This window comes from Schistocerca piceifrons, chromosome 9 (assembly GCF_021461385.2).
Source record: "Schistocerca piceifrons isolate TAMUIC-IGC-003096 chromosome 9, iqSchPice1.1, whole genome shotgun sequence".
In the NCBI taxonomy this organism is placed as follows: domain Eukaryota; kingdom Metazoa; phylum Arthropoda; class Insecta; order Orthoptera; family Acrididae; genus Schistocerca; species Schistocerca piceifrons.
The window spans coordinates 170,436,902-170,581,080 of record NC_060146.1 but is presented as its reverse complement, the minus strand read 5'-3'; the positions used below and the strand labels follow the sequence as shown (position 1 = coordinate 170,581,080).

Below are 144,179 nucleotides of genomic sequence, written 5' to 3'. Positions count from 1 at the left end.
GGGGATATATAAGGGTCTGATTTTTGGTCCAAAGATAGTCAGTCCACGGCCATGTTTCAAACAAGAAACCTGTGTTGGTTAGGTCAACAATAATGTATCAACTTAACTGTGAAATAAGTGTTACACAATTAGGCTGTGTGTTAAAACAAGGAGAGTGTCTGCTCCATACCTACCTTTCTATTCTTCAAGAACTGTGAACTTTGTGGTTAGGTTTTTACTGCTTGTATATGTTCAATAGTAAACTATTGTAGCAGTATGTGGAGGTTTGACTGCAAACTATTAATGAGGCTCATGGTAAGTTTAAATGATAGTGCAGTGGCCATATATAACCACATATTATTTGGGTGGGGGGGGGGGGGGGGGGGGAGGATCGTGAACAGTGAAAGTTAAGCAGTGTGAAAAGCAATTGTACACCTGTTGGCTACATCATTTGAAGTAGTCGGTGTTGTACTTCCACAACCCATTTTTCAGCCAGTATAGCAATGCAGAACATCAACTCCAAGGTCAATAAATGAAGAAATAAAAGGAGGTGAAATGTCACAAACTTTTAATATGAATGTTGGACCACAAAATATCAATGTTTGAATGAAGATTTTTGTGAATACAATTTTCCTGAACTAATGAAAGTTCTGGTCTAAAACATTTACATAAGTTAGCACACTGTTTTCAACATATAAAATTTTTGATCTAAACTACTATAGTTCTGTACCATTCTTTCTGCTATGGTTTTCTGTTCGGCTATGACATCATCAACATTCTTCACTTGTTGTGCAGATTGGGCCACGAACTTATTTTTCAAAGCAATTAATTTATTTTCTAATACATCGACTTTTTTATTCATACTTTTTAATTCCTCTGACAATCCATTTTTCAGTTCCAAAATCTGATTACTTAGTTGGTGTATTTGGTATTGTAACCTGTTTTGAGACTGTTATGTTTTTATTTCTGTTAACTGATCATTGGCCGCACTAAAATTGCTATTGCTGTCAGTCTTCATTTCCTTTAAATTTAACAAAATCAACTGCAAAGTATTGTTTTTCACTCTTTCTTTGCTTTCTACAGGTTTGCTTGGTTCAAATATATCTTTGCTGGGCCCTACAGCTTTCATATCTACAACATCCCTCATCTCTATTCATTTTGCTTGCAATCACATGAGTCCACCAAGAAAAATTAATTTCACAAATGTTTCGTACTTATCTTTTCTGATGTTCTTCATCATAGTTGTCAAGTCCTCTTCCGATTCATCTGGTCTGTCATTGTTGATATCATATGAAATTCTCTTCACTATTGATATGACTCTGCTGGGCAGCGGTCTGGTCTTCTGATTGGAATTTTATAGCAATAATAGACCCAGATTACTGTTCTTTCTTCTTCTGCAACAGACAAATTTCGTTATCAGTCAACAGATCCTGGCTGATGCCACGATTTGTAATCTTACTCTCCCACACATCACCATTAAAGTTATCTTTCTTTGCCTAACTTTTGATAATTATGAGAGGAGTAAGATTACAAAAGAAGAACTTATTACTTATCTTGATTATCTCATTGTTGTTGTAGATGGATCAAAGTACTGTCTTGGAGTACTTTCTTGCAGCTGAAAATCTCGATTTTTTAGGTCCTTGATGACAAGATAACTGTTGAAGAGTTGTCTGTTACCATGAATATTCTTTTATTTTACACCATTCTTCTCAGTCACACTGACTTAACAATTTAAATGATTAATCGAAAATCTCATGCAAAGATGTGAAACAAATACTAACAAAGAGATAGAGGGGCTGGCCAGTACTTACCTCAGCTTAGTACAGCCGATAGATACACAAAAAACAGAACCGAAAATTTACGTTCCTAGCTTTCGGAACAAATGTTCCTTCATCAGGGAGGAGAGAGGGGAAAGAAAGGGAAGAAGGGAAAGTGGATTCAGTTACTCACAACCCAGGTTATGAAGCAACAGGGAAAGGAAAACAGGGAGGGTAGCAAGGATGGAGGCATGGTTGTCAGAGCGAAGTCAAACATATTCTACTGTAAGTACTGTGCCAGCTTCAAACCAAAGAGGATGCATACAGAAGTAAAGAGGTATACAGTATAAAGATAAACACAAATATGTAGGATGAAAAGATGCATGAATGGCTAAAGAGGAAAGGGAAAGAGGAGAAGACTGAAGAGTAAATGGGAGTGAGGTTGTTTAACGTAGGTTCAGTCCAGGGGGATGGCGGGATGAAAGGATGTGTTGGACTGCAAGTTCCCATCTCCACAGTTTAGAGGGACTGGTGTTGGGTGGGAGAAGCCAAATGGCACATACGGTGTAGCAGGTTCCTAGGTCCCTAGAATTATGCTGGAGGGCATGCTCTGCTACTGGGTATTGGACATCTCATAGGTGGACAGTTCGTCTGTGTCCATTCATGCGCTCAGCCAGTTTAGTTGTTGTCATACCGATGTAAAAGGCTGTGCAGTGCAGGCATGTCAGCTGATAAATGACATGTGTAGTTTCACACATGGTCCTGCCTTGAATTGTAAAAATGGAACCCATACAGGATCACTTTGCTGTCTGCCTGTCTGTCCATCTGACTGATAAAGACCGCTTTTTCTACGGAATCAGTAGAGTTATCAAGTTGAAATTTATGTCAAGTAGAAAGGTCTGTGGTCCCTGGTGGTGAAAAAAAAATGTAAGCTTCCAGGCCAAAGGTACCAAAAGTTACAGCCATTAATGCCATATTTTGATGCTTGCAAACTCACTTATGAAAAGTGGTAGATGAACTACCTATGTACATAATTAAGTCTGTATGGGACGCTTAGGGCTTGAGTTCTACCACACTTGTCCGTGTTCTTAGTTATATTGATAACATTCCGCTACATTAGTCGTTGAAGGCTTCATTTGTTGCTTTCTTGAGAGCCAAACATACTTCATTTGGATCAATCTATCTATTAGTCCTTCGTGTCGATTTACACCTATTTGCTGTGCTCTCTGTTTCTGTATTGTATCAAAAGCTACTTTCTAAATTCTGCAGCAGAAGAGATACTGTCTTATCTTGGAATTATTTCATTTGAAGCTCAACAACTAGAGGAACTCCAAAAGAAGAAACATTTCTTTGAGTAGATGGGTAACAAATTTAATTCTTAGAAGAGAAGAATGGAATTTCAATTCCGTTCATGTTGCAGACGTGGCCTACCAAAGCCTCAAGGGTGAGTTTAAAGCAAGAGCTACTACCACTATCACATAACTGGTTGAAGAGGTTGATAAATGATTTCAGAGGTGGTTGACGTCTAATGGGGTATCTTGCTGCATACACCATACAAGAATGAACTGCATTCTTTCTACACTCTCCTTACACCGTGAGCATATTGGTTTCTTCTGCATTTGCAAATCTCATCGTCCATTCGCAACCTACTGGTTGGGCTGCCACACACTGACTGACTAGTAAGTCGCACTCAAGACACACACAATCACACTATAAGCAAACATAACAACATCGAGCGTAGCAACTACGAAGGCTGAATGGCACGAACATTAGTCAGTATGGAAACTTTTCAAAATGCGGTATCTGATTACAATTAAGTGTAATGGTGTCAGAAAGATTGGAAATCACTACTCTAGAATAATTACGACTTCCTTATACGGCGTAAGATATGCTATAAGCTGCCCAGTTATATAGTGGTCACAACCTACCGTTTTATCGGAGACGCCTTCCTTATCTAAAACAGCCTTCACTGAATCAGTCTCAGAATGTACAGACTGAAGCATCCCTCAAGTATTTCAACGAGCTGAAGCACATTGCTTTAAAAATGAATTCAATCTCGTACAGAGACCTCTTCTCTTGAAGTAAGAAACCATAGCCCTAACTGAATTAAGAACAGCTTGTACATCTGCGATATTTTGTTTCAATAGCTGTTAGCTTAGAACGTGCTTCTGGACGTTGTTTACACTATGAGCCATGCACGGAAGATGGAAGACGTTTGTTTATACGCGTCGAGAGCCTTAACAATATTACTACTCTAGCCTGCGACAGGCGTAATTTTGGTCATATCTTCAAGAGAAACACGTGCAGTTTCTACCCTACCTTATAACTCTCATCGAATGTTTGTTCCAATTTTTGGGCAGTCGGGTAGCGCCGAACACATTCGTACAATTCCATTCAAATTGCAGCCTCAGTTTAAGTAGTTCATTGCGACAGATATGTAACACCCACTTTTGTAATTGTCTGTTCATAAACCAGATAAATCAGTTGTACTCGCAAAGATACCAGAGTGTTGGGCAACATTTTGCTGCACTTCCCTAGCTATTGTTATTCGAGAAGGCGTGTGATTTTTAATACCCACTGAGCGTGATTTTGTTCCTATTTCAGTCAATGCTTGAACTATAATCATTTCTTCTCCACACTTATTAATGGCCTCATGTCCTTGGCACACATTTCCACACACTTGTCAGCCACTAAGTCTTTGTCCTCTTTCAGAATATTTATGCAGTGAGGAAACTGCTATTCGAATATACAGACATGTCTTAACATACTCGAGGCTCTTGAATGGGTGCTTGACAACCTTTTACAATATTTGCCCAGCGAGACGCATACCGGTTTATCTGAAGCTGACTCAGAAACACACGAAAATTTTGCCCTTACTGGACTTGAGTTCTGCTTTATGACTGGAATACAGAGTGAAGCACCTAACTCTTGCACGGCAAATATTGCGGAAATGGAAAGTGCTATTGATGTGCGGTATTCACAGAATGGATTGACAAACAGAGGCTCGTATTGTTAGCCAATCAACAGATTGTAACTGACATTAACAAACTTAAAGTAGGGTAAATTACACTACTGGCTATTAAAATTGCTACACCACGAAGATGACATGCTACAGACGCGAAATTTAACCGACAGGAAGAGGATGCTGTGATATGCAAATGATTAGCTTTTCAGGGCATTCACACAAGGTTGGCGCCGGTGGCGACACCTACAACGTGCTGACATGAGAAAAGTTTCCAACCGATTTCTCATACACAAACAGCAGTTGACCGACGTTGCCTGGTGAAACGTTGTTGTGGTGCCTCGTGTAAGGAGGAGAAATGCGTACCACCACGTTTCCGACTTTGATAAAGGTAGGATTGTAGCCTATCGCGATTGCAGTTTATAGTATCGCGACATTGCTGCTCGCGTTGGTCGAGATCTAATGACTGTTAGCAGAATATGGAATCGGTGGGTTCAAAAAAATGGCTCTGAGTGCTATGCGACTTAACTTCTGAGTTCATCTGTCGCCTAGAGCTTAGAACTAATTAAACCTAACTAACCTAAGGACATCACACACATCCATGCCCGAGGCAGGATTCGAACCTGCGACCGTAGCGGTCGCTCGGTTCCGGACTGTAGCGCCTAGAACCGCACGGCCACTCCGGCCGGATCGGTGGGTTCAGGAGGGTAATACGGTACGCCGTGCTGGATTCCAACGGCCTCGTATCACTAGCAGTCGAGATGACAGGCATCTTATCCGCATGGCTGTAGCGGATCGTGCAGCTACGTCTCGATCCTTGAGTCAACAGATGGGGACGTTTGCGAGATAACAACCATCTGCACGAACAGTTCGACGAAGTTGGCAGCAGCATGGACTATCAGCTCGGAGACCATGGCTGCTGTTACCCTTGACGCTACATCACAGAGAGGAGCGCCTGCGATGGTGTACTCAACGACGAACCTGGGTGCACTAATGGCAAAACATCATTTTTTTCGGATGAATCCAGGTTCTGTTTACAGCATCACGATGGCCGCATCCGTGTTTGTGCGACACTGCAGTGAATGTACATTGGAAGCGTGTATTCGTCATCGCCATACTGGTGTATCACCCGGCGTGATGGTATGGAGTGCCACTGGTTACACGTCTCGGTCAGCTCTTGTTCGTATTGACGGCTCTTTGAACAGTGAACGTTACATTTCAGATGTGTTACGAGCCGTGACTCTACCCTCCATTCAGTCCCTGCAAAACCCTACATTTCAGCAGGATAATGCACGACCACATGTACGGGCCTTTCTGGGTACAGAAAATGTTCGACTGCTGCCCTGCCCAGAGCATCCTCCAGATCTCTCACCAAATGAAAACGTCTGGTCAATGGTGGCCGAGCAACTGGCTCGTCACAATACGGCAGTCACTACTCTTGATGAATTGTGGCATCGTGTTGAAGCTCTGTTTGACTCAATGCCTAGGCGTATCAAGACCGTTATTACAGCCAGAGGTGGTTGTTCTGGGTACTGATTTCTGAGGAACTATGCACCCAAATTGCGTGAAAATGTAATCACATGTCAGTTCTAGTATAATATATTTGTCCAATGAATATCCGTTTATCATCTGCATTTCTTCTTGGTGTTGCAGTTTTAATGGCCAGTAGTGTAGAATGTAAGCTGCGTCTATTGCAGGATTCTAGTGCGAGTCGTTTACGAGCTATCGTATTTTAAAAAATCCCCATGCCGGCACTTGTTCAGTACATACGGCAGCACACACTAAACAACAACAGAAGTGCATACACTAGTTATGTAGATTCTGACCAGTGAGGAGACAACTGACCATCAGAGGTTGTGTTCAAACTGACCACCGGCAGCAGCAATACCCGCTTCCAGTCTGGTATGGGTCGACTGCTGCACACGTGCTAGCGTTTCAGCGGAGATGTCCGAGGAGGCTGCAGTAACACATTGGATATCATCGGGTGTAGTTGGTATGTGCTTGTAGACAGCCTCTTTCAGTTTTCCCCACAGAAAAAGGTCTACAGCTATCAGATCTGGGAAACGGGCCAGCCAAGCTACAGACATGTCCTCTGCGTCCAGTCTAACGGTTTGGAAACAACTCGTGAAGACGTTCTGTGGTACTTCGTGCACTGCTGGCAGGACAGCCATCATGTTGATACCAGAGGTCACTCCTAGTCTGCAGAGGAACGTCTTTTAGCATCCGTGGAAAATGAGCTGTTAGGAGGCTGCCATACCTACGTCGGTTCAGTGATCCGTCTATGAAACATGGGCCTATTGAGCTACTGGTTCATTATCCCATACCACACGTTTACATTCCATGGCCGCTAATGTTCCGCCTGAGGAAATCGTCGGGGATTGTCAACAGACCAATCGAGCATGTTTTGGTGGTTTACCTGGCCACGATTACTAAACAACATCCATGGTACATCTGGAATACAGAATTTAATACTATTCTGATAATCATTTCCATGCAGCTGCTGATGGAGGGAGATGTGACAGGGGTGGAATGTTTGTCGATGGAGAATGTGTAGAACACTTGCCTGACTCATGCCACTTCCTCGTGGGATTGTGTGGGAGCTAACGTGCGGATCAGCTGCAACAACAGCAAGAACAATAATTTACCCCTCTTCTGTCGTCACTTGTTTCCTTCTTTTATGTTGTCTAGGTGTTACACTACCACTGTCACGCAACTGGTTGAAGAGGATGATAAATAATTGCTGAGATGGTTGACGTTGTTAGGCCAGAGACAAGGTAACCCCTGAGGGCCGGCAACCCGTATTACACCACAGAGGACAGGGTTGTCTATGTCCAAGGCATACCAAAAGTACCATGGTAAACACTGGCTATTTATATACAAGATAATGGAAACAGACATTCCGAGCACTACTTCCTGCAGGGGGAGCTCGAGCCACGGCCTGCAGGAAGTGTCACTACGCCAAAACATGATTCGCTGGAGACAGCTACACTCCTGGAAATTGAAATAAGAACACCGTGAATTCATTGTCCCAGGAAGGGGAAACTTTATTGACACGTTCCTGGGGTCAGATACATCACATGATCACACTGACAGAACCACAGGCACATAGACACAGGCAACAGAGCATGCACAATGTCGGCACTAGTACAGTGTATATCCACCTTTCGCAGCAATGCAGGCTGCTATTCTCCCATGGAGACGATCGTAGAGATGCTGGATGTAGTCCTGTGGAACGGCTTGCCATGCCATTTCCACCTGCCGCCTCAGTTGGACCAGCGTTCGTGCTGGACGTGCAGACCGCGTGAGACGACGCTTCATCCAGTCCCAAACATGCTCAATGGGGGACAGATCCGGCGATCTTGCTGGCCAGGGTAGTTGACTTACACCTTCTAGAGCACGTTGGGTGGCACGGGATACATGCGGACGTGCATTGTCCTGTTGGAACAGCAAGTTCCCTTGCCGGTCTAGGAATGGTAGAACGATGGGTTCGATGACGGTTTGGATGTACCGTGCACTATTCAGTGTCCCCTCGACGATCACCAGTGGTGTACGGCCAGTGTAGGAGATCGCTCCCCACACCATGATGCCGGGTGTTGGCCCTGTGTGCCTCGGTCGTATGCAGTTCTGATTGTGGCGCTCACCTGCACGGCGCCAAACACGCATACGACCATCATTGGCACCAAGGCAGAAGCGACTCTCATCGCTGAAGACGACACGTCTCCATTCGTCCCTCCATTCACGCCTGTCGCGACACCACTGGAGGTGGGCTGCACGATGTTGGGGCGTGAGCGGAAGACGGCCTAACGGTGCGCGGGAGCGTAGCCCAGCTTCATGGAGACGGTTGCGAATGGTTCTCGCCGATACCCCAGGAGCAACAGTGTCCCTAATTTGCTGGGAAGTGGCGGTGCGGTCCCCTACGGCACTGCGTAGGATCCTACGGTCTTGGCGTGCATCCGTGCGTCGCTGCGGTCCGGTCCCAGGTCGACGGGCACGTGCACCTTCCGCCGACCACTGGCGACAACATCGATGTACTGTGGAGACCTCACACCCCACGTGTTGAGCAATTCGGCGGTACGTCCACCCGGCCTCCCACATGCCCACTATACGCCCTCGCTCAAAGTCCGTCAACTGCACATACGGTTCACGTCCACGCTGTCGCGGCATGCTACCAGTGTTAAAGACTGCGATGGAGCTCCGTATTCCACGGCAAACTGGCTGACACTGACGGCGGCGGTGCACAAATGCTGCGCAGCTAGCGCCATTCGACGGCCAACACCGCGGTTCCTGGTGTGTACGCTGTGCCGTGCGTGTGATCATTGCTTGTACAGCCCTCTCGCAGTGTCCGGAGCAAGTATGGTGGGTCTGACACACCGGTGTCAATGTGTTCTTTTTTCCATTTCCAGGAGTGTGTTTATATTTAGGGGCTGGAACCAACCCCGAAGTTCAGTTCACTCCGGATGCCGACCTCGTGGACTTTGACGGCTGAAGATTACGCCTTCGTCTCTGAATTGGACTTTTACTAGTGTGTGTGTGTTACCACGAACTTTTGTGGAAATTTGGAAGTGAACTTTTGTTTGCCTCAATTTGGAGACTTTTACTGGCATCGTTATTGTTACCTTTCTTTTGTTTTTCAGTCATCAACCTTGTAAACTTACATAAATAAAAGTTCAGTTTGTGAAAAAATGGCCAATGGCCAGTTACAACAGACGCCTATTGCGATATCTTGCCGCATACACCATACAAGAACGAACTGCATCCTTGTTACACTCTTCATGCACCATGAGCAAAAGGAGTGTTCTTGCATTGGTAAATCGCATCATCCACTCACGACCTACTGCTTGGGCTGTCACACACGGAGTGACCAGCAAGTCGCAGTGCACTCAAGGAACACGCAAGCACACTGGAAGCAAACATAACAACATCGCACTTCCCTACCACGCAGGCTGAATGGTACAAACAAGTGTTGGCGTGGAAACTTTTCAAGAAACGATATCTCGTGAACGACTGATTCTAGAATCCTGCGACAAGCATAGCTGACTCCCAATTTACCCTACGTTTTGTGTATTAATTTCAATAGGCATCGTTCCATTTAAAAAAGTATATGTTAGAACAAAAAAAATCACTTTCTAAGTATTATTACACTCTGTAGATTTGCTGACAATACGAGCCCCTGAGTACCAGTCCAGTTTATTTTGTTCATTTTGCTGGTCTCGCCGTTCCTATAACTGAGCTTCAGTGAATATATCTAAGCAGACATACATCTAGCTATTCTGTAATGACGTTGGGCTGATCGCACAAACTGTTGTGGAGTGGGGTAGGCTGAACGGGTCGCGAGATGTTCGCCAGCTTGCGGAAACACACGTTGGCCTACCTCTGTGCTTCAGTACACAACATGTACCGTTGTGTCTCCACCACGGCGGGTTGAGCTGCTTTAATGGTCGCGGCGGAGAGAGAGAGAGGGGGCAAGCAAGCCGGAAGGAGAATTTCTGCACCTCTGGGTAACGTGTACTGGATACCGACAAGGACTATGGAAATTAGTTTTAGAGCAGTGCCCGACGTGATGGAGGGGGTACCCGGAATTAAACTACAAGGTGATAACACTTAAACTTGATAGGACCACAACAAGAAACAAGTGATCGTAGGATAATGAAACTTTGTGAAAATATTTATATAATTTACACATGTTGTTCAGTCGACCTCTGTTTACATATATTTTTTGTGAAAACCAAAATCGCTTGATCTGAAGACCTTTATTCAAGTTACTAGTTTCGAAAAAATCGTGCTGTCATCTTCAGATTGGCATTCTACTGTGTCAGAAGAAAATAGGTAGTCGGTAATCTGCTCAAGATACAACCATTATTTGGGGCGACCCAAGTTTTACAAAAGCTTTTACATACGTTTGCATATATGTTCACATACATGTGTCGTCCACGTGAGATCGCCGAAATGGTTTGCAGTTTTAACTCTACTGGTGCTATAGATTTTATACTTTTACCTTTTATTCATTTGACAACCAATCGGGGAGCACTCTGTTTTATAAATGACAAACCATGTGGAGTTTTTTAATGTATTTACACTTTGCCCTCAGAAGTAGTACCTGGAATAAAGGTCTTAAAATCAGGCGATCTTGGCTATCACAAAAAAATATATCAAATAAAATCTTCATTAGGATATGTGGAAGATAAATGAAGAATAAACAGTTGGAAGAAACGCATCTTAATTTCCAAAAGAGAGGGTAACGTTTGTTAATTGTGTACTATGTTTACGTTCCAGGTTACAAACGTTGCTCAGTGTCAAGACCATCTTCTTTCACGACAGCCTGGAGGTTTGTACAGATACCATTTCACAGCTGATCGCAGAACTTTTCGGACGGTGGACCGTGGAATGTCAAGCTGTCGTTACACAACTCGTGCACTGTTTGAAGATCACACATTGCGACCAGCATTGTCAACTGTGGGCACAGTAACTTTTTCAACAACTTGTTGCACAGTTGGCCGTCGACCTTTCCCGAGAGCCTTTCTCAAATCGCCAATTAAATCCAACTTCCGACTCAGGTTCGTCACCCCCTGTGCGGGAAGAGGAGCCTTTTCGTATTCCTTTAACGCATCGATACCCGCGAGTAGCAGCAGCCTACGAGTAAAGCCCTGCTCACCTTGTTCAGAGCCACGTTGACTGCCTGACGTATAATGCACACTCGTGCTTGCGTTTCAAACCTACATCACCGCACTAGTACCGGAGTCTAACGACAAGTCATAACACTAACACTACGAACAACGCAAATCCTGCAGCACACATTCCTATAAGACTTTGTACCGGCACGATAGATAACATTCCATGAGAATTTCTAAAATCATTGGGGGAAGTGGCAACAAAACGACTATTCACGTTGGTGTGTAGAATATATGAGTCTGGCGACATACCATCTGACTTTCGGAAAAGCATCATCCACACAATTCCGAAGACGGCAAGAGCTGACAAGTGCGAGAATTATCGCACAATCAGCTTAACAGCTCATGCATCGAAGCTGCTTACAAGAATAATATACAGAAGAATGGAAAAGAAAATTGAGAATGCGCTAGGTGACGATCAGTTTGGCTTTAGGAAAAGTAAATGGACGAGAGAGGCAATTCTGACGTTACGGCTAATAATGGAAGCAAGGCTAAAGAAAAATCAAGACACTTTCATAGGATTTGTCGACCTGGAAAAAGCGTTCGACAATATAAAATGGTGCAAGCTGTTCGAGATTCTGAAAAAAGTAGGGGTAAGCTATGGGGAGAGACGGGTCATATACAATATGTACAACAACCAAGAAGGAATAATAAGAGTGGACGATCAAGAACGAAGTGCTCGTATTATGAAGGGTGTAAGACAAGGCTGTAGCCTTTCGCCCCTACTCTTCAATCTGAACATCGAGAAAGCGACGATGGAAATAAAAGAAAGGTTCTGGAGTGGAATTAAAATACAAGGTGAAAGGATATCAATGATACGATTCGCTAATGACATTGATATCCTGAGTGAAAGTGAAGAAGAATTAAATGATCTGCTGAACGGAATGAACAGTCTAATGAGTACACAGTATGGTTTGAGAGTAAATCGGAGAAAGATGAAGGTAATGAGAAGTAGTAGAAATGAGAACAGCGAGAAACTTAACATCAGGATTGATGGTCACGAAGTCAATGAAGTTAAGGAATTCTGCTACCTAGGCAGTTAAATAACCAATGACGGACGGAGCAAGGAGGACATCAAAAGCAGACTCGCTATGGCAAAAAAGGCATTTCTGGCCAAGAGAAGTCTACTAATATCAAATACCGGCCTTAATTTGAGGAAGAAATTTCTGAGGATGTACGTCTGGAGTACAGCAATGCATGGTAGTGAAACATGGACTGTGGGAAAACCGGAACAGAAGAGAATCGAAGCATTTGAGATGTGGTGCTATAGACGAATGTAGAAAATTAAGTGGACTGATAAGTTAAGGAATGAGGAGGCTCTATGCAGACTCTGAGAGGAAAGGAATATGTGGAAATCATTGATAAGGAGAAGGGACAGGATGGTAGGACATCTGCTAAGACATGAGGGAATGACTTCCATGGTACTAGAGGGAGCTGTAGAGGGCAAAAACTGTAGAGGAAGACAGAGATTGGAATACGTCAAGCAAATAATTGAGGACGTAGGTTGCAAGTGCTACTCTGAGATGAAGAGGTTAGCACAGGAAAGGAATTCGTGGCGGGCCGCATCAAACCAGTCAGTAGACTGATGACAAAAAAAAAAAAAAAAAAAAAAAAAAAAAAAAAAAAAAAAAAAAAAAAAAAAAAAAACCGATACGACGTCTGTTCAAAAAATTCCGGAACTTTGTCCACAAAATTTTTCTACGCTTACCTTTTACTTATTGTGCATGGTTCAAATGGTTCAAATGGCTCTGAGCACTATGGGACTTAACTTCCGAGGTCATCAGTCCCCTAGAACTTAGAACTACTTAAACCTAACTAACCTAAGGACATCACACACATCCACACCCGAGGCAGGATTCGAACCTGCGACCGAGACTGTAGCACCTAGAACCGCTCGACCACCTCGGCCGGCTATTGTGCACGGTCTCCTTCGATGTACTCTCCTCCACAACTGATACGCCGCTCCCAACGCCGTTTCGACTTCCAGAAAGTCACCGTATGCCTCTTGCTGGAACGCGATGCGAATTTTCTTTTTTATCGTGTATTGTTGCTAACCTTCTTCCTTCCAACGGGATTTTCAACTTTGGAAATAAAAAAAGATGTCCGCAGGGGCCAGGTCTGGAGAATGCGGAGGATGAAGCAGCATAGCAATTCGCACTGATTTGGTTCTTTGTGCAATAGTCACGCACCAACAGGGATGAATGAGCAGGTGCGTTATCGTGATGGAACAGCCATGAATTGTCTCGCCACATTTCAGGCCGTTTGCTTCTCACATTTTCTCACAGGCGTCGCAAACCCTCCGATAGTACCGTCGATTAACAATTTGTCCCTATGGCATAAATTCATGATAAACTAATTCTTCAAAGTGAAAGAAAACTATCAGCGTAGCTTTTGACATTTAACATGACCTGACGAGCTTTTTTGCTCCTGGAGAGAGTTTTCAGACCTTGGTCTCAACACCATAACCGTAGATTTACGTCTCTTCACCAATTATGATTCTCTTAAGCACTGTCTCGTTCTCATTTGCGGAATCCAAAAGCTCTTCACAGATGGCTAGGCAAAGGTCTTTCTGGTCTTGACTCATGAGACGTGGGACGAACTTGGCGGCAACATGATGCAGTCCAAGATGCAGCGTCTGTTGGTTGGTTGGTTGTTTGGGGAAGGAGACCAGACAGCATGGTCATCGGTCTCATCGAATTAGGGAAGGATGGGGAAGGAAGTCGGCCGTGCCCTTTCAGAGGAACCATCCCGGCATTTGCCTGGAGTGATTTAGGGAAATCACGGAAAACCTAAATCAGGATGGCCGGACGCAGCGTCAGTATTTCGCGACATGATCCAACTGAAATGTTACATTCTTCTGCAACCTCTCGGACAATCAGTCTTCGACTGGCATCCACAGCTTCTTTGATGTACTTGACATGAGCGTCGTCGGTAGATGACGAAGGGCGTCCTGAACGAGGGTCATCATTAAAGCTTGACTACTATGGATTGTCCCTCAGACCGCTACAGGTTTTTTTTTCTCGTGATATTTCACGAACCCCTGTGAGGTGAAGTAAATTCCGGTGTGTACCTTGCTATTGGATGGCAAGCTACGCGTGCAAGGAATCTCGCATTGTTGTTGTAATTAGTTCCTTATTTTTGGCCCTTGGGTGGTCTCACAGACGTGTTTGTGTGTCATGTTTTTGTTGAACGTTACTACTTCTCGCTGCAACGGCCTTGCCGCAGTGGATACACCGGTTCCCGTCAGATAACGGAAGTTAAGCTCTGTCGCTCGTGGCCGACACTTGGATGGGTGACCATCCAGGCCGCCATGCGCTGTTACCATTTTACGGGGTGCACTCAGTGTCGTGATGCCAATTGAAGAGCTACTCGACCGAATAGTAGCGGTTCCGGTCAAAGAAAACCATCATAACGACCGGGAGTGCAGTGTGCTGACCACACGCCCCTCCTATCCGCATCCTGAGCTGAGGATGACACGGCGGTCGAATGGTCCCGATGGGCCACTTGTGGCCTGTAGACGGAGTGCTGCTTTTACCGTTTCTCCGTGGTAAGGAAAGCTACGCCTTCCACGCAACGTTTTCTCTGCGGGACTGGCGTGAGTGTTCTCATGGTAGTCATACAAATTCTCATGCCTACTCTTCGAACAGATCGATTCCGGAAAACACAACGGATGAAGACTTAGATGACACTGGTAATGGCCCTGATTTTGAGTATTTAGTGATCTCGATATTAATTAGGAGAAGGAAAATAAAAGTGATGAAGATGTGATAGATTATGACGGTGGAGCAGCGTATTTCTTCGGTAAGAACAGAAAGATGTTTTCGATGGAGGAAACAGAAGCTGCTACCTAACGTAAGAGCAAGGAAGTTCAACATTGTCTTGCAGCTGCCTGGACTGCTATAGCAATTACTATCCGTTTAACCTTACGTTCATTCTCCTGAGTTAAAAGGAAATAAACATGGTAATTTGTTCCTGGTTCTTCCACAATGTTAATATTCTCCATTCCTACTGGAAGTCTCGACAAAGCATCCGAAACTACATTTTGAGATCCTTTTATATACCTAATTTCGTACTGAAATTCTTGCAAGCATAATACCCAACGTAATAATCTACGGTGAAGTAACCGACAATTGTTCAAAAAGATTAAAGCCTGATGATCAGTATATACAATGGTTTTTCTTCCAATTAATAATCCTCTAAATCTTTGAAAACCCCATACCACTGCTAGAGCTTCCTTCTCAGTTACAAAATAATTTCTTTCATGTTTATTTAAAGTTCTGCTAGCGAATCCAATAGGCTGATATAATCCCTTTTCATTGGACAGATCACCTTGGAATATTACGCAAGACACACCATAATCAGAGGCATCCGTACACATACAAAAGTCCTAATTGAAATCTGAATGGTATAACATTTTAGCTTCTGTTAATGCTCCTTTTATCTTATTAAAAACTTCCTCTTCCTCTTTTCCCCAGAGCCATACTGATTTCTCTTTTAATAAATCCAGTAATTTAGGATTAACAATATCCTGCCCTGGAAGAAATCTCAGAAATCCTACCATTCCTAAGAATGATTTCAGTTGTTTCCGATTTCTAGGACTCGGGCATCGAGCAATAGCTTCAATACGTGCTGGGTCTGGCCTAATACCTTTACTGTCCACTATATGCCCCAAAAATCTCACTTCCTCCTTTCCGAAGTAAGACTTAGATAATTTTAAAGTAATTCCTCTGTCAATTAAACGGCCAAACAATTCCCGTAATATCGTTACGTGTTCGTTCCACGTTTTAGTGGCTACCAAAATATCATCTACATATAAAATAATCTTTTGTAATAATTGCTGACCCAAAGCAGAATCTAACGCCCTAATGAAAGTTGACACTGATATATTAAGTCCAAAAGGTAAAACTTGGAACTGATATGATCTGCCCTCAAAAGGAAAAGCCGTATATTTCTGTGCATCCGGGTGTAATATTACTTGATGGTAGCCAGCAGTTAAATCCATTGTACTCATATAATGAGAACCAGCAATCTTAAGAAGTACCTCCTCCATAGGAATAGGTCTGTCTCTTTCCATCTCTATAATTTTGTTTAATTCACGAGCATCCAGGACCAGTCGTGCCCCACCAGTAGCTTTCTTAACTACCCACAAAGTACTGTTAAAACCACTACATGATCGTTTGATAATGTTTTGTTCTAGCATCTTACTTATTTCTCTACTTTTTTTTTGGTCATCAGTCTACTGACTGGTTTGATGCGGCCCGCCACGAATTCCTTTTCTGTGCTAACCTCTTCATCTCAGAGTAGCACTTGCAATCTACGTCCTCAATTATTTGCTTGACGTATTCCAATCTCTGTCTTCCTCTATAATTTTTGCCCTCTACAGCTCCCTCTAGTACCATGGAAGTCATTCCCTCATGTCTTAGCAGATGTCCTATCATCCTGTCATTTCTCCTTATCAGTGTTTTCCACATATTCCTTTCCCCTCCGATTCTGCGTAGAACCTCCTCATTCCTTACCTTATCAGTCCACCTAATTTTCAACATTCGTCTATAGCACCACATCTCAAATGCTTCGATTCTCTTCTGTTCCGGTTTTCCCACAGTCCATGTTTCACTACCATACGATGCTGTACTCCAGACGTACATCCCCAGAAATTTCTTCCTCAAATTAAGGCCGGTATTTGATATTAGTAGACTTCTCTTGGCCAGAAATGCCTTTTTTGCCATAGCGAGTCTGCTTTTGATGTCCTCCTTGCTCCGTCCGTCATTGGTTATTTAACTGCCTAGGTAGCAGAATTCCTTAACTTCATTGACTTCGTGACCAACAATCCTGATGTTAAGTTTCTCGCTGTTCTCATTTCTACTACTTCTCATTACCTTCATCTTTCTCCGATCTACTCTCAAACCATACTGTGTACTCATTAGACTGTTCATTCCGTTCAGCAGATCATTTAATTCTTCTTCACTTTCACTCAGGATATCAATGTCATCAGCGAATCGTATCATTGATATCCTTTCACCTTGTATTTTAATTTCACTCCTGAACCTTTCTTTTATTTCCATCATCGCTTCCTCGATGTACAGATTGAAGTGTAGGGGCGAAAGGCTACAGCCTTGTCTTACACCCTTGATAATACGAGCACTTCGTTCTTGATCGTCCACTCTTATTATTCCTTCTTGGTTGTTGTACATATTGTATATGACCCGTCTCTCCCTATAGCTTACCCCTACTTTTTTCAGAATCTCGAACAGCTTGCACCATTTTATATTGTCGAACGCTTTTTCCAGGTCGACAAATCCTATGAAAGTGTCTTGATTTTTCTTTAGCCTTGCTTCCATTATTAGCCGTAACGTCAGAATTGCCTCTCTCGTACCTTTACTTTTCCTAAAGCCAAACTGATCGTCACCTAGCGCGTTCTCAATTTTCTTTTCCATTCTTCTGTATATTATTCTTGTAAGCAGCTTCGATGCATGAGCTGTTAAGCTGATTGTGCGATAATTCTCGCACTTGTCAGCTCTTGCCGTCTTCGGAATTGTGTGGATGATGCTTTTCCGAAAGTCAGATGGTATGTCGCCAGTCTCTTATATTCTACACACCAACGTGAATAGTCGTTTTGTTGCCACTTCCCCCAATGATTTTAAAAATTCTGATGGAATGTTATCTATCCCTTCTGCCTTATTTGACCGTAAGTACTCCAAAGCTCTTCTAAATTCAGATTCTAATACTGGATCCCCTATCTATTCTAAATAGACTCCTGTTTCTTCTTCTATCACATCAGACAAATCTTCCCCCTCATAGACGCTTTCAATGTATTCTTTCCACCTATCTGCTCTCTCCTCTGCATTTAACAGTGGAATTCCCGTTGCACTCTTAATGTTACCACCGTTGCTTTTAATGTTACCAAAGGTTGTTTTGACTTTCCTGCATGCTGAGTCTGTCCTTCCGACAATCATATCTTTTTCGATGTCTTCATATTTTTCCTGCAGCCATTTCGTCATAGCTTCCCTGCACTTCCTATTTATTTCATTCCTCAGCGACTTGTATTTTTGTATTCCTGATTTTCCCGGAACATGTTTGTACTTCCTCCTTTCATCAATCAGCTGAAGTATTTCTTCTGTTACCCATGGATTCTTCGCAGCTACCTTCTTTGTACCTATGTTTTCCTTCCCAACTTCTGTGATGGCCCTTTTTAGAGATGTCCATTCCTCTTCAACTGTACTGCCTACTGCGCTATTCCTTATTGCTGTATCTATAGCGTTAGAGAACTTCAAACGTATCTCGTCATTCCTTAGTACTTCCGTATCCCACTTCTTTGCGTATTGATTCTTTCTGACTAATGTCTTGAACTTCAGCCTACTCTTCATCACTACTACATTGTGATCTGGGTCTATATCTGCTCCTGGGTACGCCTTACAGTCCAGTATCTGATTTCGGAATCTCTGTCTGACCATGATGTAATCTAATTGAAATCTTCCCGTATCTCCCGGCCTTTTCCAAGTATACCTCCTCCTCTTGTGATTCTTGAACAGGGTATTCGCTATTACTAGCTGAAACTTGTTATAGAACTCAATTAGTCTTTCTCCTGTTTCATTCCTTGTCCCAAGCCCATATTCTCCTGTAACCTTTTCTTCTACTCCTTCCCCTACAACTGCATTCCAGTCGCCCATGACTATTAGATTTTCGTCCCCCTTTACATACTGCATTACCCTTTCAATATCCTCATACACTTTCTCTATCTGTTCATCTTCAGCTTGCGACGTCGGCATGTATACCTGAACTATCGTTGTCGGTGTTGGTCTGCTGTCGATCCTGATTAGAACAACCCGGTCACTGAACTGTTCACAGTAACACACCATCTGCCCTACCTTCCTATTAATGACGAATCCTACATCTGTTATACCATTTTCTGCTGCTGTTGATATTACCCGATACTCATCTGACCAGAAATCCTTGTCTTCCTTTCACTTCACTTCACTGACCCCTACTGTATCTAGCTTGAGCCTTTGCATTTGCCTTTTCAGATTTTCTAGTTTCCCTACCATGTTCAAGCTTCTGACATTCCACGCCCCGACTCGTAGAACGTTATCCTTTCGTTGATTAGTCAATATTTTTCTCATTGTAACCTCCCCCTTGGCAGTCCCCTCCTGGAGATACGAATGGGGGACTATTCCGGAATGTTTTGCCAATGGAGAGATCATCATGACACTTCTTCAATTACAGGCCACATGTCCTGTGGATACACGTTACGTGTCTTTAATGCAGTGGTTTCCATTGCCTTCTGCATCCTCATGTCATTGATCATTGCTGATTCTTGCGCCTTTAGGGGCAATTTCCCACCCCTAGGACAAGAGAGTGCCCTGAACCTCTATCCGCTCCTCCGCCCTCTTTGACAAGGCCGTTGGCAGAATGAGGCTGACTTCTTATGCCGGAAGTCTTCGGCCGCCAATGCTGATTATTTATCAAAATTTAACCAGTGGCGGGGATCGAACCTGGGACCGATGACGTTTTGATTATGAATCTAAGGCGCTACCCCTAGACCACAGGCGTCTATCATGTTTTCTCTACTAGCCGGGTGTTTGAATTGTACTGGAACAGGAAAAGGTTTCTTAAAGAATAGTTTTTGATCTTTAACCTAAGTTTACAAACGTAATCTTTGATTCTCCCCGGTTCATGTGAGAAGGCGGCTCTAAATTCTAACAATAAAGATTCCAACTCTTCCTTTTTTTGTTCAGATAGACAATTCGTAGAATAGCATTTTTCTTTCCTTTACATAATACGGTAACCTACTAATTAGGACTCGTATTAGGTGACTTTCAATAATTGGTTCTTCAATTAATTTAGCACGATTTAAATGACATTCGAAATAATTCCTATAACCTCCCCACCGTTTAGAATATGGAGGAGGGTCTAACAACTCTAAAGTTAAGTGTTGTTGTTTTCCTCTTGACCAATAATTTTGTTTAAACTGCGTAACAAAATCATCCCAGTCCCTAAATTTAGTTCTATGCAGTACTGCCCATTCCGCAGCTTCTGCTTCTAAATGTCCTATTACAAATTGAATCCGTTTTTCATTACTCCATTTAGGAGATAATGAAGTTTCAAAAGCTTCTATAAAGATTATAGGGTGAAGTTCGTCTCCTGTTTTGAATACAGGAAATCGACTTGCTACATTTGAATTTGTCGTTATATCATCCCAACATTCTGCGAGAGACATAGTTGGATTTTGTTTAGATTGCAGAGACGGAGTTGCGTCGGATTTGCTTGCCGTGATTTCTTTATTTGTATTGTCGTCGTCCGAGCTAGCAAACACGATGCGACTGTTGTTTCTGATTACGTTATTACTTCTACTACTTGAAATGTTTTCATTATTATCTAATTCCGATAACCGTTTAGTAATTTCCTGTATTCGAATTTCTTTATTGGATACATGGTTAGCTAATATCGATTCTTCACTGTGTTCACAATGTGAACGCTCTGTACCTTCGTCAATGTTATTATCTTTGGAAGTCTCAAGGTTACTGCATATTTCGGTAATTAAAAATTTCATGGTTTTCTATTTCAGTATGATCTTTTTCTACTCAATGAGTTAATGTCTCTAATTCTACATTATCTATTGAAGAAATCTCTACAGGTTTGGTAGAAACCTCTTTAATAGATTCTAATAATTCTCTATGAACAGTTTCTGTTTGCATAGAAAATTCATCTCGTAACTTATCGTTATTTTTCTCTATTTCATTTACAACTAAGACACTGACATTATCTAGTCTCTTGGTTAAGTCAGTAATATCATTTCGCATGCGAGCTTTTTCCTCACGTGATTCCTGGATATGTTCTACTAACCTTTTACAATTATCAGCAATATTATTACTGAGTCCTACTAGTTTTTCCTGCATTTCAACTTTAGAAGCGTCTATTTTATCACTTAATTCTCGACTAGTTTCATTAAGATGTTCCTGTAACCTGTCTGTAGATTTTGTTAGCTCCCCTTTAAGTTCCTCTTTTAATCTAGCCATAGATTCTTCGTTAGATTGTTTTAATTCCTGTTTTAATTCCTGTTTTAGTTCCTCTTTTAATCCACCAGTAGATTCTTCGTTAGATCGTTTTAATTCCTGTTTTAGTTCCTCTTTTAATCTAGCAGTAGATTCTTCATTAGATTGTTTTAATTCAGCTAAAAAATCCCCATTAGATTGTTTTAATTTAGTGATCGCCCTAAAAAGGGATCTCATGCTCCTATCGGACACAGATTGCTCCTCATCTGACATTTCACTTCCTGACATTATTGTAACATGTTAACTAGTTACACACACAGACTTGTAATCAACAATCCTATTAACAGCACACTCCCTATGTACAACACTCCAGTCCCAACTTAAAACAGACTCACCGGACACTAATATTGTAGTTTGTAGTTCTCGGTGATCAGTGTGCTGCTATGGGCTGCAGAAGTAACAGCCGTCGATACAGCCACTGAGATGCTGCGACCCCGTTTCCGCAATGGGCAGGACGCTGAGTCGAACACCAGAGACGTCACTGGCTGCAACCACGCCCGGCCGCATCGTAGACAGGCGAAGCCCTCAGCAACACCTCTAATACCAGCCGGAGGAACGCCCCCCAGCTGACGTACTGGGCCTGTTATTTTAGGGAGAAAAAGGTTGTCGGGGTTTACAGCGTTCAGCTGCTGCCCAACAGATATGCCTTCTCGTGGAATAACTGCGTGATCGTACTGCTTGGCTGCGCTCCGTCAGATGCCCACACCCGCGAAGTCGCCACTGGCTGGTGAAGGCTCCACGAGGACTCGCATTGACTTCCGAAGGACTCTTGATGTTTTGTTTCGTACCTGTGTGTCTTAGTTGCACACAAGTCCTGTTTATAAGGTCGCTACGGTGTAGTGTAACGACATAAGTTTTGTATTAATGATTTTCTTTTGACATATGACCATGTGCAGACTTCGTCACCAACATCACTTACAAAACACTTCAAAATTATTTAAACTCTTTTTAAAGTTGTCGCTGAATGGTTCTTGAATGAAACTGTAATTAAAACATCATCATTTGAGTCGTATGCGCAGAATTACGTCACTCAGTCAAATTGGTTTGCGCAAACTTTTTCCAATTTAGATGTCGTTTGTTTCTTCTCAGAAATTGTATTAATGCAAGTTACCTGCTTTAATAAATATTAAAACCACATTGAATAAACTTTCAAGACTCAAACTCGCGATGAACGTTGTCAAAAATTAATAATCTTGTCAAATAAATTAGTAATACTTCTTCCTTAACATAATTCTTCATAAACAAATTCTCAGAACACGTATTTAAACTTTTGTAGTATACACTAGTTTATTATCTTCCTGTATACTACATATAGACGTGAACCTGAGCCTTGACAAGATAGGACTGAACATTTATAACATGATTAAACTTTCTATGACATCATTACAGATTCTTATTTTTTCAGTTTTTAGAAGCACGACGCAACAACTCGGTTTCAGGATCTTCTGTTGCTCTTTGGCTGTCGACCCGCAACGTATAGTGGCCAGCAATTTTCTCTCTGGTCCCGGCAGTGAAGATGCTGTCTCCGTTCGTTGCGCCGTCCTCTCCGTACATGAAACATAAAAATAAATACAAAACTTTAGATAATTCACAAACATTACAAATTTTACAAAATACATAAACAAAACACTACATTAAACTTATATTCACCTGCAAACTGGGATAACACTGGTGGATGGGTGACGCTTCAATTTCGCGTCCCACTACACTTATTCTGCTATATTCACTTAACTTATCAGTCAGTTCCTCACTACATGCTCGCACCATATCTTACGAGCTAACAAATAACCTTCTCTCGCTTCCTTTGGTTTTCTCTCACAGTTTTCTTTCTGCTGAATGCATGTTGTGTCTCAGTTGATGCTGTTGTAATGTGTTGAGGGCCGGATCCACTCTTGCCCTACTGTGTCACTTCTTACTTTATCCTGACTCTCTGACGTGAATTGATTTTGTCTGTGGCCGTGTTAATGAGTTTTAATAAAAACTTCTAATTTGCTACTCTTTACTATTCAGTGCCATAAAACGTCTCTTCTCTTTAAAAAATTCGTCTTGAATTTATTACTAAATAGCCTACACTTGTACTGTAATTGAAGAAGTTACTCTATATCTGTTCTCTGGGTCGCTTCTCAACCTAAGTGTTGAGTTTTAGTCAGCTCAACTAGTCTATTTCGTCATTCTATCCCAGTTGCATACACTGTTTACACTTTACACTTACATTACTTATTACTAGTTTGTATCCACTCCACACTTATCTAATGGACAGATGCCTCACTTGATTGAGGTATCTTACATAATATACAGAATAAGTTGCACAGCTCAACACTAGAACCAAGATTTTGCATGTTGTTAATTCAGTGAAAATAAATGTATTTTGTCTATGTTTCTTGTGGTTTGTTTCACATGTTGCAATATTTGATTGACTGAATTTTGTCATTTGTCTGAAGTTATTAATTCGTCTTGGGATTGTGACAAAGTGAAATCTAAGGTATTGTTAAGAAAAGTTAGGTTTTGACTAGGTAATATGTGTGGTGGTTCCTCTGGCCAATACACGTTGATTGGGAGATGTCAGTCACTGTTGTACCCGTGATGTTAGCTGGAAGGTGATATTGCCTTCCTGATATTTCCCATCTACTGCAGTTAACAATCCATTGCCCTGTAATTCTAGTATCATTATCTCAGCTGGCTTACCGTTTTTATAGCAAGTAATAATTACTGATTCAGGTGTAAAAATGGAGTAAATCCGGTGATCTCAAATTTTCTGGAATTTTGGCTGAGGAGTTAAGATCTTTTTATCATAGTCTACTGCTTTCCCTAACAAAAACTGCGTTTAACATACTTGGTTGTACATTTGTATACAATTGTTGCCCAAATAATAACATGTTGCGTAGTACAGTCTCTTAAATCTGCTACAGACGTAATGACATGATCATCTCTCTGTCTAGAAATTAATAATACTTCATGAGTTTGTATTTGTACCTGTTTCCTAATTGTATTCTATTTAATCATATATGAATCTATCGTGTAATACTGGTATTGCACGTTGATGTCTACTACTAGAAACTGAGTTTTGTTGCCATTTGTGGTAGTTTGTAGCATTAAAAGGTCCAAAGTTATCCAAGACTATCATAGAAAATGGTTTATCAGTTTCAGATAGTCTCTGTAACTGAAATTTCTGATGACTCAAATCTGCTCTTTGTGCACGTGGTATGCAGTTTCCTTCATATTGTTCTACATCACTATGATGCGTTTTCCACCAAAATCTTTCAGCTATACGTCTGTCAGCTGCCTTTTCCCCTTCATGAGCTGATAAGAACTGTTTGTGCACTTGACATAATGCTTCAATTATCAGTGCTACAGAAACTACAATGTAAGGTCTGCACTATGTAGATCTGCATAGCAAGCCTTCTTGCATTTCAAACTGAGGTTGCTTTCGAAATCTACATACTTGTAATACTGCAGTCGTCCTGCTTAGGGTTTCAACATTTTCTTGTATGACTCCTTGTTTATGAATTACTTCATAGTTGAACTCTAAGACCAATTACATTAATTTACTTGATGGATCTTTCAACATTACTAATCATTTTAAAGATGTGTGGACTGTAATCACTTTCAACTGCTGACTGTACAAATAGCAACGAAAACAAGGTATTCTGTAAGTTAAGTGCTAACATTTGTTTTTCAATTGTATAATAATTAGTATCAAGCCTATTCCATTGTCTAGGTGTATACGCAACTGGATGTTGCTTCCTATCGACATTCTGACGTAAAATACAACCTAAAATATTGTTGGAGGCATCACACAAATGTATGAACTGTTCAGAGTGAGGGAACATTAAAACAGGATCTGACATCAATATACCCTTGAGTTTATCGAATGCCTCTTGACACTGTGAGGTCAGCCGAAAGCTAACACCTTTTTATAGCCAGTTAGATACTGGCTGTGCAATTTTGGCGAATCCTTTCACGAACTAGTGATAATAATTGTTCAATCCAGTAAACGACACCAACTGTTTACTAGTTTTTGGCGTCAGAAAATCACTTACGGCGGAACTAAGCCGAGGATCTCTCGCCATTCTGTCTTAACTGATAATATGACCAAGGTAGATAACTCATGTCTGAGAAAAATGGCATTTCTCCACACTAACTTTAATGTGTCCTGTCCTCGATCTACAAAATACTTCATCCAGACATTTAACATGATCTTCTATAGTTCTCGAATACAAAATTATATAAACACACACAATACACACTCTTGGTTTTAATTCACAGATATCCCATCAAACAGGTGTTGGAATGTAGTTGGAGCATTTTTAATAGAAGGAGCATTCTTTGATATTGATAATGCTCTGAAGATATTGCGAAATTTGTTTTGGGTCTATCCTATGGAAACATTTGCAGTTTTTGAAAACTACTTCTCAGATCAATCGTAGAAAAATATTTATGTCTTCGTAGGTTGTGTAACATATCCATGATGTTTGGGGTCACACACACCTCTGTTGTGGCTCGTGCACACAAGTAATGGTAATTTCAACAAAATCGATATTTTCGAATACTGTCCACTGAATTTTTGGCTACAATAACAATATTTGTTGACCATATGCTATCGCTATGCTCGATAATACCTTTACGTAATTGTTGATGTATAAATTCGTCTACTAGTGGCTGTAGGTGTTCCACTATTCTATATCGTTTTCTATACACTGGTGGATTTTCGCCTGTTGGTATGCTGTGATGTGTGATATGCATTGCTGGTAGTGGACCAACTGAACTGAATGAAACATATCCCAACAGCAAAGTTTCGATTGTTTCACGATCACTGTCTTTCAGATGACGAACCTTGGCATGCAATACAGACACATTGATGGTTTGATGCCTCAATCACCTTGTTGTCTATTGATATCCTCATTTTCTAGTATATCTAACCTAGCTATAATTATTTCTTTCGTGAGATTCACTTCCCAACATTATCAAAGTTTGCCAAAATCATCTGATTAATGTTAATTACACTCACAATGCTTCTTGTATAAAATGGAGCGTCTCACCTAAGGTTTCCTTGTTCTGCAGTGGCTCAACCACAGATAATCTCTGCTGTGGCACATCGAAATCTGCAGACAGCAAAACAACTTCCATGTACCAGCACATACTTTGTCATGCGTAATTGTCTTTAATATGCAATCATACCCAAAAGTAGACAGCTAATACTGTGGTTCAAAAGCATCTGAATTGTTACTTTGTGCCATTAAGGGCTCTCAACAAGGGAAGTGTCCAGGCATCTCAGAGTCAACCAAAGCAATGTTGTTCGGACATGGAGGAGATACACAGAGGTAGGAACTGTCAATGACATGCCTTGCTCAGGCCGCTCAAGGGCTACTACTGCAGTGGATGACCGCTACCTAAGGATTGTGGCTCGGAGGAACCCTAACAGCAACGCCAACATGTGGAATACCGCTTTTCGTGGACAAACAGGATGTCATGTTACTCCACAAACTGTGCACAGTAGGCTGCATGATGCACAACTTCACTCCCAATGTCCATGGTGAGGTCCATCTTTGCAAACACGACACCATGCAGCTCGGTGGGGATGGGCCCTACAACATGCCAAGTGGAGCACTCAGAATTGGCATCACGTTCTCTAGTAGTAAGTGGGAACATTGAGTGCACTAAGAGATTATTTCACGATCAAACCCAACCCTCAATCAAAAAGATATTCAAAAATTATATTTGAAAATTTAAACCTGAGATCACCAAGGGATGAGGTCTAGATTGTGAATTTGTTATCATTACTTTTGGTTCTCTTCCTTCCTTTATACTTTAGTTAAATATTACTATCTTCAAAAAACTGAAAGTCCCAGTTATTTTTTCAATCCTGTCTGGAAAAATAATTTTAAGTTTACTATCAAGCTCCATGCAAATTTTCTCTCCATATCTAGTTTTTAAATGTTCACAGCTTGTAATGTAATACAATTGAATTACTTCTACCTCACTAATCTTTTTAAACAAATTAGAATTTCTTGTATTCTTTAGCTTCTTCAGTACAGTATCCATTTATACAGAATAAAAAAGTAATATTAATATTTTTAATCTATATAAATATGACTAATGTGTGGGATGTACTTAAATTTGATATTTTTGTAGATAGAAATAACGAACCAAGAGAGAAGCAAGTTCGATGTAATATTTGCAAAGAATATTGTAAACCATCTATAATTACAGAACATTTGAGAAGTTAGGTCCATACTGAAATTATTAATATATTAAAGCAAATTTACAAAGAAAAATACAGAATGAAATTTAATAGTTATGATAAAACTGATAAGGAAATATGAGAGGAAATAGAAAACTCAGATTCTTTCTTTTTATGACTCTAAAAAAGTAGTGAATTATAATTTAAAATAACTAATATAAAAAATACAAAATATATTAAAATCATTATTTTTTAATAGTTTCTCAATCAATAATTAGAGGTTTATAAGATAGAGAATACAATAAAAAACTAATAAATGTATATTATTGGTATAATAAATGTGGGTGAATTTTATTTTTACATTAGAAGATATAGAAAAAATCTAATCGTATAAAAATGTATTAAATAATAAATAATTTTTAATATTCATAAGGCACTGTATAATAATTTTCTAGAAATACTCTTTTATCATAGTTAAATGAGAATTCTTACTTATCCTGTTTGTTGACTAGATTTATAGTATCAACATCTCTAGTGATCTGACTGTATTGTAGCTGTATCTTTTCCTTCATTTCACTTCTAGCTTTGAGTTCACTTACTTTCAAATTATTAACAGTTCTTGTAGGAGGAGGTAAATTATTTTGAAGCGATTAAATTAATCAAATCATCTTTTTTAAATCTGCTATTAACTCATACATTATTGCTTCTGCAATAATAATGGAGGTGAACGACTAATCTCTCTAAAAGCCTCAGTCATTAATTAAGGACAAAAAACATTATGTTTATTAGAATGAGAAGTCTTATTATTGTAGTAATTAAATTTTACCTTCAGTTAATTTTATGCATTTGAGTGACTCTAAATGTCTTTTATAATCACTTGCATTTATTTCTTTTCCACATTTACACACCATTTTTCTTTTAGCTTGCCTTCTAGTTGGAAAACCTTACATTTATTTGAGAGTTTGTTCCTAGCTGAATGGTTGATGTAGAAACTTAAATCTTAAATACCTTGAGAGCCTACACAGTTTTTAGAATTAGGGCTGGCTGTTACAGATAATGCCACATTAGTTTCTTTTTTTCAATAATTTAGTATTCTCATCACTTGAAATTTGTTTTAAGAAATTCTTATAATTTGGTATATAATTTTCAAAAAGAACTATTTTTCCACAAATTTCTTTGTAAATGTTTTCACATTCTTCACAAATATGCAAATGTTGTTTATCGTTTGTATACATGTGTGAATAAAACTTATCAAGCAGTTTCTCTACTTCACATTTTTTACTCTTTTTGCCTCCTATTTATTAAGACAAATTTTTATTAGATTAATTAAAATTATTCCTTAATAACTGAAACCGTTGTCTTGTTGCTTTGGTGTAGATATTTGTATAGATAAAATATTTAAATTCTTAATTTTTTTATCTTTCAGTAGTGTTTTTCCTGTGTATTTTTATTCCATTTACGAGTTTGCAGTACAGTACAGATTTCATGAAAAAGACATTGTGTTCTATAAGGAAATTACAGAACTAAATTTTAGATGGAATTCCGGGTGCCAAGAAACTGACACCTGAAAAATTAACAGAGTGCTTTAGAATTCTAACATATAGGTATTCTATATTAAATGAAGTTGATTCCATCGACATAAAATTCATGCACTATTGTTGTTGAATCATCTATCATGAATATATTTGAATTTATTAACCGTCAAAATTATCGCTTTAATCTAGGTAATTGGTTCAAAGATATTTGTTTTCCATTATTTTAAGAGAAAATGTATTGATCACGAAATATTGTGTTTTATTGAGTATGGAATTACAGGGATGATGAGCATCAACCCTGTAAACATTAAACAAATAAGTTTTTATTAAGTAAAGAATTTCAGGTTTATAAACCCTGTCCCTCTATAGAATTTTAATGTATCTAATATGTTTTTCTTCTATATAAATGGAGTCAATTCCATTAACATTTCGGTTTTTGGTTTAGACATAAATAGTTTCCATTATTTGGAGAAAAGAGAGTGTTGAGTACTAATGATATTCTGTACTTTTTATACAGAATTCCAGGTGGTAAAGATTTACTGCATGAAACATTAACACAATATAAAAGAAATAATGTTAAATTTCTTGAAGAAAATAAAATAGCAAATGAAGAAATAAAATATAATAATAAATTAGCCTTAGAACACGAATATATTCAAGATGATATAAAAATTTTAAGACCTAATAATCTTGTCCAAAAGAAATTGATTTCTTTAACAAGTCATGATTTTAAACAGTCAATGATGACATTTAATACCAATCAACATAAATAAGTACGAAAATATTTAACTGTAGAAGAAAATATTTGTACATTGTTTGAAATATACAGAAGAATATAGCAACATTCAATCAAAAAATTATAGAGCAGCTATCTGTAGAAATAGAAACAAAAGATCAAGAATTAAAAGAAAAGGGGAAAGAATGTCTATATTTTAAAGATATAGTACATGATGTAGTAGAGATGAAGAAAGAGCAAATTATTTAAATTGCCACATATAAGGAATATGCCAAGATAAACTATTATCTCAGAATCATCTTTCAAGAAGATTGTCCAGTAATAATAGTGGAAAGCCTAAAGACGATTAAATGCTTTACGTCAGAAAATAAAAATGTATAGATTACAAATTAGTAGAGAACATGCTTAACACATAATTTGGTGTACACAGAGTAGACAAAAGAAAAGAAATATACAATATGCACTTCAATAGCGTATCTTACTTTGTTGAGAAGTTATGTGACCAATCCAACGATACTGCTGATGGAATAAATAATAAGAGAAAAAATATTTACAACGAAATTATGAATACAAATTTATTCTGTATAAATAGAGTCGATTTTAGAACTCATCATCAACAACCTTATCTAAACTCATAGGCAAGTTCTTATGATTATTTATGAAAAAATAATACTTGGTTTAAAGCAAAAGACATATCTGAAATTCTTGATTATGAAAATACTGATCAAACCATTAGCGTAAATTAAGAAGGAGATGATAAAGCAAACTGTGCAGATGTTTCGAGACTCTCACCCATCAGGGGCCTAACTTACAACAAAAAAAAAATATTTATAAATAAAGCAGGACTTCATTCATTACTTTTAGCTTCCAACAAAGAAGAAGCAAAAAAGTTAAAAATGGGTTACTCATGAAGTTTTACCAACAATTCGAAAAACAGGTGAACATAAATTACAAAACACAATTAATTACTTAGAACATAATAAAATAAATTTAAAAAATAAGATTGAAAGTATGAAAAATAGTAATAAAACTATGTTCAAGGTTGCCAGAGATACAATTCAGGTGAAAAATGAAATTATTGGTAATCATGCCACTCCTCTTACCATTAATTGAGATAAACATATTGAATTTATTTTAATCAAGATAAATCATATGTGGGAATATCCATAATATGTTATAAGAACTCAAATTTTTCAATAATTATAGATCGAAGGATTTACAAATTATCCAGAAATGGATAATATGTTTGAGAATCAGGAATCGAAACTCAATAAATCTGTGTAATTTAATGAAAGAACATTACCAATCATTTCTTAAGGAAATCAATTTGATACAAGTTTAAATCAAAATACTCTTATAAGGGAAATAATGGATGTGAAAACTGCGCATTAAATAATTACATTGTCATTATTGACCCAATTACTGTGTGAACTATGCAAAAACCCTACCAATTATCAAAAGATTTATCTACCTTCCTTCTCAAAACTTTTTCAAGAAGGTACGCCTCTGGATATTTTGTTTTCTGTAATTCTTGTTCATAAAAATATTGGTTTATATCTTTCAATCTGTATATGACTGGATGAAAATCAATAACATCTTCAATTTCAAAAAGTCTGTTTAAGTTTACTAATTCTAGCTTTATCTCCTTTTTCAAATTTCGCTTCTACATTAGACACAAATGTAGTGGGTTTATAATTCTTTTCATTAACTTCCATTGGTTTCATTTTTATAGTTGAATGTTGCATGTTATTGTATTTGTCAACCAGTTTTGAAACTAGTTCCAACCATTAAAATTTAATTGAAGAGAAAATGTTCTATTAAATATTTTAACAACAGATGCTTTTAATTTACTAAAAGTTGAATAATGATTAAAGTTACATTTTTCATTAATTTCTGAAATTCTTTGTTTTAAAATTCTTTGCCAATATCTGTAAATTTTCTGAGTTGTTGTCTTCTCTAAAAATTTTTTCAAAGGCATCAACTATATCTTTAACTAGAACTGCCCAAACAATTTTAGAAAAAACATCTATAACAGTTAATGCTTATTTATAGCCATTATTTATTTTTTAATTTCTTTTAAACTCTAGAGTCCATTTCAACTAAAGCAGCTTGCCATAAATCATCTATTGCAAGTGAAACATTTATTATTTTAAAATTCTTCTCATTGATTTATGTAATTCATTAATATTTTGTTTACAAATATTAAAGGTGTCTGGCAGCCCCCCTTCACGTACAAAACCATTTTTAACGAATTTACTCTTTTCTTTTACACACTGTACAAAGACCTTCAATTCTTTGTCTTCCATTTGAAGTTGTTAATTTGTGAGGATTGTGTGTTTCAGTAAACTTTTTACACTTCAAACTGTAGATGTGACTATGATTATCCATTTATACACAATAAAAACTTTTAATTTTGTTGTGCTTCTAGAACGTTCTCTCATTTCGAATTTAATGAGTTAAGTTTTGTTTCAGGGCTATGTATTTTAGCTAATGTTTGATGAAGACTTGTTTTATTTCTTTTACTTGCTCATTAAGATGTTCCATGATACCATCATAAATACCATTTTTCGTCTTAAATCTGTGAGCATTTTGCTGTATTCGTTCCTTGTAACAATTATCGACATAATTACTGAATTGCATTAGAATACTTGTATATTCATTCTGTAAATAATGTTGGTTCACCACATCCTTTTGCGTCAATTGGGTCATATTAAACCTAATGTATCATCTAGTTACTTTAAAAATAGCATTAAATTCTTTCTGAAATTGTTTAATTAAATTAGTTTTGGATCTATTGCTGATTTAAAATCTTCGATTTTTGATTGAAATTTTGAAATAAAATCATTGTTAATTTTACATTGAAAATCTATAGCGTTATTGACCTTAATTAAAAAATGTCTATTTATTAAAGCCAAAATGTCATTAAACTTGTAATTATGCAACAGAAATTTTAATGCAAGTAGACATAAATGAGCACAAAGTCCTTCATTAAAATATTGTATTCTCCCAGCATTCTAGTTCAAAACATTTTTTCCCAAATAGTTAACTGGTTTGACTGATATATTACCACCAAATGAATCAGAACCAAATTTTATATCTTTATTCTAATAATAACAAATACAGTGAGAACCAACATTATCAAATGTATGTAAATTAACTACTCCAGATTCGTATTCCCTGTATATTAAGTAAGCAGTAAAGGAAGCAAAACAAAAATTTGGAGTAGGAATGAAAATCCATGGAGAAGAAATAAAATTTTTGAGGTTTGCTGATGACATTGTAATTCTGGTAGGGACAGCAAAGGACATGGAAGAGCAGTTGAATGGAATGGACAGTGTCTTCAAAGGGGGATTTAAGATGAGTATGAACATAAGCAAAACGTGGATAATGGAATATAGTCGAATTAAATCAGGTGATGCTCAGGCAATCAGATTGGGAAATGAGACAATTAAAATACTAGATGAGTTTTGCTATTTCGAGAGCAAAATAACTGCTGATGGCCAAAGGAGAGGATATAAAATGTATACTGGCAATAGCAAGGAAAGCATTTCTGAAGAAGAGAAATTTGTTAACAATGGGTATAGATTGTGTGTCAGGATGTCGTTTCTGAAAGTATTTGTATGGAGTGTAGCCATGTATTGAAGTGAAACATGGATGATAAATAGTTTAGTCAAGAAGAGAATGTTGAAGATTAGATGGATAGATCACGTAACTAATGAAAAGGTACTGGATAGAATTGATAAAAGAGGAATTTGTGACAACTTGACTAGAAGAAGGGATCAGTTGATACAAAATGTTCTGAGGCATCAAGGGATAACCAACTTAGTACAGGAGGGCAGTTTGGAGGGTAAAAATCGTAGAGGGAGGTATCGAAATTAGAAGAGAGGTCGAGTTTTTTAAATTTTTTTTTTTGGATTATGTGCCATTTTTTCCATTGCTTGATTACGTCTTCTGTTGTTCTAATTCTGCAGCAGATTTTTCTTATTTAATAGTGCATTTGCAGTTACTCCAGAACTACCAGCAAGTGAACCAATTGTTGCTAAATAAGGCAATGCAGCTAATAGTAATGGATGAAATCCACCTTTGTCTTGTGTTAGTCCTTTCCCTTCTTTATTTTGGTTTAATAAGCATTTTCACAACAGGAATACCTATAATAAGTAAATTTCCACCAGTTTTCAGTTAAAATGGTTCGGTACTATGTAATTCTCCATTATTTACTTTAATTTTAATTGATTTTGGTTTAATCTTACCACTTGGTAGCAAAGTATAATCAACTGAAAAGTTACTCCTTCACACAGATAAAAAATTTATAAGGATTAATATTTTTTACACTCGCCAACCATTGTCGTCCACACCTAAGCTATCACCAGCTGAAGCAGGCTGAGGACTGTATCCCATTCCTAATTTTCTCTTTGCATACATAATTCCTCGAACTGCAGTCACTGCTAATTTTTCTTCTAATGAAGTGTCACTTGCATGCATTCTTTCTTTTGCAGTTAATCCAAATTCTTTATCAGCTTCACACCTAGATTCTAAATCTTTATGATCTCTATATGCAATATAACTTCATCTACTTTATTTTTCCTGGATCACCATGTGCTAATCTCTCTTCTAGTTTAGCGAAAGGTCTGCAGTAGGAATATCCTTGTAGAGGCATTTCTTGCATTGGTAAATTATTTAAACCCCACTTAACTAATCCTTTACCACGTTTCTCACTCTTCCAACATGTGTGAGGAAGATTATTCAAAATTCTGATCAAATATGGAATTCCTTTTGGACTGTTGATGAGGAAATCACTAAATTTATTTGTCAACATTTGCATTATTCCCACTTTTTCATTGCGATAATTTTTATTTCCGACCAATACTTCCCAATGCATTACAGGTAACAACCAATAGATTCTTCTTTATTTGAGCATGTTAAATTACAAAATATCTATGTGCAAAATGGAAGAAATGAAGTTTTTCATCCAGAATTTTAGCATATTTATCCACCAAATAATTATTGGAGAGCATATGATGCTTTTCTCGATTTTAACAGTCACTCAATTGAATGACTATGTCAATATAAATCCCTTCAGTTTTATTGAAAAATTATCCTGTTTTGTTATAAATATGTCTATGAGAATACATGTGTTAGCCACATAGAAAACTACAATGAAATTAGTTCCTACTTTTAATGAAAAAATTCTGAAAGATACAGTTTCCCACATAGCCATGTATGTTAAGATAAATTTAACATATGATACTCAGCATAAAATTTTGAGATAAAATTTTTAATATTATTTTTTATTATATATAAATGAATACTCTACTGAAGAAGCTGAATAATGCAGGCAATTCTAATTTGTTTCAAAAGATTATTGAACTAGAATTAAGTGAATTGTATTACATTACAGGCTTGAACATTTAAAAAACTAGATATTGGGGCAAAATTTGTATGAATTTTGACAATAAATTTAAAATTATTTTGCCAGATAGGTTTAATAAAATAATAACTAACTGGGACTTTCAATTTTTGGAACATGGTAATGTTAAAGTAAGGTATAAGGGAATGAAGAGAACTAAAAGCATTGATAATGATTTCACAATCTAGTGTTTATTGCTTGAATAAATTTTTATTGATTTAATTTTTTACACCTTGTTATTGTGGGTGGGTTGCGTTTGCTCAGAAAATTATCTCCTAGTGCGCTCAATCTACCCAATTACTTGTTTCTCTTCACCAATGAATGTCGGATATACCTTCAACCAAACAATCGTCGGAGACGTGTTTGGAGGCAACCCGATCAGGCTGAACGCCTTAGACACAGTTCAGCGAGTGCAGCAAGATGGAGGTTCCGTGCTGTTTTGCAGTGGCATTATGTGGGGCCGACGTATGCTGCTTGTGGTCATGGAAGGCGCTGTAACGTCCGTACGATACGTGAATACCATCCTCCGACCGATAGTGCGACCATATTGGCAGCATATTGGCGAGGCATTCGTCTTCATGGACGACAATTCGCACCCCCATCGAGCACATGTTGTTAATGACTTCCTTCAGGGTAACGACATCGCTTGACTAGAGTGGCCAGCATGTTCTCCAGACATGAACCCTATCAAACATGCCTGGGATAGATTGAAAAGGGCTGTTGATGGACGACGTATCCAACAACTGCTCTGAGGGATCTACACCGAATCGCCGTTGAAGAGTGGCACAATCTGGACCAATACTGCCTTGATGAACTTGTGGGTAGTATGCCATGACAAACCCAGGCATGCATCAATGCAAGAGGACGTGCTACTGGGTATTAGAGGTACCGGTGGGTACAGAAATCTGGTCCACCACCTCTGAAGGTCTCGCTGTATGGTGGTATAACATGCAATGTGTGGTTTGCATGAACAATAAAAAGGGCAGCAATGATGTTTTATGTTCATCTCTATCCCAATTTTCTCTACAGGTTGCAAAAGCCGGCCGGAGTGGCCGAGCGGTTAAAGGCGCTACAGTCTGGAACCGCACGACCGCTACGGTCGCAGGTTCGAATCCTGCCTCGGGCATGGATGTGGGTGATGTCCTTAAGTTAGGTTTAAGTAGTTCTAAGTTCTAGGGGACTTATGACCACAGCAGTTGAGTCCCATAGTGCTCAGAACCATTTGAACCATTTTTTTGCAAAAGTTTGATGTGTGTATTTAGTTCTGTGGCAAATGGATCGAAACAAGTGGTTGTGTAGTTCTTTCCATTTCTAGGGAATACTTCTCAAATTAATATTTAAAATCTACAGTTATTTGTAGATTGCACTAAAACTATATTAACTGATGGAGACATTACTTCATAACAGAAATTGCGTTGCATTACTTCATTTACCCGCGTTTAGCAAGGACGCTTGAAAAATGCTAAAATTGGCGGTAAAGGCCACTTTCAAATCCAGAGGATGTTAATGTCCTCTGTTAAGTATCACGGTCTTTCTCTCCAGATGACTTGGTCGGCGTCACCTGTTTCAAGTAGAAATACTGGAAGGTAGTAGCCACATCTTTGCTTCTGATGGACGTATTTACTGTCATATCTCGCTCCACTTGATTGATATGGATATAGTGAATTATTTGGCGCAGTAGGGAACACCTTCTCGCCAATAAATCTAGCTTGCTCCCTGTATGAATGCGGTTTCCTTCTGTACGCCAGTGTGAAGTTTAATCTGGCAGCCTTATGTTGTTCTTTCAACATTTCCTTAAGCGCCGATTTTCGTCAAGCCGATTTTCATCAATACCTTCCTTTCTCGTTGAGACGACGTCGAGCGGTCGACCTTCTCACATTTATTTGGAGAATGCTCCTAATTTCTGTGCTAGTCCTGAAAGGGTTTTCACTGCTGTAGTGGTGTATACCATTGTCTTGATCCTCCGTGGACGTCGATGACGGGCCTTTCTCCGCCATCTTCTTCACCCAGAGATGTATCCTACGGTATGGGAAATGGCACTGATTCAGCATCCATCTCCATAAATCGGAAGAATAGATCTTTATATCGAGTTCCTTGAGCTGTGCCATTATTCAAGCCAGATCGTGGTGTCGAGACATGAGAAAACGAAGTGCAATACAAAGTGGAGAGCAGTTCCTTCGGCTCATAACTCAAATTCATTCCTGATTACATGCTCTGAAAACATATTTAACAAATTAGCTCTTTGTGAGTATCGTTTAGAGTATCGTCTAAATGTATTTTCTCTCTAAACATTATACCTAGTAGTAATAACGGCACCGTATCCAGAGACTACAGGCAAAATTTAGATTCACTTTGAGATGGAGGTCATGTTGCTTCGGATATCGTATTTTAGTCACCTGTGCTACCCCACAAATCTCTAACAGCTCTCTGTGCAAGTAGTAGGATAGTGCAGTAGTTAAGGAGGTGAGTTTGTACTCTCGTGTTATGGGGTTCGAATCCTGTCGTTTCTACAAATTGTGATTCGCTGTAAACAAAGAATTGTAAGTTTAGGAGGAACATGGTCAATTGTAACATTCACAGCAGTTCTATTATAATATTTATTCGTGTATATGGTTTCCATTGGTCGTTGGAGGAAGACAACGACAAACAGTCTCCCCTGGTTTCCCTACTATAAATACAAATCAGGGTGAAAATTATCTCAGCCTTCGATTGTTAATCGTTTTGTATTTTTAGCTGTACCAACTTTGAGGTTCGGCGATGACATTGTAGTTCTGTCAGAGACAGCAGAGGGCTTGGAAGAGCAGTTGAATGGAATGGACAGTGTCTTGAAAAGAGGGTATAAGATGAACATCAACAAAATCAAAACGAGGATAATGGAATGTAGTCGAATTAAATCGGGTGATGCTACGGGAATTAGATTAGGAAATGAGACGCTTAAAGTAGTAAAGGCGTATTGCTATTTGTGGAGCAAAATAACTGATGATAGTCGAAATGTAGACTGGCAATGGCAAGGAAAGCGCTTCTGAAGAGAAATTTGTTAACTTCGAGTATAGATTTAAGTGTCAGGAAGTCGTATCTGAAAGCATTTGTATGGAGTGTAGCCATGAATGGAAGTGAAACGTGGACGAAAAATAATGTAGACGAGAAGAGAATAGAATTCGAAATGTGGTGCTACAGAAGAATGCTTAAGATTAGATGGGTAGATCACACAACTAATGAGGAGGTATTGAATAGCATTGGAGAGAAGAGAAATTTGTGGCACAATTTGACTAGAGCAAGTGATCGGTTGGTAGGGCATATTCTGTGGCATCAAGGGATCACCAATTTAGTATTGGAGGGCAGCGTGGAGGGTAAAAATCGTAGAGGGAGACCAAGAGATAAATACACTAAACCGATTCAGAAGGATGTAGGTTGCAGTAGGTACTGGGAGATGAAGAAGCTTGCACAGGATAGAGTAGCATGGAGAGCTGCATCAAACCAGTCTCTGGACTGAAGACCACAACAACAACAATGCTAACGTTCAATGACTGTTGAAACACCATAAAATATTGTTATCTTACATTTACGCTCAACAGTCCAGTCTGGTAAGTAACTTTTCATTAATTGTCACTCATCAAATATACAAAGTAATCACTAGTTTACTTTAGCTACAGTGCTCATATTCCGATGCGTTATCTTCGATATCTCGAGAAGAATCACTCTTAATCATCAGCCCACTTTAATCAGAGTTCACACAAAGACAAAAAAAAGCCTTGCAAACTCTGACAATTTACACTCAACTGTGTTGCTAGACCTAGAACAGTTTTTTACTCTATCTCTGGACGCGAATATTTTATGCTGTGAAAACAGCTTCGTAAATAGTACTTAAAACTGTGGTAGGTACAACATTACCAAAAAAAATTACTCGATTTCGCTGTGTCGTGAACGCCCCATATTATGAGACAGGGGTAATAGCGTCAGATTTCAAAAAAAAAAAAAAAAAAAGTAACAACTCCAACTGCAAACAAAGCAGTTGTGAAAATTATGGACTATCAGTTTAATAAGCCACGGTTGCGAAACACAGACACTATTTTAGAGAAGAATGGAAGAGGTGATAGACGCCAACCTTGGATAAGATCAGTTTGTTTAATGTGTTGTGATACACCATGTGATCAAAAGTATCCGGACACCTGGCTGAAATCACAAGATCGTGGCGCCCTCCATCGGTAATGCTCGAATTCAATATGGTTTTGGCCACCCTTAGCCTTGATGATACCTTCCACTCTCGCAGGCATACGTTCAGTCAGGTGCTGGAAGGTTTCTCGGGCAATGGCAGCCCATCCTTCGTTGAGTGCTGCGCTGAGGAATCTATGTCGGTCGGTGAGACACGAAATCGGCATTCCAAAACATCCCAAAGGTGTTCTATAGGATTCAGGTCAGATATCTGTGCAGGCCATTTCACTACACGGATGTTTTTGTCGTCCAACCACTCCACCACAGGCCGGTCATTATGAACAGGTGCTCGATCGTGTTGAAAGATGCAATCGCCATAACACCAACGCTTCCGTATTTTACTGTTGGAACTACACACAATGGCAGATGACGTTCACAGCCCATCCGTCATACCCACACCCTGCCATCGGATCGCCACACAAGCCGGCCGGGGTGGCCGAGCGGTTCTAGGCGCAAAAGTCTGGAACCGCGCGACCGCCACGGTCGCAGGTTTGAATCCTGCCTCGGGCATGGACGTGTGTGATGTCCTTAGGTTAGTTAGGTTTAAGTAGTTCTAAGTTCTAGGGGACTGATGACCTCAGAAGTTAAGTCCCGTAGTGCTCAGCCATTTGATCGACACACACGTGATTCCTTTACGCTCCTTACACCAAGCGAGGCGTCGTTTGACATTTACCGGCGTGATGTGTGGCGTATGAGCAGCCGCCAGACAAATCCAAGTTCTCTCACCTCCCGCCTACTTGCAGTGGATCCTCATGCAGTTTGGAATTCCTCTGTGATGGTCTGGATAGATGTCTGCCTATTACACATTACGGCCCTATTCAATTGTCGGCGGTCTCTGTCAGTCAACAGAGGTCGGCCTGTACGCTTTTGTGCTGCATGTGCCCCTTCACGTTTCCACTAAACTATCGCAACGGAAACAGTAGACCTAGGGATGTTTAGGAGTGTGGAATCTCGCATGCAGACGTATGACACAAGTGACACCCAATCACTTGTCGACATTCGAAGTCCGTGAGTTCTACAGAGCGCCCCGTTCTGCTTTCTCACCATGTCTAACGAGTACTGAGATCGCTGATAGGGAGTACCTGGCAGATGTTGGCAGCACAATGCATCTAACATGAAAATCGTAGGTTTTTGGGGATGTCCGGATACTTTTGATCACATAATGTATGTTGTTTGTAGCGAGAGGATCACTCTCTCACTGTCCGTTACAGGCACCATAAATGTTTTCCCACTAATGTTATACATAACTAAATTCTCATTCCAGAACTATCATGACATTTTCTCATCAACAGTTTCACATGTTGTTGTTGTTGTTGTCTTCGGTCCAGAGACTGGTTTCATGCAGCTCTCCATACTACTCTATCCTGTGCAAGCTGCTTCATCTCCCAGTACCTACTGCAACCTACATCCTTCTGAATCTGCTTAGTGTATTCATCTCTTGGTCTCCCTCTACGATTTTTACCCTCCACGCTGCCCTCCATTACTAAATTGGTGATCCCTTGATGCCTCAGAACATGTCCAAGCAACCGATCCCTTCTTCTAGTCAAGTTGTACCACAAACTTCTCTCCTCCCCAGTCATATTCAATACCTGCTCATTAGTTTACGATCTACCCATCTAATCTTCAGCATTCTTCTGTAGCACCACATTTCGAAAGCTTGTATTCTCTTCTTGTCCAAACTAGTTATCGTCCATGTTTCACTTTCATACATGGCTACACTCCATACGGCCGGCCGGTGTGGCCGTGCGGTTCTAGGCACTTCAGTCTGGAACCGCGTGACCGCTACGGTCGCAGGTTCGAATCCTGCCTCGGGCATGGATGTGTGTGATGTCCTTAGGTTAGTTAGGTTTAAGTACTTCTAAGTTCTAGGGGACTGATGACCACAGATGTTAAGTCCCATAGTGCTCAGAGCCATTTGAACCATTTTTTTTTTACACTCCATACAAATACTTTCAGAAACGACTTCCTGACACTTAAATCTATACTCGATGTTAACAAATTTCTCTTCTTCAGAAACGCTTTCCTTGCCATTGCCAGTCTACATTTTATATCCTCTCTACTTCGACCATCATCACTTATTTTGCTCCCCAAATAGCAAAACTCCTTTACTACTTTAAGTGTCTCATTTCCTAATCTAATTCCCTCAGCATCACCCGACATAATTCGACTACATTCCATTATCCTCGTTTTGCTTTTGTTGATGTTCATCTTATATCCTCCTTTCAAGACACTGTCCATTCCGTTCAACTGCTCTTCGAAGTCCTTTCCTGTCTCAGACAGAATTACAATGTCATCGACGAACCTCAAAGTTTTTATTTCTTCTCCATGGACTTTAATACCTACTCCGAATTTTTCTTTTTATTCCTTCACTGCTTGCCTAATATACAGATTGAATAACATCGGGGAGAGGCTAGAACCCTGTCTCACTCCCTTCCCAACCACTGCTTCCCTTTCATGCCCCTCGACTCTTATAACTGCCATCTGGTTTCTGTACAAATTGTAAATAGCCTTTCGCTCCCTGTATTTTACCCCTGCCACCTTTAGAATTTGAAAGAATATTCCCGTCAACATTTTCAAAAACTTTCTCTAAGTCTACAAATGCTAGAGACGTAGGTTTGCCTTTCCTTAATCTAGTTTCTAAGATAAGTCGTAGGGTAAGTATTGCCTCACGTGTTCCAATATTTCTACGGAATCCAAACTGATCTTGAAGAAAGCTGTGAGTACCGGGCGTGAGTCGTGCTTCGGTAGCTCAGTTGGTAGAGCACTTGCCCGCGAAAGGCAAAGGTCCCGAGTTCGAGTCTCGGTCGAGCACACAGTTTTAATCTGCCAGTAAGTTTCAAACTGATCTTCTCCGACGTCGGCTTCTACCAGTTTTTCCATTCGTCTGTAAAGAATTCGCGTTAGTACTTTGCAGCTGTGACTTATTAAACTGATTGTTCGGTAATTTTCACATCTGTCAACACCTGCTTTCTTTGGGATTGGAATTATTACATTCTTCTTGAAGTCTGAGGGTATTTCGCCTGTCTCATACTTCTTGCTCACCAGATGGTAGTGTTTTGTCAGGACTGGCTCTCCCAAGGCCGTCAGTAGTTCTAATGGAATGTTGTCTACTCCCGGGGCCTTGTTTCGACTCAGGTCTTTCAGTGCTCTATCAAACTCTTCACGCAGTATCGTATCCCATTTCATCTTCATCTATATCCTCTTTTATTTCCATAATATTGTCCTCAAGTATATCGCCGTTGTGTAGACCCTCTGTATACTCCTTCCACCTTCCTACTTTCCCTTCTTTGTTTAGAACTGGGTTTCCATCTGAGCTCTTAATATTCATACACGTGGTTCTCTTTTCTCCAAAGGTCTCTTTAATTTTCCTGTATGCAGTATCTTACACCTCGTGAGATAAGTCTCTACATCCTTACATTTGTCCTCTAGCCATCCCTGCTTAGCCATTTTGCACTTCCTGTCGATCTCATTTTTGAGACGTTTGTATTCCTTTTTGCCTGCTTCAGTTTAACATATAATGACAAACTTTGATGAGGGGCTTTGCTCCTTCGAATGATCAGTCAGCTGACTATTATTTCGGTCCCACTAGTGTGCATATGTGTATGTTCACTGGGCTTGAAGGCCGTCCGAAAAATAATCAGTCATCAATCATTGGGCCCATAGCAACTGTAGGATAAATGAAGTACTCTAGTGCAGGGCAGCAGTGGCTAATTGGTGGACATATTATTGAATTGTAGTGATGTAGCTTAAATAAAAGGTAAATGGAAATGCTCAGTCTAGATAGGTAGGTGTCACTGAAGTGAAATGGTAGGAGACAAGGATTTCTGGTCAGATGAGTACAGGTTAGTATCAACAGCAGCAAAAAATGGTATTATGGGAATAGAATTTATAATGAATAGGCAGGTTATTGGGAATAGGATTCATTATGAATAGGCCAGTAGGGCAGAGAGTGTATAGGCCGGACTGGAAGAGACTTCCAAACAAGATATAATGAACACATAAATGCTTACCACACTAACAATTACAGTCGATCAGTAACAGCCACCCTCATAAAAGACAGGGGTCACCCATTCCATGATACCGCGAATGATCTTCATATATTACATAAAAAGAAAAAGGAACACCAAATGGACTTATATGGAGAACAGTTAGCCTTCCGCCGCCGAGCAGTGTGTCAGCAGTGCTTAAGTAGCAGCATTACTGCATTTACTAGGCAGTCCTGTATTTTAATAACCGTTTAAATTTTGTTTGTTTGTTTGTTTCTTTTGTTTTAGGGCGCAAAACTTCTATGTTCATTAGCGCCCAGCCCGTGACTTAGGAAACAGTAAAAAACCGAAATTTAAAACCAGCAGCAATGGGAACAAAGTCATAAAATTTGAGAAACTAAAAGCAGAAGGAATGCTTAAAAATCCACTACAGAAAGGGGTTGGTTGTCCCCAAAAAATGCTTCAAATGACTGACGTCATTTCACTGTCACTAATAAAACTGGAGAACGCGGTCGGCTGAGCGCGCGTCATCCGCTAAAATCGACGATAGATCAGGCGATAGCTGTAGACGGGAGCGTAACGGATTAAAATAGGGGCATTCAATTAAAAGGTGTCTTACCGTCCACAGCTGAGAGCAGTGGGGACAGAGTGGGGGAGGATCGCCGCTTAAAAGATGTCGATGGCTAAAAAGACAGTGCCCTATCCGGAGTCTAGCTAAAATTACCTCCTCCCGACGACGCGTTCGGGAGGAAGAGGTCCAAACGCAAGGAAGGGCTTTCACTTCCCGCAATTTATTATGGGGAAGTGTTGACCAATGCGCATGCCATAAATGAGCAACTTTGCGACATAAACCGCTCCGTAGATCGGTGAAGGGAAGCGACTGAATAGCTGGCCGAGGAAGAGAGACTGCAGCCTTGGCCGCTATAGCGGCCGCCTCATTCCCACAGATACCAGCGTGTCCCGGGAGCCAGATGAACGCCACCGAGACGCCCCCCAGGTGGAGCAAGCGCAGACAGTCCTGAATCCGGTGGATCAGAGGGTGCACAGGGTAAAGAGCTTGGAGACTGAGGAGAGAGCTGAGAGAATCTGAGCAGATAACATACTGTATCCTCTGATGGCGGCGGATGTAGTGGACAGCCTGGAGAACAGCGTAAAGCTCCGCAGTATAAACCGAACACTGGTCGGGAAGCCGAAAGTGATGGGGTGTCGCCAACAATATAGACACTCCCTACACCTAACGATGTTTTCGAGCCGTCGGTGTAAATGTGGCGTCCGTCATTTGTGCACATAGAGCAGCAAATGCCCGACGGTAAACAAGTGTAGGCGTACCATCCTTGGGAAATCGACAAAGGTCACGGAGCAAGTAGATCCGGGGACGGAGCGAAGGCGGTGCTGTACCCCAAGTTGTCAAGAAGGTTTTAGGAAAGCGGAAGGAAAGAGAATGGAGCAGTTGACGGAAGCGGACTCCCGGGGGTAGAAGGGAGGAGGAGCGGCCTGCATACCCTACATCAAAGGAGGTGTCGAAGTTTAAATTTTGTGTCGAATTGTTTGTGCTCTCTGTAGATTAGCTCAGACTTTCTTTGCACAACAGTATTTAGCACGGACAGGGACTGTGACTGCTGTGTTCGGATGCGGGGTGAGTTGGCATCCCTTCGCTCCCAGCTTCAGGCAGTGTTGGCTTCGGTCACACAGCTTGAGGCTGTTGCCAATGGGCATCACTGTGGGGGTCTGGACGGGGGTTTGTTGGGGATGGCCAGCTCGTCCCAGGCATCCCCCGATCGGTCTACGGCTGTGGCTGCCCAGCATACTGCCCACATTGAGGCTGACCCCTCACCTGTGGTAGAGTGGGAGGTCGTCTCGAGGTGTGGAAAGGGGCGAAAGACATTCTGGAGGGCTAAACGGAAGGCCTCTCCAGTTTATCTGACGAACCGGTTTCAGGCTCTGTCTCAGGCTGATACTGATCTTCGGCCGGACATGGCTGCTCGTCCTGTCCCAGAGGTTGCCCCTCAGTCTGCAAGATCCGGGCAGTCGCAGAGGGTGGGCTTACTGGTAGCTGGGAGCTCCAACGTCAGGCACGTAATGGGGCCCCTTAGGGATATGGCTGCAATGGAGGGGAAGAAAACCAATGTGCACTCCATGTGCATACTGGGGGGAGTCATTCCAGATGTGGAAAGGGTCCTTTCGGATGCCATGAAAGGTACAGGGTGCACCCATCTGCAGGTGGTCGCTCATGTTGGCACCAATTATGTGTCACTATGAGTCGAAGGAAATCCTCTCTGGCTTCCGGCGACTATCTGATTTGGTGAAGACTGCCAGTCTTGCTAGTGTGATGAAAGCAGAGCTCACCATCTGCAACATCGTCGACAGGACTGACTGCGGACCTTTGGTACAGAGCCGAGTGGAGGGTCTGAATCAGAGGCTGAGATGGTTCTGTGACCATGTAGGCTGCAGACTCCTCGACTTGCGCCATAGGGGTTTCGGGTTCCGCTGGATAGGTCAGGAGTCTACTACACACAGCAGGCGGCTACATGGGTAGCAGTGTTTTTTTTTTTTTTGTGGTTTTAGGGCGCACAACTTCAATGGTCATTAGCGCCCTGACTACGTTAAGAATGCACCGCGAGGCACAAGTTTAAAACAACAACTAAAAGGGAAACACGATAAAAGAAAGACTGACAGGCATAGGATTAAAAAACAGCATCATCAAATGTCCTTAGAGAGGTTTATCAAATTGATAAAACGAAGAACGCGAGCAGCTGCTCGTGGGTCATCCGCTAAAATGGCATCTAGAGTACATGGCAGGCCAAGATCAAGACGCAGTGTGTTAAAATCCGGACAGGACATTAAAATGTGGCGGACCGTCAGCAATTGCCCACATGGGCAGAACGGCGCCGGCGCAGCCGTCAGCAGATGGCGATGGCTGAACCGGCAGTGTCCAATGCGTAACCGGGCCAAAACGACCTCATCCCGCCGAAAAGGGCGGGAGGAGGACGTCCAAGCCGCAGGAAGAGGTTTCGAGGCCCGAAGCTTGTTTTCAATAAGTGCAGCCCAATCGGAATGCCACAGCGATAAAATGCGCCGACAAATTACCCTGCTACAATCCGACGAAGGGACACAACAAGAAGCTGTCCGAGGCTGGAGGACTGCAGCCTTGGCTGCGGCATCTGCAGCTTCGTTCCCAGCTATACCGACATGGCCAGGAACCCACATAAAGGTAACCGGAGAACCGACGTCCACCAGCTGCTGAAGAGAGTGTTGGATCCGGTGCACGAAAGGGTGAACCGGATACGGATCACTGAGGCTCTGGATGGCGCTCAGGGAATCGGAGCAGATGACATAAGCAGAATGTCGGTGGCGGCAGATGTAAAGAACAGCCTGGTAGAGGGCAAAGAGCTCAGCTGTGAAGACCGAACGATGGCTATGGAGCCGGTATTTGAAACTTTGTGCCCCAACAATAAAGGAACACCCGACCCCGTCATTGGTCTTTGAGCCATCTGTATAAATGAAGGTCATATTAATGAACTTCGAACGAAGTTCAACGAAACGGGAGTGGTAGACCAAACCGGGGGTAACCTCTTTTGGGAGCGAGCTGAGGTCAAGGTGAACGCGGACCTGAGCCTGGAGCCAAGGTGGCGTGTGGCTCTCGCCCACTCGAAAGGTTGCAGGGAGTGAAAAATTAAGGTGTTGAAGGAGGCGACGAAAGCGAACTCCAGGGGGTAGCAGGGCAGAGACATACAACCCGTATTGACAGTCTAGAGAGTCATCAGCGATGAGACGGGTGGTCGGGCATTGACAGTTTTTTTTTTTTTTTTTTTTTTTGGTAGGGTTTAAGGGCGCTCAACTGCTGATGTCATTAGCGCCCAGTCACTGGTGTTAGAGCACAAGGAATCTGCTAAAACTCAAGGGGATGGGGGGACATCAGAAGGACCTGACAAAGATGCAGATTAAATAAGTAAAAAGGTTAAATGTCTTTGGTCAAGCCAGTTAAAGTTATAAAACGCAGAATACGAGCAGCTGCTCGAGCGTCATCAGCTAAAACATCCGGTAAGGTAGATGGCAGGAACAGGACAACACGAAATTGACTAAAACGGGGACACGACAATAAAACATGGCGCACCGTTAATGCCTGACCACAAGGGCACTGCGGGGCTGGGTCACCGGAGAGCAGGTAGCGGTGGCTAAACCGGCAATGCCCAATCCGCAACCTGGTCAGAAGGACCTCCTCGCGCCGAGATGGTCGGGAGGAAGTTGTCCAAGCAGTTGGGAGCGGTTTTACTGCCCGGAGCTTGTTTCCTTGGAGGGATGACCAAGCATCCCGTCACAAGGACACAAGCCTCTTACATACATCCCCACAAACGTCAGATGACGGGACACAATGGGAGGCTGGCCGAGGCTGGAGGACTGCAGCCTTGGCTGCAGCATCCGGAGCCTCATTCCCAGGCACTCCTACATGTCTGGGAACCCACAGAAAGCTGACAGAACCGCCATTATCAGCGAAAGAATGGAGGGACTGCTGTATCCGTTGAATCAAGGGATGGACCGGATAGGGAGCCCCAAGGCTCTGAAGAGCACTGAGTGAGTCAGTGCAGAGTACATACGATGAATGGCGGTGGCGGCGGGCATACTGAACGGCCTGATGGAGAGCAAAAAGCTCGGCCGTAAAGCTGGAACATTGGTCAAGGAGCCGGTATTTAAAGGTGGCGGCCCCGACGACAAAGGCACAGCCGACACCATCGTCAGTTTTGGAGCCATCGGTGTAAATAAAGGTGTGACCGGCAAGTCGAGCACGAAGTTCGACAAACCGTGAGCAATACACTGCAGCCGGAGTACCCTCCTTCGGGAGTGAGCTGAGGTCGAGATAAATACGAACCGGAGCCTGGAGCCAAGGTGGTGTCGGGCTCTCACCCTCTCTGAAGGTGGTAGGGAGGGCAAAATCCAATTGTCGAAGCAGGTGACGGAAGCGGACTCCGGGGGGCAGCAGGGCAGACACATACAACCCGTACTGACGGTCGAGAGAATCGGTGAAGAAGGACTTGTAAGAGGGGTGTTCGGGCATAGACAACAGCCGGCAGGCATACCGACACAACAGTATGTCGCGCCGGTAGGTCAATAGTAACTCGGCAGCTTCAGCATAAAGACTCTCGACAGGACTAGTGTAGAAGGCTCCGGTCGCAAGACGTATCCCCCGATGGTGGATGGAGTTGAGCCGGCGTAAGAGGGATGGCCGAGCGGACGAGTAGACGAAGCTCCCATAATCCAGCTTCGATCGGACTATGGACCGATACAAGCGAAGCAGGACAGTGCGATCCGCTCCCCAAGATGAACCGCTAAGAACTCTGAGGACATTAAGGGAACGTGTACAACGGGCCGCCAAATAAGAGACATGTGGAGACCAACACAGTTTCCGGTCCAACGTGAGCCCTAGAAACTTAGTTGTGTCCACGAATGGGAGAACAACGGGACCGAGATGTAAGGATGGCGGAAGGAACGCTTTATATCGCCAAAAGTTGATACAAACCGTCTTCTCTTCAGAGAACCGGAAGCCATTTGCCACGCTCCATGAGTAGAGGCTGTCTAGACAACGCTGAAGGCAGCGCTCCAGGAGGCATGTTCTCTGGGCACTGCAGTAGATCGCGAAGTCATCGACAAAGAGAGAGCCTGAGACATTAGGGGGAATGCAATCCATAATTGGATTGATCGCGATGGCAAAAAGGGCTACGCTCAAGACGGAGCCCTGAGGCACTCCGTTCTCCTGGAGGAAGACGTCGGACAATACGGAACCCACACGTACCCTAAACTTTCGATCCATTAAAAAGGAATCAATAAAAAGGGGCAGACGACCGCGTAGGCCCCACTTGTGCATAGTGCGGAGGATACCTCCTCTCCAACAGGTATCATAAGCCTTCTCCAAGTCGAAGAACACGGCTACCGTTTGGCGCCTTCGCAAAAAGTTGTTCATGATGAATGTCGACAAGGTCACAAGGTGGTCAACAGCGGAGCGGCGGCGACGAAAGCCGCGTTGGACATTAGTAAGTAGTCGTCGAGATTCAAGAATCCAAACTAACCGAGCATTAACCATGCGCTCAATCACCTTACAGACACAGCTTGTAAGAGAAATGGGGCGGTAACTAGAAGGAAGGTGTCTATCCTTCCCGGGTTTGGGTATAGGAACAACAATGGCGGCACGCCAACACATGGGGACTTGACCTTCGGTCCAGACGCGATTGTAGGTACGAAGAAGGAAGCTTTTGCCCGCCGGAGAAAGGTGTGCCAGCATCTGAACGTGAATGGCATCTGGCCCCGGAGCAGAGGACCGGGACAGTGCAAGCGCACGTTCGAGTTCCCGCATAGTAATGCGGGCATTATAAGTTTCCAGATTCAGCGAGTGGAAGGAAGGTCGCCGAGCCTCGTCTGCCTCTTTCCTGGGAAGGAAGGCAGGATGGTAATGAGCGGAGCTTGAAACCTCCGCGAAAAAGCGGCCAAAGGCATTGGAGACAGCCACAGGATCAACAAGGACCTCATTACCTGAGGTCAGGCCAGGTACCGAGGAGTGGGCCTTAATGCCCGACAGCCGGCGCAGGCTACCCCAAACGACGGAAGAGGGAGTAAAACTGGTAAAGGAGCTCGTGAAAGAGGCCCAACAAGCTTTTCTGCTGTCTTTGATGACTCTACGGCATTGCGCTCGGAGTCGTTTGTATCCAATACAATTCGCCAACGTAGGATGGCGGCGAAAGGTGCGTAAAGCACGTCGTCGAGCACGGATAGCGTCCCTACAAGCCTCGTTCCACCAGGGGACGGAAACGCGACGTGAAGAAGAAGTAGTACGACGTATGGAACGTTCGGCAGCATTGATGATAACAGCCGTGAGGTATTCGACCTGACTGTCACAACTGGGAAAATCGTGGTCCGGAAAGGTCGCCAGGGAGGAGTAAAGTCCCCAGTCAGCTTTCAGTATGTTCCAGCTCAAAGGACGTGGGGATGGGGTGTGGTGCAGGAGACGAACGACAAAGGGGAAGTGGTCGCTCGAATAGGTGTCAGAAAGGACGTACCACTCGAACCGACGGGCAAGAGTGGTAGAACAGATCGAGAGGTCCAAGTGGGAGTAGGTATGAGTAGAGTCCGAGAGGAAAGTCGGGGCGCCGGTATTGAGGCAGACAAGGTGGAGATGGTTGAAGACATCCGCCAAGAGTGAGCCTCTTTGACAGGATGCAGGAGAGCCCCAAAGGGGATGATGGGCATTGAAGTCGCCAAACAATAAAAACGGTGGAGGATGCTGAACAATCATTTGCATCATGTCAGCCCGACTAACAGCAGATGACGATGGAGTGTAGATGGTACAAACTGAAAAAGTAAAAGCAGAAAGAGTAATGCGGATAGCTATTGCTTGGAGTGGGGTGGTCAATGGGATGGTAATAGACATCGTCCCGAACGAGCAACATGACTCCACCATGAGCTGGTATACCGTCCACAGGGGTGAGGTCATACCGCTCCGAGGTATAGTGGGAAAAGGCAATACGGTCAGTCGGGCGCAACTTGGTTTCCTGGAGACCAAGGACGAGCGGACAGTGCAGGCAGAGGAGCAGTTGTAATTCCTCCTGATTAGATTGAATACCTCTTATGTTCCAATGAAACAAAGCCATTGCTAGTCAAAAAGTTGGGGGAACGAGACAGGGAAGAGCTGGTCACCTCGATGGCCGCGGAGGGCCAGGTTGCGAGGGAACAACGCTACAACCGACGGGAGGCGGATCCGGTTCCATCGACTCGTCGCCAGCTGCGGCCGCTGTCCCTGATTGTGTAGGAGGGGCCGCATCATTTGCCGACGAAAGGCCGGCGGAGCGCCTGGCAGCAGAGCGTCCCGGCGAAACTGAGGACGGCCGGGAGCAGCGACTCACGGATGAAGCGTCAGACGGAACGCGCCGGGGTGGAGAGGGGGATAGAGACTTCTTCTTGGAGGCCTTCTTGGAAGGCCGAGGAGGCACAGGGATGGTGGGCTGGACCCGAAGAAGGTCCTCACGCGTGGGGTCCGTTTTGGAACGCCGGACCTCGGAAGCTGGGGTCCGGAACGTTTCCCCGATGGACGCCTGAGAAGAGGATCGCTTCTCAGGTGGCGTGGGGGGAGGAGGAGGAGGAAGGGTGGCCCCTGGGGCAGAGGGGGTGGGGGCCACGGGGGAGGAGGATTTGGAAGGGAGGGATTTGGGAGGCGGAGGCAGAGCCCCCTGATGGGCAGAGGAGGCGGAGGGGGGACAGGATAGGGGTGAGGATACCGCGGAAGGAGTGGTCAGTGACACGGGATGAAGGTGGTCATACTTCTTCCTGGCCTCAGAATAAGAGAGCCGATCCAAAGTTTTGATTTCTTGTATCTCCTTCTCCTTCTGATAGGCGGGGCAGTCTGAGGATCTAGGCGAGTGGACGCCAGGACAATTAATGCACCGAGGTGGTGGGGTGCAAGTATGTTCCTCACGAAGAGGACGTCCACAATCGCCACAAAGGAGCTCAGCCTCACACCGGGACGACATGTGCCCGAAGCGCAAACACCTAAAACAGCGCATAGGAGGCGGGACTTAAGGTCGCACGTCGCACCGGTAGCACATCACCTTTACCTTCTCCGGGAGAACGTCCCCCTCGAAGGCGAGGATAAAGGCCCCGGTGTCGATGCGACGGTCTTTGGGGCCGCGCTGGACTCGCCGGGCGAAATGCACGCCGCAGCGCTCCAGGTTGGCCCTGAGCTCCTCATCAGATTGTAGCAGGAGGTCACGATGAAAAATAACCCCCTGCGTCCTATTTAGTGCCAGATGTGGGACAATGGATACTGGGATGTCCCCTAGGCGGTCGCACGCCTGGAGTGCCGCCGACTGTGTGGCAGAGGTGGTCTTGATAAGAATGGACCCTGATCGCATCTTGCTGAGAGCCTCGATTTCCCCAAAGACGTCCTCAATGTGCTGAACAAAGAACATGGGCTTGGAGGTGGCGAACGTCCCCCCCCCCCCCATCGGTTCGAGAACAGACCAAATAGCGGGGGAAGTACTTCGCCCCAAGCCGGCGGGCCTGTCCCTCCTCCCATGGAGTGGCCAAGGGGGAAAGGGCAGGAGAACCAGAACTAGAAACGGTACCTTTTCTTTTGAAATACTCGGCCGCAGAGCGACCTGATACATGTTGACGTTTCATCTGCGAAACGTCCGCCCCGATACCACCCACTCCGACCAGGGGCTCTCCCCACGGGCGCCACCCAGCCGCAGCAAGGGCCACCTGGCAGGATGACCATTGCCGGGAGTCCTGATGCCCCAAGGAGATGGGCATCTACTCCTTGGCCAACGTGGGGAGGGTGCAGCTCAGGTATCGGCAGTACGATCCCTGTGTGTCAGGGGGCTACAACCTAGAGGGTACATGACGACCCCACCACAACGGGCTGGCTACCATGCTGGATTTCTGGTGCCATGGAAAGTCCATCATGATCGCTGGTGCAGATGGAGATGCACTATGGGCGTAACTTGGACAACCCATCAGGCGTTTAGGCCCAATTTGAGGAATAGTGGGTATGGTTACAACGCCGGTGCAATGCTCAGTGCCAAGGTCTTAGTGCACTTAGGACAAGTGGTACACCATGTACGGTGTCCTTCCCCAAAAGGCTCGTACTTCTGTAGAATTTTGAAAAATGGAGGTCAAACCCCAAGGGGGACCATCACATCGAAGGCCGAAACGGTTGAAACTCCTTTTAGTCGCCTCTTACGACAGGCAGGAATACCTCGGGCCTATTCTTACCCCGGACCGGCAGGGGGGGGGGGGGCATTGACAGTAGCCGACAGGCATACCGACAAAGCAGTATATCGCGCTGGTAGGTGAGTGGCAATTCGCCAGCGTCAGCATGAAGACTCTCTACGGGACTAGTATAAAACGCTCCGATCGCAAGTCGTAAACCCCGATGTTGTATGGAGTTGAGGCTGCGTAAGATGGATGGCCGTGCAGAGGAGTATACGAAGCTCCCATAATCCAGCTTGGAGCGGACGATCGACCGATATAGACGAAGTAGGACGGTTTGATCCGCTCCCCACGACATACCACTGAGAACACGGAGGACATTTAAAGAATGGGTACAACGGGCAGCTAAATATGACATGTGGAGACCAGCTAAGTTTCCTGTCAAATGTAAGACCTAAAAATTTTGTTGTCTCCACGATTGGGAGAGCAACGGGACCGAGTCGTAAAGACGGTGGGAGAAACTCTTTGTAGCGCCAGAAGTTAATACAGACCGTCTTCTCGGCAGAAAAACGGAAGCCATTGGCGGCACTCCAGGAGTAAAGACGGTCAAGAGAACGCTGAAGACAGCGCTCCAGGACACGTGTACACTGTGCGCTGCAATAGATGGTAAAATCGTCCACGAAAAGGGAGCCTGATACATCAGCTGGGAGGCAATCCATTATTGGATTGATCGCGATGGCGAAGAGAGCGACGCTCAAAACTGAGCCCTGTGGCACCCCATTGTCCTGGTGAAAGGTGTCTGACAGGACAGAACCCACACGTACCCTGAACTGTCGATCCATTAAAAAGGAACGAATAAAAAGAGGGAGGCGACCGCGAAGACCCCATGTATGCATGGTGCGGAGAATGCCCGCCCTCCAACAGGTGTCGTAAGCCTTCTCCAAATCAAAGAACACAGCCGCGGTCGGGCGCTTCCGCAAGAAGTTATTCATAATGAAGGTCGACAAGGTAACCAGATGGTCAACAGCAGAGCGGCGCCTACGAAACCCACATTGTACATTGGTAAGTAGGCGTCGAGACTCGAGCAGCCAAACCAAAGGAGAGTTAACCATTCGCTCCATCACTTTACAGACACAGCTGGTAAGCGAGATGGGTCGATAACTGGAAGGCAAGTGCTTGTCCTTCCCCGGTTTAGGAATCGGGACAATAGACTCGCGCCAGCATGCGGGAACATGTCCCTCAGTCCAGATGCGATTGTAAGTACGAAGAAGAAAACCTTTACCCGCAGGAGAAAGGTTCTTCAGCATCTGAATATGAATAGAATCAGGCCCTGGAGCGGAGGACCGTGACCGGGCAAGTGCGTTTTCGAGTTCCCGCATGGTGAATGGGGCATTATAACTTTCACGATTCGAGGAGCGGAAGTTAGGTGGCCTAGCCTTCTCTGCCTGTTTGCGGGGGAGGAAGGCAGGGTGGTAATGAGCGGAGCTCGAAACCTCTGCGAAAAAACGGCCGAAGGCATTGGAGACATCCTCCGGGGCCACAAGGACGTCATTCGCGACCATCAAGCCAGAAACTGGTGAGTGGACCTTAGTGCCAGATAGCCGGCGCAGGCTACCCCAGACAACAGAAGGAGTAAAACTGTTAAAGGTGCTTGTGAAAGCAGCCCAGCTGGCTTTCTTGCTTTCTTTAATAATACGACGACACTGTGCACGTAATCGTTTATAAGTGATACAATTCGCCGCTGTAGGGTGGCGTTTAAAGGTGCGTAAAGCACGTCGACGAGCACGTAAAGCGTCTCTACATGCTGCGGTCCACCAGGGGACCGGTACGCGACGTGGAGAAGAAGTAGGGTGAGGGATGGAATATTCAGCAGCAGTGAGAATGACTTCCGTGAGGTGCGCGACCTGACGATCGCAGCTTGTGAAGGTTTGATCCTGAAAGGTCGCCCTGGAAGAGAAGAGCCCCCAGTCTGCTTTGGAGATGTTCCATCTAGATGAGCACGGGGAGGGGGTATGCTGCAGGAGATGGATAACACACGGGAAGTGGTCGCTCGAATATGTATCAGAAAGTGCATACCACTCAAACCGGCGTGCAAGTTGGGTAGTACATACAGAGAGGTCTAAATGGGAATAGGTGTGAGATGTGTCCGAATGAAAAGTAGGGGCGCCAGTATTGAGGCAGACAAGATTGAGCTGGTTGAAAAGGTCTGCTAACAGGGAGCCCCTCGGGCAGGATGCCTGAGAGCCCCAAAGGGGATGGTGGGCATTGAAGTCTCCAGTTAACAAAAATGGGGCAGATAGCTGAGCAATAAGCTGCATCATGTCTGCCCTGGTAACGGCAAATGACGATGGAGTGTAGACGGTACAAATGGAAAATGTAAAAGCAGGGAGAGTAATGCGGATGGCAACTGCCTGCAGGCCGGTGTGCAATGTGATGGGATCGTAGTAAATATCATTCCAGACCAGCAACATAACCCCTCCATGAGCCGGAATACCTACCACAGGGGTAGGTCAAAACGCAGAGGTGTAGTGTGCCAAGGCAATGTGATCGCATGGGCGTAGCTTCGTTTCCTGGAGGGCTACGACGAGCGGACGGTGCAAGCGGAGCAGCAACTTCAAGTCCTCTCGGTTGGAGCGAATGCTGCGAATATTCCAGTGAATAAGTGCCATCGTAAGAAGAAAAGGAAGATGAAAGAAGGGGTCACCTCGAAGGCCGCTGAGGGCCTGGCTTCGAGCGAGCACTGCCGCCGCTATCAGTAGGCGGACAGTCATCGTCCATTGGGTCTATAGGTTCATCGGCCATCTTGGTAAGATGGCCGGGAGGGGGAGCTTCCTCCACCGGTGAACGGCCAGATGTTCGGCTACCAGCGGTGCGGCCAGGCGAAACGGATGACGGCCTGGGGCGGCAACGGCTGGGTGGCGCAGGAGAAGAAATGTGCCGTGGCGGAGAAGGAGAACTGAGCTTCCTATGAGCCTTCTTGGAAGGTCGTTTGGTGGAAGTACTGGTCGATGGCTGGGAGGTCGAGGTACGTAGGAAGTCTGCACGGGACGGTTCCTTCTTGAAGGCCCGTGCATCTGACTTCTGGGTCTTCGTCTTAGCAGAAGCTGATGAAGGGGCTTGTGTCTGTGGGGTGATGGGAGGAAGAGGGGACGTCGACCGCGCGATCTTAGCACTGGCCGAACGGACGACCGTGGTGCTGAAGGTCAGATCGCATGTCTGGGTTGCCACCTCCCTGGTAGTCCGAGGAGAGGCGAGGACAGTACTGTATTTCCCCGCTGGGAGCAGCGTGGGCTTCCTACTAGCCAATAGCTTGCGAGCAGCCGAGGTGGACACTTTCTCTTTGACCCGAATTTCTTTGATACAGCGTTCGTCCTTATAGACAGGACAGTCGCGGGAGGATGCGGCATGGTCACCCTGACAGTTCACACAACGAGGAGACGGAGGTAGACAGTCACCCTCATGGGTATCCCTGCCACAAGTGACACATTTAGCCGCATTGGAACAAGACTGTCGTGTGTGATTGAAACGCTGACACTGGTAGCAGAGCGTAGGTGTCGGGACATAGGGGCGAACAGAAATAACCTCGTAGCCCGCCTTGATGCGCGATGGCAGCTTAACACTATCAAAGGTCAAGAAAAGTGTCCGGGGTCGGTACAAGGTCATTGTTGACCTTTTTCATGACCCTATGGACAGCCGTTACGCCCTGCTCAGCGAGGAAAGATTGAATCTCCTCGTCAGTCAATCCGTCGAGGGATGTAGTATAGACTACACCACGAGACGAATTCAAAGTTTGGTGAGCCTCCACCCGGACAGGGAACGTGTACAGGAGTGTGGCCCGAAGCAGTTTTTGTGCCTGAAGGGCGCTCTCAGTTTCTAGTAATAAGGTACCGTTACGCAACCTGGTACAAGATTTGACAGATCCGGCTATGGCATCTACGCCCTTCTGGATAACGAAAGGGTTGACAGAGGAAAAATCCTTTCCGTCCTCAGATCGAGATACGACGAGGAACTGTGGGGCAGGCGGTAGTACTTTTGTCACTGGTGGCTGGTCAAGTTTCCGTTTTTGGGCAGAAGTCGAGAGAAATGGAGTGAAATCCATTGCGGAGGAATCCCCCATGATTGCCAGCGTCTCCGATGGCGCGCTCCTTCCTTGTGGGGACCCTCTCAGAGGGCACTCCCGCCTTAGGTGAATGTTTACACCTCAGGTCACACCTCCCGTGAAACAGACGGAGGGACCAATCGGCATGGTCAGAAGGTATCAGCTCAGGCAATCACCCCTCCCTGGGCCTGGCCTTTACCAGGGGGTACGTGCGTGCCTTACATGTCTACCCAGGGCGGGGAATTACGCGTTACCCCGTCACCGGCTACGCGTGCGAACGCGTGGGTCGGCCTTCAGGCGCGCACAGAGAGGAAGGAAGAAGAGGAAAAAGAAGAGAAAGAGGGAGAGAGAGGACAGACTGTCTCAAACGCCGAGGCGGAGACCAAAGAAGGCAGGGAGAAGAAGGCAATGAGAAGGCAAGGAGAAGAAGGCAACGAGAAGGCAAGGAGAAGAAGGCAACGAGAAGGCAAGGAGAAGAAGGCAACGAGAAGGCAACGAGAAGGCAAGGAGAAGAAGGCAAGGGAAAGAGTAAGGAAGACAGTGAGGTGGTAAAGAGCAAAGAAAGGAACCAACCAAAGGAAGGAAGAAACGAGAAGTGAAAAAGTTAATTGACCGCAAATAGAGGTCGTGGAACCGTCCGTCTCCGGACGCAGGCGCTAACTACCCCCTTGAGGGGGAGGGACTCCTTTTAGTCGCCTCTTACGACAGGCAGGAATACCTCGGGCCTATTCTAATCCCCGGACCCGCAGGGGGAGTAGCAGGGGTTGTGTGGCGTGGACTGGACGGTTTTTTAGGTTAGATGGCCTCGGGCAAGTACAGAAAGGCCAACAGCCTCAAAGGATGTGGGGCAAAGTCAGGACATGCGGGGACCAAGCAGCAATCGGTACTGTAATTGTAAACCGTTGAAGCTGCGTTGGTAATGTACCGGAACTTCAAGCGCTGATAGAAAGCACCGAAGCTGAAATCGTTATAGGTACGGAAAGCTAACTGAAGCCAGAGGTAAATAATGCCGAAATTTTTACAAAGGCACAGACGGTGTTTAGAAAGGATAGACTGCATGCAACCGGTGGTGGCGTATTTGTCGCTGTTAGTAGTAGTTTATCCTGTAGCGAAATAGATGTGGATAGTTTCTGTGAATTATTATGGGTGGAGGTTATACTCAACAACCGAGGTAGGTTAATAATTGGCTCCTTTTACCGACCTGCCGACTCAGCAGCATTAGACGCAGATCAACTGCGAGAAAATCTGGAATACATTTCACATAAATTTCCTCAGCATATTATAGTCGTAGGTGGAGATTTTAATTTACCAGATATAGACTGGGACACTCAGATGTTTAGGACGGGTGGTAGGGACAGAGCATCGAGTGACATTATACTGAGTGTACTATCCGAAAATTAGCTCGAGCAATTAAACAGACAACCGACTCGTGGAGATATCTTGGACCTACTGATAACAAACAGACCCGAACTTTTCGACTCTGTAAGTGCAGAACAGGGAATCAGTGATCATAAGGCCGTTGCAGCATCCCTGAATATAGAAGCTAATAGGAATATAAAAAAAGGGAGGAAAGTTTATCTGTTTAGCAAGAGTAATAGAAGGCAGATTTCAGACTACCTAACAGATCAAAACGAAAATTTCTGTTCCGACACTGACAATGTTGAGTGTTTATGGAAAAAGTTCAAGGCAATCGTAAAATACATTTTAGACAGGTACGTGCCGAGTAAAACTCTGAGGGACGGGAAAACCCACCGTGATTCAACAACAAAGTTAGGAAACTACTGCGAAAGCAAAGAGAGCTTCACTGCAAATTTAAAAGCACCCAAAACCTCTCAGACAAATAGAAGCTAAACGATGTCAAAGTTAGCGTAAAGAGGGCTATGCGTGAAGCGTTCAGCGAATTCGTAAATAAAATTCTATGTACTCACTTGACAGAAAATCCTAGGAAGTTCTGGTCTTACGTTAAATCAGTAAATGGATCGAAACAGCATATCCAGACACTGTGGGATGATAATGGCATTGAAACAGAAGATGACACGCATAAAGCTGAAATACTAAACACCTTTTTCCAAAGTTGTTTCATAGAGGAAGACCGTACTGCAGTACCCTCTCTAAATCCTTGCAGAACGAAAAAATGGCTGACATCGAAATAAGTGTCCAAGGAATAGAAAACCAACTGGAATCACTCAACAGGAGAAAGTCCACTGGACGTGACGGGATACCAATTCGATTCTACACAGAGTACGCTGCGGAACTTACCCCCTTCTAACAGCCGCGTACCGCAAGTATCTAGAGGAACGGAAGGTTCCAAATGATTGGAAAAGAGCACAGGTAGTCCCAGTTTTCAAGAAGGGTCGTCGAGCAGATGCGCAAAACTATAGGCCTATATCTCTGACATCGCTCTGTAGTAGAATTTTAGAACATGTTTTCTGCTCACGTATGATATCTCTGGAAACCCAGAATCTACTCTGAAGGAATGAACATGGATTCCGGAAACAGCCATCGTGTGAGACCCAACTTGCTTTATTTGTTCATGAGACCCAGAAAATATTAGATACAGGCTCTCTGGTAGATGCCATTTTCCTTGACTTCCGGAAGGCGTTCGATACAGTTCCGCACTGTCGTCTGATAAAGTAAGAGCCTCCAGAATATCAGACCAGCTGTGTGGCTGGATTGAAGAGTTTTTAGCAAACAGAACACAGCATGTTGTTATCAATGGAGAGACGTCTACAGACGTTAAAGTAACCTCTGGCGTGCCACAGGGGAGTGTTATGGGACCATTGCTTTTCACAATATATATAAATGACCTAGTAAATAGTGTCGGAAGTTCCATGCGGCTTTTCGCGGATGATGCTGCAGTATACAGAGAAGCTGCAGCATTAGAAAGTTTCAGCGAAATGCAGGAAGATCTGCAGCGGATAGGCACTTGGTTCAGGTAGTGGCAACTGACCCTTAACATAGACAAATGTAATGTATTGCGAATACATAGAAAGAAGGGTCCTTTATTGTACGATTATATGATAGCGGAACACTGGTAGCAGTTACTTTTGTAAAATATTTGGGAGTATGCGTACGAAACGATTTGAAGTGGAATGATCATATAAAATTAATTGTTGGTAAGGCGGGTAAAAGGTTGAGATTGATTAGGACAGTCCTTAGAAAATGTAGTCCATCAACAAAGGAGGTGGCTTACAAGACACTCGTTCGACCTATACTTGAGTATTGTTCACCAATGTGGGATCCATACCAGGTCGGGTTGACAGAGGAGACATAAGATCCAAAGAAGAGCTGCGCTTTTCGTCACAGGGTTATTTGGTAAGCGTGATAGGGATGTTTAGCAAACTCAAGTGGCAGACACTGTATGAGAGGCGCTCTGTATCGCTGTGTAGCTTGCTGTCCAGGTTTCGAGAGGGTGCGTTTCTGGATGAGGAATATATTACTTCCCCCTGCTTATACCTCCCGAGGAGATCACGAATGTAAAATTAGAGAGATTCGAGCGCGCACGGAGGCTTTCCGGCAGTCGTTCTTCCCTCGAACCATATGCGACTGAAACAGGAAAGGGAGGTAATAACAATGGCACGTAAAGTGCCCTCCGCCACACACCATTGGGTGGCTTGCGGAGTATGAATGTAGATGTAGAAGAACTGGAAATCTTCATTCATGGCACAGCACATGGAGATGTATTATTAAATGATAAGCTTGAAAGTAATAATGTTAACTTCTTCCAAAATTTCTCCAACATTAAATGTTTATTTCATTGACAATAGTTTTCATTAGGTATCAATGTAACATTTTCCATATTGCCATTAAATCTAGATAAACGTCCTCATCTTCACTACAGGTATCTATTACTGTGTTTGAAATTGTAAGTAGTTTAATTTAGATTTTACAACCCTCTAGAATGATGTTAACAGTCGTTTAAATTGTAAGTAGTTTATCTTAGATTTTAAACCTATTTGGAAAGATGTAAACAGATGTTTGAGAAAATGCTAAAATGTGATTTACCTGTTACTGTGCTCTATGTGCCAGAAAATGAAATCGCCAACATAAATGTAAGTAAACGTATTAATATATTACCTAATCATGCTATTCACATAATGTACACACTGTAACAGATTTATCCTTCCACAGAGTTATATTTTTCGATTCTTAACCCCACTGGCACACACGGCTAATGTCCATAACCTATCAGCTGATGTATAAGTAACTGTATAATGCACCTGATGATGACAGCATGCTACCAAAATGCATTATGCTAGTAAAATATTAGTAAAACGTGACTGCAACAGTATAAATTATTCCACATAATCATTTCTTTTTTGTAATTGTCTGTATCTAATGGTACGGTCAAGCATGTTTCTAAGTGCTGCCTTCTATTGAGAACTGGATGTTCTGATGTGTCATGTATAATTGTGTCTGTTGTTGCCTGTTTTCGGTAGGTGCTAAATATGCGCCAGTTGTGTCAGAGCTTTATGGTGATGCCCAAGAAATTTGTCTGTTTTGCTCTTTCTCTACTGTAAAATGTATCTTATCATGAACGGAATTTATGTCTTTGTCTAACTGGTCAATTTTATTGTTTGATTCACAACATGTCATCCACATATTTAATCCAGAATAGGATATTTATTAAATATAATCTGTTCTATATGGTTTGCTATGGTTCCGGACTTTGGGAATCCCATTGGAAATCCTTCACTTTGTAAACAGAATTCATTATTGAACAGACAATCTGTTCTGTTATTAGCTCTAGAAGCCTCACTGTTTCTTTGATGTATTCATGTGGAAGTGTACTGTTTGGTTTAAGATTTTTATTGTTTCAGTTATTGGTATACTGGAATACATATTCTCTATATAGAATCACTGGAGACTGGCTTTATCTGGAACTTTCATGTCTTTCATGTACTGAATCAATTGTGTGGTGTAATTCTCTTTAAACTGCAGCCAGCTAAAGACAGATAACCTATAGTAAGAGTTTTAACAGCTGCTACGGAAGATGGCCACGTAAACGAATGGATGGCTCAAAAAATGGCTCTGAGCACTATGGGACTCAACTGCTGAGGTCATTAGTCCCCTAGAACTTAGAACTAGTTAAACCTAACTAACCTAAGGACATCACAAACATCCATGCCCGAGGCAGGATTCGAACCTGCGACCGTAGCGGTTCGCGGTTCCAGACTGCAGCGCCTTTAACCGCACGGCCACTTCGGCCGGCCCGAATGGAATATGTCCAGTTTTTGCAGGAGGTATGAATTACTATTCACACACTTTTCTGGTCGTTAGTTTGCTCGAAGTGAGTATGGTTTTTATACACAGACCAGGAATAAAACGAAAGCAAGTTATTTTGACCAGATATTCGCCAAAAGCAGTACTCATACTGGACCGTGAATTTACTTTCAAAACCTTTTCTTAGAGAATTTACTTTATTTACTAGCGATTCATCAAGAACATTAACACAATTAATAACACCATGTGAGCGTGGAAGTAGTTGCCAGTGGGTAACCGCTGGAAAACAAATTTTTTTTTAACAAATGAAAAATTTATTCCTAAAAACCCTTTCTATTTTAAAAAAGAAGATTTAAAAATCATAATCAGGTAGCATCCTCTAATATCAAGTTGCAATTTATTCCAAAACCTCTGAAAGACAACACTGGTGCAAATCTGCAACACACCAGATTAAATTAAAAATTTTAACAACTCACACAAACACATAAACTATGCACCCCGTAAGAGGGATGGAAATGGCACAAAACAGTCACATTAAAAATTATTTGCCACCGAAAGTGCAACTTGTTTTTAAAAGAACTCTTACGGTGGAAGGGTGGGAACTTTATATACTAAAATGACCATTCAAATAAAAACCCGTGAAACGCAGTTTTACATAAAATGTACAAACACGCTCTACATTACACATATACCGCCTCTCAAGATGATAGGCAAGATAGAAACATATTTCAGGGATTCGGCCTTTACACCTCAAGCAAAAAATTCGCCAACTCCGAATCCGACAAACATGACAGAGGCAGCTATTAACGTACGACAGACCGACAGACAGACACTAACTGCCTAACAAATGCGGACGAGAGACAGACGAGCAAGCTGGGGACGAGAGACTGACCAAGAAAACAAGTAGAATTTAACAAGTAAATGAAACAACATATCACGAATCACTTAACTTCTAAGAAACTGCGATGTCTGGCGAAGACCTGGCGCAGCACCCCCAAAACGCTTTCCCGAACTGCCCGCTGCCAGCCGCTTCTACGGACGCAGGAAGGCGCGCCGATCTCCCGTCTCACGGCGTCGCAGCTCGCACCGGCCAGACCGATGTCGTGGGTTGACTCCTGTTGCTCTCGTGTCGGCCGCGAAGCCACTACCCCTCGCTATACGGCGCGGCCCACTGGACCCACGTGGCGACCTCACATGCGCCGATGCTCAAGACGGACAAGTCATCTTGTGTCTCAGTGCGCGACCGACCAACCGATCGATCCAACCGCCAATGACCACTGCCTGAACAAACTCGAGCAGACTGGCGGCCTGACACATACTAGCACTCCGGACGACAGACAGACTGTCCCACACTCACCTGGCTGACCAACTGACCACACTCGCCGAGACCGACAGACTGACCAACTGCCGAGCTCTTAGCGCCCCTTAAATGCACGTGAACAGCCTACCTTTCCCCTTTCACACCAGACACCAAAGCTGCGATTGCCACAGCGGCGCCACCGCCAGAAACCGAGGGCGAAATGGCTCTGAGCACTATGGGACTTAACATCTGTGGTCATCAGTCCCCTAGAACTTAGAACTACTTAAACCTAACTAACCTAAGGACATCACGCACATCCATGCCCGAGGCAGGATTCGAACTTGCGACCGTAGCGGTCACGCAGTTCCATACTGAAGCGCCTCGAACCCCTCGGCCACTCCGGCCGGCGAAACGGAGAGCGACTGCTTCACACTACGCGCTGCGGCGCGCTGTTCAAAACAGCAAATCTTACCACGGCTCACCTACCATAGTTGTTCTCTTACCCCCATTTACCCACTCTTGCTTGCTGTGACTTAAATATCCCCTACTGCCCTTGCAAGCTCACGCAGACAAGAAAAAATCGTAGGGGGCCAGAGCAACTCCAACTTTTTGCAGAGCAATAAATAACTTCCCAGCCAATTTGCTATTCAGATTAACAGTCCGCATAATGCGTTAAGGCACTGGCGTTAGTTGATCTTGATGCAACTCTCTCAGTGTCTCATTTCCAGGATTCCTTCCATATGGTTTTCCTCTTCAAATCCCGATTGGTCGGAGTTGAAGACAAATTCCTTACTGGACGACTGGACAAGTTTTTTTATCTCATCTAGAAATGTTCGGATCGATTCCGCAGTTAGCAGTGCATCGTCAGACGCATTCCCAGGCGTTCCTTCAGGATACGAAGCACAGTCGTATGCACTTACCCGGTTTTGTGGAAGAGCTCACGAATCGTTTGGCGTCAATCACTGTTCACTAACGCGGCAACAGCGTGCACTACTACTTCACAGCCTGCCCGATGCACGTCTGCCACAGTTTGTCGACCTTCGTTGAAGGCTTTTACCCAGCGCGCCACTGTTCTGACCGGCAATGCCGATTCCCCGCCCGCCTCTCGAAGATCTCGATGACTGTCGTGCTGTACGACCTCTGGCACATTCAATCTTGATCCAACTCCGCTGTTCCTGTTTCGAAAACATAGTGACAGCGTTACTTTTGACCGCTCGCTCGCAAGTGACTGTCCTTCCATCGATTGTGCGCACGCCGGTGACGTGGGACGGGCGAGTCCGTTTGCTCGGAGGTAAGATAGATATGGCAACAACGTGTGCTACCAGTGACAATAGTAGAGCCCATTGTATAGTGTCTCCACAGCAGTGTTGCCACTATTTAAGCACCGTTGTTGTTGTTGTTGTTGTTGTTGTTGTTGTCTTCAGTCAGACTGGTTTGATGCAGCTCTCCATGCTACTCTATCGTGTGCAAGGTTCTTCATCTCCCAGTACCTACTGCAACCTACATCCTTCTGAATCTGCTTAGTGTATTCATCTCTTTGTCTCCCTCTACGATTTTTACCCTCCACGTTGCCCTCCAGTACTAAATTGGTGATCCCTGGATGCCTCAGAACATGTCCTACCAACCGATGCCTTCTTCTGGTCAAGTTGTGCCACAAACTTCTCTTCTCCCCAATCCTATTCAATACTTCATTAGTTATCTGATCTACCCATCTAATCTTCAGCATTCTTCTGTAGCACTACATTTCGAAAGCTTCTATTCTTTTCTTGTGCAAACTATTTATCGTCCATGTTTCACTTCCATACATGGCTATACTCCATACAAACACTTTCAGAAATGACTTCCTGACACTTAAATCTATACTCTATGTTAACAAATTTCTCTTCTTCAGAAACGCTTTCCTTGCCATTGCCAGTCTACATTTTATATCCTCTCTACTTCGACCATCATCACTTATTTTGCTCCCCAAATAGCAAAACTCCTTTACTACTTTTAAGTGTCTAATTTCCTGATCTAATTCCCTCAGCATCACCCGACTTAATCCGACTGCATTCCATTATCCTTGTCTTACTTTTGTTGATGTTCATCTTATATCCTCCTTTCAAGGCACTGTCCATTCCGTTCAACTGCTCTTCCAAGTCCTTTGCTGTCTCTGACAGAATTACAATGTCATCGGCGAACCTCAAAGTTTTTATTTCTTCTCCATGAATTTTAATACCTACTCCGAATTTTTCTTTTGTTTCCTTTACTGCTTGCTCAATATACAGATTGAATAACATCGGGGAGAGGCTACAACCCTGTCTTACTCCCTTCCCAGCCACCGCTTCCCTTTCATGCCCCTCGACTCTTACAACTGCCATCTGGTTTCTGTACAAATTGTAAATGGCCTTTCGCTCCCTGTATTTTACCCCTGCCACCTTTAGAATTTGAAAGAGAGTATTCCAGTCAACATTGTCAAAAGCTTTCTCTAAGTCTACAAATGCTATAAACGTAGGTTTGCCTTTCCTTATTCTTTCTAAGATAAGTCGTAAGGTCAGTATTGCCTCACGCGTTCTAGTATTTCTACGGAATCCAAACTGATCTTCCCCGAGGTCGGCTTCTACTAGTTTTTCCATTCGTCTGTAAAGAATTCGTGTTAGTATTTTGCAGCTGTGGCTTATTAAACTAATTGTTCGGTAATTTTCACATCTGTCAACACCTGCTTTCTTTGGGATTGGAATTATTATATTCTTCTTGAAGTCAGAGGGTATTTCGCCTGTTTCATACATCTTGCTCACCAGATGGTAGAGATTTAAGTTCCAACCTACGTATTTTCTGGCCGGGATCCATTTTCAGATCATCTTAAAAGACAGAAAACCAAATTTACTCTCATGTACAATACAGGTATTACCAAAATTTTTAAGCACGTGTGAAGAATGAAGAGTATGTCGTGTCAACGCTTATGTAACATAGTCAAAAATGGTATTTCCGAAAATGCAAAAACCATGTCAAAAGTGTTCAAACGAACAGTTACAGCGCATACAGATAGCTGGTAGGGGGTCACCCTATCAGCGTAGAGGAAACCTTTTGTATGCAGAATTAATACAGCAATTTTCTTTGTCTCTCAGTTTCCAAGTTGTGAACCTTTGAAATGTAGTGGGACTTAACGGACGATTAACGTTACTGGAACTGAACGACATGTCGTCAGATAGTATTAGTGACAGACAGCGGCAGATAGCGTCAGTTAGCGGCACAGAGCTCTTATCGAATCTACGACAGGCAGTCAGAGAGCTGCTAATTGTGGTTCACCACGCAGGAGGCAGTGGCAGTATAAAAGGCGACGCGATGGGTGGCCAACACAGTGGCAGCAGCAGCGGCGGCACTTTTGGCAGGAACGATGGCGGTGCGCGCCCTCTACTTGCTGGTATCTGCGCTGTTGGTTGTTGCGGCGAAGACGAGTATTATCAGACGGGGTGAGTGTATCACTAGCAAAGACTACCTTTCACTGTGAAACGTGCAAAACGGCCTGTTGGTTTACTAGATATTTTGTACCTTCTGTTGTCGTTTTCGCTGTCACTCTAAGGATCATTTGATTTCTCTTATTTCCTTCCAAATAGTTTGGGACGCCTTGCTACGTTTCCTGTCCATTACGAATCTCTCTACCTCGCAGCAACAGTTACGCGTAATATCCGTGGGGTGTTGTTTAAGTAAGTGCCGTTCGCGCGGACGCCGCAGCAAGCCATCGAGCCACTTGCGGTACATTGATACCATTTGCGGCTCTATAGCTGAAGTGTACGCTTCGCTGTGCTGCTTTATAATGTCAGTCATACGTTTTTTGACCGCGAGAAGCCTATCAGCTGCAGAAATTCATCGTCAGTTAACAGAAGTTTATGGCTTGAATGATATGAGTGAAGGTAAAGTGCGTCAATGGGTTAGAGAGTTTAAAAATGGCCGTCAAAACGTCCGTGACGAAGAACGCTCGGGCCGGCCCTCTGTGATCACTAATGATTTGGTGGCTGCAGTCGAAACAAAGATTCGTGAGGACAGAAGATTCACAATTTCCACTCTTTCTTTCGAATTTCCACAAGTTTCAAGATCGGTTTTGTACAAAATTGTGTCTGAAAACCTAAACTTTAAGAAACTGTGTTCTCAGTGGGTACCCAGACTCCTCACAGAGGACCACAAAGGGAAGAGATTTGCCACTTCATTGGACTTTTTGATTCGTTACGAGGAAGAAGGGGATGACATGTTGAGTCAAATTGTCACTGGAGATGAAACATGGGTATCCAATATCACTCCCGAAAGCAAGCGACAATCGATGGAATGGCGACACAAAACCTCACCCGTCAAGGTCAAAGCCAAACAGACGCTGTCAAAGCGCAAGATTATGGCAACTGTGTTCTGGGACCGGCGCGGTGTTTTGTTAGTGGACTTTATGCCAAGAGGAACGACAATCAACTCAGATGACTACTGTGCAACTCTAAAGAAGCTCCGCAGAGCAATTCAAAACAAAAGGCGCGGCATGCTGACAAAAGGAGTTTTGCTCCTGCACGATAACGCTAGGCCTCACACCTCTCAAAAGACTCGGGATTTGATTGTGTGGTGTCACCGCCAGACACCACACTTGCTAGGTGGTAGCTTTAAATCGGCCGCGGTATCATTGGTACATGTCGGACCCGCGTGTCGTCACTGTCAGTAGTCGCAGACCGAGCGCCACCACACGGCAGGTCTAGAGAGACGTACTAGCACTCGCCCCAGTTGTACGGACGACGTAGCTAGCGATGCACACTGACGAAGCCTCGCTCATTTGCAGAGCAGATAGAATAGCCTTCAGCTAAGTCAATGGCTACGACCTAGCAAGGCGCCATTAGTAACATTGCATGTATCTAAAGAGTCTCACTTGTATCGCCACAATCTCCAGATGTACCACAAGGATGGATTAAAGTTAAGTATTCCAGCAGCTACGTACTTTTCTTTATAGCATTCATTACGTATCCTGTTTCAGACCTCACGCCATCCTGCTTTAGCTTAGCGCGTGCCTTTCGGCTTCCTCTCATTGTGCCTAGGCTGTCTTGTCTAGGCAACTATGTAGAAAAATAGGTAAAAGTGTGTAGAATCAGAAAATCAAAGTTCTTTTACAAAAGTATTTGTATCTTTTTTTAAAAATAAAAACGGCCCTTACTTAAAAAACAACCCTCGTATATTTAGTTAGTGCAGATCACATGATTATTTTAATGAATCATAAACAATGCTGTTACTTCCAATAGTTGTTTGCAGTGTAATTGTTCAGAAACCAAGTCCAGTGTATGAAGAATGAAGACTGATTTGCAGTGCACAGATATTATATATATGACTCGCCAGGTTAGCCGATAGTGCTAATGCGCTGCTTCGTGGACTTGGGTAGGCGCGCCGGCCCCGTATCGAATCCGCCCAGCGGCTTAACGACGTGGGCGGGTGAACCAGCCAGCCTGGATGTGGTTTTTAGGGGGTTTCCACACCTCACTAGGTGAATACTGGGCTGGTCCCGCATCCCGCCTCAGTTGCACGACTCGCAGACATCTGAAACACGTTCGCAGTATTCCATGGTTCACACTAGATGCAAACATCTGGGGTACACTGATTCCACCCCGAGCGGGTATGGGGTGGCGACAGGAAGGGCATCCAGCCACCCCTTTAAATTAACCATGCCAAATCCTATAGCAACAACGCGGACCCTGCGACCAATGCGGGATACAGGCACAAGCTAAAGAAGAAGAAGGTAATGTATATGATTTGTTTCTATAAAAAAAATATACATGTATTCCAACCTGTCTTCTCTCTGCCAATTTTGCACTGACTAGTTCCCTCTAGTAAACTTATTTCCTAATACACTCCTGGAAATTGAAATAAGAACACCGTGAATTCATTGTCCCAGGAAGGGGAAACTTTATTGACACATTCCTGGGGTCAGATACATCACATGATCACACTGACAGAACCACAGGCACATAGAAACAGGCAACAGAGCATGCACAATGTCGGCACTAGTACAGTGTATATCCACCTTTCGCAGCAATGCAGACTGCTATTCTCCCATGGAGACGATCGTAGAGATGCTGGATGTAGTCCTGTGGAACGGCTTGCCATGCCATTTCCACCTGGCGCCTCAGTTGGACCAGCGTTCGTGCTGGACGTGCAGACTGCGTGAGACGACGCTTCATCCAGTCCCAAACATGCTCAATGGGGGACAGATCCGGAGATCTTGCTGGCCAGGGTAGTTGACTTACACCTTCTAGAGCACGTTGGGTGGCACGGGATACATGCGGACGTGCATTGTCCTGTTGGAACAGCAAGTTCCCTTGCCGGTCTAGGAATGGTAGAACGATGGGTTCTATGACGGTTTGGATGTACCGTGCACTATTCAGTGTCCCCTCGACGATCACCAGTGGTGTACGGCCAGTGTAGGAGATCGCTCCCCACACCATGATGCCGGGTGTTGGCCCTGTGTGCCTCGGTCGTATGCAGTCCTGATTGTGGCGCTCACATGCACGGCGCCAAACACGCATACGACCATCATTGGCACCAAGGCAGAAGCGACTCTCATCGCTGAAGACGACACGTCTCCATTCGTCCCTCCATTCACGCCTGTCGCGACACCACTGGAGGCGGGCTGCACGATGTTGGGGCGTGAGCGGAAGACGGCCTAACGGTGTGCGGGACCGTAGCCCAGCTTCATGGAGACGGTTGCGAATGGTCCTCGCCGATACCCCAGGAGCAACAGTGTCCCTAATTTGCTGGGAAGTGGCGGTGCGGTCCCCTACGGCACTGCGTAGGATCCTACGGTCTTGGCGTGCATCCGTGCGTCGCTGCGGTCCGGTCCCAGGTCGACGGGCACGTGCACCTTCCGCCGACCACTGGCGACAACATCGATGTACTGTGGAGACCTCACGCCCCACGTGTTGAGCAATTCGGCGGTACGTCCACCCGGCCTCCCGCATGCCCACTATACGCCCTCGCTCAAAGTCCGTCAACTGCACATACGGTTTACGTCCACGCTGTCGCGGCATGCTACCAGTGTTAAAGACTGCGATGGAGCTCCGTATGCCACGGCAAACTGGCTGACACTGACGGCGGCGGTGCACAAATGCTGCGCAGCTAGCGCCATTCGACGGCCAACACCGCGGTTCCTGGTGTGTCCGCTGTGCCGTGCGTGTGATCATTGCTTGTACAGCCCTCTCGCAGTGTCCGGAGCAAGTATGGTGGGTCTGACACACCGGTGTCAATGTGTTCTTTTTTCCATTTCCAGGAGTGTACATTAACATGTGACCCACGTTCCTGTCCCCACTTTAATCAGTGTTTTTTATCTCTTTTCCGTGACGATTCTGTGCAGAATTTTCACATTTCCTATATAATCAACGCTTTTAACTTCTTGCATACTTCTCTAGCAACGCACCTCTATGGCTGAGGTCACTAATGCACGCTTGTGCTGTGTTTCTCGACTAGGTACGCTGGTTCGAATATTGGCGGTGAAAAATTTTTTGCTGCCAGTAATTGGCCAGGAGATGGAGGATAGGAGGTGGCGTGAAGGTCGTGATCACCAGTCATTGTGCGAATGTGTTGGACGTGTCCAAACCTGTCAGCAGTGTCTCGTGAAGTTAGTGCACGTCACAGTGTTGATGGTTGGACATTAATCTCGGCCGTCCACTCAGTGCTGTTCGGGAGGAGTAGACTTCTCACCGACACCGGCTTTCCCTCCTCCCTTCCCTTCATCCTTGTCAACACAGACCCGACTCTGCCCTGTACCTTCAGTCACCACAGCCATACACACAAAACAGATGAACACGTGGCAGATCACAACAAGGACGAAGGAAGGTAATGGCAAACCACCTTTACTTATATCTCGCTTAGAACGGCGGTGCAGGAATCCTGCTTCTGCTTCCTTGTGTCCATCCCCTGAATATGGGACTACCTTGTCTTTAACACATCTCAAACTTTTCAGTTCTCTGATTTACCCGTATTCCCACAGTCTATGACTGTGGTACATTCCGGGAAGACAGTATTAACTTCTGGCGCTACAAATTCTCCCACCGTCCTTACATCTCGGTCCCGTTGCTCTCCCATTCGTGAAGACAACTAAATTTTTAGGTCTTACATTTGACAGGAAACTTAGCTGGTCTCCACATGTGTCTTATTTGGCTGCCCGTTGTACCCGTTCTCTCACAGTCCTCCGTGTTCTCAGTGGTACGGCGTGGGCAGCGGATCAAACCGTCCTACTTCGCCTATATCGGTCGATAGTCCGCTCAAAGCTGGATTATGGGAGCTTCGTATACTCCTCTGCACGGCCGTCCATCTTACGCCGTCTCAACTCTAAACAACATCGGGGGTTACGTCTTGCGATCGGAGCGTTCTGTACTAGTCCCGTCGAGAGTCTTCATGCTGAAGCCGGTGAATCGCCACTAACCTAACGGCGCGATATACTGCTTTGTCGGTTTTCCTGTCGGCTATTATCAATGCCCGACCACCCGTCTTATCGTTCCTTTTTTGACGACTGTCTCGACCGTCAATACGGGTTGTATGTCTCTGCCCTGCTACCCCCTGGAGTTCGCTTTCGTCGCCTCCTTCAGCACCTTGATTTTTCACTCCCTGCAACCTTTCTCGATTGGGCGAGAGCAAAACGCCACCTTGGCTCCAGGTTCAGGTTCGCGTTCACCTTGACCTCAGCTCGCTCCCAAAGGAGGTTACCCCAGCTTCGGTATACCGCTCCCGGTTTGTCGAACTTCGTTCGAAGTTCATTAATACGCTCTTCATTTATACAGATGGCTCTAAGACCAATGGCAGTGTCTGGTGTTCTTTTATTGTCGGGGCGCACAGTTTCAAATACCGGCTTCATGGCCAATGTTCGGTCTTCACAGCTGAGCTATTTGCCCTCTACCAGGCTGTTCTTTACATCCGCCGCCACCGACATTCCGCTTATGTCATCTGCTCTGATTCCCTGAGGGCCATCCAGAGCCTCAGTGATCCGTATCTGGTTCACCCTTTCGTGCACCGAATCCCACGCTCTCTTCAGCAGCTGGCGGACGACGGTTCTCCGGTTAGCTTTATTTGGGTTCCTGGCCATGTCGGTATCCCTGGGAACGAAACTGCAGATGCCGCAGCCAAGGCTGCGGTCCTCCAGCCTCGGACCGCTTCTTGTTGTATGCCTTCATCTGATTTTAACAGGGTCATTTGTCAGCGCATTTTATCGCTGTGGCATGCCGATTGGGCTACACTTATTGAAAACAAGCTTCGGGCCTCGAAACCTCTCCCCACGGCTTGGACGACCTCTTCACGCCCTTCTCGGCGGGAGGAGGTCGTTTTGGCCCGGTTACGCATTGGACACTGCCGGTTCAGCCATCGCCATCTGCTGACGGCTGCGCCGGCGCCGTTCTGCCCATGTCGGCAATTGCTGACGGTACGCCACATTTTAACGTCCTGTCCGAATTTTAATACACTGCGAGTTGATCTTGGAATGCCATGTACTCTGGATGCCATTTTAGCGGATGACCTAGGAGCAGCTGCTCGCGTTCTGCGTTTTATCCACTTGACAAACCTGTCTAAGGACATTTGATTATGCTGTTTTCTTTTAATCCCTTGCCTGTTAATGTGTCTTTTATAGTGTTGTCCCTTTTAGTGCCTGTTTTAACCTTGTGCCTCGCAGTGCATTCGTAATTTAGTCCGGGCGCTAATAACCACTGTAGTTGTGCGCCCTAAAACCACAAAAAATCTGGTGCTTCAAGAGTATATGCTCAGAAATTTCAAGTTATTGTCTGTTTCTAATACTAGTAGCCTTCTTTCGTCGAGGGATGTTCTTTTTGCTGTGTTAGATGGCTTTTTACGATCTTCTGACTTAAGCTGCCAAACTTTAGTTTGCGTCCAAGGTGGCACAAACCTTCATGAAGTCCGTGGTCTCCATTGTTGAAAAGGTTGAAAAATCAGCCAACCATTTGGAAACCAAAGGTTTATTTGCCCCAGCTTTCAACATTTATAAAAATATCTTCCTCAGAAGGTGTGGGCCCTAAAATTTATAAAACGGTTACTAACTATTTCACATATATAACAAAATATTAATAATAGAAAAATATTTGTAGGGTAAGCGTACTCACTTGTTACATCACTTGGTGGTAAATTACATTAGCTGAACCTAAGCGGCTCTTGTCATATATGAAATTGATGTAAAAACCAGAAACTTCACATACCATGGCTTAAGACAGCAGCCATATTACACTCAGCGTACCTCACAATAACTGCACAAATGTATTCGCCCACTGACATACTCTATAGCATCTGGACGCCTGGCTCAAAATGACTTACAACTTCGTGGCCCCCTCCATCGGTAACGCAGGAATTAAATACGGTGTTGGCCCACCCTTAGCCTTGAAGACAGCTTCCACTCTCGCAGGCATACGTCCAATCAGATGCTGGAAGGTTTCTTGGGGAATGGCAGCCCAATCTTCACGGAGTGCTGCACTGAGGAGAGGTATCGATGTCGGTCGGTGACGCCTGGCACGATGTCGGCATTCCAAAGCATCCCAAAGATGTTCTATAGGATTCACGTCAGTACTCTGTGCAGGCCAGTCCATTACAGTGATGTTATTGTCGTGCAAACACTCCGCCACAGGCGGTGCATTATCAACAGATGCTCGATCGTGTTCAAAGATGCAAGCGCCATCCCCGAATTGCTCTTCAACAGTGGGATGCAAGAAGGTGCTTAAACCATCAGCATAGGCCTGTGCTGTGATAGTGCCATGCAAAGCAACGAGGGGTGCAAGCCCCCTCCATGAAAAACACGACCACACCGTAACACCACCGCCTCCGAATTTTACTGCTGGTACTACACAGGCTGGTAGATGACGTTCACCGGGCAATCGCCATACCCACACTCTATCATCGGATCGTCACACTGTGTACCGTGATTCTTCACTCCAGACAACGTTTTTCCACTGTTCAATCGTCCAATGTTTACGCTCCTTACACCAACCGAGGCGTCGTGTGGCATTTACCGGGGCTCACGAGCAGCCGCTCGACCATGAAATCAACGTTTCCTCACCTCCCGCCTAACTGTCACAGTACTTGGCAGTGGATCCTGACGCAGCCTGGTATTTCTGTGTGTTAGTCTGAACAGATGTCTGCCTATTACACATTACGACCCTCTTCAATTGTCGGCAGTCTCTATCAGTCAACAGACGAGATCGGCCTTCACGCTTTTGAGCTGTACGTGTACCTTCACGTTCCCACTTCACTATTACTTCAGAAACAGTGGACGTAGGGATGTTTAGTAGTATGGAAATCTCGCGTACAGACCTATGACACAGGTAATGCCCAATCATCTGACCACATTTGAAGTCCTTGAGGTCCTCCTTTCTCATGATGTCTAATGACTATTGAGGTCGCTGATATGGAGTACCTGGCAGTAGGTGGCAACACAATGCACCTAATACGAAAAACGTATGTTTTTGGGGGTGCCCGGATACTTTTGATCATATAGTGTACGTTCTCGTCTGCATAAAATCATAAAATTAGTCCAAAGAATAAAATATTTACATTACATATGTATTCACCATTCCAGAGACAAAAGACAATCGTTCAAAGGTACAAGCTCAAGCGATAAGCAAAAATCGGGATTTAAAGAGCGCTCAATACATCCGTGTAAGAACTACGCTTTGCTTGTGTTAATTAATAGCATTTCACATTAAAGTAAGAATGAATATTTCTTCTACAAGGCTACTAATAATACAATAAATTAACCGGTATACATTACGTATAAAATTTCTAATACATTTGCTGACAGAGTAATACTGTACGTATAATTCAGAGTGCAGAAGCTAGAGTTCTATTTACAAAGGAGCACAGTTATAAACACATGGGGAAAGAAAAGCAAATACACTCCTGGAAATGGAAAAAAGAACACATTGACACCGGTGTGTCAGACCCACCATACTTGCTCCGGACACTGCGAGAGGGCTGTACAAGCAATGATCACACGCACGGCACAGCGGACACACCAGGAACCGCGGTGTTGGCCGTCGAATGGCGCTAGCTGCGCAGCATTTGTGCACCCCCGCCGTCAGTGTCAGCCAGTTTGCCGTGGCATACGGAGCTCCATCGCAGTCTTTAACACTGGTAGCATGCCGCGACAGCGTGGACGTAAACCGTATGTGCAGTTGACGGACTTTGAGCGAGGGCGTATAGTGGGCATGCGGGAGGCCGGGTGGACGTACCGCCGAATTGCTCAACACGTGGGGCGTGAGGTCTCCACAGTACATCGATGTTGTCGCCAGTGGTCGGCGGAAGGTGCACGTGCCCGTCGACCTGGGACCGGACTGCAGCGACGCACGGATGCACGCCAAGACCGTAGGATCCTGCGCAGTGCCGTAGGGGACCGCACCGCCACTTCCCAGCAAATTAGGGACACTGTTGCTCCTGGGGTATCGGCGAGGACCATTCGCAACCGTCTCCATGAAGCTGGGCTACGGTCCCGCACACCGTTAGGCCGTCTTCCGCTCACGCCCCAACATCGTGCAGCCCGCCTCCAGTGGTGTCGCGACAGGCGTGAATGGAGGGACGAATGGAGACGTGTCGTCTTCAGCGATGAGAGTCGCTTCTGCCTTGGTGCCAATGATGGTCGTATGCGTGTTTGGCGCCGTGCAGGTGAGCGCCACAATCAGGACTGCATACGACCGAGGCACACAGGGCCAACACCCGGCATCATGGTGTGGGGAGCGATCTCCTACACTGGCCGTACACCACTGGTGATCGTCGAGGGGACACTGAATAGTGCACGGAACATCCAAACCGTCATCGAACCCATCGTTCTACCATTCCTAGACCGGCAAGGGAACTTGCTGTTCCAACAGGACAATGCACGTCCGCATGTATCCCGTGCCACCCAACGTGCTCTAGAAGGTGTAAGTCAACTACCCTGGCCAGCAAGATCTCCGGATCTGTCCCCCATTGAGCATGTTTGGGACTGGATGAAGCGTCGTCTCACGCGGTCTGCACGTCCAGCACGAACGCTGGTCCAACTGAGGCGCCAGGTGGAAATGGCATGGCAAGCCGTTCCACAGGACTACATCCAGCATCTCTACGATCGTCTCCATGGGAGAATAGCAGCCTGCATTGCTGCGAAAGGTGGATATACACTGTACTAGTGCCGACATTGTGCATGCTCTGTTGCCTGTGTCTATGTGCCTGTGGTTCTGTCAGTGTGATCATGTGATGTATCTGACCCCAGGAATGTGTCAATAAAGTTTCCCCTTCCTGGGACAATGAATTCACGGTGTTCTTATTTCAATTTCCAGGAGTGTATGAGCTAAAATAACGCCGCTATAAAAAGTAACTTCGGCTTAATACTACGGAAGCTTAATTGATAAGGAAAAATTGCAATACAGTGGGCGCTATATACGTGCGCTTAAGTACTACATCTTCCCGGTGCGAAGTAATGTAATTTTACATTAAAGCAAAATGACAATCTCGTATAGAACACCTGTGATAAATGCAATAATTTTAGGGTTATAGGTTAAATATAAAATTATCTGTAAATCATTTATGTGGCAGAGTGATATTGTTAGTAAATTTCCGGCCGCTGTGGTCGAGCGGCTCTAGGCGCTTCAGTCTGGAACCGCGCTACCGCTACATCGCAGGTTCGAATCCTGCCTCGGGCATGGATGTGTCTGATGTCCTTAGGTTAGTTAGGTTTAATTAGTTCTAAGTTCTAGGGGACTGATGACCTCAGATGTTAAGTCCGATAGTGCTCAGAGTAATTTGAACCATTTTGTTCGTAAATTTAGCGTGCAGAAGATAACAATTCTATTAAAAAAATTATTTCTACTTCCAAAAGGTAGAAGAAAGAGTGAAATGAATAAAGTTGCACCAAAATCAAAGATACTAATGTTAGCTTTGTCGCCAGTTTGTGCCTCAAATAATTCGTTTAGCCTCAGTCCATATTCTGTGCTTATAAGACTTTAGTTTTTCCTCACTTGGCCAGATACCATTAATAGCAAACTCATGAGAGTACCGGGCAGGGCCCTCGAACCTGCTTGAGCTTTTGAGGATCCAAGACGCCACGGAGTTTGACACGACTATGCTTCAGGAGGATGGCGCCTGGCACAACTATGCTTCAGGAGTGCATCCAACAACTGTCAATCAATGCCAGGCTGGTTGGCTGCTTGCGTTCATGGATCTGTGTTTAACCTCAAATTTTAGTCCATCTTATGAGCCTTTAGTCTATTTCATTTTTTGCTTCTTCAGTATACAGGCCAAACACTAAGGACCCGTAGCTTGCTCTTACTGTAGTGGTCTTCAGTCAGCTAAGATGCAATTCTCCAACCTTCTCTTCCCTGAACAGGCTATCTCCGAATGTCGCGCGGAGTGGCCGCGTGGTTTGAGGCGCTGTGTCACGGATTGCGCGGCCCCTCGTGCATGGCTGTGTGTTCTGTTCTTAGCATTAAGTTAGTTTAACTAGCGTGGAAGTCTAGGGACCGATGACCTCAGCAGTTTGGTCTCTTAGGAATTCACACACACACATCTGCGACAACCACCGCAACCTACGTTCATTTCAATATCCTCACTTTAGCGTTGCCTCCCCCCGCATTTCTACCGCGCGCATCTCTCTCCATTATCAAATGGACGACACCATTACCGATGTAAAACTCATACGTGTGGCAAAGACGAAATATTTGTCGATTCCGACTATTTCTTGTGCGATACCTCTGGAAAACGTTAACTCACGCAGAGCTATGTTCGTGAATCTCGCGGGAAACAAAACGTGCCCGTTTAACAACGGTAAGGCGATTAGCGAAATATACAGAGATGACGGAGAACAGACAGAGCGTTCCGAAACCGAATGGAGTGAATTACGCTTTCTGTTCGTAGAAAATGAAAATAACTGTAAAAGATTCTAATTTTCGGACTGTAACTGAGTCTGGTGAGACGGAACCTGCGGAAGATGCTTAAGTTGCTGATAAAAAGGCACGGCTGTCGTAACACGGTGGGCGCTACTAAAAATTGTACTTTCCATATACGACGAGCACACAGTTTTAATCTGCCAGGAAGTTTCAACAAAGTTGTTGTAAATTCCAATTTCTATGTACTGTGAAGATTACCTGCGATTATTTGCGTTTAGCCATGAGCGCCTTTTTGGTGTTATATTACATGCAGTGTTGCAGACTCGGTTATTCGAGAAGTCACAACGATAATTAAATCTTTTTAACTCATTTGTGTGACTTTGTTGCTAATTTGTTGGGGTGTTGTAGAGCCTCCATTTATTCTGTTACCTGACCCTGAGGTATAGCTGCGTACTGCGCCAGCTGAGCCTACCGTAACAACATTCGGCCTACCATTACAGCAGCAGCGACGAGGCCTTTACAAAACTGGCAACGAGGGTTCACAAAAACGTGTACACATATTAAATGTAAAGGAAGGGAAAGTTATACTGTCACTGTTTATGGATGTCATGATTACATTCGGACAGAATGAAGTGGTGAGGTAAAAGGTGAAGGTTCTCCAAGAAGATTTCTTTCAAATGAAGTGCATGTGCATTGTGTCGCACACGTTAGGACTGAATTTTGAAAACAGAACAGATGGAAAATTTAGTCTTTCACAGAGGGAACTAATTGACTGATTCTTCCTTGATGAGAAGTACGATGATGAAGTCAAAAATGTTTGATATCGTGAGCTTATTGGTGGACTCCTTCACCTTTCACAGAGGACGAGACACAGCTTTTCCGATGGCAATGTCGTCACGGTGTGGTTCAAAACTGAAGATGAACCACTGGAACGCAGTAAAACGGATACATGAAGCAAATAGCACATCACAAATTCAGATATTACCCCTCTGGCGAAAAACCTGAAGAATTCGCAGACGCTTGTTGATGCGGGGTGTTCAAAAAGTCTCTCCGCAGTGCCGTAGAATTGTTAGCCACGCGTGCCGTATGCCGCAGTGAATTTACCGAAATAAAACTCAGCGCAATACAAGTTATTAATTTATTGAATATTCCTTTTTACTTACAAATTTTCACATTAAATGTTGAAAGTGTCCCCGCTGTTGTTGAACACACAATTCAATTCGTCTAATCATGTTTCTAAACACAAGCTGTAACATTTCTTCTGTAACAGAAGCAAAATGGCTCTGAGCACTATGGGACTCAACTGCTGAGGTCATTAGTCCCCTAGAACTTAGAACTAGTTAAACCTAACTAACCTAAGGACATCACAAACATCCATGCCCGAGGCAGGATTCGAACCTGCGACCGTAGCGGTCTTGCGGTTCCAGACTGCAGCGCCTTTAACCGCACGGCCACTTCGGCCGGCGTAACAGAAGCAGTGAAAGTGGATACTGCAGTTTTCAATACATCGATGGATTTTGGACGATTGTTATAGACAGTTGCTTTCACTGCACCCCAGGAGAAAAAGTCAGGTGGTGTTAGGTCAGGCGATCGTGGAGGCCAAAGTCCCTGTGAAATTACGCGATCACCAAAAACATCAACAAGGATTGACATTGAAACGTTAGCTGTATGCGCGGTTGCACCATCTTGTTGAAGATAACCGTTCAGTATTTCACAAGTTCCCCTATGAATGGGTACAGAATATCAGTGCAGTATCGTTATGCGTTTGTTTCGTTGAAAAATATGGGACCCACAATCAGACGTCTATAAATTTCAATCCAAACTCCTATTTTCACAGAATGAAGTGGTTCCTCATGAATACATAATGGATTTGCGGTACTCCTCATACGAGAATTTTGCGAGTTCGTGTACCCGGATAAATGAAACCACGCCTCTTCGGTGAAAAACGTTTCATTAAGAATATCCCTTCCATTTTGTTGAACGAAAGTTTTGAACTATTGAACATAATGCAGTCTCTTGCCATGATCACTTTTTTTCAGTTCTTGCACGACTGTCGCTTTGTATCGGAAAAGTTCTAATTTTTTCCTTACAGCTGTGTGGGCCGTCCGACACTAACATCGATTTCCTGGGTGAGTTTTCTTACTGACTTGTTCGGAATCACGGACATTTTATCGGAAACATCGAACAGTTTATGCTCAGACAAAACGTTAGGACGACCACTTCTCCGTGCATCTGTCACTGAACTCGTACTTCGAAATCTGTTAATCAAATCTCGCACAGTATCGCGATGTGGGAGTGTTGTCCTCGGCAAAACTGAATTAAATGTTTGACAAACTGAAACAGTGTATTTACCGCCAGCTTTGAACACTTGTTCGAATAAAAACACACGCATTTCAATGGTTAGCATTTTAACAGTAACAAAAACGAAACAAACGAACAAAGAAACTAAACTTAAACATTCACGTCAACACGTAACGACACACACCAACGATACTACCGACGCTGGCTGAGGTAAACGAAACAGTGGAATGTTGGGAGAGTCCACTTGAAGGGAAGTAACCCAGGCAGGGGAACAATCATACGGCACGCGCGGCTGACAATCGTACGGCACTGCGGAGAGATTTTTTGAACAACCCGTGTAAGTGATAGCAAACGCATTATCGCATCTGTGATAATACTGGAAAGATCTGCGGTGTACTGGAAGACTACCAAACAAACTGCAGTTGCACTGAGTGCAATGGAAGCAGAATACTAGTCAGTGCCAGACTGCGCAAGGGAGAGAGAGCTACTCAAGAGCCGCGACCTGAAGGAATCCACTGGAGAGGGGACGCCTGCGTGCTGTGACAACCAGGCGCCAATTATACTCTCCAAGAATCATATAGGTAGGTCAAGAACGAAGCACACCGGCATAAAACACAATCTCGTCAGGGAGAAAGTAATGAACGGAACGACTGACCTCCAGTACATTTCGACAGATAAAAATCAAGCAGACTTGTTAAAAAAGCCACTTAATTAGAATGTTGGGCAGTGTCGCTGTGACAAAATTTTACTTTCGAAGTGATGATTGGCACACACAGTGGTCCCGGTTACTACAAGCCACACCACAAGTTGGGAAACGAGGCCAAATTTCTAGTAGTTTACTGTCGAGTTCAGATTTTCACAAATGTTTTATTCGTATCTTACAAAAACTGTGAGTACGGCAATAAACAGCCTTTTAAACACGCCACTAACGGCAATCAAATAATTTATAGTAATACAACAATTAAAATTTTTTTTAACAAACACAGAAGCTAGCAGTACGGCAATAAACAACCTTTTAAAACACGCCGCTAACGGCAATCAAGTAATTTATAGCAATAGAACAGTTTAAAAATTAAAAAAAAAAAACACAGAAACTAGCAGTACGGCAATAAACTACCTTTTAAAGCACGCCGCTAACGCCAATCAAAGTAATTTATAGCAATACAACAATTTAAAACAATTAAAAAATATTAGTAAACAGGCTACTAAAGTAAATACAGAACTTTCTTGATAAAGTACGGTGAGGTAGTGAAGCTACCAACACCGCCATTACAAAAAAAAAAAAAAAAAATTAAACAGGTCTGCCGGCCGGAGTGGCCGAGCGGTTCTAGGCGCGCAGTCCGGAACCGCGCGACCACTACGGTCGCAGGTTCGAATGCTGCCTCGGGCATGGATGTGTGTGATGTCCTTAGGTTAGTTAGGTTTAAGTAGTTCTAAGTTCTAGGGGACTGATGACCTCAGATGTTAAGTCCCATAGTGCTCAGAGCCATTTGAACCATTTAAACAGGTCTCAGCAAACACCCGATTAATGGCAATAAAAGGAATTTACAAACTTGAAGGAATTTAAAAAAATTTTAAACAAAAATATCCTGGAATATCATTAGAACGTAACAGATATGACGGACCCGTGTAAGGCGGCCACAAATCACCCACTCAGGGATGCTCACGCTAGGCAGAATACTGACCAATTTAAATACGCCCGTAAACACAATTGCCATTCTCAGGCTGGTCACTGCACCGACTTTTAGCCAGCGAAAACTTGTTATAAGATGGCTTAGCTTGCTGACAGAATTAGAGCTAACCTCGTGCAAGGAAACATTACACCACACAGTCCTGAATGAACGACCTCATGATCAACCAACAAGAAGCGTGAATTTACTCATAACACACGACAGAATAGCGAAACAATTAAACTGCCAAAACTGCACCTCCCATCGGACAGTAACGAGAGGAGGAGGAAAGATCGCTGTCTTCAATTACACCGGTGCCGGGGACAGGAAACCCGATTGCCGGAGGCCACAGGGCAGAGGAGACGCTGGTTACGCAAACTTATTACTTAATGATTAAACCTTCCACGAACTTAACTTGCAATTATGCTGGAACAGGCATTACACGACCTGCGATGGCAAGGATCCACACATCCGACCGCGCACGCGTCACCAGTGTACCCAACACGCCACGGTCACGCGACAACACGCTCTGTCACCGGAGTTCACGTCTTCTCTGCAACGTTGACCGGTAGTGACCGCTCCTTCATGTTAGGTGTCTCCTTTTAAACTCCAATGTTGAAACGGAGGATTTAAAGAAGCTTGTTAACGTCCCACCAAGGTGAAATGCACAGCAACTACTCGTGGGGCGATTCTGTATACAACCAACCCGCGGGGAGCTCTTCTGTCAACTCGACCCGCTCGTTACACGCAACCGACGTACATCACGTGGCGACTCGGTACAACCGACCACGCCTGCTTCGCGCTGGAGAGCGACACTGCCCTCCCGTGTCCACCACACTCTCTCTGAGCGCAACGCTCCTACTTCCGCGCCACCACACGACGTTACCACCAGTCAAAGATCTCACTTCCTCCATAGCCTTCCCGGAAGCAAAGCAGAGGGAAAAGACAACCAAGCAGCCACTTAATGACAGACAACATATCAAACAAACATGTTAGGGGAACAAAAGGAAAACCAATGCAATCTAAACACAAGGTGTAGCACGAGTCGATACACGGGTCAATGATGTACAGTACACTTTCGATAATTTGAATTTGAGGGAACCAGGGAGAAAGTTCGAATTTCCGGGAGTTCAACGTAATACGAGTTCAAGTAATGGAGAAGAACGGAGGAAAAAGCTCAAACAAACGAGAGTTTAAAAATACACTGCGCAACAGAAGTAAAGGATCACTTTTTTTCGAACCCCTTAATTGACACCCACTGTGACACAAGAGTTTGAAATTTAGCCCGAGGGTTCCTATAACTTTACTTGTAAGGGTGCAATAGCGTGGCGCCCTGCGATGTCATCCTCGGGATCGATGACACTTCAACAAGAAGGTGTCGACACGTGTGAGAAAAAATGCCACAGCTCGGAAGTTAGTGTCATGTGTAAAGTGGGTTAATGATGGGCAAGAATTTTCACAACAATTCTGTCCAACATCGCTGTGCACCCGTCACACGATGGGAAAGTCGTAACACTCCGTCTTACACACACTTCACCGCCATATTTTGACACCTCTGCGATGGAGGTCAGAACTGCAACACCCAGCTCTGAAATCACTCAGATTTGTTACGAGCGGCCGAGGACGACATTTCAGACACATCGTCGGTCAGAATCGACACGAAAAGGCCTCAGCGGTTGGCCGTCGAAAAAAGACAGCAGCAGGAAGACGTTCTTGATACTCTTTTATACTGCTGTCATCTCCCTGGCGCTTCAATTCTTCTCTAAGGACATCGTGGTCTGCAAGCGCCATTGAACGTCATATCACCCCTTTGGAGTGCAATGTGGCCGTAATTTTTGCTCTGGTCGAAAGGGTGGAACCGCTTGGGACCGTCCAAAACCATTAGACGATATTTGAATGTGATCTGAAGCTGCAAAAGGTTCTTATGCTTTTTCAGTGCTCCAGGTTCACTCCATCCTGTGGCCTGATCACGTAGGGGTTCTCGCGTGACAACGTGATTTATTATTTTTTTACACAAATTATGGATTGATAATGATGGAGCATTGGTGTCATAACGTGGTGGGCTTTGCTCAAAATAATTGATAATTTGGTTTCGGTTCTGAGTTACATTATATTGCTTTTGTGGAAATTGTCCGTTTAGTCAAAGTTAATCTTTAGCAAAATTGTTTGTCACGTTACTGACACTGATCTTAGAACATGGACGTATTCGTTGGAAAATGAAATAAACTTTTTCAGATTATTGCCTCGGCTAATTAGGATTTTTAATCAAGCATGAGATCTTTAATTAAGATCTCATGCTTGATTAAAAATCCTAATTAGCCGAGGCACACGCGAGAGAATTATTTCTTACCACTTTTAGAGTTTGCATTGTAGTCTGGGTCGGGACTCTGGATCTCGGCTATTGAACTGAAAATAGAAATCTTAAAACTACGTGCTCCGCTGCAACGTCTGGCGGCTGTGAAAAACGTTCTTGTTTCGAGCGCATCTTTTTATTCTCTGCACTCGAAAATGATTCACAGAATTTTATATAATAATAATACGCATGAGAGAAAATTGTATCTCGCTTGAGCGGTTAGTATTCACTTATAATCTAATATTAAAATGTTTTGGGACGGTACAGGGTGTGACATTGGCAAATGAATAAAACGGCAAAGGATCTCTCCAAAGCTCTCCAGTTCGGAAATAACCTCGATGATACGCGCCTCAGCATTTACTGAGAATTAAAAAAAAAAAAAAAAAAATACCTTCGTAGAGAAAACCTTCAAAGTAGCGCCAGGTGCCTGTGGGGTAGGCAACCACCTGATACACCCCTATTGCCAGTTGCCTTCCTGCTGGGTGCCGAGCACTTCCTCGAAGATTTTTCCCTCTAGAGGCACATTTATAAAATTATCCCAACCATAACTGGTTCCAGCTTGTAAGATCTGTGCATGTAACAGGTTAGGACAGTTATTCTGTTCTTGTTCAGTTTTCCACCATGATGCTTCTCGTCTTTGAACGCTAGGGTTCAAACAGGAGGACATTTATTAAAAAAATCCCAGTTTCGTCCGCGTTTAATGTGTTGTGTGGCTCGTAGTCATTTAAAAGCTGGTTTCCTTCACCAGTCCACTCAATACTTTCGCAGGGTGAACTGTCCACGCCACCACGTGATTGTGGGACGTTTTTTAAAGATTAATAAACACCCCTCACTTGCTGAAAATCCTTCAATCCTGAGACACTGAGTAAAACACTTTGCTTTTTCCTTGAACATGAAACCAGCCACAGGAACATTTCGTTTTCTACAGTACTTTGTTCACTTGGACAAGCACTCCTCAAGTGGGGTAATTCATCTCATTTTCTTCATATGGCTGAAACAGTTCCGTTGAAATGATCTTTAGTTTTTAAAATCATCAGTAATGCAGATGGTAAATTAGCGAACAGACCTGTAACACCATTTTTCTAAAGTTCACTTTCCACACCTTCATTTTTCATTAATTCAAAGACACTTGTTGTTTGTAGCAATCATGGCATTTCACAATTTCAAGAAACACAGATTGACTGCAGTACAGTATGGAAGCAGGCTGTAGACTGAATGGAATATAGGTCGCAGAAACAGTGGTCTGAGTCTGTACTGGGAATCGCAGAATTTTAAGGGGACTTCAGTTCCAATCACAGAAGTACTGAACTTAAAATTATAGAGTGTGTGCCCTGAGTAGTGGGGAAAATGTCATTCTGGTGCAGTCTGCATTGTTGCCAAATTTAATCAAGATGGCGGCTCTTTCTGGGTGGTCCCCCACCTCCTCTTTGCGGTGGGGTAGATGTGTTATTGTCACATTGTGGATATCATCAGACCCACTCCTGCCCTCCCTCACTTCCCCTCCTATCCCTCACTTTCCTGTATCATCCTGTACTTCCTCCTCTTGTGCCCTAATTCCCCTCCCTTCCTCCACTTGAAAACTGGTTGGACAATGTTTCAGTTTCTGCTCAGCTGCTGGGGGAGTATGTAAGGCACTTTCTTTGGAATTGTATTCATTTATTAATATGTGTATTATCTTGCTGGAAAAATTTCCTACATTTTAGAGGAGAAACCAAACTGACAGTTACCTTACAGCTTTACTACTTAAAATTCAAATAAACAAAGATACTTAAAATTGGCAGGATGATACAAAAATGCTCTCATGAAATAATTGTCATCATTCACACATAGAAAAATGTTCAAATATCGGTAACTGAAGAAAAACCATAATTTTGGCTACACATCGATTAATGCTCTGTAACTCACTGCTTGTAATGGAAAACTTCGAGCTACACAAACTTCGATGAGTAAAACACCTGTTCTAATAGCACATTGCGTGCTACAGATATAGGAACTTCGTCTCCACAGGTATAAAAACACGTGTAGAAAAATCTCTTAAAACTCTTGCCATGCTCTAATGCAACAGGAAGCATTAAAAACGAAATTAAACATTACAAAAATTGCCCTCTTCCTCTGATCACGTGTGTAGAAAAATCATACTTATCTCGAAATTCTCGCCCATGTCCTCATGTGCTACACACTGTTAAAACCGAAAGAAAATATCACAATACTTGACCTTTCCTTCCGACTGTATTCAGAGAAAATCATACTTACCGTGATAGACAATACTAAATATTCAAAAGCCACATTTTTGCAATGTTGCACTCGACATGGATTGTACTGACAGGAAATACATCCAATGACTGGTCAGATCTGTAAAATTTAGTAGGGTCCTTCAAAACCTGTCTTTTTGTGAAACCCAGTAGTCGTCCTATTGAACCCTTCTGGTTAAAATCAGTTGTTGCATTCGTTGCCTTTATTTCAGATTTAAATGTATTGATATTTATGTGTAGCACAACCCCTTTTCTAGAATGTTTTAAAACATCGTTTAAATCGTCAGTATTGTATGCACCAGGTTCTGTTTCCACAATTTCTTTTCCACCATTATTTTCCAGATGAAGTTTATTGTTAGCCTCTGTGATATTCGGAATGCTCCAGCCCTATCAGCGCAATACTCTTATTCTCTACTGCTGAAATCAATCGGTGGGAAGTAATTCACGTGTAATACTAACGATTGTTCTTTTAAAGTCAGAGTATACAACACTGCATATGAATCTCGACTGACAATTTGATGCATAATGCATTTCCAATACGCTTCTTCGTAAATATTAAGGAGAACATGATGCACAGATGCCCACACAAGTGAGTATGAAAGTCTTGGTAGCGATGAAAATTGTGAAACACACGTCTTCTGTCGGTGGAGAATCTTTGTAACTCTTCATGTGGCTGCAGGTCTCGAAATGAGATGAAATAGTAGATGTCATTTCTAATTTGCTTACCATACGCCGCCCAGCGGGTTCCTGGTCCTACAGCGACACATAAATTCAAAATTCCACTCTCTGGATTTCCACATAGTAATGTGTCCCACATAAAGACACCACGGAAATTTGGAATGCTGAATTTTTTCATAACAAACTTGAGCAGATCTGTATCTAGTTCGATAGCTAAACTCCCTTTTTTTTATTTATGCAGAGAGCTACTCCTTTCTTGTTGGTTTCAGTTATAGTCCTTTTCCGATGGCAGCTGCTTCCATCATGCAGTTACGTTACCTTGCCCCCTCTAGCTGCTTCTGGGAGTTTTGTGTTCTTGACTGTTCACTCAGTAGTTGTAGCACCACCAGCTAGTGAACTCATCGCCAAGAGACCTGCAAGGGCAGTAACGAGAAAGGGGATAATTCCGCGTGATATCTTGGGTATCAGTAGAACCCTGTGTGCTTTAACAGGTCCTTTACCTTCATGGTGATTTTAGCTTAATACATCGCTGTCAGGATACAATTTTGAAACAAACCTGCCCTGTCTTCTTCTTCTTACTCATCGTTGTCTTCTTGTTCTTCTTCTTCTTCAGCGCAATAAGTGTGGCGCTCATAACTTGTTTGAAATTCACACCCAAGCCCGACATAATTATAACATCCACGGTTTTATCAACTACAAATGCTACAATGCGCTGCACTATATCAGTACCCTTTCTCGCGCATATTACCTTGGCCTTACCAGTTGCAATTCAATCTGCAGAGTGACTTCCTGAGAGACCTTCATATCTGCATACGCAATGTCGTGTACCAAACATGCCTCATCGAGTAGGCTAATCGCCTTCTCAACACAAGCCACAAGTATTTGAAACTCTGCACTAGGTCTGCAGTAATTACATCTCAGAATGTGCAATTGAATTGGCAGTTTGTTGAGAATACCACCACCTGCTGTAACAGTGGTTGTTGAGAATACCACCACCTGCTGTAACAGTGGTTCCTCACCTTTCTGAGAACGTTATCCCTCGAGTGAAATAAGATTTTAGCTTGTATCTTCCCCTTACCCCTTACCTCCTCTCCACCATCATGAACATTAGTACCCTACTAAACTTTACAATGAAAAGAATTTTATTTGACACTTTTGTTTTTAAAATGACGGAAGATAAATGGTATTTAGTTTTTCTAAATGTTTTCTTAAACCACAAACTAATGCTTTAACGAGACAATTGGCACTGCTTATTTCTAACTACCTTCCTTTTTATAGATTGATTATGTAATTCTCAATGCATCACAAGTAAGAACTCTCCACAGGAATGAGGATAGACACTTGTTACAAAACGTCTTTCCTGCACATCATTCCTCTCGCAAGCAACATTTGTTTCACCCAGACGCTGCACTTCCGTTTAAAATGCACGACATCAAAATGTGTGAACTATTCTTACTATTTACAAACCATTTGATTGTGGGACTTCTTACTTGTGATCTGGCAGCAACTGCAATACTTCAGGCTGCCAATGGTTGTGTATGACAGTAGCCACTACCACTAGTACTACTGCTATTAAAATAACAATAATAATATGACTACTGGCCATATATTTAGGGGGTCGATTGCTGACTTTTTTATGCTGGATGTCAGTACCATCATCAATGCTGTATAAAGCATCTGATATAGGTTTTATAATGGTTCTGTATTTCACACTGCTTTCCTATGTACACCAGTCAATTGCAGTATTTCACCGTTTTTGGGTGACTAATTTACAGTTTTTGTATCATTTAGGAAAAAGAGGTTCATTAAACCAATTTTTCTTTGAAATTACTTAACCTACCAATATTGTTTATACTTTTAAACTTACAGGCTGCATGCTCAATACTTATGGTTTTTCACTACTAACACGAAATGTTCTGTCTCTCCTAGCATCGCTGTGATGGTTAATGAAATTAGCGATGGTATTTTCATTGTGTAATATCGCTGAAAGTTCATTGAGAGATTCAGTAAGTGGTTAAAGGTTTCTCAGAGTGTCTGCTCTTGATCCAAATGTCCTAACCTTATCAGTTGTAACTTCTCTCGATCAGCCTTCCTGACACGATGATCTTATGCTTAGTTGACATCTTGTTATATACTAAGCAGACTCCTTCACAGGGTGCACCGTATATACATCCTGTCCAGTTCTATCAACCTTTTAAGTTAAATCATTTGCGTCTTTTCAAGTGGAGTAACCCTAGCACCAAATTCGTCGACCAGCCTCAGAAAGTTCTAGAAATACATCTCTAGAGCCTTACCTTTATGTGCGTGAGACTGAAATTTTCCATCTGTGTATAAACGAATTCTTCACCTATGTATACCCACCCTCTCTGGCGGAATGTCCAGGATAACTGCGATCCTGTAAACTAACATACCCACCTGTTTCATAACTATATATATGAAAGAACTGGTAGTTGCATCTATAGCTATCATCATTCAGTTTTCTTGTTTTATCAATAACAACAAACCCATACTGTGTGTGATTCCAGCAATTTGCACTTACCTTTACAAATTAATCGAAAGACATGTCAGTTCCTACTTAAGCATGGTAAATATACTTTGTATTCAAATTGTTTGAAGGCTATAATAAGCTTTGCAGTATCCCTTACCAACTATTTTTGGATTCTGGAATACGTTTGACTCAAATAAAATACATCACCACCTACATGATGAATATCGTAGAATTTGATCCTGGTTTTCTACAGTGACCTCATCAAATATGGATGTAGTGTTTGGTTTTACTTTTTCTGGCTGAGGGATTTCACTGCTTTGACTTAATTTCATGTATGATACACCACTGACAACTTGCAGTATCTTTTTGCAGCTGGTACTTGGGCTGAAACAGAGTTTTTGAAAATACACATGCATGCTCAAAATGTACTCTATCTGGGTTGTTAGCAGTGACATGAGAACATCTGTCTTGCCATAGCTGGAGGGACCTGCTATCATCACCTGTGTATTGTTGAGTAGGAGTATCCCATTCTTCTTCTTCTTCACCTGGTCTTCTTCCACACTGTCACAGGACCAGTATCTTACAAAGTCTTTGCGTCGAGGGTGCTTCACCACCCAGCTGTGATATCAGTTACGTAAGGTTTTTGCATGCAATGAGCTTTTACAGAAAATATATGTTACCAGCTGAGTTGCAGTGCTCAGAGGGTATATATACATGAAATTAGATGTGTTATTTAATTTAACAATGACTGAAGACGCTGACTGCGGTGATGAGGTGATTCAGACAGCTTGGTGCTGCTGTGGTGTTCTAGACATTGCTGTGAAAATACTGGAAATGGAAATGTGTGGTAAGTTCTATGGGACCAAACTGCCGAGGTCATCGGTCCCTAGGCTTACACTCTACTTAATCTAACTGAAACTGAAACTAACTAAAGGACAACACACATACCCATTCCCAAGGGACTGTGGCAAGGCGCCCTAGACAGCATGGCTACCCAGCTTGGCTGTGAAAATACTGTTAACAGCAACATTATTATGAGAGCTACGAACAAAATAAGACACGGTTTGCAGTAATGTACATATTTCTATTCAACAATCATACACTGGGTGTACTACATAAAAAAAATCAGTTGGCTCTTCCTTTATCTTCACAGCTGCACAGAATTTATCAAATTAAACTGATGGCTATTCCCTTAGCTTCTTCTTTTGTCATCGTATTGATGCAGTGTTATAGATAGTCTGCATGCACATTTCACATACAGAGATAGTTCACAATGCTTTTAGACAGAGTTTGTACAAAAGGCAGTCATCTGTTCAATATTTTCAACACAAGGGATAGCACCATCCAAAGGCTGAAGAATTTTGTAATGGAGGAGTGTTGCAGATAAATGGATCAATCTTCAGACCTCAACATGAGTGCTGCACCCTTATACAATGATGTTGTAGATAGTGTCAGGCTAGCACAGTAAATGTCTAGGGGTGTACGAGATGGGCAATACTCAGAGGTCATCTGTTGATTGATGTAGTGTTCTGCACAACATAGTTCATCCCATTCCAACTTCATAAACTACACTTTAACACCTTTTGATGCATTTTCAGTCTCAAACACAACACACCACTCACTGCCCACTGATGATTTTATACCAATATTTAAGGACTTTGAACAACTGGCCGTTAAATTATAAGTCGAAGAGGAAAGCAGTAGAGTGCTGGGAGGTACTGGCATCTTATCATCCACCACATCAGCACTCTGTCCTTACAATAACACCTGAATATTCTGGGATGGTGTGTATATTGGAGACCAGTACTGACCTTTACCCTTTGGTACAGGTCTCCCAGCAGAATTCGTCTGAGACTGACTAGGTATCTTCATTATACAAATTCACAACTGGGATTGATAATAGCAGCCAACTGTCCTGCTTTAGGATGCAGGTGTACTGCAGAATCCCACGGTGTTGCCACTGCTGGACCTGACGGGCCAGAGATCACTGGAGTGCTGACTAGCCAGTAGTGGCTGCTGCTGTCCAGGATATGTTCGTGGTCACTGTAGGTCCTGACCGATGCCAGGTTGCTGCCAGTCTGGACATGCCAGAGGTCGCTGAACAAAGAAGAACAAACAATAAGCATATACAGACAAAGACATGGAGTTGATCAAAGACATGGAATTAAACCACTGCAGTTCTTTTGCTAGGTGGAGGTGGATGACAATCTCGATTGCTGTTCTGCGACTGCATTCATCTTATATTTCCCCAACGTCACAATCATGTGACCAGATGTAACATTATTGTGTATCTGATGGTTTCCCCTAATTTTCAGATGGGGGAGGCGTGAATGCTGCGCTCCTATTGGTTCCCAGTGGAACAAAACCCATTTCAAGCATTCTCTGGGAACTGGCTCAGTCGAGCTACATACACCAAGGCGAGCATCTCTCGTTCGTTTAGTCTGGAATCGTGAAATAAGACTAAATCGTCTCCTGCACTGTAGATTGACCAGCCATTTCAAAAAATAGGAACAGCTGCATCACAGGCTATAGTCTCCATGAGTTTCGAAATGCATCCTCAGCCATCCCGCTGCATCACCATTATTTGTTGACAAGTATTCGTGCGGCCTAGAACCGCTCGGCCACTCCGGCCGGCCTGTATATGAGAAATCGGTTGGAAACTTTCCTAATGTCAGCACGTTGTAGGTGTCGCCACGGGCGCCAACCTTGTGAGAATGCTCTGAAAAGCTAATCATTTGCATATCACACCATCGTCTTCCTGTCGGTTAAATTTCGCGTCTGTAGCACGTCATCTTCGTGGTGTACCAATTTTAATGGCCAGTAGTGTACATATGAATGATGGCGATGGTGGACGTAGAGACTTCTGTCTGAAGGAATTGATCAGCTCTAAACTGACAGTTCTCAGACTGATCGAAACAGCGCAAAATTCAGCAGAGATGCGTCTTGTTTCAGACGCGTGGAGCCCACCCAGAGAGGGGAGTGATCGAATCACCGGCGGCCAGCCGGCCGGGGTGGGCCAGTTCCCGTACCAGGCCCTCATCGTCCCAGACGACGTCGAGATGTGGGGCGGCTCGCTCATCACCAGGAAGGCGGTCCTCACCTCCTCGGGGTGCACCATCGGGTGAGTTGGAGCGGCAGCTGGCGAGGTGTTGACAGAGTGACACAGCCTTGTTGGGGAACGACTAACTTCTGATGCTGCATTATGTCGCCGGCCGGAATGGCCGCGCGGTTCTAGGCGCTACAGTCTGGAGCCGAGCGACCGCTACGGTCGCACGTTCGAATCCTGCCTCGGGGATGGATGTGTGTGATGTCCTTAGGTTAGTTAGGTTTAATTAGTTCTAGGCGACTGATGACCTCAGAAGTTAAGTCGCATAGTGCTCAGAGCCATTTGAACTACGAGGGGCGTTCAGAAAGTAAGCTCCGATCGGTCGCGAAATGGAAACGACTATGAAAATCCGATAAAGCTTTGCACAGATGTGTTGGGTAGTGTCTCTAGTATAACCCCAGTTAGCATCACGTCGCTCTTCTCATTTCTGAGCTCGCAGTGAGTGCGTAAAGATGTCTAGAAAATAGTGTCTGCCGCCAAGTACGAGGGCCTGGTGAGAAATTTCGCCTGAAGCTATGCAGCTAATATTACATAACTGTCGTGCTGTTTCTTCTTCAAGACAATTCTCAGCCGCATTCTGCAGGGGCAATGAAGATGCTCCTGCATCGTTTTCAAATGGAAATGTTAGATTACTCACAATACAGTCCGCAATTGTCTCCCCCTGAGTTTCATCTCTGGTCACATGAACCGCTGTCTTTGAAGACAACGTTTTGACACAGACAACGAGGTGTAGGCCAGCGTGGAGAATTGGCGGAAAGCACTGGCGGCTGCCTTCTATGATGAGGCTATTGAAAAGTTGGTACAACGCTATGACAGAAGTCTAAGTCAGAACGGCGACTACGTAGAGAAGTAGCTGAAAGGTGTAGCTAATTGTTAGAAGTAAAACATTTCTGATGTTCACTGTGGTTTCAATTTGGCAATCAATCGGAGCTTACTTTCTGAACAGGCCTCGTATTTTTTGTATTATGTCGCATGTTACACTTTAACAAATTGTATCCAATATCTGCAGCTGTGATTTCAATAAATTTGGTCTTTCAGTATTCCCTATATTCGTCGTGAGAAACGGAAGTGCCGAGTAAGCTGTAAGACTGTTCGTCGGGGACAGGGTGAGAACGCTGACTGAACAGTTTATGGTGCGAAATTTACCTTTGGGCGCAAAGGACGGCCCAACATTGTAACTGTGGAGGCTTAAAATTAATAATTAAATAATGAAACCATTTACAGACACATAAAAACCATCTGCCGTTCACGAAGCTACACGTACGTACAACAACGAGACGCCCAACAATTCATCTACATCTACGGACCCACCAAGCGGCGTTTCTGGTGATTGGAAAACCTGGAGAATGCTTAACCGCATCAGAACTGGGGTGGCTCCTGTGAAATCTAATCTGATCAAATGGGGTTTGTTGGACGAAAATGACGACAAATGCGACTGCGGCACTCGACAGGACATGGAACATCTCCTACAATGCCCTGCCTGCCCCCACAGATGCACCCTCGACGATCTATGGCTGGCTAAAGAAGAAGCATTGGACATTGCCCAATACTGGGCAAACAAATTGTAGTTTCCGGACACGAAAAAGTAAAAGTAATCCACATCTACGTCTATACTCTGCAAACAACCGAGAGATGCATGGCAGAGAGCAAGTCCCATTGTAACAGTTATTAGGGTTTCTTCCTGTTCCATTCACGCATGGAACGCGGGAAGAATGATTGTTTGAATGCCTCTGTGGTGTGCAGTAATTATTCTAATCTTATCTTCACGATCCCTATTTGAGTGATACATAGGGAGTTGTAGTACATTCCTAGAGTCATCTTTTAAAGCTGGTTCTTGAAACTTTGCCAGTAGACTTTTTCGAGATGTATGTACGTATGTACTGGACCGGGCACCGAGAAATGACGGAGAGGCTTCGTCTCCCGTAGCCCTCAGTGGTTCACAACCACACAATAGGACACAGCAGTCCACCCACCCTATTGCCGCCCCACACCGAACCCAGGGTTAATCTGCGGTTCAGCCCCCAGTGGACCCCCGAGGTCGTCTCATACCAGACGAGTGTAACCCCAGATGTTTGCGTGGTAGAGTAATGATGGTGTACGCGTACGTGGAAATGGTGTTTGCGCAGCATTCGCCAACACAATGTAACTGAGGCGGAATAAGGGGAACCAGCCCACATTCGCCGAGATAGATTGCCTAAAAACCATCCACAGACTGGCCGACACACCGGACCTCGACACTAATCCGCCGGCCGGATTCGTACCAGGGACCGGCACGCCCTCCCGCTCGGGAAGCAGCGGTTCTTGGGATAGTTTACGTCTATCTTCAAGGGTCTGTCGGTTCAGTTCCTTCAGTAGCTCTCTGACACCCTCCCACGGATTAAACAAACCTTTGACCATTCATGTTGTCCTTTACTGTACACGCTCAATATCCCCTGTTTGACCTATCTCGTACGGGTCCCACACACTTCAGCAATACCCTAGGATATCTCTAGTGAGTGATTTGTAAGCAATCTCTTTTGTAGACTGATAGTATTTTTCCAGTATTCTGCCAATAAACCGAAGTCTACCACCTGCTTCATCTACGAATTCAATTTCATATCCCTATAAAGTGTTACACCAGGTATTTGGATGAGTTGGTCGATTCCAACAGTGACTCATTGATATTATATTCATAGGATACTACGTTTTTTCGTTTTGTGAAGTGTGCAATGTTACATTTATGAACATTTAAAGCAAATTACCAATCTTTGCACCATTTTGAAATCTTATCAATATATTGAATGTGCAGCTTCTGTCAGAAAGTACTTGGTTACAGATAACTGCATCATCTGCAAAATCCCTGATTTTACTTTTAATATTGTCTGCAAGGTCATTAATGTACAACATGAACAGCAAGGGTCCCAACACACTTGCCTGGAGCACGCCCGAAGTTACTTCTACATATGACGGTGACTCTCCACCCAAGATAACGTACTGCGTCCTCCCTACCAAAAGGTCCTCAATCCAGTGACAAATTTCACTTGATACCCCATATGATCCTACTTTTGGCAATAAGCGTAGGTGGGGTGCTGAATCAAATGCTTTTCGAAAATCAAGAAACACTGCATCTACGTGGCTTCCTTGATCCAAAGTTTTCAGTATGTCATCTGAGAAAAGTGCGAGTTGGGTTTCACATGATCGACGTTTTCGAAATCCATGCTGGCCGGCATTGAGGAGATCGTTCTGTTAAAGATAACTCATTATGTTTGAGCTCAAAATATGTTCTAAGATTCTTTGACGTTGATATGGTTCAAATGGCTCTGAGCACTATGGGACTTAACTTCTGAGGTCATCAGTCCCCTAGAACTTAGAACTACGTAAACCTAACTAACCTAAGGACATCACAGATATCCATGCCCGACGCAGGATTCGAACCTGCGACCATAGCGGTCGCGCGGTTCCAGACTGTAGCGCCTAGAACCGCTCGGCCATCCTGGCCGGCTGACGTTGGTATATTGCACCACAGATACACTGAAAACACTCGTGAGTCGTAAGTGGTCATGCTCTCAAACTGACATGAATTCAACTATCACGTGTCTATTGCACCATTTGCTACGGAACAAATAATTAATGCCCTTATATCACATTTGATTTCAGTAATTATCATTTTGGCACCACATAATTTACGAGCTGGTTTCTTTAGTTGATGTTTACCCAACATATTGTTGTCACAGTTCTTGCCACAAACCTGCTCGCCAAAGTTTAGTTAAAAACTGGTATTCTTTGTATTTAAGTTGCAAACGCAATTACGGTATCAGTCTCCTCAATGTGTCTCATTAACTAGTAGTATGAGCGTAACAAGATTCACTCAAGTTCTGATTTTTTTTTCACTTGTTCTCGATCTTTTGTGCATCACTGTAAGAAGAATATGTGATGCATAATTATGCTTCGTTATTGATCGACACCGGACTCGCATTTGATCCACAGTTAAGGTCTGTCCACTCCTGCTATCATTCCGTGCGTGTTTAATTGAAACACAACTGCATAGCGGAGAGACACATAGAGCTGTCTGTTCTGCTGATGGTTGTGCCTATTAATACACTATGAATTAGTTATCGTACTTCACATCGCTAAGATATAGATGCGAAATGTTAATTAATTAACAGTAATCCTAGTGTCTACATAATAATCTCAGAGTCTATTCCTATTTCTTTCAGGATTTCTAATATTAACTTTAACATTGAATCGTCTGTATGAACATATCACAAGCATATATCACCACATCATTAATTTAAAAAAATAAAATAAAATCAGAGTGCTCATCCGCAATCAACACGAAATTAGCTGAGTGTTTGCTATCCTGGGACCTGAGGTGTCGCAGCTAGGGCGCGATCGCCAATTTGTCTATTAAAGCTTTCTTGTATGAATGTATTTGGGCTCCACTAGAAGTATGTGAGAATCTTATACGATCTGCAATGGGCGAACTGTGTCCTGCAGACGTGCGTCATGAACATATGGCGTAACTGCAGCGTGTAAAAGTAGCGGAGAGACGCTTACAGAGTAGTTACATTCTCTGGAATTATAAAAATTAATAACTGATCTAGAAATAGCCTGAGGAACTTCATATTAGGTACATAACCTTTTATTATGTAAAGGAACAATCTGTCAAAATCTGAAGTCAATAACTGTTATAATTTGGAAGTTACAAAAAAAAGTCAGTAAAAAACGTAATTATCCAACACTTAAAAAACTAAATCAATATATATATATATATATATATATATATATATATATATATATATATATATATATGTTAATAGTTCACCAACTGTGACTATTCGAAAGGATATGATAACATCTTCAGTGTTTAGGTTCAAATTTGGAAAGTTCTCACGTTAGAAAACCTTTCGTAATTTTGCTGTAGTAATAACTTTAAGAATGTCAAGTGGATATTTATGTTTTGTGTTAAGGTGAGTGTGAAAGAGAGTACTTGTGTGAGTGTATGTGGGACATTCACCAACAGGAACTTGCAAGTGTTCCAGCTTTGTATCGTGGGAACGAATCCACCAGTGGTTCCCCTACTAGTGGATGACGGATGTCCAAGCCTGTTTGAATATGTAAGAGACAGCCAGAACGTTCGCGACTATATAGTTAAATTCAAGACGTAAAGTACAGCTTAAAGTTTATTTCATTTTATTTCTTTAACAAGAGAGTTTTGAGTTGCTTATTTTAATGACGTCAATGAGCTGAGAGCAGTGGTTGGTTCTCGCTAGATTTTGGCACGAGCCGCGCCCTGAAAGACACCTCTGATTGGGCGTAATTCTGTACAGCCAATAAGAAGTGAGACGGTTTGCCACCTAACGCATGGGATAGAGGTGCTTGTAGAGGGAGGGAGAGAGAGAGAGAGAGGAAGAAGAAGAAGAAGAAAGTGGTGGACTAGCTTTCGAAGGAGCCGGTCATGCTGAAAGTGTCCGAACTCACTATGTGTAAAATGAAGTGATATTGTGACTTCCGCGTTTCGATACAGTGATAAAGGTAGCTAGTGTTTACCATTAACTATTTGTGAAATGTTAAGAGTCGAGAGATATATGTAAGCAAGCGTCATTCTTTATTAGCATACTGGTATTGCTTTTAAGTACGATAAATGACCCCATTGCCTTTACACATACATAACACATTACTCAATAAAAATGTGTGCGGTGTAGCCGTGTGCTCACTGGTATCCAGTCAGAGCAGGACACCGCTTACATCAGAATACTTCAGTTCTGAGAGCTGCAGGAATCAAGATGTGTGGACTGCACTTTGTGGACCAGCAGAGGACACCCCCAGGCATTACAAACTGCGGCTGCATTTTAACATTTGACGTTTACTACCAGCGGCCTATGACTCTTATCTAATGCCTGTAATCCAGTACTTTTCTACTTAGTGTGTCTACATTTGTATGCTTTGCTCCGAACCTGTGAACCACATCACAATCAATCTCATTCAGCGGGATTACCCATCTTATTCGAACTGACCTGAAGGGTCTCTTATCTTAGGCCTAACAACCACTTCACTGATGTATGATCGATCTGTTATCACTGCAAATTTCTGACCATGCAGATGTCAACAGAAATAAGAAATCCCTTATATTACTGCCAACACTCTTCTTTGATAGTTGAGCCATTGTGTTCAGTCTTGTTCACCTGCCTAAATTTATGTGCCACTGTGTGTTCCTTTCCAGTGCAATTGTGATTCAGAATACAGCCCTCACACACTGTTACTAGCATTACAGGAAAGAATGAATTCCTTCTCGAAATCAGGCAATACTAATGCAGGACCTGATATAAGATTATCCTTCGATTTCTGAAAAGTTTCCTGCCAGTCTGCTATCCATCGAAACTTAACTGCACAGTGAAGTAACGGAGTTAATAGTTGTGAAGTTTCAGCAAATCCATTTACAAAATTACAATGGAAGCTAACAAATGATTGCAATTGTTTTGTTGTCTGGTGTGCTGCAAAATCATGCACAGTTGATGCGTGATTAGTACCTGTCCTTACTCCATCTTGACTGAAAATATGTACAAGGTATTTAACTTTAGTTTGAGGAAAGTGACATTCCCTTAATAAGTATAAAACAAGCAGTCTTCAGTCTGCTTCATCCAACCATTAACATCCTCTTCTACATTTTTAATAAAGTATTATATCATCAAGATACACAATATATATCTTTGGTTTTAAGCCATGAAGCACTCCATGTAACAAGCGCTGGAATGTAGCAGGAGCACTTTTTAATCCAAACGAAGTCCTGCTGTATTGATAACGAGGGTGAAGTGAATGTTGTTTTACATCCGTTGTTGAAAATGTTTGCATTGTCCCAAGTTATCTAATGTTTCAGTGATGCTCAGGACTGGATACACAACTGTTATAGTGCATGCATTTGGGAAACTGTAGTCACAGCTGAATCTGTACTTCTCGGTTGCATCAGATTACGTTTTTGACTTAGTGGCAATATTGGCTGACCAGGGACTAGCACTATGTTCCATAATGCCAACAGTTACTTGTTGATCCATAAATTCATCTGCCAACAGTTGTAGGTACATTGCTATCCCATATCGTTTCTTGTAGGTTGGTGTATTATCATCTGTTGGAATGCATTGTTGTGTTACAGGTGTTGTTGGCAAACTACCATCTGATATAAACAAGACTGAGCGTTTTAGTAACAACTTTTCCATGCCTTCCAGTTCACAGTCTTTCAAGTGACGACAAACCTAGGCACTTACTGCAGATACACTGACAGTTTGCTTGACGTTGCTGATCTATTGATATTATCCTAATCAAGTATCTCTAAATCTGGTAATATTAATCCCTTAGGGTGACTCACATTGTACATCCCAAAAGTGCCTTCCATCTAATGCTTAACTGCTCTGCGGTGGTTCCACCACACACATAATACTTGTTGTGGTACGTCAGTATCCTCCGTCACCCAGATCAGCTTCTCTGCACCAACTGGTACTTTGTTGTGCGAAACCATCTTTAATGCAAGTGTCCGTAGTTCAGCTGGTGACACTTTAGCAAACAGTGTACCTTGCGACATAGAAATATTTGCACTTTTTGCACCCATTGGAAGCGTATTCCCGCAAAGTCAACTGTACAGTAACATGTTTCCTATCCTGGAAGTCAAGTCTGAGAACAGTGGAATATCCCCGACCCACAGTTGGCAACCCTTCCATGAGCTCATAAAACCCTTTAGCTGCTACCTTAAAGCTGAGCTGTGTTGCCCCCAACGGCTCCACGTCTTTGTTTCCTACCCCATTTGATCTGTACTTTGGAGCGTTTACACTCCCCCTGCCCAAGAGGTCCAGACTAACGGCCGACACTTGTGTACCAGCGTCTACCAGAGATGTACGTTCTCTTTTCTGTACGAAGCCTATGAAGCAGCAGTCCATCTCTGCACAGATGTTTGCAGTATCGTGGGTTATCGGGAACGTTTCCCTACAGATGAAAAAATTCCAAGTTGCTTTTAACACCTTCTTCTGTTTGTTTCATTTAACCTACTTATTTCTGCATTCTTTTGGCTTGTTGCCAAAGCGTTCACAACTATAACACTATGGCTGTCGTTATTGCGCTTTCAAATGATCTTTCTTCCCACACTGATAAAATTCTTTTTCGGAAGCAAAGATTCGTCGATCACTGCATATTTTGGTGGCAATGTCGATTTCCTGCAGGGTTCGTGGTGATGTGAAGCGCTGCAGCTAACTCATTTAGCTTTCCATAAGGATTCTGTACGAAAATTCCCCGGGAGTTTCCCGTAGAAAGATGTCTAGAGCTTTATTTTCCGCTTCTTTGGACGTGAGTCGACCAACTTCTGGATTTTGTGCGAACTCATATGCCTGCACGTTCAGTTTTCGAATTAGAAGAGGGTTCAACAGTTTCGTTAGATTTCTGCACCAATCCACTCAACATCTCTCCAAAAAAAATCAAGCGCTATCCGGTTCACGGCGTCTGTATTGTAAACCCTCTGCTTCACTCGTTACTCGTTGAGTGGCCGTCCACAGACTCGGTTTCATGTGACCAGTTGCTTAGATCGTCTGTGGCTATTTATGAATACTGTCACGTCATGTGTTGTACATAAGGGTGTTATTAGGTTAGCTGCTGAAGGATCTATAGGAGAAGGAAGGAAGGAAGATTGCGTTTAGCATCCCGTCGACATCGAGGTCATTAAAGACACCGCACAAGCTCGGATTGTGTGATTTAAACCGTCGTCCTCTCACATGCGAATACGCTGTGCTAACCACTACGCCACCTCGCTCGGTAATATTCGGGGCAGGAGGGTACACTCACTACTGCCTTAAGCTCATCTGAATCCGACTGTGACTGTTTCACAGATCGCAAAGTTTCGAGTTGTTCACTTAACTCATTGTTATACAATGACAGTTTCGATGCCTGCTCCATCAGGTTGGTTACTGCATCACTGGTCGTCGTGTTTATGGCATCTTTGTACTATTTATTACCACTTTTATATTTACAAGACTAAAAGAAACGAAACAATACCTCTTTCAAAAGCGATAGAAAAACTCACGAGAGACAATCGTACGCAAAACTTAGACAAGTAATCTTAACTAATCTTTATGTGTAATCATTGTCCAGTGACACTTGGCAGAATCGTGTGCTGCATTACCATAAAGAGCCGGCCGCTGTGGCCGAGCTGTTCTAGGCGCTTCTGTCCGGAACCGCGCGACTGCTACTGTCGAATCCTGCCTCGGGCATGGATGTGTGTGATGTCTTAGGTTAATTAGGTTTAAGTAGTTCTAAGGGACTGATGACATCAGATGTTAAGTCCCATAGCGCTCAGAGCCATTTGAACCATTTATTTTTTAAATCAAGAAGCCTACAAGTGGTAAAAGTTACTGGTGCCATTCTACGTCCAGTTAAATTACAGTTCTTACACCTCACAGGTAACAAATAAGTTTCCTTACAGTCCCCTCTAAATTGTGACAACCTACAGGTGATTCGGGTTTGACAAAACAGATTTCCGTCTTGTATGCCGATTTCTACATCCAGTCTTGGCCATAACAAAACAGGAAAAATTGAAAGGCCAGTAGGAAATGATCGTGAGACTAACCACGTTGTGGTCATGGCTCAGCCATGTGGACTCCATTCGAGGCATCAGAAGGCTATTGTTGGTACGTTGATCACCATAGAAAATTAATGCCATATTAATATCGACAAGGATCCACTTCTGGCCCAAGCTGTAATGATGCCAGGAGGGGACACCTTTACGTTGTCAGGATAGTGTTGTGAAACCTGTAGCGTGACTTTTGGCGCTAATAAAGGAAGATTAGCAAGTCAGTACTTATTCATTCAGATTTACAGTTCTGTGTCTTCTCGGCAGACTCGGCTGACGCCGCGTGTTCGTTACACGCAGAAATTCCACTGATTCGTGTCGTTGGTTCACCTTTACTCGTAGCCAAGGTCGCTACAACTGCTGTTTGGTCCAAGTGTTGCTGGCTGTTGTGTGGCAGGTGAAGCCATAGTGTAACATTGTGCACCCACTCCCCAAGATGGCCGTGAGCTGCGGTTACCCATTGGGATGTACGATGCTGTCGGGACTCAGGCAATCGGCTGATCCTGGCCTTACGGGACATGTAGGCCTTGGTACCTAGGAGTGCCTGCAGCCATGAGCGGGAGCAGAGGCACTCGACGGCCCAATACCCAATAGTGAGGATAATAAGGCAACAAGCAGTATGAGATATGCTGGTGTAGCAAGATGCTCAATCTACCATCACCACTGTAGTAGGTACCCAATGGAATGTCCCACGAGTGACAAATTGTGGTTACTTGGATGTTGTCATCTCTGGAATGGCAAGCAGCATATTCACGAGAGGTGCTGCAAGATCTAATACACATATGTCAAAAAAAAAAAAATGGCTCTGAGCACTACGGGACTTAACATCTGTGGTCATCAGTCCCCTAGAACTTAGAACTACTTAAACCCAACTAACCTAAAGACATCACACACATCCATGCCCGAGGCAGGATTTGAACCTGCGACCGTAGCAGTTACGCGATTCCGGACTGAGCGCCTATATCCGCTAGACCACCGCGGCCGGCTACACAGATGTCATTACACCGTAATAATCACTGGATTATGTGCATCGGTATGACTGCCGTCGATCCTATTGTCCAACTGAACTCAAGAGCAATGGAGATGGGCAGGAGGCAATGGCGCGAGGCTCTGTTCATTATGAGTAAGTATGGCCTGCTTCTTTGCTGTTGGTCAGCGGTCGTCATTCCTCTGTGTTTGCTTAACAATTTGTTACAGGCTATTAATTGCACTGTCGAGTCCCTGATGTTATTGTATTTGAGGTGACACTTGTTGCTTCACGTAACAAGAGCAAAGGAATATGTCTTCCTCTATGTCTCTCTCTCTCACACACACACTCTCTCTCTCTTTCACTTTCTCTCTCTCTTTCTCTCCCTCTTTCTTTCCCTCTTTTTCCCCCTCTCTCTCTCTCTCTGTCGGTTTCTCTTTGCCTGTCTCTCTGTCTCTCCCTCTCTCCCTACTCTCTCTCTCTGCTGTCGCTCTCTCTCTCAATGTCTCTGTCTCTCTCTCTCTCTCTCTCTCTCTCTCTCTCTCTCTCCCTCAATGTGTCTCTTTCCCTCCCTCTTTCTCTCCCTCTTTTTCCCTCTCTCTCTCTCTCTGTCTCCCCCATCTCTCCCTCTCCCTCTCTGCGTCTCACTCTCTGTCTATCTCTCAATATATATATACAATCAATCGATGTTCTACTGAATGAGCTTGTACCTGGCCTGGTGATTGGTGCCGAGATACCAGCGCGCGCTCATGTCCATCATTGCCTTTCAGTGTTGATTTCATTCCTTCTTTCTGCTGCATAGTTAGGTCATCACCACTACCTGAGGTTCCTTGTGGCTGTGCTAGCGCGAAATTAAGGAAAATTTTAATTTCTGCCCCTTTTCTACATTTTTCGTAACATTAAAAAGTCATCAAATATTCCAGAATGAGATTTTCACTCTGCAGCGGAGTGTGCGCTGATATGAAACGTCCTGGCAGATTAAAACTGTGTGCCCGACCGAGACTCGAACTCGGGACCTTTGCCTTTCGCGGGCAAGTGCTCTACCAACTGAGCTACCGAAGCACGACTCACGGCCGGTACTCACAGCCTTACTTCTGCCAGTACCTCGTCTCCTACGAGTAAGGCTGTGAGTACCGGGCGTGAGTCGTGCTTCGGTAGCTCAGTTGGTAGAGCACTTGCCCGCGAAAGGCAAAGGTCCCGAGTTCGAGTCTCGGTCGGGCACACAGTTTTAATCTGCCAGGAAGTTTCTCACCAAATATTCTTAGCATGACACAGATGTTATTGAACAATTGATCAAAACAATTCAATAATTTATGTATAGACATTAGAAAATTTTTAGTTAGACATACGAATAATCCTTGAACTTCAGCATAAAATATTGACACTACATTAAATAATCCTCAAATAGACATACATATTGACATTAAGTAAATCACTTATATTAATCATCATCTAATCCTAATGCAGTGAAAGTCTTAACATAAACTTGGAAGTATCCTGTATCATCACACATCAGAGTATTTGCTATTTTTTACATTTGTTGTTAGAATATTTGTCAGTGTTATCACATATTTAGTCTTAAATTAATGCATCCTATGAACTAGCCTCTAATGAGTAAAATTAATCTTCACCCACTCACAACTCGTTTTGGACTAATACTGCTGTCATCGTCTCATTTGTGCACTTTATGTAGTACATCAGTGGTAGTTAGTGTCAGGGGTTGGTATCAATCGGCCGTTGTCTAATTGCTGGTGTGGAGAATGTGTGTTCAGATGCAATGTAGCGACTGTGACTATTCACATCCGATTTTAAAGATCTTAAAAGTTTCTATGTGAAGCGGTTAATGTTGTAGTATATCATATGGGATGTTACTAAGTCAGAGGGTAGTTTCAACTGGTTTTAAACTAGGAAAACGTCAGTAAAATGATCCCACATGGTCAATGGAATGACGCTCAGCCAAGGTTTTCATTTTTTTATCAACTATATCTAACAATGTCTACAATGAAAAGTTTTTTTGTTAAGGTACTTCAGCAGTTTTATGTTATGTTCCTCCCAGTTGAATTTATTATAAAGCCATTATACCAAGAATTTACTACTTTTAGTATGTTGTTTTTCGTCATGTTTTAGGAACACACAGGGGGGGGGGGGGGGAGGGAGACTTCTTCCAAATTATGAGCAGCATATAGTGTGTTTTATCAAAGTTTACTGACAAAGAATTCGCTACAAACCATTTACTAATGAACATGAAAATCTCATTAACACATATTTCCAAACCCTTCCTCATTTACTATTTATTGAAATGTCTTTATCTCTGAAAACCAAACAAACTTGGCATAAGGTAACATTATTGATAAGAGGTCGTCGACATACATAAAAAAATATGGGCTGTAAGAAAGAACCTTTTGGGACAGCTACCGCAATCAGTTCTGAGCTGTATGATGCTTGACGGTGTAATACCAAACCATTTTCTACTGACGCCTTTTCTTTACTATCACAGAGATACGGTTTGAAGCATTTTGTAAGCGTTCTTGTTACAATTTTCTAATTTAATGAAAAGGATATTGTGATTTGCTTCATCAAATGCCTTTGACAGGTCAGAATGTATACCAGCAGACGTATAGCTTATTGACTAGTGGATAAAGTTCATTATTTTTACATGGGTAAATAGCCTTCTTAGTTTCCTAATTCTTTAGAAATCCGAACTGCGACATTGACAGTGTATTATTACTGTAGTAGTGTCCGCCCCCGGCAGCTGAGTGGTCAGCACGACAGAATGTCAATCCTAAGGGCCCGGGTCCGATTCCCGCCTGGGTCGGAGATTTTCTCCGCTCAGGGACTGGGTGTTGTTGTCCCAATCATCATCATTTCATCCCCATCGACGAGCAAGGCGCCGAAGCGGCGTCAAATCGAAAGACTTGCACGCGGCGAAGTGTCTACCCTGTAGGAGGCCCTAGTCACACGACATTATTATTGTTACTGTAGTAGTCTGGTAGCTAAGAAACTGGTTGTGTATTACCTTGTATAAAACTTTCGCGAATGCTGGCAAAAGTGAAACTAAACGGAAATTTGACAGCATTTCTTTATTTTAACTTCAACGTATTAAAACCATTCAGGAAATATTATACTGACAAATGAGTGATTACAAAAACAACGTGATATGTTACGTATTTCAGAACACCATGTAATTAATTTTGCTGATAATTCGTTGCTTTTGAGAGCATCTATCGATATACAAAAGAAGAAATTCCTAATACAACTTGTATAATAATTCCAATCCCAAAGAAAGCAGCTGTTGACAGGTGTGAAAATTACCGAACTATCAGTTTAATAATTCACGGCTAAAAAATACCAACACGAATTCTTTACAGACCAATGGAAAAACTGGTAGAAGCCGACCTCGAGGAAGACGAGTTTGGATTCCGTAAAAATGTTGGAACATGTGAGGCAATATTGACCTACGATGTACCTAAGAAGATAGATTAAGGAAAGGCAAAACTACGTTTCTAGCATCTGCAGACTTAGAGAAAGCTTTTGACAATGTTGACTGGAATACTCTCTTTCAAATTCTGAAGGTGGTAGAGAGCAAATACAGGGAACGAAAGGCTATTTACAGTTTGTACAGAAACCATATGGCAGTTATAAGAGTCGAGGGGCATGAATGGGAAGCAGTGGTTGGGAAGGGAGTGAGGCAGGATTGTAGCCTATCCCCGACGTTATTCAATCTGTACATTGAGCAAGCAGTAAAGGGAACAAAAAAGAAATTAGGGGTAGGAATTAAAATGCATCGAAAAGAAATTAAAACTTTGACGTTTGCGGATGACCTTGTAATTTTGTCAGAGACAGCAAAGAACTTGGAAAAGCAGTTGAACGGAATGGACAGTATCTTCAAAGGAGGATATAAGATGAACGTCATCAAAAGCAAAACCACAACAATGGAATGTAGTCGAATTAAATTAGGTGCTGCTGAGGGATTTAGATTACGAAATGAGACACTTAAAGTAGTAGATGAGGTTTGCTATTTGGGGGAGCCAAATAACTGATGATGGTCGAAGTAGAGAGGATATAAAATATAGACTGGCAATGACAACAAAAGGCGCTCCTGAAGCAGAGAAATTTGTTAACTTCAAGTATAGATTTCATGTGAGGAAGCGTTTTCTGGATGTTTTTGTATGCGGTGTAGCCTTGTACGGAAGTGAAGCATGGACGATTAACAGTTTAGAGAAGAAGAGAATAGAAGCTTTTGTAGTGTGGCGCTTCAGAAGAATACTGAAGAATATGCGAGTAGATCATGTAACTAGTGAGGAGGTACTGAATAGAAATGGGGAGACGAAAAATTTGTGGTACAACGGTACAACCTCACTAAAACAAGGGATCGGTTCGTAGGACACGTTCTGAGGCATCAATGGACACCAATTTAGTACTGGAAGGAAGCGGGGGGGGGGGGGGGGAGGGGAGGGTAACAATCGTAGAGGAAGACTAAGAGACGAATACACTAAGCAGATTCGGAAGGATGTAGTTTGCAGTAGGTCCTTGGAGTTGTTGAAGCAGCTTTCACAGGATAGGGTAGCATGGAGAGCTGCATCAAACCAATCTCTGGACTGAAGACTATAACAACAACTGCTTGACAAGGAGCAGTTGAATTTTCAGCTGCTTTTGATTGTTCCTGGTACTCATTTCCATCAGCCATTACCGAGCGAGTTGGTGCAGTGGTTAGCACACTGGACTCGCATTCGGGAGGACGACGGTTCAATCCCGTCTCCGGCCATCCTGATTTAGGTTTTCCGTGATTTCCCTAAATCGTTTCAGGCAAATGCCGGGATGGTTCCTTTGAAAGGGCACGGCCGATTTCCTTCCCAATCCTTCCCTCACCCGAGCTGGCGCTCCGTCTCTATGACCTCGTTGTCTCGACGGGACGTTAAACACTAACCACCACCACCACCACCACCATCAGCCATTCCTAGAAATTAGTACTGTCGATAGCCTGCTACGCAGCTGAAATTTGGAAACTTTCTGTCACAGGCGCCAGAAATTCGTCGTCCGCCTGGGAGGCATCCATAGGACTGAGACGGAGAGCACCGCCTGGATCGTGGAGTCCAGCTGGGCCCTGACGCACCCGGACTTCAGCATGTTCGCCTACTACAGCCCGAGGAAGCTCCTCTGAACAGTGAGTGGCGCAAAAATCACGTACCGTTCTCGCCTTGCAGAGAAAGCGAGAGAGAGAGAGGGGGGGGGGAGGGGGGGAGAGAAAGGAAGTGCAGTGACAGAGTAGAAGTCACGTGATGGCTGCCTGGGAAGCAGCAGTTCGTGAAGATAGTATGTCTCTCACATGGAAGTGAGTCGTTCTTATTCTCAATGTTTACACTGATATTCGTACACCTGTGTCCTTCCTACGCCCTTTTCATCTTAAAAAAATCACGTACCGTTCTTGCATTGCAGAGAAAGCGAGAGAGAGAAAGAGAAAGGAAGAGTAGTGACAGAGTAGAAGTCACGTGATGGCTGGCTGGGAAGCAATAGTCAGTGAAGTTAGTATGTCTCTCACATGGAAGTGAGTAGTTATTATTCTCAATGTTTACGCTGATATTTGTGTACCTGTGTCCTTCGTATACCTTTTCATCTTATTTAATCCGCTGCATGTGACTGCAACGGGCGAATGTGAGTTTTTTTAAGAGTAGTCGGTACCTACTTCGACAGTTGTGGCAGTAATTGTAGCTACCGCGGAAAGACAAAGAGGTTTAGCGTCACTGTAAGTCAGATATATGAGCAGGTACTCTGGTATGATTTTTAGTAATTTAATTGAAAGCTTTGTTGATTTGGTAAAAATAAAATTGTTCTTTTTGTCGTGGCAGAATAAATTACTATTAATCACACCAGATTTGTCGGAGAACAGCAGCAACATGTGTAATTGATCCAGCTTTAAGAAATTCTATTACCTTTTAGCGGAAAAATTCGTGCGGTACTCTCCGACGTTAGAAAAGTCGTGGTGTTCCGTTCGGAGCAGGAGGTGGCTGTCCTTTCTCATTCGCGATATCGAAAATTACTAAAAAATGAACAGAAATTTTTTTTCGGAGGAAGATCGCGCGGAGAAAACAGACAGAAGTTACATGAAAGAAACCTAAGGGACCAACTAATTGGATTTGTACGAACATATAAACGGAACTGAAAGAACTTGGAATAAATACTATAACGATGTCGTCACGACAGCCTCCTGTTCCGACAGAACACACGCTGGATCATAAACTGCATAAATCTTTTAAACAGGAAAGATTATCACAAGCATAATTAATGAAAATAAGGTTGAGAGATTTTCTTTGAAATTAAATAAACTTCAAGGCTTCAAGTATTATATTATGAAACGGAAACTTACATCAACATGGCCACCCATTGTGGCGGTGGAGCGAATTTTTCACGATATACATTCTCGCTTGTTTGTGGCTACATATATTTTTAATCACTTAAACTCTTAACTTTACAATAAAATGATTATATCAGTATGGAGCACAATACTTTTGCGTCCGACTCGCAACACATTCACAGAACAGCTAGACGGCGGCGCGGCTCCCTGCAGAAGTAAAAATTGGCAATTGTTATTTTGAAACATAGGTGCATCGTTTTTTTTTTTTTTTGTTTTACTGATCGATAGCAGCGTATAACAGTTTATAGCTATCGTGATATTCTGCGCTTTTCAGGAGCGCGGCAAAGATATCTGGTTACAACATTCATTGGTATATGTTAAAAGTTCGCACATACTGACGCGAATACAGAAAAAAACTTTTACATGTTAAAAATCGCAGTGATAAAGGCTGTAATGTCACAGTACACAGTACATTGACAGGAGGGGCCGTGCTAATCTGGGACTATCGCTCTTCACTGGAAATCGGAAAACTCTTAGACCCATATTACACTGCTCAATTTCCCTGATAAATGTTTTTTAAAAGCTAGGACCATGTTCCATAAAAACACGGGAGAACTGCCGGATGTCGGTAACGTCCTGGCACGATATTTCGGCGCAGAGTCTTCTGGTCATCTTCAGGTGAGTACCACTGAGCTCTGCTATTTAAAGCCATACTGAGGTGATATTGTGCATGCGCTGCTCAGCGTGCGCGTTCATAACAACTCCGTGCGCTGCGCCTCACGCCCTCCACGGTGAAAGTTTGGCGTATCGATATCAGGTCGATTTTCATCTTTATTCAGATAACTACGTCGACTACGAAGTTTCTCCATAACAGGATTCCAAGCAGAGTTTAGCTGATAACCGCTATCTTGATTGATGAGAGTCTCGTTGTCAGACAATCTTATTTCCACAGATTCATTGATAATCTAGCTCCAAAAGTTTGATGTATGGGCCAAAATTTTTGTGTCGAGAAACCACATCAAAACTGACCAATAAGTCGTTACTTTGCAGCTGTAGTGACTGAAGTCGGCTGATAAAATCATTAGAGTTCTTTATGTGATGTGCACACTTGCCTATCACTGGTTTGAGCAAAGATGCTAGGTCGTAGGTGGCTGCTCCAATGTTACTCACAACTGGACGTAACGGCACATTTTCCTTGTGGATCTTAGGCAGTCCATATAGCCTAGGTGGAACTGAACTGTTTGGTTTCAGTCTCTTGATGACCTCCTTCGGTAAGAACTATTTGATAAAAGTTCTCCTATTTTTCGCACCACTCGGCTAGTGGGATCCTTATCGATTCTGAGATACGTTGAGTCACATAATAAAACATTGATCTTATTAATACAGTCATCCCTTGGTATGAGGACAGTAGCGTTTCCTTTGTCACATTTTAAGACTACTGTATCCACATCTACTCGTAAGTTACGGAGGGCTATCCTCTCCATGGGCGAGATGTTACTCTTCATTGGTGCACCTCTAGTCAACACACGGCAAGACTCTCGACGAACTTCCTCCGCTTCATCTGTATCAAATACCGTAGCACTTTTATATTTTATGGAACGTCTTTTATAAAAGATACTTGACATAAATGTTACTGTTTCGTCTCCTACAGCATTCTGCTGCTGTGTGTTGGTAAGAACAATTGTCCATCTGACAGTCTGTAGATGGAGGTATTGGACTGTGCTAGTCAGTAATATTCTACCGTCTTTATTTCAGCCTTTGAGGTTTAGGAGGAAATCATGTTAGTTATGGTAGGAGAAATTTTGGAGTTGCATTTATCATTGTTTTTGGGCTTTTGGAAGGAAATTGTTGGTAACCATGTACTGTGCAGCACAAAGGAACATCATACTCCCATATACTTAGGTAAGTGAAATAACTGTTCTCAGTATCTAAAATAAATGTAATTTGCAATAAGTGCAGGACTGAATTTTATGTTTTTCATAAGTTTTTGGACTTGGAAGTAGGTGGCTTTGTTCAGCTACTGTGACACACGGGTAGTGATGGTATCTGAGTCTATTTCTTATTTAGTTTTCAATAGACACTTGCACATTCAGCGCTTAAGTGATTTTTGTCGAGATTATCAAATTGAAGCTGATTTTTCTCGTGAAGCAGATGAACTTTCTTCGTATCAACCAGGATGTACTTATGTACTTAACCTCATGTCGCTCAAAGTATATCAAAACTTAATTCTCTCTTTATCATTTTGTACATGTAAATCTGCAGAGTAGAGTGAATACCCGTACAGGTGTATTATATTTTGTCGTCGTGAAGTTGTGTAATTTATTGGATTCCTCGAGGTTTGAGGACTTGTTCAGATTACATACATTCCTTGACTAATTACTCGTTAAGTAGTTGCACTTCAGTACTCACATAATGTGTGTGAAGTATTCCAATTTTAAGTTGAATTTCCTTGAGGAAGAGACAGGGTTTCCTTTGTATGTGTAGCAAGATGTTCAACCAATGTTACTCAGAGTGCATCTAAATTCACTTCTTTCGTAATCATTGATTAGATATATATTGCTGAATAGAACAATTACCAGCATGTGGCGATTATTTTTCTTCATTGTTTCTTGTCTTGCCAGTAGCTCGTGGTTGAGGTAGGACTTCTCTGCTGATTATTTAATAGAGTTCATAGTAGCCCTCAGCAGTGAAAATCTACTTTCACACGTATTTCTTGATACATGAACGTGAATGTGATTGCGTTTATCCTAAATTACTTGTCCTTTTGTGAACATATCCAAACTCTCCCTTATCTCTTTCAGTGTACATATAAATTTACATAAAGATAAAAGCAAGTATATATGCAATAATAAATGGTCAAAGAGCACAATGGCATGAAAGTGTTACAACCTCCACCGGTTCAGCTTTAAACAACTGCTCATTTCATCTGAAAATGGAACACACTGGGCAGTATTCAAGTTGTCTGAATACTTATGTATAAATAAAATATAAATGTCTCTCTATTTTTATAACAATAAAACTGAAACTAGCTTGTATCATATTCTTCTCAATCATCAGATCTAAAAGTACCGGCTCTCCGGACAGTTTTATGACGAAATCCCACAAACGTTGTGGTCTTAACGACTGCCACTTTATCACAATTTGTGATCGTTCATTGAATTTTTCTCTTCAGTCCCTAGTTGGCCTGTCCAGGTCACCTGGCGACGGTCTGCAGTCGCTGGCGTCCCATAATCAAACATCATGCTCAGTCAACACCATCCCTTATTGTATTGCCTGTGAATGGAATTATGCTGACACTAGCACTTGGTTCATACGTTTGGTAGCAGCTCATGTGCATTTATCATCTGTGGCTGCTGAACCAAACATTTATTCATCACACTCGTGCACTGAGCACTAAATTTGTGAATGGAAATGGAAAGGGAAGTTTCAATTCACTTAGCACTATGATTATGACATAGCTTTTGATTTAAACAAAATTCAGATGGAATTAAACATTTATTATACATCACTGAATTACTGAGCTGGAATAACTCTAGTAATTAAATAACTAAAACTACTTTTTTTTAGCAATTGATATGAATGATTCTCTAGTTTCATTTCAAATAACACGTTAGCTTAAGTTACAATGTCCAGTGTTCCTTTTCTTTCTGCCAATTCTGTTCTTGAATTTGTTTTCCAGACCCTTTTCGAAAGTTCGTTGCTTTTAAGACAGACATATTCTCAAATTACTTTCAGAATTTCTTCCCTTTCAGACTATCATATTTACAAAAGACCTACTAAGATTCATTGTCTTCCGACCTAAAAAACACGACGTCTCTCATACGTATTCATATTAGAATTTTTCATTATTTGGTGTGATTCTATCTGAGAGTTTGTCAGTGGTATGTATCGTTCCTGGCTCGGAAGCTGCGCTCTATTGGCAAATATTGTAATCGTTTTGCAGACTTTTTTCTTCACAGAATTAACGTAAATCACCACACCTCATCTCATTCATATTAGAAAAAAAAAGAATACAAACTCTTATTTCGTATACTAATATTTATTCGTACTCAACTCTCTTCCTTTACTACTAACACGGTAAAGAGTAAGATGAAAAGGGAAGAAAAAGAAATACGTAACCACTGCAGTTGTCAGATGAAAGTATGGCCTGACAGTGGGTGTGGTATTTAGGGGCGCAGTGCATTCCAGAGATTTCAGAGTTTATCATTCAATAAAAACGAGCTATTTTTTAGTAGGATTTCGTGGAACAGTTGGCATCTGCCTTGAAGCATCTGGCGCTATTATTCTGCAGCCGCCTGTGTTATACCATCTCACAGCAATACATATTAGGAAATGTCGAGTGAAACAGAAGGGATTTCAGGCGTTCCCCAAGGTAGTGTTATAGGCCCTTTGCTGTTCCTTATCTGTGTAAACGATTCGGGAGAAATCTGAGCAGCCTTCTTAGGTTGTTTGCAGATGACGCTGTCCGTTTATCGACTAATAAAGTCATCAGAAGACCAAAACAAACTGCAAAACGATTTAGAAAAGACATCTGAATGGTGCGACAAGTGGCAGTTGACCCTAAATAACGAAAAGTGGGACGTCATCCACATGAGTGCCAAAAGGAACTCGTTAAACTTCGGTTACACGATAAATCAGTCTAATCTAAAAGCTGTAAATTCAACTAAATACCTAGGTATTACAATTACGAACAACTTAAATTAGAAGGAACTCATGGAATATTTTGTGGGGAAGGCTAACCAAAGACTATGTTTTATTGGCAGGACACTTAGAAAATGTAACAGACCTACTAAGGAGACTGCCTACGCTACGCTTGTCCGTCCTCTTTTAGAATACTGCTGCACGGTGTGGGATCCTTACCAGATAGGACTGACGGAGTACATCGAAAAACTTCAAAGAAAGGCAGCACGTTTTGTATTATCGCGGAATATGGGAGAGAGTGTCACAGAAATGACACAGGATTTGGGATGGACATTACTAAAAGAAAGGCGTTTTTCGTTGCGACGGAATCTTCTCACGAAATTCCAATCACCAATTTTCTCCTCTGAATACGAAAATATTTTGTTGGCACCGACTTACATAGGGAGGAACGATGATAAAGATAAAATAAGGGAAGTCAGAGCTCGTACGGAAAGATATAGGCGTTCATTCTTCCCGCGCGCTATACGAGATTGGAATAATAGAGAATTGTGAAGGTGGTTTGATGAACCCTCTGCCAGGCACTTAAATGTGATTTGCAGAGTAGCTATGTAGATATTAAGCTAACATGCTGATTTCGAAGCTGTAGTATTTCATTTAATGTCCTTAGTTTGATAGTGCATTCTACATTAAGAGACTCCAAATATGACGTATCTTCAATGTGATTTGATGGTTTGTGGCATTTTGTTCTCAAGGTTTCATCGGCCTCGTGGCGCCACCTTCACCTCTCGAGGTCAACGACACCTTCGTGGGAGAAAACGCGATCATCGCCGGCTGGGACGGCCTTCTCAATGTAAGTGAGCAGACCTCATTGACACTGAGGCACAATGTCTTACGAAGAGCATAGTCTACCTAGAAACTTCAGATTTTTTTTTCTCAGACTAGTGACTGACTTCAGAATCATAGATCGCCATGAGCAGTTCCCGCCTTTTGCTGTGTTTGTTGCTTTTGCAAAACATGAGGTTGCGTTTTCTGCAGCATTTGCAAATATTTCTAGCGCAAAATATGTAAATGCTGATGTATTCACTAAAGCTATTTGGAAAATATTCTTAATTCTCCAGTTACAGAATTTTGTGGCAAGTAAAATTCTACATATTTCATAAACTACTTATGTCACCTGTGGACGCTTGAGCTAACTTTATCGTTCGTGCACTGGCTTGCTTCTTGCAACAAAAGAAGGTCTTTTACCTGGAAATACGTAATATTTGCAAATTAACGCACTTTCGTTAATGTTCTTACACTTCTACCTGTGTTGAAAATGGAAATTTGCAATACTTTCAAAATAGCTTCAGTTTAATATGTATTTAATTTGTAACTGGTTTCTGGGAATACATAATCAATAATTATTGATATGTAGAAGAGTAACAAAACTGCCGCCGGCCGGGGTGGCCGAGCGGTTCTAGGGGCCACAGCCTGGAACCACGCGACCGCTACGGTCGCAGGTTTGAATCCTGCCACGGGCATGGATGTGTGTGGTGTCCTTAGGTTAGTTAGGTTTAAGTAGTTCTAAGTTCTAGGGGACTGATGACCTCAGATGTTAAGTCCCATAGTGCTCAGAGCCATTTGAACTATTTGAATAAAATTGACAATATTTTCTCTATTTCAAAGTGTTTAAAATTCAATCGATTTTTTTTTCTAGGCGCATGATCACGTTGTATCTGGGAACACGATTCACACCTGTAAAGAAACCCAATTTTCAGTAGTATTCTTTTTTTAATTTCACGAAAAGGCTGCAGCACAAACGAACTGAATGCCAACACTTAGCAACGGTTAAAAAAAATTGTATTCAACTTCTATATTAGGACTACTTAGTGTGAAAAACGTAGCACGTTGCAGTAACTCTGCCCTGCATGATTCGTTCTGTTTTCCACTCTTTACAATCATTTGTGTCCCTTGCCAGTGTGAAAGTTTTCATTGGGTATTATCACATGCTGGAAGTATGGCACTGTTAATCATTTCTGACTGGCTTTCATGGCAAAATGTAGCTGGAGAACTCCACTAGTTCAGTAACGACGCCGGCCGCGGTGGCCGAGCGGTTCTGGGCGCTTCAGTCCGGAACCGCGCGACCGCTACGGTCACAGGTTTGAATCCTGCCACGGGCATGGATGTGTGTGATGTCCTTAGGTTAGTTAGACTTAAGTAGTTCTAGGGGACTGATGACCTCAGATGTTAAGTCCCATAGTGCTTGGAGCCATTTGAACCATTTTCAGTAACGACCATCAACACATTAATAAAAATTTTTTCATTTCGATCTGTAGCTTTATCCAGCGTTGAACGCTCTAGAGTTCACCTTTTGTCGAACTACTTTGTTTTTGGATGTTATGTAATTAGAGTAAAGAAACACTATCGGTTTTATAAGCACATAACATTTCTTAAACAAAAGTACCCTTGAACCACAACCTAAAATTCCGGCATATTATCGAGCTGAAAATATAGAAAAAAAAACATCTGCTGGCGCTCGTCTGGTTCTTTCGACAGCTTAACGTTAACTTCCGCTACCGTCCAAAACGTTTCTATTTCAAGTTAACGGCGTCTACAAAAATCAGTTAGAAGTCAAAAGTCATTACGAATTCGTTATTTTTGACTGAAAATCAGACTCAAACATAAATTTATTTGAACAATGTTAGTTTTATTACTTTATTATCACTAATGGACTGTTGATAAAATATAGCTATATCGATATTTTATCCAAAAACTATCGGTATGCATCGTCAGTACTCCTTACGCTGTATATAGATAGATAAATGGCAATTCAGAGAGCCGAAATTTTTTATATTATATTTTTTCACAATTTTCGGTAAATATTTGAAGTCGTTCTTTTGAAATTGTAGTAGATCATAACTTTACTTTTACTGTGTAAAAGAGTTTTACTGCTTTTTGAGCTTTCATCACGTCCAGTCTTTCACTTTTGACTGTGTCAGTCAAGTATGTGTGGCACTAAAGAAGTAGTCCGACTGCATTGGTGAGGGGGGTGGGGGGAAGGTGAATAGAATAGCAAGATTTCTGATGTGAACAAATTGTACACCAGTGGCGTTGAAATTTTTTTTAACACAACTAATGTGCTATTTCTTCAAATCGGTATTTTTCAGAAACAGTTGCTTAAAATAATGAACAAAACTCTAAATGACAAGATAGTTCTTTGCGGTGGGTGGACACGTGTTAGGCTCACCACGCACTCTTGACATTACAGCTGCGAGGTCACTGGCGTTAGCAGAAATGAAAAAGAAGGAAGTCGGCATGAAGTGTTCTGGACGAATCCGCAGTCCGTTGTGGCCGAGCGGTTCTAGGCGCTTCAGTCCGGAAACGCGCTGCTACTACGGTCACAGGTTCAAATCCTGCCTCGGACATGGATGTGTGTGATGTCCTTAGGTTAGTCAGGTTTAAGTAGTTCGAAGTCTAGGGGACTGATGACCTCAGATGTTAAGTCCCATAGAGCCATTTGAACCATTTGAAGCAGGACAAATCCGATACATGACGAAACAGAACAACAGACACATTTTTTATGTGCCACTTACATACTGTTACCACTGTTAGCAAAGTGGCTATCGTCAAGTGTGATCGTGCATTATTTTGCTTCCAGTTCTTGCTCTAATCGGGATAGGCAGAATGCTAGCTTGTTGATGTACAGACTATCTAATAATAAATTAATACTTAAGTATACAGCTCTAAAACTGATAGTGAACTCGTATGTACAATGTGCAGGCCATATGTAGGTACGTCGATATTTTATCTGTCGAAATATGGACATATCGATCCTTTTTTTAGTTATATTTGGGGCCATAACAATTTTCAAATGTCGATATATCGGATTCCCGATTTTTTTTTTTAGCGTTATCAACAGACCTAAACACTATTTGCGGAAATGTGATCGAGCCAGCTTGGCAAATTGAAATCTGTGGCGCTGTTATTGTCTCCAGCCCGCGGACTGGTCTGCTGCAGCACTGCAAACCTGCGTGTCCTCTGCAAGTCTGTCCACCTCAGTGTAACTCCAGGAGCCCACATCCATTTGAATCTGACTACAGTAGTCAAGCTATCGTGTCTCTCCAATTCTCACCCCACACTTCCTGCCATTACCATATTCATTATTCCTTTGTGCCTCAGGACGTTTGTTATCAACAGATCTCTACGTTTAGTAAAGTTGCGCCATAAATTTCTTGTCTGCCCAAATCGATTTAGTACGTCTTCGTCAGTTAGCAGATCCACTCAGCTAATCTTCAGCATTCTTCTGTAGCACTACGTTTCAAAAGCTTATACTCTCTTCTTGTCGGAAATGTTTTTCGTGCACATTTCAGTTCCGAATTGGGCAACACACCAGACTAATGTCTTCAAAAAAGACCTCCTAATGCTTAAATTTACATTCCGTGCTAATAGCTGCAAGTAAACTTTAGCATAGGCTGATTTCATTCTACCACATTCTATTACCTTTGTTCAAGGCATTCTGCGATCCGACCATTTCATGTTCCGAGTCCTTTGTCGTCCCTCACAGAATTAAAATAAGGATACGATGTGGATGATATTTAAATATAACAATAACTGCCTTTTCCATAGAACATAGAACTCTGAAAATCATTTTCTGTTACGTTCACATTAATTTTCAGCATATTGATTATTTTCTTTCTGTAAAACCTTCATTGCGCTGTCTCTTTGAGATACTTGATGATTTAATGTTACTGTATTGATAATTTAATATTAATTACAATATAGCTTTTTACATGCATTCTATCGCCTGTGCGCGGGTGGTCAGACAATCTGTGATGTTTACACTCTAACAGTAACTACGGTATGTGCTGTAATAAAACTTACGCAAATCATCACATATCAGGTGCGAGGGATTTGTGAAACTAAAATATATTATGCCACTACGAACTGTGTGTCTTGCAGACTTGCAGTTACCGATAGAGTGATGTGGTGCTTCCGCAAAAGTGAGAACTGGATGTGTAAACATGATTCATTGACCGATATCCATCCAAATAAATGCGTTTAATATGTTTCGCACAAAATAAATCAAAAAATTATGGGCAAAAGGAAGATTTTATTGAAAGTATAATGTGTGGAATGAAACATAATTGACATGTGAGGTGAATTTACTTAATGCCGCAAAGATATTCCGGTATAGAAGAGGCAACCGGTTGTCACCTTTGTACATTGAACTGATCTACTTAATATAGCAGACAACAGATAACTGGAATTATATCACATAACAAGTAATTTTGGACACCCATCGACACTATACCGCCTTGCTCTTCTATAAATAATAAATAAATAACAAAACATTGTCCATGGATGACTGTAACGATTTATACTTCGAAACCATATTATTTTGTAAAGCTATACACTCAAGTCAGAAGCTGATAGCAGCAATACTGCAGTACTATTTGTTGGAGTTTTCTTGCTGGCTAACAAAAGCTACGGTTTCCTGGTGCGGTACTGGTACAGCACATATCGTTTGCGCCTCGAATTGAGCATCTAGAAACATGTAACAGATATGGAATTAAAGACCCCTGAAATATTCGAGTAACAAGAAGAATAAAGCATAAGTTCCGATATGGACCTGGAATTGCTTTTCACCCATATTCTAACGGACATCATGACACTATTTTTACTGTACAATAGCTATCACATTGCTGCGCTTAGCATTGTTGTTGCCGGCCGCTGTGGGCGAGCGGATCTAGGCGCTTCAGTCCGGAACTACGCTGCTGCTACGGTCGCAGGTTCGAATCCTGCCTCGGGCATGGATGTGTGTGGTGTCCTTAGGTTGGTTAGGTTTAAGTAGTTCTAAGTCTAGGGGACTGGTGACCTCACAAGTCCCATGGTGCCTAGAGCCATTTGAACCATTGTTGTTGTCAGAATTGTAAGATGTCACAAAATACTGACGCCTAGTGTCTTACAACTTTTACTGACGTCTACGGATACAGAAATAGGAACCGCAGTGGTTACGAAAGCTTTGACAGGTAGAGCCATTCCAAGAATTTTTTCATCACTCATCGGTAATGTACTGACGTTGGATTTTGTTATTCACTAACGTGTAACATACTGACGTAGTTTCTTCCTCCTTATGCCATAATATCTAAAAAAGTATTTTCTCCGGTCTTCATTCCAAGACAAAATTGTTTCCTTCACCAATACTGATTATTGTAACTAATCATCGTCCTCAAATGTAACAAAAGAGCCATTCCCGATGCGCAAAAGCGAAGGAAAAGAGATTACTGTTTATTGTCCATCGAAATGAGTTGTTTTCCACCCTGCTTAGAGTAGAGAGAACACAGTTCTTGATCTTTTACGCTGGCTACGATACAGAGACTTTTGGAGGTTACAGAGTGAAGGAGTGAAGCCGGAAGCAAACTCCACAGCATAGTTGGCGTGTCGCAAAAGCCGTAAGCAGCGATGCCACACTGCAACACACCGCTGTCGGGCTGGTTGCCGGCACAGCCCCTGCGACTACTCGATGTGCCGACTGCGTCACTTGCAGCGCGACGTGCGGCGCGTACACCGGACCAAAGAACGGAGGGCGCGCAAATCAGCAAGAGAGGTCCCTCATACCACGAAACTTTTGCTGCATCCGCCAGTCTCACGGGCAACCAATCAGGAGGAAGGGTACCTCCATCTTGCGGGTATTTAGGACCGCGTCCGTGACGATCACGTACCCCTCACCTCCTGACCCCTCTCCCCCTTCCCAGCAGAAAGTCCATTCCCGCCTCCGCCTCCTGAAACTTCTATCTGGCCGGACATGGGGATTGCACCCTTCTACCATCCTCCACATCTCCAAATCCCTCATCTGTCCTATCCTCTGTTGTGCCAGCGTTTTTAACTGGATCTCCGTCCACCCGCCCCCCCCCCCCCCCACACGCACACTTTTACAAGGCCCTCCAAATCCTCGAATGCCATGTGCTCCGCCTTGGCTTCCGTATCCGCCTTCCTTCCCCCACACCTGTATGACCTCATCCCCTCCCCCCACCTCCTCCTTTTCCTCCAACATCTCTGTATCCTTTACATTATCTGCAGGCTTGATCCCCCCCCCCCCCACTCCCTGATTTCCTCCATCCTCTCCACCCCACCCTTTGCCGTGTTTCTATCTCTGTATCCCTGCCTCTCTCCACCTTCATACCCTCCATCACCTTCATCAGGGCAACTTCCAGCACCTTCCCCTCCCGGATGTTGAACTTCACCATGACGTCAACCTTTCCTTCCATCTGTAGCCTGGCCTTGTTCCCTCACCTCCCCAGGGCCCTCCTTTTCCTCTCTCCTACTTCTCCCAGAGCATATTTTCCTCCTTTCCCCCCATGAGTCCCTGTACCCCTTCCTCAACTGTGTCTCTCCCATGTCCTTCCCTCCCCAGCCCTCTTCGACGTGCCCCCACCCATCTCCCCCTCTCCAATCCTCCCTCCCTTCTTCCCTCCTCTCCTCCCCTCCCTCATGATTTCCCTCCTCCCTCGTATGTATGCCCCTGGCACATCCTCGTCGTCCTCAGTGTACTATGTCAGCGTTGTGTTTTGGTGCTGTTCTCCTGTGCCTCAAGTGCTGTGATTTTAATTGTGTGCTGGACTTGTACATAGTGTTTTATTAGTGATTGTTATGTGCTACACTGTCCATCGATGCTTTTATGATCCAGTGTGTGGTTTTGCTTTGTGTGCGCTAATTTTTTACGATTTTTATCTCCAATTCACAGTCCCTCCTTCTTTGTCTGTTCTCTTCCGTACTGTTCCCCATTCTTTTTTATATCTATGTACGCTATATTTTCTCCATTCCGTTATTGTAAATGTCTTCTTTATATAATTACTGTCTTTCGGCTGAAGAGCGGCACATATGCTGCTGCCAGCCCGCCCCAGTTGGGGGACCAAAAACAATAAAGGAAAAAAAAGAACGATCACGGTAGTTACGACGCAGGCAGCCTAGAGAGGAAGTCTACTCTAGATCCAGCACCACCAACCGACGCCGACGCCGCCGTCGCCTCTAAGTGACCCCGGAACCTGCTCACGGGCCTATTGGTATTCTGTCAGACACCCCTGGCAAGACTGTAGAAACTGAACTCGTACAGACCATAACTTACTTGTTAGTCTGTTCCAGTGTGTTCCACTCAAGGAGAGAGTAGAATTAAACATTTGATAGTCTACTAGTAAAGAACGAATTCTGTCTGTGAAAGCCTTCCTTTTCTTGTTCCAAATAATTTCGTGTAATTGTGAATTTCTTTCCCTGTTAGGAAAGAGTTACAAAGTTGCTTTCTTGTTTCTTTTGACGATAAACGAAGGCCATTCATATTGAATTGATTGTGTTCTTAAATATATAGGATGAACTACATGCTCGTTGTTTATTGTAGAAGTGTTCAATATTTGGATACTTCAGTAGTGCAGGTTATCGCAAGCGTGTGGAAATAGTTGAGGGAGTGATCCGATCGAAGACTGTGAACATGTACAAGGTCGATCACTGTGCAACCATTGGTGTACTCCGAAGGCTTCAAAGAATAACTAGAGCTGCTGTGGTATTTACATGCACTCTCGCACGAGTGCACGGAACCATCTTACATGTCTGTGGTGCGATAGTGCCATCCCCGGGAGCGAGCTGAGTCCGTGGTATGAATCCCGAGTATATCTGACCTCCCTCCATATTGATACTGAGGCTGGGTTGGGAACCTGAATGATTGGAGAGTAAAACCCCTTTAATCAGCATGTAGGATCGAAAATGCCCCGGCCTGTGCCGATTGACAGAGGAAATGGAGAGAGGTGCTGGAATCCGTGACAAAGGCTCCCATAGTATTTCCTTGTCACGATCTTCCAGGTCGGGTGCGGCACTGTCTAAAGTGCGTATTACACGACGATCAGCCGCGAAAGGCACTGGTCTAGCGCGACAGCGATCTAGCGGTAGAAAGGTTGAACCTACGAAAATTAGGAGACGCGTTATCCGCGCGCCGGAATAGAGAGCAGTTCTAAACAGCTGTCAATCTGCGCATGCGCACTAGCAGCGATAACTCGCGCATATGCAGAAGGGGGTACCGCAGTGCTTTTTGCTTATTACTTGGTTATTGTGAGGTGCGTTGTGGGTTGGCAGGAGAGCCAACACCGGGTACTAGACGAAGCCGAAAAGGCACGCGTTTTAGCTCACGTAGGCTGGCGTGAGGTCTGGAACAGGACAAGGAATAAAACGGACGTAGCTGGTGGAATACTTAACTTTAATCCATTAATGATGAACGTCGCTCTTGACTGTACATGACTCAGTATCAATAGTAACTGGTAATGGCACCTTGCTAGGTCGTAGCAAATGACGTAGCTGAAGGCTATGCTAAGTATCGTCTCGGCAAATGAGAGCGTATTTTGTCAGTGAACCATCGCTAGCAAAGTCGGCTGTACAACTGGGGCGAGTGCTAGGAAGTCTCTCTAGACCTGCCGTATGGCGGCGCTCGGTCTGCAATCACTGATAGTGGCGACACGCGGGTCCGACGTATACTACCGGACCGCGGCCGATTTAAAGGCTACCACGTAGCAAGTGTGGTGTCTGGCGGTGACACCACAAGGTGTCTAGTGGCTCATTTGGTATTTTCGTATGGGGGAGTTTTCCGCATTTTTTTTCGGTAAGTAGGTTTCATAAATGCAGAAAAAAAAATTTTGCTGGTAGACTCTTTTACGCAAGCTGTTCGTGAAAGTATATTTTCTACTGATTGCTTCGCATTCTAGAAATGAAATGGTGCAAAGAGGCGTCAAGCTTCTTAATTCAGGCATATAGCGAGGAAAGGTGTATATATGACCCATTGTATTATAATAAGGTATGTCGTTTCTTTCTGAGTAATATGCATATAACGTTACACGGTGATTTTCTGTTTGTATCGTAATGCCTTACTTACGAAAATTCATGTTTGATTTGATTGCATCTCTTGCGTTATTTCAGAATACCAGAAAACAGAAACTGGCAGTGATAGCGTAGAAAGTCGCCAGGAAACGTAATGTCAGAACCAGCCTGCAACATAACAGGGCTTTTATCGGTACTTTATTAGTGACCTGGGCTGGTATGAGCACAAAACGTATAAACATATGATTTAATTCTTCCTTTCGAGAATGTGAGACAGCCTCCCTCATAACTGTGTCACACGTGTTACTTCTATCTTCTGTCATAGACTGCAGATTCTCGAAACAGGCCATGTCCATCCTCACGAAGTTTCGAAATTCTTGCGGATCTTCGAGCCTCAGTTCTTTCATAAGCAGCCAATATAATCCCTTCCCTTCATCCCTCCTTTTCAGCCAGGGTCGAATTCAACGAACTCAGGCTTTTCGTTTTCGTCGTCCGTCTCCCCTAAACTGAAGATTTACTGTCACTGCCAGGGCAATAGCTCAAAAAAACAAGTGGGTCTTCCATGTGCAAAATGCTGTACAAATACATATACATTAAAACTAACTGTTGAGTCTGTAATTCAGAAGAGTGGTAACCTAGATAAGAGAATAACAATTAATAAGTAATGATAAAACAATTTCTTATTAAATATGAACTCCGAGCTCACACAAATAATTTGGACGAATGACGTTCCAATATGTCACCCAGTCCCCCTTGCGTTTTGCGCGGTAGACTTCAGAAGAGACAGTTCTATGTGCGTTTCGCGCGTTTGCGCCAGGTATATCACGCGTTGTTGGTGTAATAGATCCACGTGAACCAGTCTGTAGTTACAGATATGCACGCTTTTGGCGCTAGTGCATAGGTGTACGGTTTAGTCGCATCGTGTAATAGGGGCTTAAAGAATTGGTGGTCGATCGATGGTTTCTAGATTGCTATTCGGTCCTGCCTGCAGGGCACTGCATTCTGGCTGTAGCACGGATGTGGACAATGATTCACGCTCCTTTGGCGCCTCAGCAGATTATTTGATGAGGGGGCGCTGGTGAGAGCTGGAAGTGGCAGAGGTTGGAAGTGGTTCCACGTCTGTTGGTTTGCACTGATTGCCGATTTTGATCCCACGATACAACCTGCAATGGTGGCGGAAGTTGTAGCGATGTGAAGCAGGCTGGTGGGCAGGTTTGGCATGGGCAATGCCAAATCGTCTGCTGCATGGAAGGGGGAACGTCTCGTTGAGGCCAAAGCTGATTTTGATGCCTGAATGTAAACTCCTGGCTGCACGCAACCTTAAACATTTTCCACCACCTTCTGCCGACGACGATGCCTTGTGTTCAATTGGGGTTGCGAGCCAACATCCTAAAGATGTTCAGGCTCACAGGTGGCTCCTCTTCATCGAAATGTCTTGGCTGAAACTCGTCGAGTCGCATTACACGCCCTAAATTAGACACTTGTGACCCTTTGGTTAAATTGTCTGGCTGATGGCAAGTTTGCGAAATACCCAGTTAATATAAAATACAATAACTGTAATAATAATATCGGGAACTAAATTAACGACCCTTAAATGATGTAGGCCACTCAGTTGCGATTTGGTTAGAATAATGTTTACTCAGAGAGCAAAATAATAGCGAAATTGGTCGTATTTAGAGTTACTGTTACACTCGAACACATATCCATTTAACACAGGTCGATCATTCACAATCTCATCGTGAAATACAAGTTATCTACGCGAAAAGTTAGAGTTCTCACAAGGCGCGCGGCTGCTCCCCGCTCAGAGACTAAGTCCCGCGATACCTCACAACGCGAAATTTTCTAAGTCGTTTCACTTCCTAACCGCCTAAAGACCGACTGTCTGCTTTCGTAGCTCAATCCCAACTGTACCCTTTGGTGTCTTCCTCCGAACTGTCCGCTTTCGCTTCCGCACCAGCACTCTCCCCGGCCGCGTTTCCCGCGCGCCGAACATCCTCGCTCAACTGACCAGCGCAGTTCCCTTTCCCGCAGCTGTCCATCTGATTGGCTACACCTTATTCTACATTATTTTACATTTTAACATATTTAAATAACCAAAGCTGGACCACTTTCACGTTCTAAATAAAGTAACAATAATATCCATCACACAACAAACGTTAAATTCTTTTACATAAAACCAATACAATTTCCTTCTTAACTTTGAATTTCACGGCCAGTAGCCTTGCACCAATGTGCTTTCTGATAAATAAATAAAGAACAAAAGTAACTATTATGCACTAAACTTTACAACAAATATTCTATTGCCTAATGATTCAATAAGGTGTCATGCTGTCATCGACAGTGTGTTTTGTGTGGAGGAAACGATGATCTGATACTTAACTGAAAATCCTGATAATTTAAACTTACTATATCTTTTAAACAAATAAAGTTACAGATTTGATATTTACAACTTGTGTCATTATAAATATGCGCTTCTATAAGAAGTGTCGATCGTTAATGTCGACCAAAGCGTTCAGATTTTAGCATTCAGGTCTTTGTTACAAAACTTGTTAATATCACTTTAACAGTAAATCCTAACCTATTATAGACATGATCAATATTCTTTATTGGGATCACCACGAAAATTTATGGAGGATGGCAGATTAAAATTACTGTGGCTTGACTCCCTACATTACTACAGAATTATGGCTAATCTTAGGTCCGCCATATTTAACACTGCTACGTCTCCTTGGCCACAAAAGCCTTCCACTGGGTTTCCCTATGACGTGGGTTCTCGTCTCTCTGACTCGCACGTTACAGCGCTTAGCCCAAAAAGACAACAGACGTCTGTGAACTTCCCCATCTCGTGGTGAATCTACGCCCTTTGTGGCATCCCGTCCTGGATGACAGGGTTTCGGCAACATACTTAAATGAGAGCAAAATGCTCGTTAACTCACAGGGTACTGTCCAAACGTCAAGCCCATACATGGGGAACCGCGGTGTGATAAGGGTACGTGTGTGTGGAAAGAGGACTTGCTGAGTCAGGTGCAGCATGTCGAAAAGATTGCGTGGGGTAAACTCGTGTAAACTTTCGGCCGGCTGGAAAATAGTGTCGGAAGTTCCATGCGGCTTTTCGAAGATGATACTGTAGTATACAGAGAAGTTACAGCATTAGAAATTTGCAGCGAAATGCAGGAAGATCTGCAGCGGGTAGGCACTTGGTGCAGGGAGTGGCAACTGACCTTCAACATAGACAAATGTAATGTATTGCGAATACATAGAAAGAAGGATCCTTTATTGCATGATTATATGATAGCGGAACAAACACTGGTAGCAGTTAGTTCTGTAAAATATCTGGGAGTATGCGTGCTGAACGATTTGAAGTGGAATGATTATATAACATTAATTGTTGGTAAGTCGGGTACCAGGTTGAGATTCATTGGGAGAGTCCTTAGAAAATGTAGTCCATCAACAAAGGAGGTGGCTTACAAAGCACTCGTTCGACCTGTACCTGAGTATTGCTCATCAGTGTGGGATCCGTACCAGGTCGGGTTGACAGAGGAGATAGAGAATATCCAAAGAAGAGCGGTGCGTTTCGTCACAGGGTTATTTGGTAAGCGTGATAGCGTTACGGAGATGTTTCGCAAACTCAAGTGGCAGACTCTGCAAGAGAGGCGCTCTGCATCGCGGTGTAGCTTGCTGTCCAGGTTGCGAGAGGGTGCGTTTCTGGATGAGGTGTCGAATATATTACTTCCCCCCAACTTATACCTCCCGAGGAGATCACGAATGTAAAATTAGAGAGATTCGAGCGCGCACGGAGGCATTCCGGCAGTCGTTCTTCCCGTGAAACATACGCGACTGGAACATGAAAGAGAGGTAATGACATTGGCACGTAAAGTGCCCTCCGCCACACACCGTCAGGTGGCTTGCGGAGTATAAATGTAGATGTAGATGTCTCTCTCACTCGCACATTACAGCGCTTAAGCCTCAATAGACTATAGACGCCTTGAGTTTCCCCATTTCGTGGCGAATCTGCGCCCTTTGTGGCATCCGATCCTGGACGACAGGGTTCGTTTCACAATTCGTGAAGGCTGACTGTTTCGGCCATATACTGAAATGAGAGCGAAATGCTCGTTAGCCCACAGGGTGTAAACTCGTGTAAACTTTCGGCAGGCTGCAAGGAAGCGTGCGAGTGCTTCCATAGAGTCCGGTGTCATCGTTATCTTGCGCATCTGCGTTTCGAAGGTCCAGACTACCAATTCGGCTTCCGTACTGTATGGAAAGGAATGGTGATCGAGTGGTCAGTACCGTTGTGTTTACAAAAACACTGAATCACAGATGCTGTGGATTGAGAAATGTTGTCGAAAACCGGGCGGAAGTTCCTCCCTCTATTTCAAACGTGATGGAGAGGGCAACGATGCACTGGTGGTAGCTGCTGTAATGGGGGTAGCCACCTGTGCCACATGTGGAAATTTAGAAGGGGCAGCAGCATCTAGCAACCATCTTGCTCCTCTGAATAGTCCGGCTAAATCAATATGCACTCTTTTTCAGACGTGGCCAGAGCACAGCCAAGAGCTAAAACGTTGCAGCAGAGCTGGATGATTGTGGTCATAGGCCTGGCAGTTGTGGGCCATATGTTCTGTGGTGTCAACGTCAGGCTAGTAAACATGACTCCACGCTATTGTCTTTTTTCTGCACATCCGTCAATGTGCATTGTAGAGGAGTTCCAGTACGACAGGCTGGAGCGTAGGTGCAATCACAACTCGCGTTAACATTCGTCCGTGGCTAACCACAAGGCAGCATCGGATGTGTTAAGCGGGTGTCGTAACGAAAAACCTGTGCACCACGCCGGGTTTGCACCTGCGAGCAGGTGATCTAGCCAGTCCCGCCACACAGCAGACAGCACTGCATTGCGTGGTGTTCCTGCTGCTGCTGCAACTGCCTTAATTGGCAGTTCGTGCAGTCGCTGATTGGCCTCAGACACAAGGCACAGTACTTTGTGCCCATCAAACGTAGCATCCGCGCTGCACGGAAACTGTTGCTAAACTGTTACAGAGCTATCTCTTCTCTGACATCTTGAAAAGACTGGAATAGTCGGACTTAGTCTCATTATACTTTTGATTGCAAATTTAGTAATACTCCCGTAGTTATGACTATGAACCAGCTAACTGTCATCACATATTTTCTTTCAGAAGGGAGTTTACAATAAAAATGGGAAATGTAGTCCCATTTATATTTTGACGTGCAGAGTCAACTATAGCCAAGAATATCTGTTAAGAATAATGAGGAATCTATCAATCAACGATACAGTTCTGTGAGCAGTTGACACACCCCTCCCTAAAGTAATGCCTCTGACAAAAAGAAAGAGCGAGAAGAGTTTGACAAATCACTGATAGTCCTTGTAAAGTTTCCGCCATTATTAGGCAAAAGTTTTTACCAAATTTTAATAACTTGATATTGCACAACATCAGTTGGGATCCTTACCAGAGAGGACTGACGGAGTGCATCGAAAAAGTTCAAAGAAAGGCAGCACGTTTTGTATTATCACGAAATACGGGACAGTGTGTCACAGAAATGATACAGGATTTGGGTTCAAAATGGCTCTGAGCACTATGGACTTAACATCTATGGTCATCAGTCCCCTAGAACTTAGAACTACTTAAACCTAACTAATGCAACACCCAGTCAGCACGAGGCAGAGAAAATCCCTGACCCCGCCGGGAATCGAACCCGGGGACCCGGTCGCGGGAAGCGAGAACGACCACGAGCTGCGGACACAAGATTTGGGCTGGACATCATTAAAAGAAAGGCGTTTTTCGTTGCGATGGAATCTTCTCACGAAATTCCAATCACCAATCCGAATGCGAAAATATTTCGTTGCCACCGACCGAATAAGGGAAATCAGAGTTCGTACGGAAAGATATACGTGTTCATTCTTTCCACGTGCTATACGAAATTGGAATAATAGAGAATTGCGAAGGTGGTTCGATGAACCCTCTGCCAGGTACTTAAATGTGATTTGCAGAGTATCCCTGGAGATGTAGATGAAGATGTAGAATTATGTGCCAAGAAGTACCCATTCGAACATTTTACACAAAGCGCCCAGAAATAGAGCGGTAAGCTTCATTCAGCCCTAAAAGAAACTTATGAAATGTGTTCCCAGTTGCGAATATGGACTACCATCAGCTAGATAATGGAATGACAATGAGAATTTTTGCCGGGCCAGGAATCGAACCCGGATATCCTGCTTATTGCGAGCGCTGTCCGAATACGATTCCCTACTAGACCCTCACTTCCATGTATCGTCAAACATACATGCATGTCCGAAGGAGCTGAACAACATGACTCGGAATAACAGAGGCACTGAAATACACTCCTGGAAATTGAAATAAGAACACCGTGAATTCATTGTCCCAGGAAGGCGAAACTTTATTGACACATTCCTGGGGTCAGATACATCACATGATCACACTGACAGAACCACAGGCACATAGACACAGGCAACAGAGCATGCACAATGTCGGCACTAGTACAGTGTATATCCACCTTTCGCAGCAACGCAGGCTGCTATTCTCCCATGGAGACGATCGTAGAGATGCTGGATGCAGTCCTGTGGAACGGCTTGCCATGCCATTTCCACCTGGCGCCTCAGTTGGACCAGCGTTCGTGCTGGACGTGCAGACCGCGTGAGACGACGCTTCATCCAGTCCCAAACATGCTCAATGGGGGACAGATCCGGAGATCTTGCTGGCCAGGGTAGTTGACTTACACCTTCTAGAGCACGTTGGGTGGCACGGGATATATGCGGACGTGCATTGTCCTGTTGGAACAGCAAGTTCCCTTGCCGGTCTAGGAATGGTAGAACGATGGGTTCTATGACGGTTTGGATCTACCGTGCACTATTCAGTGTCCCCTCGACGATCACCAGTGGTGTACGGTCAGTGTAGGAGATCGCTCCCCACACCATGATGCCGGGTGTTGGCCCTGTGTGCCTCGGTCGTATGCAGTCCTGATTGTGGCGCTCACCTGCACGGCGCCAAACACGCATACGACCATCATTGGCACCAAGGCAGAAGCGACTCTCACCGCTGAAGACGACACGTCTCCATGCGTCCCTCCATTCACGCCTGTCGCGACACCATTGGAGGCGGGCTGCACGATGTTGGGGCGTGAGCGGAAGACGGCCAAACGGTGTGCGGGACCGTAGCCCAGCTTCATGGAGACGGTTGCGAATGGTCCTCGCCGATACCCCAGGAGCAACAGTGTCCCTAATTTGCTGGGAAGTAGCGGTGCGGTCCCCTACGGCACTGCGTAGGATCCTACGGTCTTGGCGTGCATCCTTGCGTCGCTGCGGTCCAGTCCCAGGTCGACGGGCACGTGCACCTTCCGCCGACCACTGGCGACAACATCGATGTACTGTGGAGACCTCACGCCCCACGTGTTGAGCAATTCGGCGGTACGTCCACCCGGCCTCCCGCATGCCCACTATACGTCCTCGCTCAAAGTCCGTCAACTGCACATACGGTTCACGTCCACGCTGTCGCGGCATGCTACCAGTGTTAAAGACTGCGATGGAGCTCCGTATGCCACGGAAAACTGGCTGACACTGACGGCGGCGGTGCACAAATGCTGCGCAGCTAGCGCCATTCGACGGCCAACACCGCGGTTCCTGGTGTGTCCGCTGTGCCGTGCGTGTGATCATTGCTTGTACAGCCCTCTCGCAGTGTCCGGAGCAAGTATGGTGGGTCTGACACACCGGTGTCAATGTGTTCTTTTTTCCATTTCTAGGAGTGTATTATATTTAACCGCCGACTCCGGGCAAGCGACTTTCAGGTAAAAATGTCTCCCGTGTAATGGAACATGGGATAATGCATGTACGTGCACAGGTTGCAAACATGTGGATGACGAAGTCTGCGAGTTTTGTTCTGGCTCTGAATCGCGATGCAGTAGCCAAATAGCAAGGCGGCCGCTCGATATAAGTGATAAATCGAGGATCGAGATCCACTCCGGAACAAATTTTCATTATCAGCATTCCATTACACAGCTGATGGTTGTCTGTGTTCGCAATAGCGAACACATTTCATACGTTTCATTTAGGACTGACTGAAACTTTCCGCTCTGTTTCTGGGTGCTGCCTGTAAAATGTTCGAATGTGTCGTCCTTCCAACATAATTACTGATGTTATGCAATACCAAAAACTATTAAAATTTGACAAAAATTGTTTCCCAATCATGGCGGTAACTTTACTAGGACTATCAGTGATTTATAAAACTTTTCTCGCAGCTTCTTTTCCATCATCTTATTTCTACACTACTGGCCATTAAAATTACAACATCAAGAAGAAATGCAGATGATATACTGGTATTCATTGGACAAATACATTATATTAAAACTGTCATGTGATTACATTTCCACGTAATTTTGGTGCATAGATCCTGAGAAATCAGTGCCAAGAACAACCACCTCTGGCCGTAATAACAGCCTTGATACGCCTGGGCATTGAGTCAAACACAGCTTGGATGGCGTGTACAGGTACAGCTGCCCATGCAGCTCCAACACGATACCACAGTTCATCAAGAGTAGTGACTGGCGAATTGTGACGAGCCAGTTGCTCGGCCACTGTTGGGCAGACGTTTTCAGTTGGTGAGAGATCTGGAGAATGTGCTGGCCAAGGCAGCAGTCTAACATTTTCTGTATCCAGAAAGGCCCGTACAGGACCTGCAACATGCGGTCGTGCATTATCCGGCTGAAACGTAGGGTTTCGCTGGGATCGAATGAAGGGTAGAGCCACGGGTCGTAACGCATCTGAAATGTAACGTCCACTGTTCAAAGTGCCGTCAATGCGAACAATAGGTGACCGATACGTGTAACCAATGGCAACCCATGCCATCACGCCGGGTGATACGCCAGTATGGCGATGACGAATACCCGCTTCCAATGTCCGTTCACCGCGATGTCGCCAAACACGGATGCAACCATCATGATGCTGGAAACAGAACCTGGATTCATCCGAAAAAATGGCGTTTTGCCGTTCGTGCGCCCAGGTTCGTCGTTGAGTACACCACGGCAGGCGCTCCTGTCTGTGATGCAGTGTCAAGTGTAACCGCAGCCACAGTCTCCGAGCTGATAGTCCATGCTGCTGCAAACGTCGTCGAACTGTTCGGGCAGATGGTTTTTGTCTTGCAAACGTCCCCATCTGTTGACTCAGGGATCGAGACGTGGCTGCACGATCCGTTACAGCCATGCGGATAAGATGCCTGTCATCTCAACTGCTAGTGATACGAGACCGTTGGGATCCAGCACGGCGTTCCGTATTACCCTTCATATTCTGCTAACAGGCATTGGATGTCGGCCAACGCGAGCAACAATGTCTTGATACGATAAAACGCATTCGCGATAGGATACAATCCCACCTTTATCAAAGTCGGAAACGTGATGGTACGCATTTATCCTCCTTACACGCAGCATCACAACAACGTTCTCCAGGCAACGCCGGTCAACTGCTGCTTGTGTATGAGAAATCGGTTGGAAACGTTCCTCATGTCAGCACGTTGTAGGTGTTGCCACCGACGCTAACCTTGTGTGAATGCTCTGAAAAGCAAATCATTTGCATATCACAGCATCTTCTTCCTGTCGGTTAAATTTCGCGTCTGTAGCACGTCATCTTCGTGGTGTAGCAATTTTAATGGCCAGCAGTGTACCTACTTTTCCTTCTCATTCAATAGCCTTCCATATATCGTCCGCTACCTTCAGGCTTTTCTTCGCTTGGCACTGGCTTGCTAACTGACAGGGAGCTCTTCATGTATTTACAGCACCTTCGCTTTCGTCCAAGCGTTTATTTAAATCTCCTGTATGCTACATTTACACTGAAGACCTAAGGAAAGTGGTACACCTGCCTAATACCGTGTAGAGCCCCCCGCGAACACGCAGAAGTGCTGCAACATGACGTGACATGATTCAACTAATGTCTGAAGTAGTGCTGATGGCAAACTGACACCATGACTCAAATCCGTAAGAGTACGAAGGGGTGGAGGTCTCCTCTGAACAGCACGTTGCATGGCATCCCAGATACGCTCAATAATGATCATGTCTGGGAAGTCTAGCGGCCAAGGGAAGTGTTTAAACTCATAAGTGTGTTTCTGGAGCCACTCTGTAGCAATTCTGGACGTATGGGGTGTCGCATTGTCCTGCTGGAATCGTCCAAGTCCGTCGCAATGCGCAATGGATATGAATGGATGCAGGTGATCAGACAGGATGCTTACTTACGTGTCACCTGTAAGAGTCGTATCTAGACGTATAAGGGGTCGCATATCACTCTAGTTGCACACGCCCCACACCATTATATCACTCTAGTTGCACACCATTATAGAGCCTCCACCAGCTTGAACAGTGCCCCGCTGACATGCAGGGTCCATAGATTCATGATGTTGCCTCCATATTTGTACACGTCCATCCCCTCGATACAGTTTGAAACTAAACTCATGCGATCAGGCAACATGTTTCCAGTCACCAACACTCCAATGTCGGTGTTGAGGGGCCCAGGCGAGGCGTAAAGCTTTGTGTCGTGCAGTCATCAAGGGTACACGAGTGGGCCTTCGGCTCCAAACGCCCATATCGAAGATGTTTCGCTGAACGGTTCGCACGCTGATACTTGTTGCTGGCGCAGCATTGAAATCTGTAGCAATTTCGAAAGGGTTGCACTTCTGTCACGTTGAACGATTCTTTTGAGTCGTCGTTGGTCCCGTTCTTGCAGAATCTTTCTCCGGCTGCGGCGATGTCGGAGATTTGATGTTTCACTGGATTCACGATACACTCATGAAATAGTTGCACAGGAAAATCCACACTTCACCCCTACCTGGGAGATGCTGTGTACGATCGCTCGTGCGCCGACTGTAACACAAATTTCAAACTCACTTAAATCTTGATAACCCGCCATTATTACAGCAGTAAGCTACCTAACAACTGCGCCAGACACTTGTCTTATACGGGCGTTGCGAACCGCAGCGTCGTATTCTGCCTCTTTACGTATCTCTGTATTTGACTATGCATACCTACACCAGTTTCTTTGGCGCTTCAATGTGTTTTTCCTATAGGAATGCATGATTACAAATTTTTGTATCTCTCCTCCTACCATTCCTGCTTTGCCCTTCTGCAGTTTGTATGTAGGTAGTAATAATTTCAAATATTGCTATTGCAGATGAAGAGTAGTCTGTGAAAAAGACAGTGTAAGACTTTTTTTAAAATACATATCGATCTTGCTTTCTGTAATGTCAAAATAAGTTGATAATAGTTTTATTGTGCATTTGAAAAATTGTAATATTCACAAACATACAAAAACTGTTTACTTTATACCTCCCAAAAGAAAGAGGCATCAAGGATTGTGTAATAAACCCTTCATTTAGTGTGCAACTCCTGGTTTTGGACTACTTGTATGAATGATGAATTTTCGATAAAAACAATTTATGTAGACAATGGAGAGGATTAACATCTTTATTTATTCAGTTTAGATCTCACCAGCCTCATGTTATTTGCTGAGGACTATTACGTATACGGTTGATACTGATGTTTAGTACCTTTCTCTATGGTGTTCATTTATCTGACAATAGTCCGCCCCTGGTTGTTGAGTGGTCAGCGCGACGGAATGTCATACCTAACGGCCCGGGTTCGATTCCCGGCTGGGCCGGAGATTTTCTCCGATCAGGGACTGGGTGTTGTGTTGTCCTAATCATCATCATTTCATCCCCATCGACTTGCACCAGGCGAACGGTCTACCCGCCGGGAGGCCCTAGCCACACGGCACTTCCATTTCTATCTACATCTACGTGATTACTCTGCTATTCACAATAAAGAGGGTTCGATGAACCACCTTCAAGATGTCTCTCTACCGTTCCACTCTTCTTTCTTTCTGTGCGAGCCTTGATTTCTCTTATTTTATCGTAATGATAATTTCTCCATATGTAGGTGGGTGCCAACAATGTTTTCGCAATCGGAGGAGAAAACTCGTGATTAAAATTTCATGAGAAGATCCCGTCGCAACGAAAAACGCCTTTGTTTTAATGATTACCACTCCAATTCACGTAGCATGTCTGTGACACTATCTCCCCTATTTCGTGATAATACTAAACGAGGTGCCCTTCTTTGTGCTTTTTCGATGTCATCCGTCAGTACCACCTGATGCGGATCCCACGTCGCACAGCAGTACTCCAGAATAGGGCGGACAAGCACGGTGTAAGCAGTCTCTTTGGTAGACCTGTTGCACCTTCTAAGTGTTCTGCCAATGAATCGCAGTCTTTGGTTTGGTCTACCCACAATATTATCTGTATGATCGTTCCAATGTAGGTTATTTGTAATCGTAATCCCTAAGTATTTAGTTGAATTTACAGCCTTCAGATTTGTGTGACTTATCGCGTAATCGACATTTAGCTGATTTCTTTTAGTACTCATGTGAACAACATCACACTTTTCCTTATTCAGGGTCAATTGCCAGTTTTCGCACCATACAGATATCTTATGTAAATCATTTTGCAAACACGATTTACTCTACTTATCTGATGACTTTACAAGACGGTAAATGACAGCATCATCTGCAAACAATCTGACAGAGGTATTCAGATTGTCTCCTAAGTCGTTAATATAGATCAGGAACAATAGAGGGCCTATAACACTTCCTTGGGGAACGCCGGATATTACTTCTGTTTTACTCGATGGCTTTCCGTTTATTACTACGAACTGTGACCTTTCTGACAGGAAATCACGAATCCAGTCGCACAACTGAGGTGATACTCGGTAGGCACGCAGTTTGATTAGAAGACGCTTGTGAGGAACGGTGTCGAAAGCCTTCTGGAAATCAATTTGACATCCCCTATCGATAGCACTTATTACTTCATAAGTATAAAGAGCTAGTTGTGTTTCGCAAGAACGATATTATTTAAATCCGTGCTGACTACGTGTCAGTAAATCGTTTTCTTCGATATACTGCATAATGCTCGAATACAGTATATGTCTGAAAACCCTACTGCAAATCGACGTTAGTGATATGGACCTGTAAGTCAACGGATTGCGCCTACTTCCCTTTTTGGGTATTGGGGTGACTTGAGCAATTTTGCAGTCTTTAGGTGTGGATCTTCCTGTGAGCGAGTGGTTGTATGTAATTGCTAAATATGGAGCTATTTTATCAGCATACTCTGAGAGGAACCTGACTGGTATACAATCTGGACCGGAGGCCTTTCCTTTATTAAGTGATTTAAGCTGCTTCGTTACTCCGAGGATATCTACTTCTACGTCTCTCATCTTGGCAGTTGTTCTTGATTAGAATTCAGGAATATTTACTTCGTCTTCTTTGATGAAGGAGTTTCAGAAAACCGTGTTTAATAACTCTGCTTTAGTGGCACTGTCGTCAGTGAATTCACCGTTGTTATCGCGCAGTGAAGGTATTGATTGCGTCTTGCCACTGGTGTGCTTTATGTATGACCACGACAATAGTCAGTATGTAACTATGCACACAAACATAAAATTTATTCGCGACATGGAAACTGAATCAGTCTATACCATAACGAAAAATTTGGACAAATGGAGTTCGGTAACTAATCCAACAGCATTCACTAATCGTAGTGAAAATTATTACAGTGATTTAAATAATTCATTACTCAAGGTTCTACTTATTTATTTTTCTTTTACTGCTACTGAAGTTCATGCTGAACGTGCATGCTGGTAAAGTGGCACAAAGGTGATATGATTTAATTATTTTTATTACAGCTGGAGAGGCTTCAGAGACTCTTCAGTGGACCGATGTGACGGTTGTTCCCAACAAAGTATGCGAGCAGTTCTACGAATCAGGCGCCGTTATTGAAAGCACACTGTGTGCCGGAAACGAGTACACTGGCTTATGCTGGGTGAGTTGAAAGTGTGGTTCATCTTGACCACTAACTTCTAAAAAACTTATTGTTCTGTGGTGTATTAAACTCTGCGTACTTGTGAAAGTGTAAATGCTTTAGGCAATACACGCTTGTAAGTGATTAATGTTGCAACGATTTATTTATTCGAATTAGCAGAATTTGGTGTGCCTGAACTTAGAGGGAGGTGAATATGTTGATACCACACCAGCAAGTAATGTAGCTGGTGATGGAATTATTTATAGCTAGACGCTGTGAAGCTATCAAATATTATTAATTACATAAAAATTAGTCTTGAATATGGCATTTTCAATCTAGAACATAAATAAGGACTAAGAGAACAAGTCTGTGAGACGTAATCAGACAGTAACACAGCTATTTTACTTCCATAAAATGGCTAAGGAGGTATTGCTAGAGGACAAATCTAAAGATGTAGAAGCATACATCACTAGGGGTAAGATAGATACTGCCTCCAGGAAAATTAAAGAGACCTTCAGAGAAAAGAGAATTACCTGTACGAATATCAAGTCAGTTGGGAAACCAGTCTTAAGCAAAGAAGGGAAAGCAGAAAGGTGGAAGGAGTATACAGAGGGTCTATACAAGGTACTTCAGTACAATATTATGCAAATGAAAGAGGACGTAGAAGATGAGAAGCGAGATACGATACTGCGAAGAATTTGACAAAGTACTGAAAGACTTAAGTCGAAACAAGACCCTGGGAGTAGACAACGCTCCATTAGAACTACTGATAGCCTTGGGAGAGCCAGCCACGACAAAACTCTTCCATCTGGTGAGCAAGGTGTATGAGACAGGCGAAATACCCTCAGACTTCAAGAAGAATATAATAATTCCAATTCCAAGGAAATCAGGTGTTCACAGGTGTGAAAATTACCTATCAGTTTAAAAAGTCACGAAAGCAAAATACTAACACGAATCCTTTACAGAAGAATGGAGAAGTAAGTAGAAGCCGACCTCTGGCAAGATGAGTTTAGATTCCGTAGAAATATTGGAATGCGCCAGACAATACTGACCCTACGACTTATGTTAGAAGATAGATTAAGGAAAGGCAAACCTTCGTTTCTACCACTTGTAGACTTCGAGAAAGCTTTTGACAATATTGACTGGAATACACTCTTTCAAATTGTGAAGGTGGCAGGGGTAAAATACATGGAGCGAAAGGCTATTTACAATTTGTACAGAAACCAGATGACATTTATAAGAGCGAGGGGCACGAAAGGGAAGTAGTGTTCAAAAAAATGTTCAAATGTGTGTGAATCTTACGGTACTTAACTGCTAAGGTCATCAGTCCCTAAACTTACACAATAATTAACCTAAACACACCCACCTATGCCCGAGGGAGGACTCGAACCTCCGCACAGTCCATGACTGGAGCGCCCTAGACCGCTCGGCTAATCACGTGCGGCGGGAAGTAGTGGTTGAGAAGGGAGTGAGACAGGGTTGTAGCCTATCCCCGATGATATCTGTATATTGAGCAAGCAGTAAAGGAAACAAAACAAAAATTTGGAGTAGGAATTAAAATTCAAGGAGAAGAAATAAAAGCTTTGAGGTTCGCCGATGACATTCTAATTCTGTCAGAGACAGCAAAGGACTTGGAAGTGCAGCTGAACGGAATGGACAGTGACTTGAAAGGAGGATGTAAGGTGAACATCAACAAAAACCAAAACGAGGATAATGGAATATAGTCGAATTAAATCGGGTGTTGCTGAGGGAGTTAGATTAGGAAATGAGACAAAGTAGTAGAGCAGTTCTACTGTTTGGACAGCAAAATAACTGATAATGATAGAAGTATGCAGGATATAAAATGTGGACTGGCAATCGCAAGAAAAGCGTTTCTGAAGAAAAATTTGTAAACATCAAGTGTACATTTAAGTGTCAGGAAGTTCTTTCTGAAAGTATTTGTTTGGAGTGTAGCCATGTATGGATGTGAAACATGGACGATAAGTAGTTTACACAAGAAGAGCATAGAGGCTTTTGAAATCTGGTGCTACAGAAAAATGCTGAAGACTAGATGGATAGTTCACGTAACTAGTGAAGAGGTACTAGGTAGAATTGGGGAGAAGAGGATTTTGTGGCACAACTTGGCTAGAGGAAGGGATCCGTTGGTAGGACACGCTCTGAGGCACCAAGGAATCACCAATTTAGTACTGGAGGGAAGCGTAGGGGGACTAAAAACGTACAAGGAGACAAAGATGTGAATACAGTAATCAGATTCAGAGGGATTTAAGTTGCAGTAGTTACTCGGAGATGAAGAGTACGATGGAAAGTAGCATGGAGACCTGCATCAAACCAGTCTTTGGACTGAAGACCACAACAACCCAAAATAGATGCAATTCGAATACGTATAGCTTTATTGCAGTGAACACTTACAAAGTTTATTTTCACACAATTAATATATTTTATGACGTAGTAGACTCAACAACCACTAACATTCCCCCTCCATGAGTTATTACACAGTACCACATTCCTGGATGTAAGTCTTTACAGATTTTGGATCGGAGAACCGTAGTGCACTTCATTAGTGGTGGTTAACTGCCACTGTGAGAGTGTAGCAGCACAAAGGAAACAGTGCCTTCTATACTCGTATTCTTTGGTTATTATGTACTAGGCCGCGAGTCTGATACTCTGGAACCTTTGGTATGCTACGTAACTTTTTCGAGCAGCAGGGGCATTGCCCAGTCGCTGCGACATTGTTTCAGTACGTAATAAGCAGACATGCCAGTAGGTCTGTGCCGGGAGTTGGAAGTGTTAGTCAGGACATAAAGATAGGGATCAGTTGAGGAAAAGTTAAAACCGGTGTTCAATGGAAGGTTTGTACTATGAAGTTGAGTCGTTATTCTTTAATAATTACATATGTCCTACTCGCTAGAATTTACGCCTGTAATAAACGTAGGAACTGTTATCGAAGAAAGAATTAATATTAATATGATAGTGACCTTTCCAGGCTGATAGCTTGTCACTGTCAATTGCGAAAATGTGGGTGAGGAATGCATAACAAGGAACTAGAATTCGTGGAAAACAGTATACCGAGTTCATGTACGTCATATTTTCTTTTTCAAGAGATCCTGATGATGTGCAGTTACACATTTGTTGACAGTTAATTACAGACAAATCATGAACAATTAGGTACATCGCTTTTTCTACTTTGGACATGATCTGTTGTTAGTCGTCTCCTTTAAAAGTCCAGTCATCAGACAATAAGTGCTTGGTAATGCAATTGAAATTACGGTGGGATAGTTTTCAACTGTTGTACTGTGTTACGACGCAGTTTTCGAATCTGTCTGTCATGGAGATGAACTATTATTTAAATTGAAGCTGAAATGGGGAGAAAGTAAAGTAAAGTAAAGGAACTATTGATGTCAGCTGCATAGGGACGTCAAGCGCAGTCAGCGGCGACGAGTGAAATATGCTTTACCGGGATTCGAACTCGGGAGCTCCTGCTTACTATACAGCTGCGTTAACCACTGCACCATACAAGCACAGTGTTTATCGCAACTGCAGGGACTATATCTGTTGTGGACTGGCAAGACAGCCAATCCACAGTGACGGGTAACCGAAAGGCACGCGCTTAAACTCACGCAGGCTGGCGTGAGGTCTGAAACAGGACACGTAATGGATGCTATAAAGAAAAGTACGTAGCTGCTGGAATACTTACCTTTAATCCACAATTGGTGAACATTGGTCTTGTTACTGTACACACTTCATTAGATACATAGCAAAGGATAAATGGCGCCTTGCTAGGTCGTAGCAATTGACTTAGCTGAAGGCTATGCTAACTATCGTCTCGGCAAATGAGAGCGTAATTCTCAGTGAACCTTTCCTAGCAACGTCGGCTGTACAACTGGGGCGGGTGCCAGTAAGTCTCTCTAGACCTACCGTGTGGCGGCGCTCGGTCTGCAATCACTGATAGTGGCGACACGAGGGTCCGGCGTATACTAACGGACCGCGGCCGATTTAAAGGCTACCACCTAGCAAGTGTGGTGTCTGGCGGTGACACCACAATATCGGCACGCTACTAGGCGGACTCCTACTTCCACCTACCGCCACATATCCACAGTCGCCATCCATGTCCTCCAAGGCCGGCCGCTGTGGCCGAGCGGTTCTTGGCGCTTCAGTCCGGAACCGCGCACTGCTACGGTCGCAGGTTCGAATTCTGCCTCGGGCGTGGATGTGTGTGATATGCTTAGGGTGGTTACGTTTGAACTGATATCTTCGAAACGACAGAAAATTAAGAAGAAAATATATGGATGAGCGGGAAGAACTAGCAAACTACTGACTGAAACAGGGGAAAGGAACACAGTAGAAGATGATTGGGTAGTTTTCAGAGACGAAATAGTGACTGCAGACGAGGATCAAATACACTACTGGCCATTAAAACTGCTACACCACGAAGATGACGTGCTACAGACGCGAAATTTAACAGACAGGAATAAGATGTAGTTGTGGTACAGGTTACCCTCCTCCACGTACCGTACGGTGGCTTGCGGAATATGTATGTAGATGTAGATGCAGATGCAGATGTAGACCAAGTGTAGGCATATTACATTATGTCCCTGGCAGTTTCTGCTATGGGAGTGTCTGGCATCATCACGCTTACGTCATGTGTAAACAGACAGGTGCGCCATTTGTGTAGCTTACGGTGTAATATGGTTCGTAAGCATTCTTACTATGTGCAGCAGAAGTGTAAGGAAATAACTGTCTGTACTGCAGGGGGACCTCGGCAGACCGCTTGTTGTCAAGACCGGCGGAGGCTACAAGCAGATCGGGGTGTCCAGCTTCCTTCCGGAGGGGGAAGGCTGTGACGTGGCCGGGGCAGCCGCTGCCTACGTCAGAGTCACCTCCGTCCTCGACTGGATCACCAGCAACGCCATTAGCGTTTAGCCACAAACTGGTGTTGCCTACGACGCACATCCGTTGTGGCGCCTTCTCCCAGTGTTTAACTAAATTCAACAGCATTTGCTTCTAATGTACTTCTGTTGCTGTTTCATCGCAAATCTGGTGGTGTAGGTACTGCATTTAACTGTATAAAGGTTCATATTAAAACTGTATAAAGGTTCATATTAAAAAATCAGGACATAAGATTCAGTGATTTGCAACCATATGGTCTCGAACCTCTGTCCTCAGTCCTCATGTACCATATACACTCCTGGAAATGGAAAAAAGAACACATTGACACCGGTGTGTCAGACCCACCATACTTGCTCCGGACACTGCGAGAGGGCTGTACAAGCAATGATCACACGCACGGCACAGCGGACACACCAGGAACCGCGGTGTTGGCCGTCGAATGGCGCTAGCTGCGCAGCATTTGTGCACCGCCGCCGTCAGTGTCAGCCAGTTTGCCGTGGCATACGGAGCTCCATCGCAGTCTTTAACACTGGTAGCATGCCGCGACAGCGTCGACGTGAACCGTATGTGCAGTTGACGGACTTTGA

General features: G+C 43.5%; 1 protein-coding gene, 1 long non-coding RNA gene and 3 other non-coding genes across 5 annotated transcripts; 4 read left to right on the top strand and 1 right to left on the bottom strand.

The window, feature by feature from the left end:
• The first annotated feature begins 42,223 nt into the window (after positions 1 to 42,223).
• Trnas-cga lies at positions 42,224 to 42,298 on the top strand. The gene has a single exon. It is a non-coding gene; the product is annotated as a tRNA-Ser (tRNA).
• A 24,865-nt stretch (positions 42,299 to 67,163) lies between these two features.
• Positions 67,164 to 109,189, top strand: LOC124716817 (serine protease 44-like). Its single transcript, XM_047243368.1, has 3 exons — positions 67,164 to 67,239; positions 93,322 to 93,490; positions 109,048 to 109,189. The coding sequence occupies exons 1-3, from the start codon at positions 67,164 to 67,166 to the stop codon at positions 109,187 to 109,189; spliced, it is 387 nt and encodes a 128-aa protein (XP_047099324.1).
• Trnas-cga lies at positions 105,017 to 105,091 on the bottom strand. Its single transcript has one exon. It is a non-coding gene; the product is annotated as a tRNA-Ser (tRNA).
• Positions 105,176 to 105,250, top strand: Trnas-cga. Its single transcript has one exon. It is a non-coding gene; the product is annotated as a tRNA-Ser (tRNA).
• A 6,597-nt stretch (positions 109,190 to 115,786) lies between the features above and the next one.
• LOC124716663 lies at positions 115,787 to 143,769 on the top strand. The gene is made up of 3 exons (XR_007005658.1): positions 115,787 to 115,871; positions 138,590 to 138,726; positions 143,455 to 143,769. It is a non-coding gene; the product is annotated as an uncharacterized LOC124716663 (long non-coding RNA).
• Positions 143,770 to 144,179: the final 410 nt, after the last annotated feature.

Coding starts and splice junctions, on each gene's coding strand:
- LOC124716817 (XM_047243368.1), top strand. CDS start 67,164: ATGGCGGTGCGCGCCCTCTACTTGCTGGTATCTGCGCTGTTGGTTGTT. Junction 67,240..93,321: donor GACGAGTATTATCAGACGGG/GTGAGTGTATCA, acceptor GTCTTGTTTCAG/ACGCGTGGAGCCCACCCAGA. Junction 93,491..109,047: donor TCCTCGGGGTGCACCATCGG/GTGAGTTGGAGC, acceptor TTTCTGTCACAG/GCGCCAGAAATTCGTCGTCC.